The sequence below is a fragment of the Rousettus aegyptiacus genome, unplaced genomic scaffold (assembly GCF_014176215.1).
Source record: "Rousettus aegyptiacus isolate mRouAeg1 unplaced genomic scaffold, mRouAeg1.p scaffold_m13_p_4, whole genome shotgun sequence".
In the NCBI taxonomy this organism is placed as follows: Eukaryota; Metazoa; Chordata; class Mammalia; order Chiroptera; family Pteropodidae; genus Rousettus; species Rousettus aegyptiacus.
In genome coordinates, this window is record NW_023416307.1 from 2,711,671 (window position 1) to 2,855,849 (window position 144,179).

At 45.1% G+C, this 144,179-nt stretch overlaps 1 protein-coding gene and 2 long non-coding RNA genes across 12 annotated transcripts; 2 read left to right on the forward strand and 1 right to left on the reverse strand.

Moving 5' to 3' along the window:
• Positions 1-7,924: 7,924 nt before the first annotated feature.
• Positions 7,925-51,647, reverse strand: KCNJ15 (potassium inwardly rectifying channel subfamily J member 15). 8 transcript variants are annotated; one of them, XM_016127477.2, is made up of 4 exons: positions 51,544-51,647; positions 51,159-51,303; positions 15,698-15,785; positions 7,925-13,501 (listed from the first exon to the last, which is right to left on the reverse strand). In XM_016127477.2, exon 4 carries the CDS (start codon positions 13,479-13,481, stop codon positions 12,354-12,356), a length of 1,128 nt encoding a protein of 375 aa, XP_015982963.1. In that variant the 5' UTR covers positions 13,482-13,501; positions 15,698-15,785; positions 51,159-51,303; positions 51,544-51,647; the 3' UTR covers positions 7,925-12,353. The 8 variants fall into 8 exon arrangements, 7 of the variants coding, with proteins under 7 accessions (XP_015982963.1, XP_015982966.1, XP_015982965.1 ...); XM_016127480.2 differs by lacking the exon at positions 51,544-51,647 and adding an exon at positions 16,229-16,275 and having other exon boundaries at positions 51,159-51,298; XM_016127479.2 differs by lacking the exon at positions 51,544-51,647 and adding an exon at positions 16,229-16,275 and having other exon boundaries at positions 51,081-51,298.
• A 107-nt stretch (positions 51,648-51,754) lies between these two features.
• On the forward strand, positions 51,755-62,493 carry LOC118601639. 3 transcript variants are annotated; one of them, XR_004950422.1, is made up of 4 exons: positions 51,755-52,248; positions 53,401-53,456; positions 59,890-60,142; positions 60,489-62,493. It is a non-coding gene; the product is annotated as an uncharacterized LOC118601639 (long non-coding RNA). The 3 variants fall into 3 exon arrangements; XR_004950421.1 differs by having other exon boundaries at positions 59,890-60,138; XR_004950423.1 differs by lacking the exons at positions 51,755-52,248; positions 53,401-53,456 and adding an exon at positions 58,386-59,404 and having other exon boundaries at positions 59,890-60,138.
• Positions 62,494-64,336: 1,843 nt separating this feature from the next.
• LOC118601765 lies at positions 64,337-71,011 on the forward strand. The gene is made up of 2 exons (XR_004950585.1): positions 64,337-67,980; positions 68,411-71,011. It is a non-coding gene; the product is annotated as an uncharacterized LOC118601765 (long non-coding RNA).
• The last annotated feature ends 73,168 nt before the right edge of the window (positions 71,012-144,179 follow it).

Below are 144,179 nucleotides of genomic sequence, written 5' to 3' on the forward strand. Positions count from 1 at the left end.
TATGTGTGTGTGTCTGTGTGTATGTGTTTAGTTTATTGAGATGTATCTGACATACCAAAAAATTGCACACGTGTAATGTATACATCTTGATGAGTTTGGATAGATGCGTATGCCTGTGACACTATCGCCACAATCGAAACACTAAACTTTTTTATCATTTCCAAAAATTTCCTTGTGACCTGTTGTTATTTTTTTTCATAAGACCACTCAGCATGAGATCTACCATTTTAGCATTTTAAAGTGCACAACACTGTAATGTTAGCTATAAGTAATATGTCATGCAGCTGATCTCTAGAACTTGGTCTTGAGCTAATTATAGACCTACGACCCATCATCACAATAAAAATTCAGAACCGTTTCATCTCTCCCAAGTTTCCTCATGCCCTTTTGTAGTCACTTCTCCCTTCACCCCTGACCCCTGGCAATCACTGAGCAACTTACTGTTACTGCAGATTATTTGGAATATTTTAGAATTTTCCATTGATAGAAACTCAGTATTTTTTTTTTTTTAGTCCGGCTTCTTTTGCTCATTATAATGTCTTGCGATTCATCTGTATTGTTGTCTTCACCAGTAGATCATTAGCTTTTGCTACATTCCATCGTATGAGTAGATCACATTTTGTTTATCTTTTCAGCCCTAGTGATGAATGTTAAGCTGTTAGCAAATTTTCTGGCTATTAGATAGAAAGCTTCTGTGAACAATGACACACAAGTCTTTGAGTGGATAAATGTTTTCATTTCCCTTGGGGAATGCCCAAGAATGGAACGGCTGGGTCTCCACTTGCCTGAACATCAGACATTGACATTTGAAAATCTGATAAGCTCCTGGGAGTTGTTAACTTTTTAAAGCTCTCTCTCTCTCTCTCTCTCTCTCTCTCTCTCTCTCTCTCTCTCTCTCTCTCATTTATATTCAAGCTCACTTATTCTTTCCTCTTTCACTTCCATTCTGCTCTTCAACACACCTAGTAAATTTTTTATTCCAGATATTTTCTTTTCTTCAGTTCCACATTTTCAACTTGATTCTTATTTATGTAGTCTCTACCTCTGTTGAGGCTAAAACATTTTTTTTTCATTCATTGCCATTATATTCGTTCTACCTTATTGAGCATAGTTTTAACAGCTGTCATCTGAGGGTTCACCTCTGTTAATCATCCTTTCTCTTGAGAATATAGGTCACATATTCCTGGTTCTCATGTCTCTTAATTTTGAATCTTATCCTGAACATTGTCAAAGACATGTTGTAGGAACTCTGATTTCTGTTCTCATTAAGTGTGCTAATGTTTTCCTTTTGGCAGGCAATCAACTTGCTTGGCGTTAAACTCCTAACTGACTTCACCTGTGGTTATGCAGCAGCTTGTTCTCAGTTGGGACTTTGCAGTCTGCCCCATGCCTGTCTGGTTCAGTGGTCACTCCCGGACTTTGTGCACAGAAATAAGGATTCGCGTTCCATGCCCCCTTCTTTCTTAGATTTCCCTCGCCTTCCAGTAGCCCCGGTTGCCCTGGGCACCTTCTCTTTCTTTCTGAGCCAAAAACAATGGTGACTTTTTATTGGGATTTTCATTGACCTATGACATACCGCTACTGCAATTACTCTAAGGGCAAGGCTGAAAAGATGGGATCATCCTCCATGCTTGTGCCTGCCTAGGAATTTCAACTCATCTCAGAAGTTTCCTTGCTTTTATTCACTCTGTAGAGTCCTTGATTCTAAGTATTTTTCCGGGGAATATGCCTGTTCTCTGAGGTAGGGTAAGTTTGTTACCACAAACAGAACTATAGTTTGTGTGTTTTCTAGTTCATTAATTTCTGTTTTGTTTTAGTATTTTCTTCCTTCTATTTATTTTGGTTCCAATTTACTTTTATTTTCCTAACTTTTTGAGTCTGGAGCTCAAATTGTTCCTTTTAGATCCAGCTTCTTCTCTAAGATAAACACCTGAAACCATAAATTTTCCTTTGAGAACTCTTACTGATCCTATCTTTATTTAAAATTTTGATAGTTTGTCCATCATAAGGTTTCTGGGGGCATTAATTATGATTTTAAAAATGTTGCTTCAAAATATAGTCTTGATTACTGAGTTTTTGAGCACTGCTGACATTTCACACCTAGGGCAAATGTCTCATTATCTCACCGCACCCGACCTTAGTCTTATCAGAAAGACCAATGTTCAACCACTTACCTAAGTGAGCCAGGGCCTGGGAACAGCCCAGGTCTCAGGCCTGGCCCTAGAGATACGGCTGGGCAGTTGTGGAATATTATCTAGAGTCTTGGAAAGCTCAGTCATGATGTCAGGGAACTCTCCTGAGGTGTGTGCTATGGATCACGAGGAGTCAACAAAGTGCTCGAGATGCCTCATCAGGGGGATCATAGGCATTGTCAAAAAAAGCCGGTCATCCGAGGCCCTCAGCAGACCCAGCAGGAGTCAGCCAGGGACTTCTCAGAGACAGAATTGTTGAAGTATAACTAAGGGCCCCGAGGCTGCAAAGAAGAGGGGGCGCTTAGGGAATTGCTAATAATTCAGGATGTTTGAAGAGAGAATGCAAAGGAAAGGGGTGGCAGGAAGAAGAGGAGCCAGAGCACGAGCAGCCGTTAACCCCACGTCGGGACGTGCGGCCTCATTCTGAAGAATCAGGTTTTGAACGAAGGATTAATATGATCAGATTTTCATATGACCCATTATAGAAGGACCACTCTGTGTACACCGTGGCAGATGGATCAGAAGGGAGAAAGACGAGAGGCGAGATAGCCAGTGTATGACTTCTCAAAAAGACCAGAAAGATGACGGACGGTGTCTTGAGCTAAGGGAGCAACAGTTAGAAGAGAAGAGAAGAAACTGACCCGAGAACCATTTCGGGGGTGGTGTGGGCGGGAGTTGGTGATGGATTAGACACCGGTGGTGAGGGAGCAGGAATGACCAGGGCACGTCTTGGGCTTCCAGCATCCGAGGAAGAGATGGTTTGGGAAGGAAAACAATGTATCAGCCTTGTTCTTAGAACAATATGGTGCTACCTGGTTCAACAAAATGGTGTGCGTGAGAGGACCCACGAGGTGAGTGTCAGCTTGTGAACTGGCGATGGCGGCAGAGCTGCCCCAACAAAGCAGACCTAGTCAGAAGAAGAATTTCTTCTAACCTTTACAGTAGAAGACACAAATGCCCAAAGGCAAGAGACACAGAGCTATGAAATGCGTCTAAAAGTCAAGTACTTTCGAGTCTTGGGAAATCAGCAAGCATCTCGTGATAGCAGCTGAGAGAGGAAGCCCGGCGTAAGGTCAACTCGCAAAGGCTAAAACTAGCTTCTGACCATTTCGAAACCAGGGTTTAACAAGCCTTCCTGTGTACAAAACAGTGGAGATAACTTCCAAGGAAGAAAACTCTTTGTTCTCTAGGCTGAGAACCAGAAACGCTCTCTGGAGTGTCTGAGAGCGTCTACGCACAGCTTCCGCACAGCGGTGATCGGATCAGGATGGTGGCTCTGCCAGAGGCTGGCTCTGTCTGTTTCGCAGGACTGTGGAACCCAGAACCGCTTCTGGGAACAGAGGGGAGCCCCACCTCTTCCAAGGGGAAACATGGGGGAGGGCCGAGCGCAGACAAGCTGCGAGGATGTGGGCAGGAGAACGTAGTGTTATAAGTTGAACTGTGTCCCTAACTTCTGGTTTTCCAGAACATCACCTGAATGGGAAATAAGGTCTCTACAAAGGTGATCAAGTTACAGTGAGCTCTTAAATGGTCCCTAACTCAGTATGACTGGTGTTCTTACACAAAGGGGAAATTTGAACGCAGAGATGGACACACATGGACGGAAGGGGAGGAGGCAGAGAGAAGGCCATGCGAAGACGCGGCCACAAGCCCGAGGCGCATCTGAGGCCGCCGGGGAGGCTGGGAGCGGCGGGAAGGCTCCTCCCCTACAGGTCTCGGAGGGGCGTGGCCCTGTCTGCACCTGATGGCAGACCTCGCACCTCCAGGGCTGTGCGCTGAAAAGTTCCTGCTGCTCTGAACCGCCCAGCTGGTGGCAACTTGTTTCAGCTGCCGCAGGAAAAGGCTACGAATCACGTGGCTCCTTCAAGAACCTGCTTTGATCTCCTTCGGTGCAATGGCTGGTGCCAAACATCACTGTGGAGGCCACAACACTCTACGGGCCCGGCTTTGTAATCGGGCGACTGTTAAGCATCTAGTTTGGCTGAGTAAACATCGAGTGAAGCAAGGAGCCCCTTCGTCTGTCCCTTGCCTCGGGGAGCATGAGTTGTGGGTGCCCGCTCTGCTTCCTGCTCTGGAAAGATGAAGATGCTGTGGCCCCTCGCCGAGTCTCCCTTGACCTCAGTCCTGCTGTCCTCGAACCCTTCTTTCCTGTGGATAAACCCCAATGTTTTGCCTAGTTCCGTTCCTGTGCTGGCCAGCATCTTTGCGCTTGAGGTCCAACCTCAGTATTTTTGCCCCGGAAATAAGGTTGTGCCTAGCTTTGCTTCTTCACTGACCCCCTACTAGGAGCAGGCTCTGCCCGCAACTTGGGGCCCTGTGTCCGGGTCCCCTCTCCTCGAACTTCCCTCCCTCGATTGCATTCTTTGTTTCACACTCATATACTGCACTTTCTCCCATCTGCCCATGAAATGGAGAGATTTGCAGGCCGGTCTTCCCTGGTAATGGAACCCATCTGTTGGAAACCCCCTCTACGGTCAGCTTCCAAGGACTCCCCGTGCCCTTGCCCCGCGTGTCTGGCTCTTCTTGGTGTCTGGGTGCGGATCACTCCCGCTCTCGCCGCGGTCACGGTTACAGCAGTGACTGCGTGGGCCGGGGCCCACGTGCTCGTTATTAAATTCCAGGGAGCTGATCCTGTTGAATTTGCTTATCTCTGCAAAGCTCTCTTCGTCTCTGGGCTCAATCAACCAAGACTTTAAAATGATTACCTGCCTCAGAGTGTCACCGAGGAGCCCAGTATAAATCCTTCCAAATCAGGCTTCCGGAGCTCGGCCAATAATCAGCCGGGGGCTCCCCATTCCATCCGCTTCGGCAGAATCCTCACTATTCCCGTTGCTGTTCTTTAGCACCGGGGGTCAGAGCCGTGGCGATGTAGCAACTCACCCATGGCTTGGTTTTTCACTTGATAAAAACAGTTGAAGGCCGAACAATTTTTTTTCTTTGCTCTGAGAACCTCAACCACCAACCCCCAGAGGCTCCTTCGGGTGCCCTGTGTAGTGGCCCATCCACAGGGCAGGACAGAGCTCAGGAAAGAAGATAAACCTTCTCTTTGGTCAGTCCCAGGTTTTACTTCTGGCTCTGTCACTTTGGACAAAGTATTTAACATCTCTGAGTCTCAGTTTTATCATCTATAAAATGGGGATCCTCACAATGGCCCCCTGTTTTAAGGAGATACGCTGCAGGGTCTTCTCCTGTAACAAAGAGGTGACTAGACGTGTCCTACATCCTCTCGCGGGTGTATAATGGACTCTTAAATGTTTATAGTTGTTTGAAGCATTCAGTATCCTGTAAGTGTGAGTATTGTTTGCTCTCTGCAAATCCAAGCTGGGACCAGAAGCCATGAGATGTACGTGTGTGTATGTGCATGTGCGTGTGTGTGTGTGTGTGTGTACGTGTACATGCATGTGTGTGTGTGTGGCTTGCACGAGCAGAAGATGCATGCTGGAACACGTTTCACATACCACAGGTCAGCAGGTCCGTGCTGGAGCGGGGATGGGGCAAGCGTACATTGCTCTGTTCGAAACTCAATCTGTTTGGCCCAGAATTGTGGCAGGTCTTTAAATCACATGCAGACCTTCGCACCACATGCAAACAGAGTTTACAGCAGGGTATATTGTCTAGAGCGAGAGTGTCTGATGGACCCGACAGAGGCAAACCAAGAAAGACACAGAACGTGGTCCTCGAGGATTGGTGAAAGACCATTTGGGACACTCAGATATACTGCCTGCTGAGTATTAAAATGGAAGCATTAAATTCAAATAAAGAGGTGGAAAATTTGGTGGCGGGGGCAGGGGGACCTCAAACAATATAAAAGTTTCTGGGAAGAATATGGACTTTTGCCTGAAAAATTAAACCATTAAACTTGTTTGTTTGACATTATTGAAGGCAGGTGAACAGAACCAAAGATTTCTGAGAAGAGAATTATGTCTGCCAGGGTGCTGTGTTTCCAGCCCAGAACCAAGAGCTGCTGTGACCAATTCTCATCTTCACAGCCCCAAGGCCATGGTGTGGTGAAGGTAAAGCTGTCTTATGTCTTAGACATGGATAGCTCAGTTCTCGGCCAAGGTCACTCTACAAGGGCAAGCATATACTTGACATAATGGAGGAGAAAATAATATGTGTCTGAGAAATTTCGTGCAAATTAAAATTAATAAAACGTGTCCTGTCGATGAGCCTCATTACTCTGTTCCAGATTACTGTACACTTTCTGGAATTTTTTTTTTTTTTTTTTTTTTTTTTTGCCCAAACAGCATACTTAAATTTGACTTCCTACTATATAACCAGCCTTTTTTATTCCCAGTTGTCACTCAAAGAACAGAGTCTTGCCACCACTGAGAATGCTGAAATAAACGAGCCAAGATTTCAAAAGAAACCCTGGTGGAAAGTCTGGAGCTGTGGCAGCCACTTTGTGTGGACAGTGGTTCAAAGACAATGGGTGTCCCCAGGTGCGAATCTCTGCCACGTGGATTTTAAATAGTTATGTTGCTTTGCAGTCACACCCTTCCCGATGCCTTTTAAGTTTAGAGAATCTTGTGTTTTCTGTCTTTTCATCCATCAAAGTAAAAAAAGCAATGGAACGTAAGGGACTTCGGTAAGAAATGAGGGGCTGAAATGATGTTGTTAAAAAATGAATTGATCTTTAATCATGGACTAAAATGAGATGATCGATAGAGCATTAAGGCAAAAAAAAAAGAGAGAGAGATGAGGCGAAGATTTCATTTTTTTGATTAGAAAGGAAGCAAAATGCAGTCCGTTAGACACTGAGGGAAACTCACGGTCGGAAACAGCTATTCTGAGTACGCACCTGTGAGCGCTCGAGGGCACCACGATGATGCCAACACCACGCCAACGAAATAAAAAGGGACTCAAGACCACACGACTGGCTTTACTTGCGATCGCTGACATGGTGCGATTGCGCTCGGTGGTGACAGCAAACGCATATCGGTTAGTGTGAGATTTCCGTCACGCACCAAACGGTAGTTCGACCTTGAGAAACACGAGTTACTATACTGCTAAGGCAAACCCAAGGATAAGGCGAGTTTAAAACTCAGAGGAAAGCAAGGACACTTATCTCGCGGCACGGGACGGCGATCAGACGTAGAGCCGTCTATGGCGTCTATATGGCGAGAGGCTGAAGTGTGATGGAGACTTCTTTCCGTGTGCATTGCCAGGATTTACAAGTAGTGGGACCGTTTGCTGGTAAAATCTGCATGCGATTTGGGGTTTTGATCTTCACAAACATCCCGTGAATTTCATTAAGTGGTATTTTGGAGTGGGTCCTTCTGGAATCGGGATGTCTGTTTACCAACGCATTCTTTGCGTAATTTACAATTCCATGACACCTTACAGAAATAATTCTTCAAAAATAGATCCGAGTGAGCCGTTACCCTGCCTTCCTCCCCCAATTCTATGCTGTACTCTGTCAGCACACAAACACAGCTTCCTCTTGTGATCTGGAAGTTTGTTTTTGTAAAAAGTCCCTGATACAGTCATACTTCCTGCAGTGATTTGTTTTAATACAACATCCTTAATCTTAAGATTTGATTGAGGATGCAAACATACAGTTAAATTACAGTGAATGAAAAAAAAAACACATTTCTTTGAATTCCCCTCCAGTCGCCTTCTTGGAAGCTCTTTACTTTTTCCATAATATTAAGGACATTTGCACTAGTAACGCTAATAGTCATAATAAGATAAGAGGTCACATTTCTTAGCTCCGAGTCAACAACTTCTGATTTTTTTTTTTTAGGTAATAGGTACTCTGCAATCAATTGTGATTAGCTCCCTTGGAGTCCAATTTAGAGTAGGTTCTACCTTGAACTTGAATATTTTTGAGGGGTGAAACTGGATATCTGAAGAGGGTAAGAAGGCTTGGACACTAGATAAGATTTGACTTTGAATAAAGATAAGGTCATAGTTAAGCACTACATCATGAAGTGGGAGCCGTTGAAGAAAATGCTGGGTGATGGACTTTTAGGTTCACTCCTTCTGGAGTCGCTCTTTCATGGCTTTGTCCATCCAGCGCTGGTGAGAAATACAAAACTCTCGACCTGATTCTCCAACGGGATGGGAATGGGGGCTTCTGTCATCAGCTGGAGGGAGGCTTTGACCCCGTCATTCTAGGCTCCTCCATGACCGACAGGCTCAAGACCATGTTGCTCCACACAGCACAGAATGTATCAAAGGCCCCCTGTGGTGGGCTGAAATTTGCTTTTCCTAATTGACCAACCCAGGCAAATATCTTCACGGAGGACCCATCCCCTTTCTCTGCTACCGGTTATATGAAAACCAAAGCTTTCAAATGAAGGAACACCTGCTGGTTGCTCTTCTCCAGAGGGGCATGGTTTGAGATTATGCGAATGCCCTCTGTAAGGCTGGCAGAATTAGCAAATAAACACGCAGTTAAATTTGAAGTCTTTTTTTTTCTAATTGCCTATGCGATATTATAATTTATTGATAAGAGTGAATACAGAACATTTAGGGCATCTTAATAAAGTTCAGACAGAATGCAAGACAAAAATCACTAACTACAGGACATTTCCTGCATCCACAACATGCTGGCATCCCTACTCTGGGATTATATTCAGTTATATGGCCTTTACATACACATATGACATCTTCAGCCTTTATACTTTTGTATAAATGATTTATAAATGACGTATAATTTATTAGAAATTACCTATCAACTCCACTCAGCTTTTTCTCAGTCTTCTATTTTTCCATGCCAGCAACATACCAATCAAAAAATTAAAATTCTTTTCCCGAATTTTGGGGGCATTTAATGTCCACAAGTTACCGGTTTGGATTATTTTTAACCCACAGGACTATCCGAGTTGACAGGATAGAGCAAAGATGAAGAACAGCCCACCGAGCACATTAGAAGAAGACCGAATGCCGCAGGGAGCCGAGAGAGGAAGAGGGTGAAATGAGATGGCCAAAGTTTCATTTCCGCCTCATGTTTCCTTTTCATTAAGCATTTAGTAGAACTTTGGGGAAAAGTTGGACTGAATCCATCAGTGTTTCTCAAAGGTTAGGATGACTGGTTCTCTTGAGAAGAAGTCATTTTCCACTGGGAGAAGTCCCTGTATGGAAAAGTCTAGTCGATCAATTATTAACTTTTATTTTTCACACTTTCCTCACTGCCTTCCTTCCTCTGAAGACAAAGATTTTGTTTTAGATTCTTTTCAAAGAAAAAATCACAATAACATGACAACAATGAAAAAATGAAATTTACTAACAAATTCCAATGCCTCAAGAAGTTAAGTAACTGCTTTATTCTTTAAAATCCCAAGTCAGTTCTAATCAGACCATTTTACTGCAAATTCTAACTCTGGAGATTCTTAATTCTGCTCTGAGAGCAGAATCCACTCATTGCTGTCCAAAGACCCAAGGATTGGTTGGCAGCTTATTCTGATTAAAGATAAACTGAAATTCAAAAAGGGAAAATTTACATGATTAATCATTAGAAGTGAAATGTTAAGACTTCAAGTGTAAGCCTTCCCAGGGGAAGAAAATTAAGTGCATCTTGCACCAATTCAGAGTCTAATACTGGAATTCAAGTGCACCCTACAGAACATAGAAATCAAGATTTGAGATTTTAATATCTTTCATTAAAAAAAAAAAATCCCATCCCAGAGAGCTATGATAAAATTATCTGCATTCAAAACAAGTTAGGTGTCAAGAATGACTCTGTTTCCATCAGAAGGCTGTCCAGATAGAATCAGTTTGCCACCTGAATCCTTTGTGGCATGTCAACATGAGAGCATTTTGAATAATAAATAAGTGTGCCTGGAAAATGCTGTTTCAAACCAGCCACAACTTTAGAGCTATTTACTGAACATTATGTTATGATTTATTGACTTATACAAACATTGGCTTTTAAGACATTGCACATTTATTTTGTACGTGGTGCGAAAGATTAGATGATCGAATTTTCCAAATCTGGCTGAAATCGATGTGCTAAGTGAACATAAAAAACTTCTCGAGCTTATGCTACATCATTGTACCATTTACAACATAAGTATGCAAGATCCCTACTCTCGATCACATTCAGATTAAGACTGATGTAAATACTGTGTGAGAAGAATTTAATAGTGCAACAGAAAAACTGTAAACATGCCTGTGGCATTATTTTCCTGTCGGTTATATCACAATATACAATTAAAAAAACACATAAAACTAAAAGAGCTGATATCTAACTATACTGACGTCATTTTTAAGAGAATGAAAATCTAAAACAGCGTGCCATGTAATTATCAGGAAAAAAAAACTCTCTGAAAAATTAAAGACAAAATCTTGTGCATTGAGATTGCTCTTTAAATCTTTACAATTTTACCTTCATTATTCTTACCCCTGCATTAGATGTTTGATTTCAGATCAGAGGTTTTAGCCACATTTTCTCTTTAATGGAATGATATTCGAAAATGTACATCAGGAAATGACCAGATTTGCTGTAACCCACATCATTATTTCAATGATAACCCAGATTACTTTTACCATTTTCTCTGAGTCCCAATGTCTCCAATTATATAGAACAAAATAAAAGTAAGCATATTTGTGGAGGACTTGCTCTCTTAATTGCAAATGTCTTTCATTGATAATTTCCACCATCATGCTTAAATAGCCTGGCATGCATGCCTGTGTGTGTGCATGTGAAGCACATGTACCTATTCATACACGTATGTGGGCTCACGTGTATTTCCATGCAGCACCTACACAATTATACTCACATTCTTCTTGAGTGAATAAGTAAGTCCATGCTGGTTTGAATGGACTACGAATTCACCTTTTGCACATTTAGCCAGTCCTAGCCCATTTATTCTCTGCCCCAAAGAAATGCAGAGTATCCGGTGCCTAAATTCTGCCAAAGGCAAAATATTATCTCTGTAACACTGAGTTGCACAAGATTTATTTGAATACTGAGGGCGTTCTTTACATGTTATCAGATTATTAAATTTTGTCCATGCTTCAAGGCGTCATCTGTGTACGAGTTACTTATCCTCAGCAACTCTTGCCCCGCGTGTCCTGAACATCTAAGATTTCAACGTTTGAGCGTATTTCTGATTGTTAGGCCGCTTAATTTTTCTTCTCTGCTAACCATAATCAACAAGCAAGTACTTATCACGAGTGAGACAACCATTCCTCTCAAGAGTTTTATTTTGCCCTGGGATGTCGGAGGCAGTTTCATCGTGGATGAGTTATTTTAATAGATAAAGAATGAAATGGCTGAAAGGAATATTGGTCTAGAATAACAGTTTGAAGAAAGGGCAGGTCTGGAGGTCACGTGGATGTGGGACCCACAGACTTCCATGGCTACAGAAAATTACTTTGAAAACACTGCGCAGAGAGAAGGTTTTGAAACTCTCATTTGTACATGAACCTTTTGGGGGTCTTGTTAAGATGTAGATTCTGATCGTGCATTGCTAACAAGCTCCCAGACGGGGCTGAGGCTGCTGGTCTGTGAACCACATTTTCAATAAAAAGGGGTGGTACATTCCACCAAAAAAAAAATCAGTGCGAACAACGGCATCAGCCCCGTTTGTATGTGATTTCACAACTGTCGATTCCCGATTTGATGGATTTCATTCTACACAATTAAATACACCGAAAAAAGGTGAAAATGGAATTCTCGTGTTTTGTAAGTAAAGAGTCCACCTGCTCCTTTTCCTGTATTTCCAGATAGCCTCGTTACATATAACATTTTCTCTGCTTGGGAAGAAAAAAAGGTATTTCAAAGCACTAATATAAGTGAATATCGCATTTCAAGTCCCGGCATAACACCTTCAATGCTCGTATTGAATAAATACCTTAGGTAATAGCTGATACCCTTGTACAGAAATGCATTTCTTTCCAATATCAGCACTGCTAACAATTTGTCCATCCGGCAGGACGTTTTTTGCAATCGCCCTACGTCAAGTTCTCTGAAATGTAGCCCCCTTTTCGGAATGTCTGAGAGCCCACTTCGGAAGAAGCATGCAACACAGGAGCCCTCTCAAACGGGGAGGTTCTCAGTTAGCCATCGGATCAAAGGAGACGGTGGATTCGGCACGTCTGTGCGGTCTCTCGGGAGGTGCCGCGCGTTGCTGCGTTCCAGGCCCCCCTCACGCGCGCAGGGGGCGCCGCCGTGCAGACGCCCGTGGAGGGGAGCCGGGGCCGCCGCCCCCGTCACACGTTGCTCTGCTGCAGCAGGAGCGTCCTCAGCTCTCTTTCCCGCTGGTCCTCCTGCCTGTACTTCTCCTCCAGTTTCTGCTTCTCGGAGTCCGCGCAGTAGCACGCGCAGTCCGACGTCTTCCGGATCTGTTCGAACTGGCTGAAATCGGCCACGTACTTTCCGTTTTTGGAGAGAGAAACCACAGGCACAAACTCGAACCCCCAGTGGATCTCCTCTGGGGTGTAGGACGTGCGGCTCTGGCAGACGGCGCTGGTGGACTCCACCGTGGCGTTGAGAAGGACCACCAGCTCGAAGTCCTTCTCCTTCAGGTTCTGGGGTGTGAGATCTCTCAGGGGGCTCGTCTCGTCCAGCACGTGGTAGAAGGTCATGGGCAGGATGAGGAAAGGGCTGTCCGAGGAGGAGTCCACGTGGAACTTGACGGTGGCCTGGTTGAGGAGGATGCGCTCCCCCTCCCTGGTGACGTGGGTCTGGAGAAGCTTGCCAGACAGCTGGCACTGAATCAGGAGGCTCTTCCTCATGTTGGCCACCTGGATCACCAGGCACAGCTTCCCGTTCTGCTTGGTGATGACCGCGCAGTGGCTGAACTTGATGGTCTCGGCCCGCTTTTTGGGTCTGGCGATTTTGGCCAGGAAGGTGCCCGTGATGAAGATCTCAATCAAGGTCGTGATGACCAGCTGAGCAACCAGTAGGAAAATGGCATGAGGGCATTCCTCAGTGATGGAGCGGACGCCGTAGCCAATGGTCGTCTGAGACTCCAGGGAAAAGAGAAACGCCCCGGTGAGGGAGTCCACCTTCATGATGCAGGGGGTGTGATTTGACACAGGCTCGCTCAGGTCTAAGTCCCCGTGGATAAACGCGATGCCGTAGTAGATGACCCCGAAGAGGAACCAGGTCATCACGAAGGTGGCCGCGAACAGGGTGAGCTTGTATCGCCACTTCATGTCGATCACGGTGGTCCACAAGTCTTGAAGGTAGAGCAAGTATATGCCGTCTACTTTGTCGATCCTCACATTGCTGTGTCCGCTCTTGGACATGACGCGGGGCCTGCTGGCCCTGAGTCCGGTGCCGGCCGGGTGCTTCCCCAAGGGAGCGCCGGACATGCTAACGTGAATGGGGTCCATCGTCAGGCTCTCGGGGCCACCTAGGGGAACGACAGAGAGACGTCTTACTGCTGTCACACAAGGTAGAATCTCCACAAAACAGAAATGGGATGATCGTGCGAAATTAATATGAATGTGGGCCGACGTGTACAAGAAAGGAGACTTCTAGGGGCAAGACAGGCCGACTTGTGTTTGAGGGGGAAAGTGGGGCGAAGCGAGGAGCACAGAGCCTGGAGACCAGCCAACCGGGGCTAACGGCCGACTCTCCGACATACTTGCTGTGTGACTGGATCTTAGTTTCCTAATCTGCGAAATGGGCATAAAGCCTACTCACGGGGTTTTTGCGACGGCTAAGTAACGTGATGGCTACAAAGTGCCCAAACCGAGCCTCGCGGTCAAACACGATGCCCATCTTTATAATATCGCACTCAGGCACGTCAATCCCGCGGAATATAATGGATATTTGTGAGTATATCCAGCTACCATGGATTTATAATTATAGGAAACGTTAAAATAAGTTGACTGAGCACAGGGTCAGTACTGATGTAACTAAAATTTACCATCCATAAGATAATTCTTTATATAGTGATGGAGAACACTAATACGAATGGATAAAATTTGGGCAGCATGAAATTTTTTTAAAACTTACTTTTTTGCATGACGTCACCTATAATGGCAATTTATTCCCCTCCCCTCCAGTCTAATCGATAATTTAGAATCCATGACCTCTCCAAGACTAAGTTATCAAAAACTCCACCCAGAAAACACATAGTAAATAATTATGCTTGATCAATGGCTTAATCGATATGCCGGTTACTCTTAGAAGTGCTATCAACACACCATATTAGGTATGACAGTTAGGTATGGCACAAAAATCCTGCCTTATTTCTTGAGAACTAAGTAGAACCAGCCGAGGAACCTATTTTAAAGAGTGAAGGAACAAGTTACTCAGGGCAGGCGTCCCGTAGTGCGGCAGAGCTGACCTACCTAGAAGTTCAAGGCTCCCGCGCTGAGCCCTCCTGTTACAGGCGGGAACGAGCCGGGCGTGAGGCCACACAGCATCTTATCGTACCTGCCTGGTGACTGAGCTAAATCACCCTCCGTTCCTTGAAAAAGATGGTGCGAGTGATTAGGGGGAACTCAACCTGTTTGGCATGTTTTTTTCCAGCTCATTGGTTTTTTAAGAATAAAAAAAAAATTTCCCCCATATAAAAAGGAACTGGTATGCAGGGGTCTGTGATTCATGCGACGGTCTTTGCTGTTAGAGCAGTATTATTGCAGTAGAAGTTTTGAAAATAATCCTCTGGGCAAATCCCTTCAAGGAAGGGAAGTCCTATCCCTCCCAGGCTGACACTGGGCAAGGATGCAGCGTGTCTGCCGGGCTCTCTAATTTTCCTGTTACGTTATCAAGAGTGTGTGTCATTTACTGGATGTCATGTGAAACGACTTTTTCCCCCCCACCTTGGACAGGAAAATCGCTTTTCCATTTTCATGGCAGAGAAGGGCCATATGTTATTCAGAATTTGCTTTGCTCATTGAAGCCTAGGCCGCGTATTTGGGGATCAGTTTAAAAGCCAAGTACAAGGTAAGACTGCTGAGCATGAGTAAGACCTTCAGCAGGGCTTCTCAGGGACCGAGAGGAAAACGACCTTGATGAAAGTTTGGTAACAAGACGCCACGCTGGCATGGCCGAATGCACACCCAGGCTCAGAACACACACACTGCCGAAGACACATGCACTTAAGGGGGAAAAAAAAAAAAGAATTGCTTGAGGAAAGTGCATGCCATTCAATCCACTGAAATAAAAACAGAGGCTGAAGATTTTGGGTGTGATACACGGATGTCCCATGGGCACCAGCAAAGCTGTAAGCTCAGCCGTCCACCAGCCTCTGGCAGGCGTGGCCCTGTTTATGTGAAGACGATGCCATGAAGCTTCTGTTTCAACCTCCCAAGGGGCCACGGGCCAGGCTTGGGATGAGCTGGTTCGTTTTCCTTTTGTTGCTCAAAGTGCCTTTGCTGTATTTCTGCACATCCAGTGTTTGGGTTAATGACGCCCAGGCCCCCCTTTCCAGAGGCCGGTGGTCAGAAACGGGATAAAGACCTAGAGCCCAGGGTCTTAGGGTTAGCATCTCTCCGTGGAGAAGAGCAGCCAGTGGACAGCCCTCAAAGGGCGAACGCCTTCTCCCTCCCTCTCAATGCCCGACGCCCTCAGAACTGTTTACTACCTGGTCACTTACTCAGCAGGTCGGAAGCCGTCTTCTCCAAGGCAGGTGGGATGTCCTCGCTCCCCTTCACCCACCTGGCTACCTGGGATTCTGCTACAGCCTGAAAGAAAGGGGGACAGTGGAGTTTACAGGGATTTACCAAGAAACCGACCCAGCGAGACTGGCCCTTCACAATTCCCCAGAGGGCCGAGGCCCCAGCATCTACCTCGCCATCCCTGCTTGTCTGGCCTGGTGCCAGAATGGAATAAAGGCTCGAGGAGAGCTTTCAGAATTAAACTGAAACTGCCCTCACTAGGATTCCCACCCTCTGCAGGGAGCTCGGTAGTAAAACACCTTGGAACTGGAGCTCACTCACCCCCACTGAGGCCCACTATCAACTGATAGCACACGGAGGCAGGAAGGGGAGGTGCAGAGGAAGTAAACAGTGGGAATTGGAGGGGAAGAGTCTAGAATATTTTTACCGCCTGTGGAAATGCATTATTATTGTTGAGTCACAGAACATTAGAGTTGAAAAGATTGTCAAAACCCGGGCATTTGACGCACGTTTTTCAAACGAGGAGACGGAGGCCTGAGAGGATGGAGCCACTTGTCTTCATGATATAGATGGATCATGGCAGGAAAAACAAACAAACAAACAAAAAAAAAACAAAAAAACAGGTCCTGAGGCTTTAGAAGCTCAGGCAGAGTTGTCGAACCTTAAACCTCCGAAGTTTAATGTAATCTGTTCTAAATTCAAGAGGTTCTCTTACATCCTGCTTTTTTGAACTCTTTCTTCTTAAGCTACACACACACACACACACACACACACATTTTTATCTGTCTTGCACAAAGAAGCACACATACAATTCACACTTCTTTTCTAATCCGCCAGTTATTGAAAATAATTGCAATAATTACTCTTTTCTCATTTAAGTAGTCCCAATTGTCAAGCCGCATAGCTGCTTACGCCCTCGACCCTTGCACTGCGTTCGTGTGTTTGGCAGACGACCCCTTCCTCATCCCTCCGTTAGGATCCGGCGTCGATCTTACCTGTATGCTCGCTTTGTTATTTACCCTGCGTCACGTGCTCTTAATTTAGAGTGTTTTATTCCTCAACAGACTTCTCTGAGTGTTCTTACACACTCTTATTTCATATAATTATTTCGCATAATGTTATGTTACTGTCTTAGATTTTTTTCCCCCCTTAGCGATTCAGCAATCGACGTGGCTTCGCTTCCAAATTGTTAAGGAACAACAGTTTCTGAAAAGCTAAGGATGGAAGAATGATAACGGGTATTCTCTTTTATTTTCCCTTCTCCTGATCCCACAAATAAGCAATATTCCATAGAAACCATTAGTAGTTTTCTTTAGTCTCCGGAAATTGTATTTATTTTCCCAGTTTTCATTATATTGTTCCCGCATGTGGGTTGGGATTGTGATTCTTAGAACCGCGATGTCTTTGTGGAAGGGAAGTCCTTAAAATTACTAAATGGAGAGGTCGATATTACTCTCGCTCGCTTGAAGCCAACAAAATACACATGGCAAGAAGGTATCTCACGCTTATGCTGGGCAACATTTGTGGCCGGGAGATAAAGGAGAGAAAGACACATTTCCGAAACAGAACCACACAGTGGGCACATTGGAAAAGGTCCTCAGGGGTATGAAGAACCACATCTTCAGCGCTGAGGCCAAAACGACGAGAAAGGAAAAAGTGGAAAGCGAGTTCCCCTCACCATCCTCGGGATTCTGTCAGAGAAAGGGGCTCTTGTAAGAGCGGATGAGCAAAGAAATCAACCGCCGTGAGCGGGAACACACTGCCCTGTCGGGGAAAAATCACGCCGGAAATGGCCGTAATGGCTGAGCAATTAGAAGAAATAGCTATGCCAATAATAGGCACAAATACAGAGAGAGCAGAAGTGGCCCAAAGAGGGAGAGATGCTGATGAATGACAAAAAATGGCAATAGCAAAATAATAAAATAAACATTCAAATAAGCCATCATAATAGGGTTCCAGATCAATAGCAGCGACCTTTGTTGTAAATAGGCTACACCACAGTGTTGCGTGGTGCTGTCCCTGTGTGAACGTCACTGGCCCTCACACCAGTCGTGCGAGGCAGGTACCCGCGTCATCCCCATGAGGAGGGAACTGTGGCACAGGCAGGGGAAGCGACCCCCCGCCCTGAATTCCCGAGCGCTGGCCTGCGACAGCGAGGCCCCCGCGGAGCTCCTGTGCCCACATTCTCCACCACCCTGACGATCCAGCCCGAGCTGCAGCTCATCAGAGCCCCCTGGAAAGCCCGGGCGGTTTCCGATTCAGTCGGTTCGGGGTGGGGCCCAAGAAGTCGCATGTCTCACAGGTTCTCAGGTGACGCTGCTGCTCCAAATACACGCGCCGACTGAGAACCGGGGCGCGATGGCTTCCAGGCTGAATGACATCGGCATCTGTCCCCCCTTGAGCAAGACCCTGAGCCCCTCATTTTCTCTTAGCGTTCTAGAATAACACTACCGCGCACAGGCATCGAAAAGATCTGTTTATTACTTTTCAGAACGTCCCCTCTTCACCATCCTTGTGGATGAATGCCAAGTACCCAGCAGACCAAGGCTAAGTATTAATTCTTTTAAAGCACTACAAAAAAAATAGTTTCTTTTCCATTCTCTCTTAGTACAACATGGAGTCTTTCTAAAACCTTAGAGCTCTGTTGAGTCAAATTCTGGAAGTGTTCCATTTGCCTGTTCTGGGAAAAACTTCATTCCGTGTACTGTGGTGGGCTAATGAAGTATTTGTACCTACAGAAAAAAAAAATAACTAATAAAAAAAAAGTTGGGGAGGCAGCAGATTCCCAGATCTGGAGTTTCTCAATCAGGCTTCAAGTGAAGTCATTCTATGTACTTCAAAGGAGGTGATGAGGTATGAAGAAATGGAACCCACATCAAACCATAACTTCAGATTTCCAGACTAAAGTTAGAATTTGAAGAGATCTGACTTTACAGCTCTTACAAACAGCTTTCTGTGTGTGTGTGTGTGTGTGTGTGTGTGTGTGTGTGTGTGTAAAGTTGCTCAACGAGTTTTCTCGAATGTCAAGTGTTTCTGACAAAACAATTTTTTGATGATCTCTTTCTTTGCTATTGATCCAAAATACTTGGATTAAATTTCACTGGAAGGATACATAGGTTTAAATATTAAGTAGAAAAAAAAATGCTTGACAAGAGTGTACTTGGGGTTCACTGAACTTAAAAGGTTTAAAAATCATCAAAAATAAAATCAGTGAGGCTTAGCTGTCCTTTCTTTGGATCCTGTGACTGTGGCCACACATGTACCTGCTCCGGGACCTTTGATCTTGGCCTTGTATCACCTTCCTCCCTGCTCTTCAAAGCAGCCTAGGACCTGCTTCGATGGCTGGTCTTAACTGCTCTTAATCCCCGTCGACTGAGGACATGGACGGCCTTGCTCAGGTGGCCTCAGAGATGAACATATCCATTGAAAAAGAACAAGGTGGCTAATGTTGGTTCTCAGAAGATCCCAGAGGGCGGAACCTTTGGTTCTTACTTGCTGGGGCAATTACTCTCGCCTTCTGCAAACCTATTCTTCCCCTCGGGCCATCGAGGACCGAGGCTGGCTGGAAGGAATGGCAGTTTCTGGGAGGCTGTGGAATTGTCATTCTTCTCCAGGAGAAGCATCATGATCTGAGGGGGAACTCCAGTTGATTATTTGTGGCCTAGGTTTCTCCATCCTAACGGCCTATATTTTGAAGCTGTAAACTTGCAATTTAATTGGTAGAGCGGTGGCAACGTTTGTTGTGGTGGCTGATCGTTGCTTCCTGTTTCTGGACTGCCACTGGCTGTGGGGCCCATCCACAAAGTCCTCCCCTGGGCTTGTCCTGAGGGGAGTGTGTTTCCCCCCTTTCGCGTCAGGCACAGTCATGTGACTGTTCTGGCCAATGAGTGTGAACCACAGGGACTCACTACATACCTGAACAGAGGTGTAAGACTCACGGCTGGGTCTCGGGTAAGGCTCACATTGGGCTGTTCCTTCTTCTGGGGACTGGGAAGAGAGAGAGAGACCCTTGGAGCCAAGCTACGGCTTACCCGAAGCTGACTTGTAACGCGGGTGAGGGAAAAACCTCTTGTTGCCATAAGCCACTGAATTCTTGGACACGTTTGCCAGTGAGGTAACACCTAGCAAAAGCCTGACTACAGACACACCCTTTCTTCGTGCCTTTGTGCCTCGGGATGATATTTAAAGGAAGTGTGTAAAGTCTTCAAATAGCCCTAATGGGAACTCCGAATGTCCATCTATGACTAAATACGGGATAGGAAAAAAAAAAAAAACAAAATTCAAATGAACACGTTTCCAATAGGAAGACAGCGTTGCCTGACCTGTGGGGTCCATGGAGAAAAGAAATAAAAAAGCTGACTAATCCTTCTCATGAAATTACTTCTAAATCAATACGTGAAATTATCTCGATAAGACAAGTTTTCAGGACAAGATATAAGGCCTTGGGCACTATCACTAGAATATTTTGCGGAGCAAGAAGACCTTGGTGAAGAATGTGGTAGCCTCACGATCTGTGATGACAGACACACCGGGCAGTGCTGGGGGCCATTCCTATTACATCACTGGTAGTTTTTATTTCAAAAGGGGGTGTTTAAAAGGGGCTAGACACCTATTAAACCAGTTGTAGGTCGTATTCTAGTTAATCCTTCTTTTTATGTTGTGTAGAAAACATCCTCTCGATTTTCCAAATGAAGAAACTAAGCTTAGAGACTTAGATAATTCACACGTTGGTAAAGTTAATACACAGAGGGGCCGCACTGGCAAACCGCATCTTTCTGTTTGTGTCCAGGGGCCATGCTTCTCACCTCTAAACCACTAGGTCTGTAAGTTCAGGAAACATTCAGATTACCTGGAGGTCTTGAAAGGCACATGGCCGGGCCCCACCCCAGAGTTTCCGATTTCGTTGGTCTGCAGTGGAGCCTGAGAAGCTATGTTTCTGATAGGTTTCCAGGTAACGTTGACCTTGCTGCTCTTGAGAGCACACGTTGAGACTGTGAGCTATACTATCCGCCACCTAATGATATATAAAATATATAGGAAATCCACGAGCCCGTAAATCGGGTTGTCTAATGGTCCAGGCTCATCACCTCCAGAGGCTTGAGCCCTTTGGTGTGAGGGAAACAGAGAGTCAGTGGGGTTAAATAGCTATAGGATGCCTGCCAGGTGGCATTTTCAGTTAGCCAGGAGACGTACCCTAGGGGATAGAAATATAGGCATACCATCTTGGGGAAAAACAAGGATTTCTGGGAAAAAGGAAAGAAATGGTTTAAAAATTGTTCTGAGGTTTCTAGTAGGATGGTGGGTATCCCCCGAGAAGGTCGGAGGCCTGAGGGGAGAGCCCGGATGCCAGGGCGGAGAGAGCTGGGGCTGGGAACGCCTTAGCAGCCTTCACTCAGCCTTCCCCCAGGTGTGCGGCACAGGTGCTCCCCTAATAAGGTGATTCGTGGTCAGAGGAGTCGGGGAAGCTTTACCCACCAAACCTCTGAACACCCCACTGTCTGCGCCCACTGGAGAGTCAGTCATACCATGCGTTGGTATATCACAGGGAAGTCCTACAACGAAGATGTTGGCTTAACTCTACCTGGCATTTATCAGACAATTTGGAGATACTTAGAAGAGCACAAGTCTGGTCTAAGCTCTGCACTTTATGGCTGGGGAAAAGGGGATCAGAAAGAGAGCACTTTGTTCGAGGTCACCGAGCTAAGGGCAATGTTAGGGCTAAAAGCAAGGCTCTGTGCTTCTTAGTTCGTTTCGTGGGCGGCTATTACTTCTCTTCGTCATGCACTATCGTGCTATGAGCCGTCCATCTCACTGGGCACTGAATGGGGAGACCCCTCCCCCAACTGCAGCATCAGCATCCCTGGGCAGCTCATTAGAAATGCCAGTTCTTGAGTCCCGCCCTTGAGCCCCTGAATCAGAAACGCTGCAGTGTTGCCCAAGGACCTGTGCCTTAAAAAGAACCCGACTTTCCAAGAGATCACGCAGCTAGTTTGCTAGTGACGGTTCAGTGGATTGGCAAGGTCTTTCTTTTGCCCTGTTTACACACGGGAAGGCAGCAAGCACCCTTTGAAAACAAACCCTGCATTTTGCTTTGCATGGGAGACTCTAATGCTCCCATTCGCCTCCGTGGTCAAACATTTAGCCTTTTTTCCCTCTGTTTCCATTCCATTATTATTGTTTTGAATTCCGTAAGTACTAAAACGTCCTTTTCCATCTCTAACTGTGGTTTGCATAGTTTTCCCCTTTCCTCCTCACATGTTGGAGGATTCTTTTTTTAATTTTTTTTTTAATCTCATACAACATGGACCTTTCCCTAGTCATCAAGGACATGTTTAAACAGATACCAGGTTCAACAGGAGACTTATTTTCCATTTTCTATGGCAAAGAATCCAAGCACTGGAATAAGTCAGAGGTATCATTTGCTGAATATTTTTGTAAAGACAGTTTAATTTCAGGCCCTTTATTTGCAAGAGAGTTGGCTAACCCAAATAAAACATAATACATCTGTCTGTTGTTACGAGTGACCAACTTCAGCTGAACATTATTACTTAATAACAGCTAACTTTCCTATAGAGTAAGGAAGTGCCTCAGCTACAGAGCAAATGGAAATTCCCTTTGGTTTACCACCCCCGGGCTCTCCGTGCTCCAACATGTAAAGAACTTGGGTAATAAGCATAGTCTCGCCTCTAATGACAACATAGCTTGGACGTGCATTGTTGAAATGTGACTGACAAAACGAGAAAATTTATGTCCGAGGGGGGTAAAAAGCACACCGCGTCTTGTATCACATTACCCGATGCCACCAATTCTCTCTTCGGGGAAGAGATTTTTTTTTTTTTTTTAACTAGCTCATGGAATCTTGTCTGGCTTAGTTCAAATGCAGCACAGAGAAGATGGCTCAAAAGTCCCAGTTAGATAAAGAGAAGGAAACCAAGAGCGTTCGGGCTTGTCTGACCCTGAGCGGGACTGAGTCAGGAGGAAGGCATCTGCTTTTGCACATGGTGCTCGTAGAAAAGTATTTTATTGAGCATATTCTACGTGACGAAACTTCAAACTGGCCTTCGTTGGAGCATTAAAAGAGGAAGAGAGAAAAAAACAGGAAGCAAGCAAGCACGTTCGTTTTCTGTCCACCACGTCTCTGTACTTGAAAGTTGCTCAAGACTAGATCGCTCCTTTTTTTTTTTTTTTACAAGGCATCATTATATAATTTGCAACATCTCAAATGGAATTTTCCCCTGATCAATCTCCTGTTCACTAAGACATTGAATCGCCCACCCTTGACCATTCACATCTTTCTTCGTCTCACATTGGTAATATTTTCTACTGTGATGACAGCGTAAACATAGAGAAAGAGTATCACAGTGTAAACAGACATACCGACCTCAGGCTGGCTTGTTTTTCTGGCCTCATGCCGACTCTTTTTCCTTCTGTTCAAAATAAATTTGGAACTGTTGGTCTCTATCGATGGATGGTTAATAGACTTTGATGTGATTCACCTGGATACGAGGGTGGAATTCTTCTCCTTGGTGATTTCTATGCTCATTATTATCATGATTGGAATCTCATCCCAGACAAAGGAAATTATGATTTTTTCCTTGATTTAAAACCAAGTTATTTAACAATGGGAAGAGTGCCAAAAGGTTTTGAAATTCAGTTTCACCATCAGTCTAAACTTTGACCACATTTCTCTGATACAGAAACTAGATATCCCAGGATCTCAGGGGAATGCAGTTAATACCGAAATTCTTGGATTGCGGTCAATTTACTTTAAAGATTGGCAATATTTGAGTTATCTGCTTGTCCCAAAGCTGAAAACTAGATGCTTGTGATCGTTGAGTTGATAATAAGAACATTTCAAACTTCGAAATACCTTCACATTCATTTAATCAAAATCTGAGGCCTTCGGAAGAGCTAATATCCATCACTGAACAGTGCAAGAAAACACATGTAGTTAATTAGCTGGAGGACTCTTGGCCCAGTTTTGGTGTTTTTAGGATTGTCAGGTATACAAGATCCTAAAAACTCCAAAATACAAGATGCGCAGTTAAAACTAAACTTCAGATGGACAGAAATTAGTTGTTTAGTGTAAGTATGTTCCCTGTGGTGTTAGATATATACTTATACTAAAACTTATTCATCATTTGAATGAAACCTATATATATATACACACATATATATGTATATATATGTATATATATACATACACACTATATATATATATATATATATATATATATATATATATATATCTGTGTGTGTGTGTATACACTATATAAAGTACAAAGCAGTCTTATAGTTCTATTTGCTAAATCTGGCAGCCCTAGGGAAAAGTGAATTTATGCTCAGGAGTACAGACAACATTCTTAGGAGAGCGGCCACCCAGATGCCCAGATGTCCCAGGCTGAGGACACATGCAGCCTCTGCGGATGGCAGTGCGTCCTTTTCATGCTCGGCACACAGAGGTGTCAGGTAGCCTAGGAAGCTCGTCTCATTTTACTACTGTAGCTTGGGGGTTATTAATCATTTTAGTGTTACGGCCCTTTTTGGTGGACTGGTAGGGTGTTTGACTGCCTTCCCGGAATGTGTTTCAATAGATAAAAATAAAATAACGAGGATTACAAAAAAGACACCGATAACATTAAAATGCACGCAAACTGTGCTTCTTTTTCAAGCATTAATTAATAAGAGCCAACATTTTGAAGGTGTCATGAGCAGAAATGTTAAAGACCTCTCAAAAAGCTGCAGTGTAATGTTCAAATACTGTGATTTCTACTACGACAAAGTCACAGCGTGCTACGTTTTACTCACAGGTGATTGAAGAAAACTCTTTGACTTCCTTCCCCACCACGAATCCTCCTGAATTCTACCCCTCACCTCTCCAGCCTCCATGCACCTGGGTTTAGACCCTGCTGTGAAGGAGGCTTCTCCATGTGACTTCATCCCGATAATGTCACAGAAGTCGGGCCAACGTATTGAATCCTTCTTGATCGATTTCCCCATAAATGCTCCCTTGACATTTCCAACAATTTGCCTTCCTGACACTGTTTCTTCAGTAAGAATAATCAAGACACTTAGCAATTAGAATCACAACGAACCCCTTGTCCTATAAGACATTACCACATGCACGAGGGTTAGCAGTGACCATCACATTGGTACTGATATAATTGAAACAGTGACAATGGGGAGACCCTCCAACACCCCAACTCTGGAAATAATGGTAGTTTCTTCTTACATGAAAACAAAGGAAGAAATAACAACTCAGATATACCCGTAATTACCTGTCTTCACGGCTTTATATGCCGCGTTTCTCAGAACTGTGAAGCTAGATTTTTACTGTTAATACAATATTCGGTCACATGCAAGTTTATGTTACCATGGTTTTATTATAATCCTTACCAGGAAAAAGAGAAAGCTTACTCAGCTGCAGAGTAGGAATTCAAAAGATACTCCCCTTCATAAATCCTCCAACGGCCTCCGCTGCTGACAGGATAAATCCTGAACACCTTTGCAAGGCTAAAACCTCTCTTAAGCCCTGGCTCTCACTCCCTCTTCAACTTTGCTCCTTTCAGGGCATGGCCCGGATGCCTTTTCTGCAAATGCTCGACACCTGGGGAGCATGCCATTCTTTCCTGAAGGTTCTCCTCCTCTCCTCTGCTTGGTTAGCTCCCACCTGCCCTTCAAAATTCGGGTTGAATATTACCTCCTCTGCACTTAAAAAAGCAATCAAACACTTCTTCAGAGGTAGCATAGTGTACAGGTTAAGAGTACAGGGTCCTACTTCTGTGTGCAGGAGCTGTGTGACTGCAGGCCACTTACTTAAGCCCTCTGAGGCTCAGCTTTGCCATCCGCAGAGTAGCGACAATAATAATTCCTGTACGTGATAGGATTGTGTGAGGTTAAAATATATAAAGCAACATAAAAGTCTGCCCGCTCACACCCATTATGGTATCGGTTAACTACTAACATTATACATTTACAATGAACAAAACGCACCAAATGTACCTTACCAAAAAAATTACATTTACTACAGATGACAGCAGAGGGTTAATAATGAGATTATCCTAAGTCCTTGTGAATCGATAAGAACCTTCTTCCTCCGAACAACAAAGTTTATAAATATACAACAAAAAGATTTTAAAGGCAAAAAAAAAAAAAGTAAAGGTATTTCAACTGCCTCTATTCTTCCATTTGTAACCTGAGAGTTTATTGAGTGCCTGCTGTATGCCAAGCATTGTGCAGGGTGCTGGAGCTCCAGCAGTGAATGGGACTCGTGTGGTCCTTGCTTTCATGTGGTTTACAATAGAGCAGAGGAGGGAGGTATTCAATAAATCATTAGATGAGCTATTTAAAGACATTCGTGGAGGGAACTGGGGAGAAAGTCAAGGATAGACGAGAGAATAGGACTTACAGAGCAGAACGTGTCCTAGTCTGGGGTTCCACGACGGCTGCCCTGGGGAGGTGGCCTTAAGGAGGAGACACAAGGGATGCGAAGCATACGGCAGGTCAGAAGGCGGGCGAGGACAGCGGCGAGTGTGCTGGGTAGAGGGACACATGGTGTCGCGAAGGCCGGAGGTGGCACGCAGCTCGTACCTTCCCGCAAAAGGGGAAAGGCGCGAGGAGGGGACCGTGGAGCGAGATCGGGCAGGAGCGTAGGGCGGAGCCACGCCAGGCAGGGCTTGGCGGGCTCCTTGAGGACTGTCCTTCATCCTGGGAGAAGGAGAAGCATCTCGGGGCTTCGATCAACGCAGAGATGGGGTCAGACTGGCTTTTTAAAGTCATCGTCATTTTTGGCACAATTTGAAGAGAGAGTTGGAAGAGGCAAGCGCAGGTGCTAAAGGTCGGGGTAACTGCTGCTTTCTGTCGTCCGAGCCTAAGACACGGACGCACGGACAAAGATGGCGCCAGGAGGTCGAGAGCAGCGAGGGACTCAGTTACCCCTCCCAGAAAGTCACTCGGTGTCCCTAACAGGGGAGGGTGGAGAGGCAGAGGGGAGTCTCACAGATGATTCCCGCCTCCTGGCGTGGAAATAGGTGGCTGGATGGGCAGTATTTTAGTGATTCAGAGAATGCTGGATCTTTCTCTATATTTTAAAAACCATTCACCTGTTATCGGATAGCCAGGTCGTTCGAACGTTTTGATATTACACCAGGTCGGAGCTCACTGGGCGCTTAACGTCAATGTGGGAGGATCCAGCCTGGGGGCACGGGGTTGGGAGGGGGTGGGGTGCCTGGGACACCCAAGCAGAGATGAGACCTGGAGTCTGTGCTGCTGAGTCTGATGAAGGCTGGGCAGGAGGGACGCCTTTCATGTTTAAATCCACAGATAAATGACCGGGAACTGGAAGCATGTAAGTGGGTGAGATTCTCTTAGATGCAGAGTACGGGAAAGGCAGTCCCAGACTGAGTCTTGGGGAGCCCAAGGTCAGGCAGAGTGGGGAGCACTGTCAAAAGAAGCCAAGAAGGAGCCAGGGGTCCGAGAACCACAGCTTGTCACGGATCAAAGATTCGAAAAGCCAGATCAGCAATTTGCACAGATAAACACACAGAGGCGAATGGCTGCACACCTGGCTTCTGATACAGGGGTCTGGCATCGCTTTATCAGGCATCGATTTGCTGATGTATATCCAAAGTTTAGAACCATTTTATAATCTTTGACCCAGTAAAATTTATGTCTAAGAATTAATAAGAAATACGCATCAGGATTATGTGTAAGCATGTTCTCTACATTAGTGGTGATATTAAAACATTCAATCCAACCTGGATCAGCAATAATGTAGAGAGGATTTTAAATTTACAAACAACTTTTAAACCGAAATATTATGTAGTCTTTAAAAATCACGGCAAACCTAAACACGGTCGAAAAAGGCCTTCGATAAAGCTAAATGTACAGTTCTGGTTTTTCGCTCTGGGTAAATTGAAATAAAATGCCTCTAAAATGTTAACAGCAGTTATCTCTTCAAAGGAAAACAAAATTAGGAAGGTTTTTCATCAGATTTTCCATTTTTGTGCAGTTAATCTGAAAATTCAATTTCCCTAGCACAGACCATTCCCAAACATTCCAGGTTTTACTGTAAATAAGTACTTACTGTGTTTTTTACTAAGAAACTTTCCACATGCTCCCGTGGCCAAAGCGTATGAAACAAGTTACTCTCGGAGCCGTTTTGACTGTACGAATCCGAGAGCCGGTGTTCGGGATGAGGGTTCAGGGTTATCTGATGGCCGCTTAGCGCTTCACTTAACCGACTGAGTTAGAAGAGTTTGCACTTCACCCAAGAGAAACGCTGATAAAGCGGGTTTTCTGCCCGAAGCCTTTGCTCGGGCAGGTCCCTGCACCCCAGATCCCTTCTCTGTGCCCTGAGCCCGGCGAACCCCTATTCGTCCGTCAAGGCTCCGTTCAGATGTCCCCTCCTCCAGCTTCCGGGGAGCGAGTTCCTCTTGCCTTCTGCAAACTGTGCACACCTTATGGTGAAACTGGAGGTGTCGATGTAATGATCTGTTTAGAAACTTCTCTCTCTTTACACCAGGCTCCGTGGGGTGGGCGTTCAATCCGTCTTTTAACCCTAATGCCCACACAAGGCCGGCCACACGGCACGGGGCCTTCTTAGCGTGGGGTGGGGAGGAGCGGGGTGGGCAGGGAAGCTGTTCCAGTGAACTCTGAGCCTCCCCGGTTTGGTGACCGAAGCGGCTCATTCAAAGATACGGGATGTAATGTGCTGGGCCCGAGGGGAAGCCAGCCCCCAACGAGGCACGTCGGAGGGGAGAGGGGGCCACACGCGTCACTGGTGTGAATGACAGAACTAGAAATAAAGATTTAGACTTCCTGTTTGGATTCATAGCACAAATCCGAAAGGATACAGCAAAAAATGTAATAGTAACCGAATTGTTCAAATGGAGAGTTTACGTCATCCTTTTAAGTGTTTGTGTTTTGTGCATACTTAAAAATGTACATAACATGTTAGCACGGGGCAAAAATGTGTTTATTGTGCATGTATGTGTTCATGTTCCCGCGCGCACACGTGTGTGTGTGTGCGTGTGTGTGTGTGTGTGTGTGTGTGCAGGGGAATTATAAGTTCTCGAATCCACCGCTTTAGACCAGTGCTTATTAAACTTTACCCTGCAGATGCCCCAAGGATTGTGTTAAAATGCAGATTCCGATTCGGAAGGTCTGGGCTGAGGTCTCAGAATCCGCGTTTGTCACAGGCCCCAGGCGATGAGGCCGAGGCGGGAGAATGCTACACTGTGAGTGGCAATCAGCCTTTTACACGCAGGTGGCTTGTCTGAGCTACAGCACAGAGCACAGAAGACGGTTCCGGGGACTGTGTCCTCGCCTGTCCCCCGAGAGCCTGGGCGAGAAGATTTCCTCATTGCGAGGAAAGGAAGCTGCAAGGAAGGGGCCTCTGAGGGGTGCTGGGCACTACGGCTTTACCCCTGGTAGAAAGTTCAAGGTCGCTAGCCAACTTCATTAACAACAAAAAAGAATCACCGTTTATAAATGCCCGTACAGTAGCGCGAAACAGCCCTCTGGTCAGCAGCTCTCGTCCAGTGTTTGGCTTATGCCTGGAGCCTCCTTTCTGAGGAGCGGAGCTGGAAACCTCAGTCTTGCCAAAACCTCTGTGGTGCCTGCGTTCAGCGGGAGGGGGCAGGCCAGGAGCTCCTGACGAGCGAGAGCTACCACCACGCCCGCATGCCGAGGGCACACTGGCGTCGGGAGCCGATGGGATGCCAACACTCTGTCCCCAGAAAAGCACCACATGCACACACGGAGTTCTCAGGGAATGTCTGTGAGTGCGCACACTCGCCTCATTGACAGATAAAAGGGTTCTCTTAATCCACAAAGGCTACCTACCCAGCCATTCACGTCTGTGTGTCCTAGGACAACTTTCAAAAGACCGCTTTGGTCTGATTTGAGCCCTGCGCTTTAGCCTGATTTCTGAGCCAGTTTGTGCCAGGCGGTAGTGGCTGCAAATACATTTTCAAATATTTACATCCTCTATACTGTGTAACCGGTGTCGGCGGACGGTGATGTATGGTTGGATCGGACAGATGCTTCCTCTGTAGCGAGGTCTGAAGTCCACACAAACATCATGCAGCCCAACAGGAAGCAGCCTCTAACCGCCTCGACACCTAAGAAAGAGCGCAAGTTCATGTTCGGCGAAGACAATGGAGAGGGCGGAAGAGGAAATTCCAAGGGGTCATTAAACTGGCCACTTGAAATGCATTGCGCCCCGAATCGAGCCTAGTTGGCCAGTTCATACTGTTCTATCTTGCTTCTACCTTCATGCCTCTTTTTGGCCAAGAGATCCTTATTTTCAGGGGGCGAAAGTGGGAATGAGACCCTGGCGGAAAGACCCGGTCAGTGCTTTCTTGTTGTTCTGTGAGCCGGCTCCTGTTTCCTCTTGGCCACGGGTAATAAAACCCATGAAAGGGACAAAGGACGAAGTACCTGTCTCTGGTGGTGGGGAGAGACAAGGTGTTCGGTGAAGGAGAATGCCTTGCACCTTGAGGCCAAGCTTCGGGAGACAGAATCGATGGGTGTGGAAAAGAGCTTGGAGGAAGGAAAGTAATTACACTTTGTCCGTAGTTCCTCAATGGCTATGTGACGGCACTCGGCCCACAGGAAACAGCCCTCGGTCGAGCGCTCCGCTCCCTCAGGGCCAATAACAGCTCAGGCGGCAGGCCCATTTCATTCCTCATCTTACGCGACACTTTCCTGACATTTCAGACTGTTGCCGCGGTCTTCTACCAAGGCCTCCCAATTTTTCTGGCTCCTTCCCCGGTCCGTCTTAGGCTCCGGCTCTTCTTCCGGTCCTTTACATGGTTTTTTCCCCAAGGCCCCATACCCCATACTCTTTTCTCCCCATTAAACACGTGCTCCTGTATCTCCTCTCACGGCTCGAGATGCCATCTCTATGGTTAGATTCGTGTCTTCACCCCAGGCCTCTCTCATCACTGCCAGATTAACAGACGGGGAGCGGCTCCCTGCTTGCTGCGTCCCTGGCCTCCTCTTGACCCCTTTGCTTTCTTGCTCCCTTTTAGAGCCAATCTCTCTACACGCAAAGGGAACCTTTCAAAAATGAGAACTTGTCTGTGTCAGTTCCCTGTATCCTCCCTCAAATTCTTCTTCCGGTCTTACCTGATAAAGTCTACACTACTTATCCGATGTCCAAGGCTCCTGGGCTCGAGCCCCTGACTGCCACGTCGGTCGTATCTCTGGATGTCCTCTCCATCATCCATACTTCGATAACGATGAGTTGCTTTCACTCTTCACGCACTGCGTACAATCCCCCACACCTCTCTACCTGACTCTTCTTCCACTGTCTCCCCTGCCTACAAAGCCTAGTCTAGTACCAGACCCCCCAATGGTCCCCCTGGTTCTTCCCATGACTAACTTCCCATGGCAGGTTCATTTAAGAACTGGCCTCTCCTTTCCCACTATAAAGTGGAATATCACGACAGCACCATGATTTTCTCTTAATGTGTCTGTCTGCCCTCCCTCTAGATGATGAGGTTTTTTGAGGGCAGGGATCGGACCCTGTTCGTCTGTGAACCCACCGTCACACGGTCCCTGGCGCATGGTACATGCTCAAAAGGTGAAAGTTTTAATGACTCATACTCATTGCTCTATAAATGAGTTAACGAATGAAGCAAAAATGGATGAGTCATCAATTCATAAATTAAAGAATGAATGAATGTCAAAGACATGGCCCAAAACACGTGAACACTTTCAACACATTTATCATTACCTGCCAAGCTTTCTAAACTGCTCTTTTGAAGTGATTTATAGTTACACATTGTTCTATCTCTGTAGGAAATGAGTTTCTATAGTGTTGAAATCCTCTGGGCTAAGAAACACTTTCTTTTATCTTTCCTGATGCAGACACTCCCAGAAGCTGAACTAACCCTTTCAGCTCACTCGGTCAGTGACTCATAGTAATCCTACCTGAGGTTACTTGAAAGATTGGAGGTTTTCTCCTGGAGAAGCACAGTTACTCTCACAAGTACATCAGCTCATCCTTCCTTTAACCCTCCCTCCAAACACACACACACACATCTACAAAATTAGCACAAACATTATTTCAGGGATCTGTCTGTCTACATTCATGTGGTGGCCATCTTAGCAGCTTTCTCGATGACATCTTTAAGAGGCCCAAAGACTTGACTTGAAGATCATGACATGGAAAGAGGGAACTCATGCATCTGTTGGGTGGGCAGGTGCTTCTTTGAATCTTTCTCGGTTCTTCCCATCAGCCAACAAACCATCATCACTGATCATCTCTAGGATTTGTTTATTAAAATCAAAGAGGCTACGATTATTTTGGACAGATCTATTACCACTCGGTGATGAGAAATGGGACCTAATTTATAATCTGCTATTCTTATTACCATTTTATATAAATTGTGGAGTGGTGGTTGAGGAAAATTGTAGAACTCACACATAGCTTAGTACTGAAAATGGTGACATGGGTCTTTGAACCCCAGTGGGATACGTCCCGATTCCTGATTGCCAGCAAATACTCAGCAGATACTTAATACTGTTATAAGAAAGATGTTGTCTTTGAAATACATAAAGATGAATGATGCACGGTCCTGTACCCCTCAAATATACCGTTTAATAGAAGGGATGACATGTACACAAATTATGATTATGTCAAGAAGAATAGAACACTTCATGCCTAACCACTATCTTATGGACATGTCTACACTTTTATCATAAAACTTATGATATTCGATGGTTCATGCTTTTCTCTCATTCCACCAGGCTGTAAGTTGTGTAAAAGCTGAGACCTTGTCTTATCCTACTTTATATTGTCTATTTACACCAGTCTTCCCGGCACACAATGGATGAACGTGACGTATAGAAACATGCCATGGATTTCTAGGAGAAGAATCGATTCTTTCCAACTGGCAGGATCACAGAAATCTTTAAGCATTTTGTGCGGGGAGAAGAAATAGGGAAAGAGGATCACGTGCAAGGAGAATTGCCTCATAAGTATGTGGTGATGGTGAAGCATTTTCCCAAGAACTCTCATTCAATTGGTCCATAGGGCAGGCATTTCAAGATTCTCAGCCATGGCTCCATCACAGACACACCTGGGGAGATTTGTAATGCCTGAGTGCTCCGCTGCACTCTGGGCCAGTCGAATCAGAATCTCTCGTTGAGCTGGGAGGTTGAAAGGAATATATGAGTAGGAGTCTGAGTTCTTGTACTCTTTTAAAGTTCCCCATTTGCTTCTAATGTATATCTAGGGTCGAGAATTGCTGTGGCGCCCCCAAGAAAGTTTGTATGAGTCCAGACTGGAAGCTAAACTGGCAATAGGTTTTAAAAGGCCATGAAGAGCAAACTGAAAAGTGTGATCTTTCAAACAGGCAAGGAGAAGCCAGGCTCCTCCAGCAGGATAGATTGTAGCTGTAGAGAGATTATTTAGGAGGCTTCCGAATCCATCCAAGCAAATCATGAACTTGGGAGCACCATCACCTGGGTTTACCGCCAGGTGGAATTTACACCCCTGTGGGATGTGAGGCGGTGTTGGGGGACAGGGGCTGAAAGGACTGTGGGGTTTGGTGCCTGGATGAAGAGAAAGCCTCGCGTGAGAAGCAGGGAGCATCGAAGGCACTTGATGATGGTGGCTTTGAGCTTGCTCGCTTTGAAGGGTCCATCTCTAGGAAGTAAACTAGGGGCTGGCAATGGAGATTTGGGGGTCTCTGAACAAGAAGTAGAAGTTGACCACATACGAGTCAATGAGATCTGAAATACCAGGAGGAGAAGGCAGCCGAGGGCGGATTCTTGCTGCCTGTATTGAAGAGAAAGAGGGAGGCTTTTCAGCAGAGAAGCTGGAGAAAGAGCAGCGATGTAAATTCAACTGGGGATGCAAGATTTCAAGAAAGGGGATGTGATCTAAAGGTCACAGATTTGAGGGTGGACAAGGAAGCACTGAAGCTCTCGGGAGGTAAGTCTCAGAGAGGAAAGGACGCCCATTCCCTTAAAAGGGAAGAGAAAGAGAAGAGGTGCGTTCACTGCCCGTGTGTTTATTGAGCACCTACTATTTCCCTGACTGTTCTAGACACTGGGGATACAGGAGTACAGTCAAGGTGCTTGCTTTCATAAAACGTGTGCTACAGTATGGGGAAGGGGAAGAAAGATGAGGAAAGTTATGGAAACAGTTTGAGCAGTAGAGGATGCCAAGCGGAGAACACTGCTCTGAGCTCAGGGAACGATGGCATGGCCTTTCGGAGGAAGAGAAATAGGCCCGAAGGATGTGAAACAAACCTGGGTCAGCACCCGAGTGGCACGCTGAAGAGGCAATAAGAGATGAAGAAAAGAGGAAGGATCCTCAGGGCTCGCAAGCCTGAACTGCTGCCGTTGGCTCCACGATCGTGACTGTGCACTGCTGGGCAGGCCGGGAGCACCAGCTGAGTGGGAAAGGGTGGGCAGCCCAGAGCTGGGGGTTGGCAAGGCCTCCGTGCTAATAGGTTACCGAGACTTGGAATTACAAATACCACGTTAGAAACACAAACATTTGAAAACCACAAAATGTAAATGCTCAAGGTCATAGCACACTCATCAGCTCATGGAGCCTGTATAGTAACCGAGCGCGTTAAGAAGCCTACGAACTCTGCTCTCCAGCTTGGAGGAGCTATAATTTAGCGTTGCTAGGTAGCCATTAGTCCTGTTTTCCTCATCTGTAAAATGAGAGGGTTGGACGAAATGACCTCAAAGTTCTCCTGCAGCATGGTCAGCAGGGAACATCAGAGTGCACGTGAAATGCTGAAAGTTAATTTATTTCTTTAACATTTGCATCGAATGTTTAACTCTTGGTGTTCAAAAATGCAGCTGCAGAGCTCAAGTAACTCTGTTAGGTGAGCGAGCACAGAGCCCTCAGTTTCATGTACCATCCTGGTTTTAAAATGAATTGCCCTGTAAAAATGCACAACCTGCATTTTGGTGGGAGGAGTCTTAAGTGGCATGGGTAACTGACTAGGGTACTCGATAGGTCATTGACAAGACATCGAAACAGACCAAGTAGAAAATGATTAGAGATGAATAGGTTCTAATATTTGCAAGTCGAGGAAATTGCTTCTTGAATAGTGGGAGAAAAGGGAGAGATATTAGTTAAAGAATACCAGAAAAGAAAGAGAGAGATAGAGAGGGAGGAAGGGAGGGAGGGAGGGAGGGGAGAAAAGAAAGAGAGAGAGAGAGAGGGAGGAAGGGAGGGAGGAAGGAAGGAAGGAAGGAAGGAAGGAAGGAAGGAAGGAAGGAAGGAAGGAAAGAAAAAGAAAGTTAGTTTTTCAAATATTAGGACGACAGTAGTTAGAGATATAAAATAAAGATATGCAAATGGGACTCATCTCTTAGGGCTGAGATTATTTCAAGTAATATAAGTAGAATTTATCACTCTTAAAAATTATGAATAAGATTTAGGCAGGCCTTGGGCATATCCCAAAAACCTAAGGTCAAATGTGATTGACTAGACAATCAGTAAAAATAACTAGCTAGATACTATTGTTTAATATTTTAAGAAAATTATCACTTTTTATATGCAATGTGTATATAATACTATACATACTCTTGAAAGAAATAAACCTAACTACGTAAGCTCCTACAGACAGCTGTGTTTGTTATACATCTTTTGATTGAAATCACGGTCTTTAAGGCTCAAAATTCGGCGCTAATTCTGCAAGTTATTTATTTCTAAATTAAATCTGAATGAATAGCAAATTGCTATTTTTAGAAGCGTGTTTGATGCATTCCTATTAGTTTTATATACCCAAAGCCTTTTTAATGCAAATAAAATGAGATTTTAGTGTTTACAGCATATGGTACAAGTATTCATTGCATGTTCTCCTAACAAAGATCGTACTATTTTTTAGTTGCAATCTCATAGAATAGTGCTTAATCGTTTTTAAGCACTAGACATTTCAAAAGTAGGAGTTTTCTTCAGATCAGTAAAATATACAGTAGTTGAAGTTAAATGCGATACCTGAGGCCAAGATGAATTGCTTTGGTTGGACCTTCTAGAAGGTTCCCTGGGCTTTGAGTGTCTTGTTTTCCCCTTCCTTCTGTACCACTCTGCCCCAATCTGAGGGTCTTACCTTGAGCCCAGAAGTCGGGGCCCAGCTCAACTGAAGATCCCAGAGATCCGGGGAAATGATGAGGGGCCGGGCGCTGTGGCCTGGGCTGCTGGGAGGCGTGTGTGTGCAACCCAGCCCTGTAGGCTATGTGCTCACGTGATACTGCGAGAGTGGGCGGGAACATGCCCCCCACCCCAGGAGGCAGAGGCTGGGCGTTCCCGCAGCCCTCACCCATCTCCAAGGACAGAGCCCTTGGGCCATGAAGGCTTCCAGCATAAGACTTCGGTTTATACAGGTGGAAGACAGCTCCCTTGCGTCAAAAGGTATGTATATCTGATGTAACTCCAGATTTTTTAAAAAAGCTTTTTGACAACAAAAACTGCCAAGCACAACTACCACCGAGGCCTGGAAGGCATCACAGCCTCACAGGCCAGCCAGGAAGGCATCGTTTGGTCATTTTTCAGAGGTGCTGGGGGACTCTGGGAATTCTTTCTCTCTCTTGACTTCTCTCCAGAAAGCTCTGGAACCTTAGAAAATGACCGAATCGAGCCTCACGTTTTAGCAGTTCTCAGAGCAGTCACGGGCCTGGTTGTGATGCTAGGGTACAGGTTTTGTGGTTTGTTGTTAAGACCTGAGGCTACTCAGCAGCCCCTTGCAGTGGGGAATTATTATAAACGGTTGGTTATCATAGCTTTGTGGTATCCTCATGCCAGGCGAGATAAGTCAGACAGAAAAGGTGAAGAGCCATACGCCTTCGCTCACGTGCGGGACACAGAACAGAATGCGACAAAGAAAACAAACAAACAAACTCATAGACACAGACGACGGCATGGTGGTCAGCAGAGGGGAAGTGGGGTCGGGGGCGGGGATGAAGAGGGTCAAAGGGGTCAAATATCTGGTAACGGAAGATTCGACCGTGGGTGGTGATCACACAAATATGCATCTGTGTGCTATAAAATCGTACGCCTGACACTTATAGAATGTTTTGAACCAATATTACCCCTGATAAACTGGATTCAAAACACCCCTAAACCTCAAACCCTAATGCTAAAACCAAACCCTAATCTTAACCCTAAAACCTAAACCTATCCCTCACCCTAACCCTAACCCTGCCCAAACTACTAACCCCTAAGCCCTAACCTTAATGGTAACCATACCTTCTAAAATTAGCCCTAATCCTAAACCTCACCCTAATCTTAATTCTTACAAAAATCAAAACACCCCAAACTTAGCTCTAATTCTCATCCTAACCCTAACCCAATCCTGACCCTAAAACTAACACTAACCCTATTCCCAACCATAGTCCAAACCCTAAGCACTAATGCTAATCCTAACCATAACCATAACCATAGCATTAAACTAGACCCTGAAGTTGAACCCTTACTCTAACCTCTAACCCCAACCCTCTAACCCTAACCCTAACCCTAACCCTAACGCTAGCCACTAGAAAATAAAAACAGACAGTTGAGAACATGCCAGAAACTTGCCGCGACGTTGGATGGATCCCCTGTGCCTTCATTTTCGATGGTCTGCGTGTGCATTTCTAGAGATGTTTCTTCCCCAAGCAGCCTGTTGCCACATTGACCTCTGGGCAGGACGTGGACAGTCCACACAGCAGCCGGGGCCTGGCCAGGGACATGGCGGAGCCAGCAGAGCACCCGGGCTCACCTGTATCGCTCAGAAAAATGCTAAAACGCTGCTAAACTAAGTTCCCAGGGGTTTTCCTGGGGGGCCCCACCCTCGGGGATGAGAGTTCAGGAAAAGCACTATTTGCAAAGGTCAACGGCGAGAGAAAGCAGGAACCGCATACCTTTTCAAACTTGCAAATGTGTAACTGATCGTCCGTTCCCTTCCACTCCTTCCTCTGATCTCTGTTTCCAAACTGGAAGGCAGCTCAGTCATTTTGCTTCCCCGTGAGTTTGGGTTCCTCTCTCCCTCCGTGGGTTCCCCTGGGGATAGGAGGCCTGGCCAGGAGTCCCACGTGCTGTCAGAGGATCCAGCTCCTCTACACGCTGCAAAATCTTGGGCAAGTCTCGTGTCCCCTTGGGCCCCATCACGAATGCGAGGGGGTGCTTGCACTACCTTCTCCGAAAACTCTTTAAGCTTTAACTTCCTGTTAAGTGCAAAAAAAAGTCACAGCACAGAGACTAGACTCCAAATCTGAGCTTATTTCGGCAGGTAGCGCAGTTTTACAGAACACCTGTCTCTGGCAATGCTGGACCTCAATTTGCCACTAAGGGGACTTGGAAAGGTGAAAGCTCAGTTGGCGGAGACCCCTGCTGCTTTTGCTGCTTCTCGGAGCCCGGGACTCAGCTCCACGTGCGAGAGCAGTACTACCACTCGGAAACGTCGTCGGCTCTCGGGGAATTCGCGTCGTAAGCATATCTGCTACCTTAACAAAATGTCATGATGCATATGGCGTATATGGACTGATACACGGCCCAGGGGAAAACATAGTTATGCCCTTAAATCTTAACAAGTTCATCACCCTCGTTAGCCTGGCACTATGAAACAAAGAGCAGGGAGTCAAGTGTTGTCTTGGTCCTGTGATAAATACACGAGAACCGTGAGCTCTCGAGTCTTGAGAAGACATGGAGGAAACCAAGATGCATATTTCTAAGTGAAAGGAGTCCTTCTGACAAGGCCGCTTGCTGTCGAATTCCAGCTACATGATATCCTGGAAAAGGCCGCTCGGGAGGTAAGGAAAAGAACAGCGGTCGTAAGGGGTTGGGGACGAGGAGAGAGAGAGAGGACTAGGGAAGCACGAAGGACTTTTAGGGCAGCGTAACTACCCTGTGCGACAGTCTAATACTGGGTTCTCGTCATTACACAGCGGTCCAGACCCTAGGAGTACAACACCCAGAGTGAACCCCAAAGCAAGCCAGGGACTCCGGGTGACGTCCGTCCTTGGTGAAAAATGCACTATTCTGGTGAGTGACATTGGCAAAGGGGGAGGCGGTGCCTGTGTGGGGGTGTTTGGGGGCATGGGAATCCTCATATATGCCTATAAATTTTGTTGTAAAACTGCTCTAACAATCAAGTATTGAGAAATAACGTATGTGCATATGTATGATTTTGATGTATATTAAGACTTTATACGGTGGTGGCGGGGAGAATGCAGCTGCTCTGGTCAAATTTGCGGGTTATTGTCATATTTCCTTGCTTTTCACAAAGTGGGATGAATCGTCACATAATCGTTTCATATTGTGCCACCGGGCTCGACTTTGTCCTGAGCATTTTGCTGACAGGGGAGCAGCATGACGTGGTGGAAAGGTCTAGGAGCCAGACACACAGACTGGGGTTCAAATCTCAGGTCTCCTGGTTAGGGCCGCAGCGGCCCAGTGACTTAAAGCCTGGAAGCCGGTGTCAAGGCCGACCTCATTCGCCCCGATGATCGAGGCAGATGCCTTATGGGGGATAACAGGGCTGGCGAGTTTGGACATGTGATTTCGTCTCCCTGTTTTTCATTTTTCTCCTTTTGGAAAACAGATAATAAAGCGTGCCTTGCATTAGGCAGAGATGGCGAGCCAAATGCATCCGACTCAGGGTGCAAAGCAGGACTCGGCCAAGGGTGGCCGGCTGGTCCTTGCTCAGCCAACCCCGACGCCCTCAGCTGTCCAGCGGCTCGTGATCGGGTTGGGGAAAGAGGCGGCGGCAGCCGTGCCGCACGAACGCTCACGTCGGGACACCGTAAGCGGCAGGTTCTCAGCAACACAGACACATACGAGGCTCGGTTCAGCCCAGAGAAACGATACTCAGGGAGTGAGGAGGTGGTCGGGTCCGTGGGGAAGGGAGAGCCAGGCCAATGGGCCTCAAAGGGCCTCGAGAGTGGAAAGCGAGACTCTGAAAGGGAAGAAATGGTGGCTTTCAAGGAGGAGCCCCCACAGGCAAAAGCAGCAAGGTGGAGACGGATCCAAGATGGGACAGGGGCCTTGGTGGGAGAAGGGAAAGGATTCTGTGGGTAACCGAGGTCAAGCGATGGAGAACGTCGGCGACCAGCTGGTTCTGACGGGTAGCTCCAGGAGGCCCCGCAGATGTGACACTCTCGAGGTTCCTTCGATCCAGTTGAGGCCGCTGCTAATTGTAAACATCCCCACGTCTCGGGGACATCTGGCCTTCTCTTCATGCCAGACTTCCTCCCTGTCCTTCTCTGATTTCAGAGGCCGTTGCGGTTTCTTTCCATACCGGCCTGCGCAATATGCAGTCAATTTATAGTTTACGGGGATTTCTCACACACCCATATATGTTTCCACTGAAGTCTGTACTTTTTCCTAGACCCACCCAAATTCCAGGGCATGGTTCACTTGAATGCCAAGTTTGTAGTCTTTCTCTTTGTCACTCTCCTCTTCCTATAAAACCTAGGAGAAAGTCACCATGTTTACGCTTCTCTATATTTTTAACAGAAAAGAATGATCTGCAGAAACTAATTTTGTGGGTCATTTCTGATTCAATTCACTGTGAGAACAACAGTCATTTCTAGAAGCAAACCCAGTAAATCTAGTTTTGCCAAGTCTAAACTCTCATTCAACAAAGTTGGAGTAGCTATAGGGGAATAATCCCTTTTATAAGTTAAAAAAAAATTAAAAGATGCTTTAAGATTTTTGTAAGGGCGGTAACCTAGATTCTGGAATTCTGAGTTTCTTAATAAAGCAAGTTTTGTTTTTTGTTTTGTTTTGTTTTGTTTTGTTTGTTTATTTTTAAGTATACTGTATAAACAGGGATTTAGGTTCTTAGAAAAGTAGGATCGTTTGCAGTCATTTTAAAAATTCCTGTTCCCTATTCATTCATACAAGACAGAAGTGACTTCGCCAGCGACTTCACAAAAATCATCTCATGTAACCTTCCGGTAGTCCTCGTGGGCAGGAATTCCTCCACGTTTACAGGCGGGAACCCAGGAGGTAGATGCCTCGCAGAGTATCACACAGCCCGTGAGCGAGGCTCCGACCCGGGGCTTTCACGTCTAAGTCTAACTTTTCCCCCCCTCTTTTCACCAGCCGCCTTAAGGAGAAGCCTGCGTTCACCTTGGGGTGGGGCAGAGGGTGAAGATCCGGGAGGCTGGGGGCCCGGAATGGAGAGAGAAGAAACCAGTCTTCACTGGTTTTTAGCCCACACGCCTCACAATGTGCTAAGACTCGGAGGCTCAGGATGTCGGTATCCCTCGCCCAAGGGTGCCGTGGCTAGGAGTTTGCGCACCTGGAAATGTTAAATTTCAAAATTACCTACCAGGGGCTTTTTATCACTACCCTCTCCTCTCCTTCCCCCCACCCCACCCCCACCCCACCCCTACCCCATAAGGCTTCACGCTTTTATCAGCTATTTATATATTCTCTTATCCGGAAGTTTCCAAAATATTAATTATTTGACGTTGGGTAGGAAAATTAAGGCTGCGATTTTTTTCACTCCTCCTCCCTCTTTTTCAAAACTACTCAACGACCTCACTTTAGTTTCGCCAAAGTTTTACTTAATCACAGTACAGCGCTGGGAAACCTCCCTCTCCCCACCTCAGCCCCTCGAAAACCCAGAAGACAGTCTCAGCAAACACACTTTAAGCGGCAGGTTCAAAGCCAGCAGCAATTAATTGTTCCGAGGGAACTGGCATCACCGGCTCATCCTCTCTCCATCGTGTGACGAACTATCTCTGTCAGATCCTGTTTGTATTCAAAAGGTGGCCAACTTTTATGAAAGAGTAAACGTGAAAAGTCTTGCTTTAATCAGTGCAGTAATTAGCGCATTTGGACGCTGCGTAGTATCTTTCCCTTTTTGTTGGAAACACGTTCAAGAGTGAGCTCGTAGCTTATCCAAGAGCTACACAAACGGCCGAGCACGGAACTTGTAAAAATCCAGGTATGCACCCAGTTCCGAGGGGTCTGAGTTCTAGAATTTTCCTTCGGGAACACAGGTAAACACCCTCCATGCTGAGTGTGAGCTTGTACGATCACGACGGCTGCTCGTTTATGGGATGACTTGGCTGTCTGTCTTCAGGAGGGAAGGAACGGGTTAGCCACAGTTTGAAAAGGGGACGGAGCGAAAGGGACATTGGCCATGACAAGCTTAGACGCAGCCTCGCTCCACGTTTCGGGGGACGGATTTGCCGGCCACACGGTGTTCTCTCAATTCCTCCGCCTCTTCCTTGGGCGCGTGGGTTGGGAGGGGGCCGCCGAGCCCTCTTCGCCCTCTTTTTGTTGCTGGTGGTGGTGGTACCTCTGGGTCTTTCTGCTGCCTTTTTTCCCTTCAGCTCCCAAACGTGCTTCTCCCCTTCTCCCGTACCTGAGTCACGGGCGGTCCTTGTAACCGTGTTGTCTTCGGAAAGTTCCCACTGCCGGATGCTGCTGCATCAGAAGACGCTTTGGTCTGTGCCGCTCTCTGCTGATTCGCTTTCCTCCTGCGTGGCGGACATCTCTGCCCTGCAGCGTCCCCGACGCCAGCATCCCACAGGCCTCGCACGCCGCCGCTTCCGCTTCCCCTAGCTCTGTCTGTCTGTCTGTCTGTCTGTCTGTCTCTCTCTCTCGCCATCCTCCGCTTTACCCCCAAGGACCGCGCCTGGCCCCACTGGTCCGCCTGCGGCTCCTCGGAGGTCTCACTTCCGTTTCCAGCATCCCCTGGGACCTCTCTCCTGGATGACTGCTCAGAAGGGACTTTTCCCAAACTGAACTCACAGGATGCTCCCTGAACCCGGTCGCTTCTCTGAAACCCGGCCTCCCAACGGTGGCGCCCTCGCTCTCCCGCCCGTCCCCCCGCAGCTCCCGCAGCCCCGCCCCACCTGGCGCCGAGCGCGAAGACGGTCTTCACGCGTGGCGCTCAGGGCGGCCCCGGGCCTTCCTGCTGCCCCCGCTCTGCTTCCGGTCTCCCTTCCTTTCACCCAGCCTCTGAGAATACCCCACGCAGTCAGTCACTCGGCCATCACTGCCGACTGAGGTGCCTCATGACCCCAAACGCCCAAGCCTACGGGGATTCCTCACTGTCGATAAGCTGAACCCCGAACCGTCTCCCCAGCCAGCCTTCCCTTGAGTCTCATCTCCTACAGGGCAGCACTTAAGGGGGTGACGTCTGGAGGCCAGCTTCACCCCTTCTGAAGCCTGTGACTGGAAGTGAGTTACTGAGCCTCTGAGCCCTGCCTCCCTCGCCTCTGAAACAAGGCTGATAATAAAGCCTGCGAGACAGGCAGCTGCCGTGAGGGTTAAGATGCGCCTAGAATGGCACGTCAGGAGCCACCAGCGCCATGGTCGCCGTCATCACTCGCCCACTGCTCCCCCACAGCGAACTCAAGCCCTTCACACACCGCAGCCTCTGGCGGCTCCTCCCCGCCGAGCCGACTTTCCAAGTCCCGTTCACGCCTCCAGGCACTCTCAAATGCCCACCGCCTGTCCCACCTGTCCCGGATGGATCTGGTCTTGCCTTCTTCCACTGGCCCCAGCCCTTTGTTTAAGCCTCGTGTAACTGTCTTTGCGTTCTGCCTGACACCATAGCCATTCTTGTGCTAGAGGATTATTATTATTATTATTATTATTATTATTAACTATTTCTCCACTTCTATGCTCACCCATACCTGCCAATAGCACGCTAGAGTTTCCTTGAGATCAAGGAACGGTCTTCCCCATTTGTATACTCTCGAGATTATGGGAGATTAGAACCTAGTTACCCAAATCCTGATGGGAGTTGATTTAAAAATTCATTAAATGTACATTTCTACCAACTATCAGGCTAGTAAGTCACAGACCGTTTCTTCGAATATTGAAAATCGAACCAAGTGCAGTTCCAAAAGCAGAGTTTAAAGAACATCCCCAGGACATTGGACTAGACAAGTCACTCCTCATAATTATAACATTTGCGTTTCCGCGCGCATACCCTCGTGGGGCCTCGGACTCTGCAACACCATCCACCGGCATCGGCCGCTCCCGGTCGGAATGAACCGCACTGGATTGTGATTGCAGAAAAGGAGCTCTTACGAGCGCTCGTCCTGTGATATTTCATCTGTACAATGAGCAACTCTCAGAAAATTCTCAGACTTCAAATTTAAAGCGCATTGAGAGTCAAATACCCGGGCCGCCACAGGTATGCTAACCCAGACCGTGTCTAAACACAACGTTCGTGGGAGGCTGAACTCACACGAACCCCCTCGTCTCCTGGATCGGCCACGCCGCGGGTCAGATCACCCTCTTCGACTGCAGGACTGCAGCAAAGTCTTCGTCTTCTCTCTCTCTTGTTTTCTTCCCAAGATTAATCTTTCCGTCCATGCTCCACCCTGAACCCTGACAGCTCTGCATTTACTTTTCTGTTTTATTTTAATTTTCGTGTTTCCAAAATGCTCTGCGTGCTTCCTGTTTTCCCTCTGTGGGGTTTACACAGCCTCCATATTGCAGGTATGTGGTGTCCTGTTTCTTCTCACACATAAAAGCAATTTTAGCAGCCAATTCATCACTTCACAGTGTTCACCAAATGAGAAAATGCACCAGTTAGGGGTTTTCAGATCTACGTATTTTCAGAACACTTCGGATGAAAAGTTCTGTGTTGTATGTTTGCAGGACGGGATAGAGATAGGTCATGGTTTAACTGAAGATGTAGGTATAGCCAAAACTGATGCCTCTGTGTGAATACATGTTGATTCAATGGGCATTGCCTAGAGAATTATTTGGGCCGAGTTCTGGGAACACAGAGAGAGAATCAGGTAGAATCTTAATGGTCACTGAGCTCGCGCCCAATAGCAGACAAGTAGACGGGCCATCGCGAAGTAGGGCCAGGTGGGATGAACCGGCTACATCTGGGTTGGGGAAGGGTGTTTATAGAAAGTCCCCATCCCAGGCCTGGCGGGTCATGGACGGTTCCCTGGTGCCACCAGCAGATCTGAGGCTAAGTCGATGGAGAAAGTTTATATAACCTCATTTATGGACAATCAGATAACACACGTCGTCACGAAAAGAAAGAAAAAAAGAATGCCGAGAGGCAGAATGGACACCATCTTTCAAAAAAACTATAAAATACGGTGCGTGTAAAACTAGGTTCGATGAATGCCTCACTGGTTCGCAGGTTCAGGTACGAAGCGTGTGTAAACCCTACATCTATCTAATCCTGAAGTCACTAACGGGATTCTGCCGCTGCGGGCGTGTGTCTGTTTCATCAGCGGTTTTTAAAAATAGATAATAATCGTCGTACAAGCAAATGATTTTTATCAAACCACCTCTTCAGGCTTACCCTTATTTTTTCGTTTCCGTATACTTTTAACTCACATCTGTTTGTGTGAGGGTTCGGGTGTCTTTGTAAACTCACCTGAATCCTTTTCGCGATAGGATAGATATAAAGAAACGAAGAAACAAAAAGTGCATTAATTGGGGGAGCTAACTCTCTGTGGCCACTTTGCGATCTCAAAGCCTGGCCGGTCGCCCACAGGGGCAGCTCGGGCGTCGAAGGTACAACTCACAGCCAAGTGGAGCATGAACGTCGTGACGTGTTCTTTCTTGGAGCGCGTGACGCCTCGCCGCCCCCCGCCGACCTCTGTCTGCAGAAGTGTCCCCGGTGGAGTTGCATGGAACACCGGAGGAGTGAAGAGTAGTTGCAGGGAGATGGGAGGAGGCGGGAGACAGCTCCGTAGACCGGCACGTTGGACCACTCGGAAGTCAGAGGCAGAGGCACAGATTGTCCTGCTTCTCTCAGAGCAAGAATAGCCCAGGACCCTCTTGAGGACTCCTCGTTTCCCAGCAGAACCTTCCAGAATAATGAGGCCTTGCTGTCAATCTTGATTACGCTGATTCAGGACACTCCTCCTCCCTACTGGCTGGGGGAGTTGCTCTTGCCCCAGACCCCTGAAACAGGAAGTATCAAGCCAGCGTCCAAAGCGCACCCCCCCCCCCATTTCCCAGGAAATTGAGTCATGGAGGCACTGGAGTGGACCGCTCACTCCCCCTTACCTCCCCAAGGCGGCTCCGACCTGCCTGGGAGAAGCCGGCCCCTTTCCTGCCCGTGGGGGCGGGGTGGTGGGGTGGCGAGGCTAGAAGTCGGAACCCCGAGTGCCCCTTGATCAGGTCATCGCAGCGCTACCGCTGCCAACAGCACGCCATGTGACATGACGCCCAACTCCTTTGCTAAAGAGCGATAGCAACATCGATGTCACTATAACTGCATTTTTTGAAACGCCGTTTGGAAGGCAGTTTTGAGGGGCACCTGATCTTCAATTAGGTGGAAATTATAGATTTGAAATTAACGAAACAAGACGAGGTGTTGAACATAAAGCACCATCGCGACATCGTTGACATTGAAATATTCTCTCTATACCTACACGATCAGAGTTATTAATGTTTTTGGCTAAGTACAGCCCCATGCGGCCTTTGTCACTGGCATATACACGTGTCCGTACGTGATGCAGCTCACAATCTCTTTCTGTATAAATTCTTTCAATGGACTTTTGAAACTATAAAGGAGGCAGGGCGGGTTCTCATTCCTGAGTATTTAGAGAATTCTAGACAAAGGAGCCAGGTGCTCCAGGGCTCGTGTATTTTCTTTAACTCCTAGCAGGTATATGAGGATGCCGTTGTTAGGGGGAGTACAGGCGACGCCAAATTTCATGACGTTTCGGAGCAAAATTAACTTTAAACAAGTTCTTCAGGGGCAGGATTTGACACAAAGGCTAACTCAGGAAGTAAGGAAGCCAGACTCGGGGAGCCGGCCTTGTGTTCTTTGGCACACGGGACCAGGAGGGAGCAAGATATCGATCTGCAAATATTTGGAGATGCGAACGCCGTGTACGCAGAGTATTATTTGGCCTGGCAGACACGGGCGTAGCGAGCATTCCCGCTGAGGAGAGACGCTGTCGCCTGCCGTCGGAAACGGCGCGAACAGAAACCGACGAACGAAGGAGCTGTTTCCTGCTAGACACACAGATATTTCACTGGGGCGAACCCTTGAGTTAAAAGAAAAACATATTTTCGATGCATTTTGTATCATTCTAAGTGCTAGGCTCGCGATCAGCATGGCGTTCTTCAGGTTTTAACCTGGATTTTTTTTTTTTTTTCCAAGAAAACGTGACCACTTGTTTTGGTGGCCACAGACCCAGCCGTAGGGAAAAACAGAGACAGCGTCTACCCTTGGGCCTAGGGATGACCTAGAACTTCAGCCACGTACAGCAAGGATCTCACAGCAGCGTCCCAGTAAAATGAGGAATGTTCCAGATACTACCCGGATCAATTTTCCATATATCACTGGTCATTAGATATGCACAAGCCTGATTATTTGGTATTTTCACCCATCATTTCTCAGAGTTACTTAGAGGGCAGTGAGCAGCTAAAATTTATATAAATTAATTCAACTATTCCTTCAAGAAGTATTGGGCCTTTATGATATGTGACACAGAGTGGCCTTCCCATGAAGTTACCGAAACCCAAGTGCCAGGGCTCCCCACTCACACCAGCCTTCCCCAGAGCCTTACACCTAATTTTACAGCCATAATTTTCCACTTGTTTTTCTTGAAGAGGTTCCCCCAAATCGTGTGATCTTGAAGCTCCATATAATCTCAATCAGCCTCTGGTGCCGGCACTGGGGAAGACACAGAAGGATTTCAGCCAGGGAACCTTCGCCTGGAACGGGGCGTGGATCCAAACCCAAAGCCAGCCCCCCGGGGCCTCGAGACACCCTGAGAGTCGGATCCAGGCCTGCAGGGCCTTTCCTCTGAGCCGCCCCCGTGTGTTCTGACGGCCCCACTTGACTCTGCAAATAGGTGTGATCTGCAATCCTAGGGACACAGTCAGACCCAGGATGTCATTTTTGTGACCTGAGAACCCTGGCTGGGGCTTCGAGTGCAGCTCTGTGGCTGTCGCCCGGCCCCGTAGAGGGAGCCTCTGGCTTCGTTTCATGTGGTGACTACGGGGCTACGCTGCTCTGCATTTGACCTTCAGAGTCACGGGGAAGGACGAAACGAAACGGCACATATTCCGTTGCTAATTCTTTGCAGCGTTTCCTCTAGGCCCTCAGTCCTGAGGCAGCACACGCACGCTCTTCCGCGTAATTGCTTCCCGTGACGCCCGTTTTCGAGACACCAACGCTCAGGACCTTGTCTTTGTCCCTGTGAGTTTTCTGATGCCGGGCGCACAATCGGGCGACCCCCATTCACCTTCGTATCATGACGAAGAAACCTGGAATCCGCGCCTCAGAGTTCCAGGTCTCGAAGCGCAGACCGTGCTGTGGCATGAGGCCGCTCGCGAACTCCGGGTTGCGGTGACTGTGGGTCTCTCGGCCTCTCCGCCAGGGAAGGCAGGTGCTCGTTGCGCGCGACACGCAGACACCTCACCAGTGACGGCCGTTCTTTATGAAAGGAGCAGAAACGTTTGTTTTGCGCAAAGCCCCGGGAGTCTGTTAAGAGTTTGCGGGCGCAGGTGCGTCGCCCGGAGTGGAGGCGACCGTGCCGCTGTGTCTGCATTAACGGAGAGCATTTCACAGACGGGACAGGACGCCCTCTGCCAGAGTCCGCTTTCCTGCTCTGTCTCTTCCCCGGAAGGTCTCCTCGCTCATTTTTTTCCCCTTTCATCTCAGCCACAGAACTCCTAGTAAGTAAAGCTTCTTTCTCAGAACCTTGTTGTTCAGGTCACGTTGTTTTCTCTCCCTCTGTGCTCTCTGTTGCTCCTTTCAAGGTGAGAGGCAGGTGTCCCTTTGTCCCTGTCACTGGGGGAGGGTTTGGCCCTGCGAAGCTGCTCGCTTCTGGCCACACAGCTCCTTTACCTGTCTATAAACTGGCACCGGGAAGCTACCTGAGCGGCATCGACGAGCCAGGTGTATTGGGTCGCATCTGTCCCCTTCCATGGGACGGCATCCTTGGGGGCACAGCACAGGTGAACCATCCTTGGTTCAATTTGTTCCTCTGCTATCTCAGTACCCCATCCCGCCACACACGCGCTCCTCCAATGACACCAAAAGCCACACTCCCCAGGTGGGCCTCTGAGCTGAAGGTGAAGGGCAGGAGAGACGGAGGGTGGATCATAACCTCTGCCTCGTGTGGCTCTTGCATTTATCCACTAATAAGCGACCGACTGTTCTTTGCGAGCACGGACGCTAACGTTAACCCTTGCCGTAGCTTCCTGACTGCTTTTCGAGTAGAGTGTGTTTTACTTCAAAGAAGAATTAAAACAACACATTTGGAGATACCGATTTACTCCAGGGGGAAGAGTTTGAATTGTCACGAGGGAGGAAAGACGGCAGCTGAATTGCTTATAAATTAAAGACCGAAGGAAATGATCGGGGGTGTTCTATGCCCTAGAAGCCCTTCCCTGGGGCTAGTCGTCAGAAGCTCTTCGAGGCTTACGGCTCATTCTGTGGACTGTTATGTAGGCTTTGAGGTTCTAATGGGTCCGGAAGGCAAACAGAGTCTACAAACAACTCTGGACCCTGAAGCAATGTGTGAGAGGGAGCCGGGAGCTGCTCTGTCCCCAACACGTGAGACGGGGCACGCGGGAAGCGACATTTCAAGTACTTGACGCTTACTAAGCCCAGAAAAAAGTTCACCTCTGTTTGGTGCCTAAAACCACGCATCGGCAGTTTTTCTCACCGAGCATGGCGTTGCCAGCCAGGCACACAGTCACGCGCACCCCACGCGAGAGTGACAGCCTTTTCCACGTCGCCTCCGCGGGCCAGCCTGCCGCGCCCCGTGCGAGGAGCCGGCAGACCTGCTTCGGTCGGCTCTCCAGGAAGTGTGGGGTCTCGCTCGCTCTCTTCCCCCTGACACTGGGCTGTCTGCACTGGTCGTAAGTGTGAAGAGAGGAAATTGGGGAAATAACACTTTCTATAAAATGACCACAACTGTTGGTAGAAGGAAGGAGTAGGAAGAGGGAGGGAGGCATTTTTGAAAATATGTTTTCCTTAAGCAACCAGGATCACAAAATTCAGCTAAGCCTATTTCTAGTAAAACCCCAAACTACTTAGACGTTTATTTAACTCATGTCAGCTCTGTTATTGGATGAGCATTTCTGAGGTATGTAACTGGCGATTGGGTTAAACTCGTCTACTTTCCATCCTTTCATGAAGACTTGTCGTGTGACCTCTGGGTCGCTACTCCCTGTGTGGCCATTTATTATATTCATAGTTTGGGAAGGAGAAAAACAACGAAAAAACAAAATCCAGGGAAAAAACAGCATCGGGGGAGCTGTGTGTGAGGTAAGCGCTTTGTCGTTCGACTAGAAGTCTCTTGATATTTAGTTTTCATAAAATGAAGGCATTTAAACATGCAATATATTAAATTATATATTTCTCTTAATTCTTAGGACAATTTTAAGTAGAGAGAATTTATCACCTAAGGCTATTATTGATTGTTACATATTTGTTTAAACACTCACAAGAGGATACAAAATGTGGTTAACAGTGATTGTGTGTGTGTGTGTGAGAGAGAGAGAGAGAGAGAGCAATTTTCAGGTTTCAAAAAAAGAACTTTAAGAATCACTTGTGTCTTTTTTCCAAGGGGTAAAAGAATAAGATATTTTCCGATAAGAACTAAATCTAAGCGTTCAAATTGAGTGTGACAAACTTTGGTCTTTAATTTTCCCAAGTTAAATATTGCATTTGTTGTAACTTTCTGAAAACCTGTGACTGAAAGCAATTGGGAGGTCAAGAAATATCTACCGAACGACAAATTCTCATTTCCTTCAGACAACAAAATGCGGAAGTGCAGAGGAGAAATAAAAAAAAAAAAACCTAGCTTCGCAGGAGCTAGGTGAAATGTGGAAATTTCACCCAGTATAACATTTATTAGCTGAGAATAGTCTAAACGCACATGAAATTATACACGGATTATAAGACACATTATCCATGGGTCATGAACAAGGTTCATAATGTTTTCAAAGTCAAAACTGTTTACATTCCTTATACCTACCACGGAAAACTTGCATAACTTTTTTCTCAGAAGGATAGGTAACGTTTTAAAATATCCCAGTGAGGTTTCGCCTTACGGCAACCTCAACCGATGTTTCTCCCGACAAAGGAAAACAACTGCTGGGGAGAGACCCCGAGAACTACATAATCACTGCAAATCAATAACAAACTTGCCCCGACAGACAACTTGAGAGAAAACGCTCGCAAAGAGAAGTCGGAATAATTCTTCTTCCTCGATCTAGATCACTCACACCTTCAACAGACAGGACAACATCTGGATATTGTTTCACGGGCAAGAATAAAGCACTTTTTTTTTTTTTTTTTGCCCCATCATTAAGTAAAAACCCGTTCTCCACATGCAAACGGCACTTGTAAATTCCCCCAGATAAGCCTGGACGTCTGTCTTGAATGATTTAAGCAACGTTTAAAAGAATCACAACTTTTTCATTACCTTTAGAAGTAAGAGTGTTTCGGAAGTATCTCCAGCAGGCTGCCTGCTCCAGTGTTGACACAAGCTCGGACCTCTTACCTGCAAATACGGTGACCGTGACGGCAGACTCCTGGCTCGCTGTGGGGGTCTGACAAGGCACAGGAGGGATCAGTCCATGCGGAGAGCCTTGGGAGAGAGATGTGTTTAGGTTCCCTCGAAGTGAAGAAAACTCTCTCGCTGTTCACTGTCAGTCAAAAACAAGTTGGTACAAGTTTAAGTAGGATTTACCTGAAGGAACTGAAGACAGAAAGAAAGAGATTGGAAGAGACTGGGCAGAGGGAGGGAGGGCCAGGGAAAGAAGGGAGGGAGGGAGTGGGGGGGGGGAGAGAGAGAGAATCTGAGAGGAGTCCCTGAGGTCAGCCGTGCGAAATCTACAACCAGCAAAGAATTCTAATGGACACGCAGTTCTGAATGCTTCAAACACCTGTATAAAGGAAGGTTAATGCCCTTTCAAAGAACACCAGTTAATCTTTGAAGAAACCTCAGCCACTCTTATCAAAGCCTTTTTTAAGGTCCCTTTGCCTAAATAAACTCTAAGTAAATAACCAGATTATCTTCTCTAGCCAACTTTTTCTCCGTGTTCTCCCTTCCTCTCTCCTCTCCCCACTCCACGTGAATATTAATAAAAATCCCCGCCTCCAGGGAAAATCAGAACAAACCCATCCAGATAATACATATATCAAGTATGTATAAACAAAATGTCACAGACTTGGAAACTTGGTGTCTTTAGCTCAGTCCCCTTAAGCTCATGTTGATTTTTCCTATAGGCTTTATTTTTCTTGATCAAACAAATGTCGAGAAGTTGGATCGACATGGGAGAAGCTGCATTCTTCTGGATCATGGAAATTGGAATTGGGGATCCGCGTTTTGGAATCCGGGTGCCAGCATTTATTACGCGCGAGGTCTGGCACTTTTATGCAAAAGGGTCAGAATTCCACCCTAAAGCAGAGAGAAGGCTAAGGGGACGCCTCCTAGGCTCCGGCGACAGAGGCAGAGAGCTACTCTCCGGATTGCAGTCGTGTGTCTTTCCTTTGCCAAGCCGTTTCTTACCGTCATCGTGCCAAGGGAGGCCGGTCCAAGCCGGCATGGGTCACCAGCGTCCCCATGGCCAGAGTGAGTGGAGACCCTGGTAAGTTCTGAAAAAGAGAAGATGGCCTCCCCACGGGCACTGTCTGCACTGGCCCAAAGGCGATTCCAAGGGGAGCGACCGCTCAAGGTCACGAAGTATCCGAGGAGACACTCACATGTCCCCTGCACAGGGCCAGGGGGATGCAGCTGCTCTGAATAGGGGGGGACGGGGGGGGTGACTTGATTTGTTTCTCTCCCCTTCTTCCAAGTTCTGGGCAGCCCCTCTGCATCGCCTTGGGTGCCGCTGCTGTTGGTCTGGGCGCTGGACCCAAATGTGGGCAGGGGTTGGCGAGGTTTCATTCTGCTCTTGGGAGGAAGGTCTGAGACCTCCCCATTGCCCCTGCCCACTCTCTCGACTCAAAGCCCTGGCAGAAGTCCTTCCTTCTTCCTGTTTCTTAGCGGGCATGATACATCTGTGTCCTTCCATTTCATCCTTCTCTTTCCTCTTCGGCCTGGGATCCCGTACTGGCCCCTCTGGGACACTTGCCTCCAGAGGCTCAGGGTTTGAGAGGATGAAGAAGCCACGCAAGTTTCAGCCTTCTTAAAGCTGGTGGTCTCACTCTCAAACTGTAGAATCCGATAGACCTCACAGGAGGATATTATAAAAGTCCCATGCAAAACGGGTCACACAGAGGTGGTGAATAAAAGAGAAAACCCAGGATTCGAGACCTGACCACACCTTTCCTCGAATGATTTGCTGTCTCCTCTGCCTATAACACTCTCCCTCAGGACTTCATCCACCTGGTCCATCATCACTGTTCAGGTCTTAGCCTGGATGGCATATCTTGGGAACATCATTTTTAAGGCCCTTGCCTCGTATGGTCCCTATCCAAACTGTACCTCAATATCCTTTCTACTTTGAATGCCATTCAGCACCATCTAAATGGTCCCAACTCTTTATCAATCACACCTGTCTTGTTTACTATAGCCCCTTGAGGGACACCTGATATGTCATAGTCCCTCGAGAAAATACTTGTCAAGTAGACTGATAAAAGGTTATAAATGAAAGGTATGATTTGTTACGGTTGAACTTTAATTAATCTTCTTAGTTTTAATGAGCATTAAAGTCTCACCTTTAATTAGTAAACTAACACTTGAATACTCTTTCTTCATGTATAAAGCTCTTGTGGACATGTTATTATTTGACTTTCAGGCCAAGAAGCCATGATGAGTTGCATTTTAAGGGCGAGAAAGTGAAAACCAGAAAGGGTAAGCGATCTGCTCAAAGTCACAGAGCTAGAAAGAGGTGGGTTGAGGTTCAAAACATCTCTGCTCACTCTCAGACCATGCATTTTTCATTAGGCTATGTTTTTCTCAAATGAGTCTATTGTGGGCATACATATGCATGTATAGATTCCTTTGCGTATCAGGTAATCAGAGTCTAATGCTCTGGCAAGTTTTATTTCTTGCAGGACTCTGTTTAGTGGAGCTCATACTCATTCATAACAGACTTAAAAGTGATGAAAGACGTAAAGAAATCCACAGGAGGAGGAATCCATGAAATCATTTCAATGTTAAGCCAACACTTTCCATTTTGGTGATGTTTACCTATTTTTATCCTCCTTCATTTGGGGGATGTTCAACAATTAGATCTCGAGGCTGCCGCTCCCACAGAGTTCGCGAAAGGAAGCGAGGCGTTATTTGTAAACGATGATTACAGTGTGGAGGGGAGGTGGGAAAGTTCTAACATGAGCATCTATGGGACTTCTGACCCTGAGGACAGACTTTGTTTTGCATGTTCTGTATTTCTGGAAGTTTCCGAAGCTGATGAGGGAAATAGGACCAATGATTAAATCTTGACAGAAAACATTCCTTGTCGCTCAGCCCCCTCTCACCCAGTGAGTAAAATTTGCATCACAACCTGGTACTAAGGAGTGAGGTCTGAAATCTACTGTGTGAAATTACATCAAATAACAGTTAATCATTTCGTAACTGGAGATGGTCAATGTTATTGATCTTCTAACCTAAAATAAAAACCAAACATGAATGACTATTCAGTAAGTCACCTTCTTTCCTTCCTTCCTTCCTTTCTTCTTCCTTCCTTCCTTCCTTCCTTCCTTCCTTCCTTCCTTCCTTCCTTCCTTCCTTCCTCCCTTCCCAATTAATTGAAAGCAAAATTTTTCATGTGTCAAATTTCACTAGAATTCGCATCTGAAGTCTGGACTCTTATGCGAAGTTCTAAAAAGATGTCTGAAAACTGGGCAGAAAAGATGATAAGAACCAGCTTTTTCAAGAGAGCCATTTCCTAAAAATAATTTCCAAAAAAGAAAAATAAATGCTATAGTGCTTCCAATTCTCAACTTGGCTTGAATTGAGACCAAAAAAAAAAAAAACAAAAACCCTAAAAAAAACCCAACTTTGAAGTGTGATGGGAAAAAAATACATTTTTACCTTTGACTAGATCATTTAAATTTGGTTAGATATAAAACTATCAGGGGCGGGGGTTATGTCAGTTTTTAAAACGTCATCAAATCCTCCTGCGACCCCATCAGCTTAAAGAATCCTCCACAGGCCAGGAGGGATTTGGTCCTTTGCCTCCAGTTTCGCCCCACAGTCCCTGCCCCAGAGGCATGTAAAATGCCCCCCCTTGGCATATAGGTGAGCCTCAGAGAATGAAGGACATCCATGTCAACCCTTTCCAGACCCCACAGGCCGGAGGTGGGGATCTCCCTGACTTTGGCCTTCCCAGAGAGAAGCTTTTCTTAGGAGGCCACAAAGTTGAAATCTTGTCTTAAGAGTAAGTGTTCTAGAAACAGATGTTGAGACAAAAATTCACGGGCAATTTATTAAAGAAGTGCTCGTGGGAAGAATCCTAAGGAAAGTGAGGGAAGCCAGTCAGGGGAGGAGTAAGCCAAGTAAGGGTGTGATCTCAGGCCAAGGCCACGTCCCTGCCTGTTTCTGGAGAGAGTTCTGGAAGGAAAGTAGCGTCCTCGGTAAGGGAGCAGGGCTTTCTGCTCCTGCCCGAGTCAGCTGGGCTCAGGTTGCTGCAGGAACTGCTTCCTGTTCTCAGTTTGCCTCAACTCAGAACTCAGAAGCCACTTAACTTCTTTTTTTTTTTTTTTTCCCCTAACTGAAGATTCAGGCAGGTAGTGAAAGATGTGTGTGGCTCTGTTCAGTTGAAAACAGAATCATGACCACATGCCAAGTTTTAGGGCATTATCGAGGGGGAAGAACATGGCTGTGTTGTGTTCTGAGAAAGACCTTTGACATTTCAAAATTATCAACAACAAAAAAATTTTGACAGAGTTTAAGAAGTCAGCTTCTCAAGTCATAGAGTTTAGCATGGAACAAATAAGGCCAAGGAAAGATCTCCTCATGAAGCCAACAGAAACGCTGGCCTTGTGGGTGAGCTGGCTTTTAAAAGTCCCCTAGACCTGTGACAAGGCCAGTTTCTCCTGCTTGGCTGTAAGCAGATCTCTAGCAAAAAAAAAAAAAAAAAAAAAAAAAAAGGCAAATGGCCCTGTCTGAATTCCTTAAAAGTTTACATGTCCTGGAATTTTTTTTTTTTTCATCTACTGGTTTTGGAACCAGGTCCCATAGGACAACCCGTCCCCTAGTCCCCAGGCTGGTCGATCACCTGCCTGTGATCACTAGTTACCTGGGTCCCTCTGCCCCGCGGGCTCCTGGCAGAGAAGCACACAACCTCCAGTCTACTGCCGGGGTAGGGTGGGGGACGGGGGCGGGGGGGGTGGTCTCCATCTTCCCACAACCAACCTCAACAAAAACAATTCTTGCTCAGGAAAACAGTGAAGCTGTTTTGGGACTTCCTCACATTCTTTAAGGAGATGGCACAGAAATTATCCAAAAAGGCAAAATCAAGTCGATATAGCCTTCAAGCTATTCCTCTCAAGGGCGACCAGCCTACCTGGTGTACCACGACTGTCTCAGTTCTAGCACCGAAAATCCGAACTCTGACCCCCATCCAGGCTCAGACAAACCACGATGGCCGGTCATCCCAGGGCCCTGTGTGTCCTTAGCTCTCTTGTGGTCAGCTGCCGAGCTTCAACACTTAAAAAAAATTTTTTTTGAGTGTTAATACTGGCATGGTATCCGAATTTGTCAGCAGCAACTAGACACTTGCCAGGGCACATATAAAATCCAGTTTGGTCAAATGGGAACACGTAGACTTAAAAAGTTAGACGCAGGAAATGCCCGACACTTCGCGTGGAGGCCGGCCACCCTCCGTCCAACCTCCCCTGCAGTTAGTGGGGGCTGCTGGGTCCCCACCCACGGCGTGGCCTGGGAGCTGGAGAGTTGCAAAGTACCCCCCCAACATTAGCCGGATGGCGGTCCAGTTTCCACTTGCCTCATTCGAGTTGGACTTTATTGTGTGTGCAACCTTACATTGTATGTTAAACACACACTGAGTGAACTGCTCTGTGGCAATTGCCATCAGGGCTAGGTATAGAATAAAGACTATTTTGCACAGGTGACAGCGTGGGCTGGTAAATATGAAAGCAACATCTAAAGGGGACAGTTACCGTCCCCACGTCACTGCAACCAGAACGACCCTGCCTTCTTTTCCAAGCCCAGCTGATTCATTTACCTGGCAATGTGTTACCTGCTGGCCCACATTAACTCACCTCTTCTCATTCTGTCTTATTGTTGTTGTCAATTCCGAATCAACCAAACAGGGACCCTATGTCCATCAGACGGCGAAACACAATATTTTACACACGGTAGACTAAATTCGAGTCCAAGCTCCAAGAATTACATTTATGTTATGTTTTATTTTTAAGTGCCTCTGTAATTATTTTATTTATGTATTATTTTGTATTATTTATGCAACCCCTTTTATTTTTTCTGGCTTCATGGAGATATAATTGACATACATCACTGTGTAAGTTTAAGGCGTACAGCACGATGGTTTGAATTATATGTATTGTGAGACGATGACCCTGATAGGTTCAGCTAACATCCACCTTCTCATGTGGATACTAGAAAAGGGGGGATGGGGGGCAGGGGAGGAAGAAGAAAAGGAAAAAGGAAAAAAAAATCTTGCGATGAGAACTGTCGAGATTTACTTTCTAAGCGATGTTTCTGTATATCATACAAAGGCCACGTTTAGAATATTTAAAATAGAACAGTACACAAAATGCTATCATCTCTCTGAATAATTTTAATGACCAATTGGGTAAGACAAAAGTAGGGGTATTATTATGCTGTAACTCTCTCATTTGTTACTTTCTGAATCACTTCTCTGTGAATTCATTTCGTTTCTATCTCTGATAACCACAAAGAAAAATGTCACTAAAATGCTGATTCTGCATGAATACCCTTATTCTCCACATGACAGGAGAGTCTAGGAGAATTTTCAGGACTCCTCTTAGATATGTAGTCTTAGCAGAACTAGGGAAACAAGTGGGTTTTTTACTTTGGGATGTTTCCCTTTGCAAAATTGTAACTTTTTTGCCAGATATTCTAGTTAGTGTGGAAAAACTGAGCAATTCAAATTGGCCAAATTATGTAAAGGGAAAGATCTCAGCCAAGTTGTCACAAAGGGCTTCATGCTGAAGACGTATTGCCACTATAGAAAGAGGGTGTTGGGCACCCCGTCGATTTCTTCTTGCTTTAACCTGCCGGAGAAGCTGCAAGGGGACCCCGTGCTACACAAATTCATTAAACAAAAGAATGGCACCACAATTCACAATAGCCAGGAAATGGAAGCAACCGAAATGCCCATCAACAGAGCATTGGATAAAGAAATTATGGTTCATATATACAATGGAATATTACGCAGCCATTAAAAAAATGAAATCCTACCATTTACAACAACATGGATGAACCTAGAGGCCAGTATGCTGAGTGAAATAAGTCAGAGAAAGGTAAATATCATATGATTTCACTTATATACAGAATCTAAGGAACAAAAAGAACAAGCTAATCAAAAACAGACTCACAAATATAGTGGACAATTTGGTGATGGACAGAGGGGAGAGGGGTTGGGGGGCTGGGAGAATGGGGTGAAAGGTTAAAGAAGTACAGATTAGTAGTTGATAGATGGTCACAGGTATGGGGAGCATGGCATCGGGAATGTAGTCAGCATTAATATGATGGCTAAGTGGAGGGCCAGGGGAGGAAGCAAATGGGGGAATCGTTTTATGAACTATACAGATGTCTAACCAATGTACTGTATACTTGAAACTAATTTAAATAAACAATATTTTTTAAAAATTGGCTCAAAGGGAAAGCCGTCTGAGGACATTCTCACTTTATCACTGCTTCGCCTTGTCGGATACACTCGTAGAGACTGTCGAATCAGCAGCAGAACAAAGAGATGATAAAGAATGTCAATAAAAGGGCATTTCTCTTATTGTCCTCTTCAATGGCCCAACCTAAGAGCAGAAGCTGGAGAATCACGAGGCAGGTTCGGGCTCCTGAACCCAAAGTCACGCAGCCTGCGACTTCCTTGACATCTGACAACACCTCGCAGACTGGAGATGGGGTGACCGCGTGGATTTTCTTTACTCGCCCTTAAGAACCACCCCGGGGTTCTTGCGGCTTCGTGCAGCTGTTTCTGATCATGTCCTAGAAAGGATTTTCTGTGTCTGCCGTTTGCACTTTTCCACTAGTTTTGGTTTGCCGTCGTGGTCACCCTCAGCTGGAGCGAGTGTAGACTGACGACTCACTCTTCAAACCGCCGTCGTTGGAGAACTCCTGCTCATAGCCGAGAACTTGCCTGAGCTCACTTCCCTTCTGATATCTGTGTGCGAAACAGGCAACTGTGATTCCGAAGGAGCACATTCCGGTCTGCGAGTTAGTGATTAACAGTTGTCACAGTGGAGCATTGGCTTTATCAGCTTAGACTCATGCCAATCTCTTGGGCAAACATGGTTAGGTTTTATTTGTCAAATTGCTTAATGGTGAACCTTATCTCACTGTTTTACAGTGTAGAGACCCACAGAAAAATTGAGCCTAAAATGTAACCCTTGCCTCAAAACACTGAGTCATTTTATTATTTCTTTCTGGTAAGGAGGACAGTCTAATCGGGGGCGGGGTGGGGAGAGCATATGTTTAGTCCCGGATAAGTGTGGCTTTAATTCTAGAACAGCTGCATGCCACCAGCTGCATGACCTGGGAAAGACAGCTGTCTTCTCTGAGCTGGTTTTTGCACTAGTGAACTGAAATTTACCTGTCAGGGTCCTCATGTGGTTGAGGTGAGGAGAGGCATGGGACGTGTCTAGCCCTGCAGGGCTTAAGAGGGCAGTAGGGAGCGGATTCCACAGTGAAGGGGGCCCGTGTCAAGACACTCTTCCTGCCCATGGTACTTGGCCAACGTGACAGGAAACTTACTTGTTTTGCCTGAAATCACATCCAGAAATGGTCACGTGCAGATCTCTGTTCTAACACCTAGATTTTCCTTTCCTCCTCTGTGTTTGAATTGTGGGACAGGTAAGCTGGGTACTCCAGGTAAGCTGGGTACTCCAGATCCTTCAAATCTCCTGTGTTTTCATGGGTTTTTATACAGAGACCCCGAGCTGCCTTAAAAAGCTTTAAATGATTTGCATTCCTTCCAAGGACGGCGGCAGGGTAGAGACTAGAGTTCCGTGAGTCTTACTCTATTTGTTCTATCGCGAACCACTTGAGTAGTCAAATAGTTCAGATTACATGAATAAATAGAATTTAATTGGACTGCTCCTAGGAAACCGAGTTTAATGCGCCGATTTTCCCGAGGTGCCTCGCGTTGCCGTGGTCAGCGCAAGGTCAGTACCACTTGGGGGAGCATCGTTTCTAGCCCCTCCCAGGTTATCTGCAGTCCCAGCAACTGAGTCTGAAAACCCGTCTCCTATCTTCATTTTAGAGCCTGAAATGGTACTCGACGCATTGCTCAGATGCCCCTTCCGTTCCTCGTTTGCTCGCGAAGTGTTGACGGCAGCCCGCACCGAATCGGGTGGGTACGTGACGTATCTACTTCGCTGCCGTGCGTAAGTGTAGAGGTGCGCGGGTGAGGGGCGGGCCGTGACGGGGGGGCGTCTGCCATGCTGGTGGTACGACGTGCTCTTTCCTGGCCATCAGCGTACAGTGAAAACTTCCACCCGCATTGCAGAAACCACTGGGGCGGGGTCGACAGGGGCCGGTTTGGAAGTCACGGCATTTGTCGGTTCGCTGAGTCCTGGAGATGGAATTTCAGTTAAGAGGGACGCCTGCGTCATCGCGAGTCTTCCTGGCGTGTGTCAGTTAGGTATTGGGTTTCTTCATGAGGTCGAAACGAAGGGGGTAATGAGCGGCTTCTTCCCACAGCTCTGCGTGCTGGAGCACGTGCGTGTGTTCACGAGGGACGTTGGGGAAACACAGGACCTAGGCACGGACGAGCCCAAACGACAGCAGAAGCGCCCGCCTTGCGGCCGGAGGCCAGCTGTACCCGCGGCCGCGCAGAGCACACGATTACACGGCGTGGAAGAGATGCCTTTATTACCATCGTTTACGTTCGAGGTTTATTCCGGAACTGCCTGTTTTCTTAAAACTGAAGATAACTTCTCACTTTAAAAGTCTCCTGTCAGAAGGGCTAAGTTCAAGTCTGGTTCTCAAACACGCTGCTTGTGAACAGACGTTAGGTTTGCGGAGTAGATACACGTCCCTTTAACACGCACGTACACGCCATGCTGGCCAGGTAGCAAGTATTGTCACAACGCAGGGCAACGTAAAACACCATTTACCTCCTAAAGATTATACTGAAATTCTGCTTGCTTTGTGATCTGCTTTCTCTTTATGTTTTTTAATTGAAATAGAGCACTGAAGAGATTCATACTTTGCCTAAATGCTTGACCCCGATTGTCACCAAGATTTCAAAAGCACTCTCTCCAAGTCATAGCTCATTTCTTAACCCCTAGCGGATAATAAGGACCACGGGAATATCCTCACTCCACACATGAGCTGCTGTGAATCCAAAGGAAATCAAAGTCAGCCCGGGAATTTTTTATTTTTGGCCTGCGTTCTGCAGAAAGTTTCCTCCAAACGTTTGTCTTCGTTGTACGCCGACAGTAACCAACAGCCCTGGATCTGACTGAACTTGGCAATACAAGATAACTCTAGTGAGCTCACTGCTTCAAGAAAAATCAGGACTGTGTTAGTGGGCTTGATCTTATCCCATACAACAAGGAAGCGAGGCTCTGGCCCAGACACACAATTCATTTTAGTTCTAATAATAGCAACTGCCGTTTGCTGAAGCTTACCATGGGTCAGGGATTTGACCTATTTTATGTCCACTGCCTCATTTAATTATTATTCATTATGAAGCTTACTATCATATTAACAAATCGGCGTCTGTGAGATGGTGATGATTCTTCCCTCCCTCTAAGTGAGCACATTGAGTTTCAGATTAAGTCCAAGTTCAACTAGCGAGTGATCTGAGGCACAGAGTTGCAAATCTTAGTTTCACTTCAAAGGCTGCACACTGAACGGCTGTATCTACAGCCACCTCAGTGTTAATCGAGGTATGGACCGCACTGTGACGAAGGCTGGAATGGCCAAAAATGAATTCGTGCATCAGACCAGGTCCTGCTTGACTTTCAGCTATCGACGCGTTGCATCATTTAAAAAATATAGGAACGGAATTCTTTAGAAGGTGACCTCACGGTCTGCTTTTGGATGCAGCCTTATGAGAAGGATCCAGGAGATGGGATTGCGAGGCCGCTGGGGGCCTTCCATACTTCCGTTCAGTAGTATTGTTAGCCTAGTGACAATAATAAAGTAGAGCAGAGTCCCCCAACCCCGACTACGCATTAAAAAGGCACAGAGAGACTTTTTAAATGGCTGAGTGATTCTGACGTGTTTGGTCTGGGGAGGAGCTTGGACATCAACGTTGTGTTTAAGACCCTAAGATGACTCGAAGGAAGCCGGGGCAGAGGACCAGGGAGGTGGGCATGGTGAGAGGGCGTGAATCGGAACCGGGACGGACACCCAGATTTCAAGTTCGGGTCTCCGGCCCTCGCCTCCTCCCCCTGGGCCTCCCTCTCTGCCGTCCCCGTGACGATGGTGCCCATAGAAACCTTCTGTGGTCACAGAAGGGCCTTGCCTTTCTCTCCAAATCAGACGTGAACCACCAACCCCCAAAAGAGCATCTTAGACCCACAGCATCAAGGTGGTCTTCTAAATCTGGGGTTCTCTTAGCTGGCCCTTTGGTCTGCTCCCTTTCCACAACTCCGGTTACTTTGATGACCTCTCACTAAGGAGGAAAGAAGCTGTTCTAAGTTCCAGGTACCTACCTACTGGTTCCCGCTAGCTCTGTAGAATAAACACCTTAAAAGGTACAACGAGACACACCACCACGGTCACATCAGCTACAGGGCTGTTTCCCTTTAGGGCTGGGAACAAAAAGATTTTTAAAAATGTCCTCCATTCCCCCACTTCCCTAAGTCATTTTGAACTCAAGGCTGTGCAGGGACTTGGGTGCAATCAGAGATAAAGATCTTTCTGGTCGGGACTTACTTCTGCCCAGAGGAGGCAGCTGGGGACCAGAGGGTGCTGGGTGGCCCCTCCTGCCAGGGGCGTCAACAATTCTCTTGAGACACTCTCCCACCCACTCCATGTTGGACAGAGGCAGCAGCAGGTGAGGTGGAGGGAAGTCGGCTTGGCAACCTCCAAGCAAGAAAGACAGCAGCTCTCTATTGGGTCCGAAGGCCCCATGCAGGTCGGGTTTCTGTGCCATGCCTGAGATGTGGGCTCCTCTCTATTTCCCTGGTATTTTTAGAGTCTCAGCTAAGGGACCAAAGTCCGCCCCTTTGTCCTCACTTTTACAGAGTGTGTATACAAGGATTACTGGGTATTAGGCCTGGGGAGAGCGGAGGAGGAACCTGCTGGTCTACATTACTTGCCGACCCGCCTCCAAACACCTTTAATCCGGTGTAGTCCTTTCTTTCCCTCTGCCAGACTCTAGCGGGTGAGAAACTGGTTCGACCACAAAGCGCGCAGTGAGCGGGCACTGGAAGCTTTGTCTCAGGTTCGGTTTATGTAAACGAGAAGGTCACGGAGATGGGACGTTATTTAAGAATCAAAAAAGGAAGAAAAAAAGTAAAGGCAGTGTGTTGGTGCCTTGAACTTGGGGAATGTTGGGTAAATAAAATTATCAAGCCAAAGGGCGCGGGGTCCAGGAGGGAGCAAACGGTAGGGATTCAGCTCTCCGCCTCCCCACTGGGGGCAGCGACCAGCCCTGTCTGTCACTGAACTTTCTTGTCTGAGTAATTATTGAGATTTGGGCTAAATCTCAAGTGTGTCAAGCTTTATGTAATCTAAAGGTGCCATAAAGGAGGGCTCAAGCTTCGGAGTCGCTTAGCAAGTCTCTATTCAAATCCCAAACGGACAACAATAAAAACGCAAGTATAATTAGTTTAATGCCAAAACACGGCTTATGTCTAATGCAGAAACACAATAGGGCCAAACAGTTCGTTTTTAAGAACAGTTATTGTATGGCAATAAAATACACTCTAGCACAGGGGGCGGCAAACTACGGGCCCCTAGCCAAACATGGCCCACCCCCTGTTTTGGGAAATAGAATTTTATTGCAACACAGCCATAACCATTTGTTTACAAGTTGTTTACGGCTGATTTCATGCTAAAATGGTAGACGTGTACAGTCGTGGACAAGAAGCATGGCCCGCCACGCTGAAAATATTTACTCTCTAGACTTTGTCAGGGAGTTTGCCAACGCTTGACCCAGCAGATCAGACAGATAAAATGGATTATTTGAAAAAAGGGTTTCTAACCACAATAAGTAGAGAAGTCCCAGGAAAAAAAAAAAAAAGACTCTTTTCAATAAGTAATTATCGAGCACCAACTAAGGGCAAGGCTTGTCCTGTGAATATCAGAGAATACAATGATGCATATTTCATAATCCTGCCCTTAAGAAGATTACAGTCCAGTAGGAAAAGTCAGAAAGAAGATAAATAATTCTGAAAGGTTAGACCTTGAAAAACCATCCAAAATCTTAACTTTCTAAAAATTTAGCCCAAATCTCAATAATTACACAGACAAGAAAGTTCGGCGACAGGGCTGGTCGCTGACCCCAGTGGGGAGCCGGAGGGCCGAATCCCTACCGTTTGCTCCCTCCTGGACCCCGCGCCCTCTGGCTTGATAATTTTGGTTGCCCGACACGCACCAAGTTTAATCAAGCATCTACCCTGGCCCAGGAGCTCGTGGGCTATGGAGGCGCCAGTGAACACCCAGTCGGGCTTCTAAGTCAGCAGCACCTTGTTCACCTTGAGCTTCTGAGTCAGCAGATGTATGCGTCAGTCGTCAGGGGAGGAGGAGTGCCCGAGAAAAGAAGGCAGGTGGGGGTGAGGGGAGTCAGTGAGGCGGATGGGAGGCCGAGAAGGTGTCACGGATGAGGCTACTTTTGGATAGAGACCCGTAGGGACGGAGGAGCTGCCGGAGGAGACAGCAAGAGCTCAGGAGGGGAGGAGCTGGAGAGGAGAAGATGCCGAGCATGTGGTCAGGGCTCAGGGGAAGGAACCGGGTAGGGCTTCACGGACCATCATAAGAACTCGACGTGAGGCCACAAGGGGCATTTAAAATGGCCCGAATGTTAGAGAAAGCCTTCTGCCGTCAAACCCCTCGCCCTGGGGTTTTGTCAGGTTTGGCCTCAGAGGGTTTATCTGTGGATATGGGGGAGGGTGAGGAAGCCCCATAGGAAGTCCTGGCACTGAGGTCATTGTCACTGAGAAGCAGCGGTGGGGGCAACATGTTCTCGGGAGCGACTCTGAGCCCATCCGCGAGCACCGCGGCGCTGGGGCCCCGACTGCCTGTTCCGTTGGCGTAAACGACCGAGAGGGCGTGGAAAACGCACCGCTCGAGTCTCGCCTGCACGGAGCCAATGGCCATGCGGGAGAGGCGACAGAGCCCAGAAGGGCAGACGACACGGCTCCTGGCATTCACGCTCTTATTAAGGACAAGCCCCCTCCGTGGGCAGAAGAAACCGGTCTGTCACACATCAACCCCGAGTCTCTGGGGACAAAGGGACCTCAGAGAGTAAGTGACTCGTGAGAAGTGCAGGCTGAAAACACCACATAACCCAAGAAGGGTGGCAATCCCGCACTGTGTCAGTGGGATCCCTTACGGAAAAGCCCTTGGGGGCTGCCCAACCCCACGCAGTGTCGCGACCTTGCTGTTCGTCGTGAAGAACCCGCATCCGGGACAGCGAGCCCCTTTCTACAAGATAAGAACCCCACGGAGCTGCCCCGTCTCCATCCCGCACCGGCCCACGGGGAGGCGTCCTGCGGCCATCATCACAGGGGCCGCGGTTGAGCTCCGACGCCCCAACCTTCGGTGAGCCACCTGGAGCAAAATCAACACCCCATCCCACAGGAAGGTGACCAGGCGGCCTCGCAGCTGGGGAAATTGCAAGCCTGAAAATTCTCAGCAACGAGAACACGCCTCACCGAGCGCAAGCCAGACACTTGGCGCCCGCTGCCCGTGACGCAGAGCCCCCGACCAGCAGGAAAACCACAGCAAAGGGCCGTGATGCCGCCAGAACGCATTCCGCGGGCCGTCCAAGGCTATTTTTGTTTTACGATAAGGTACAACATGTTCCATGATGCTCTCTGCCCCGAACTTTTTCAAATTGTATTTGCATATTTATTAATCCCAGTAAATCGCAGAGCCTCTGCCGTTGATTAGAACAAATGAACTAAATGGGCTGGTGTCCATTAACGCTATTGTTCCACAGCAGTAATGACACACGGGTCATTTTATTATAACACTAAAAGCTGGTGCCACCTGTGGACTCTAGAAGGCTTTTCCGAGAGATGAGCATTTTGAGAAACTAAGCCCCAGGAAAACAGTTTTACAGACTAAACCCCTGCATTTTTTAACTCTCTCTCTCTCTCTCTCTCTCTCCTCTCTTTTAAGAGAAGTCAGTTGTGGAAGCAATGTTTGGTCAAGTGTTATTTGGTCAAGAAATGTACTAAATCTTTGCAATAGAGACTTCCAAGAACTTTACCCATAAGAAAATAAACGTTCCTGTTTTAACTTAGACTCCATAAAAATTAAAATTGTTTTGGAAGAAAGAATGGCTTCCCTGAAACCGAATGGGTATTCAACAACTCAGATGCATTTTGGGAACAACTTTCCATTCACCTCCAAAAGGAAAACAGACAACCCGAGTAAGATGACTCAAACGGCCCAGACAGCGCAGTAAGACTCACGCTCAAGAAAAACTTCCTCGCTAATGCTTAACTTGTTATCATAACCACTTTTGCTTTTTCAGAACTTCCTAGCTACATTTTAACCAGTTTCAGCCAGCAAAAATGGACAAAGTGCATTAAACCAGCCAATCGGGCTCCCTAAGGAAAGCTTAGACGTGATGAACTGTTTTTATCCTTTGCAGACTCTGGAAAACCCAGAGGTCAAGAGAGGGTTAGCCATCCGCAGGGCCGCGGTGGGAGGCAGCGCGTCTAGATGGCCGTTAAATAATAAAGGGTGGGGGGTAGTAATCGCTGTACTAAGCGGACTTTATCATGGTGGTCCTTAAAGAATGAAGGATGGCGGGAAGGAGAAATGATCAGTAAATCGAAGTAATAAATCTAACTATTCACAACAAAGAGAAGCAATAGGGAGGTCGCCCGAGAATCAGCGGCAGCGCAAACGCTCGCATGTGTACATTTACACCTCATAAGCAAACACAAATAAACCAGGATTCCCGTTCCGATTTTTTACCGCCAGTTTTGCTGACAAGGTCAGGAGACTTGAGCCAAACATCTGCATCAAATGATAAAGTCACGGCAAAAATGCCTTTTTTCCACTGCAGGGCGGTCACTCCGAAGCTGACACATGGAACTGCTTTCTGCTTCCACTTAGAGGGGAGACGAGAGGCCAAGCCGAGCTCCCCGAGCTAGGAGCGGTAGCCCCGTCCGCCCCTGGGAACCCTAACGGGTATGTGAAGATGAGGCGGGGGGTGCTGGCCTTTGCCATATCTTCGGTTTGCTCGTCTATGCTGTACCTCGTCAGTCGTCTAACTATTATTTTTATTTAGTTTTTATAGGGCACCAAAAATGTGCTTTGGCGTTCAGTACCTTTTCTGCCTTCCCAGCTACAATGGAAATTACTTTTTTAAGCCCTTCGAAAGAAAAAAAACTGGGGGAAAGGAAAAAAAAATAACAAAATAAATCAGGCCCTCAGAAGAGTTTTTCCCAAACTCATGTGTTCGGATTCTCTGCTGGGGGGTCCAGTGGGTCACCCATGCTTTTTCTAGGGAAGTAAGGTGCCTTTGCCAAGTGCCTTCGGTGGGCATTTGAGGTCTTTTCTGATGGTGGCGTTGTGACCGTGGGTGGGTCAGAGAGCAACTTTTTGAGAACCCAGCAACGGTTATAAAATTCGATGCTGTAACGTAAAAGTCAAATCGAAGAGACCTCTTTCTGGTCGAACCTTCGTATTAAGTATGAACGTGCCTCCAGGAACATCTGGCCCCCTGGAAAAAAAACTGAAACCCAAAACAGCGACAATGAAAAACTAGTTCCGAATTCTTCTCCATCAGCTCCACGTGGACGGGCCTTTTCTCCCTCCTGGAACAGGCAAGAACCACGGTTCCCGCGGGGCCGTGGACAACGGCTTGTTTCTACCGTTGACCTTCATCCGCGAACACCCGGATGCTTGCTGTTGTGGTTGCCAGCTGACCAGGGTGGTTGGAACGTACCCACCTCCCCGAGTGACTTGCCTCCCAGCCGCAGGGTCGTCCTGACCAGGGAGGGAGCAGCCTCTGAGCGCTTCGCGAGGAAAGCACAGGTCAAAGAAGTGGAGAGAGGTAAGAGGTGGACATGTCTTGCCCTATAGGCTTGTTTTTCCCCAGCAAGCCCTAGACGATGGAGTGCTGGAAAACACTTCTATCTAATCATTCGATTTCTCCCCTCCTTTCTTCCCGCTGGGAAAAAATTTCTTCCTCTTATCAATAATCTTTCAGAGAACTTCCCTCCTTGGGGTTAAAGCATTCCAGTCTCCAACTTGGAAGTTAGTATTAAGCTGTTTTGTTTGTTTGTTTGTTTTTAATGTGTGTGTTCATTTCATCTTTGCAATATAGCAGGAGGGTACATGTGTTATTGTGATCAAGCTTCAGGAGGCCTGAATTTATATGCTTGTATTTATACGTGAACATATACTCTGGGTCCCGCTGTGGCCTCCCAAAATAGCTATTAGCTCCCTTCTTCAAGTTTCCCTGCTGCTCTTCTGTCATTTAGAAAAGGCCACATCACTGTAGTTCGCTGGATGGACCTGGTCATCTGCCAACAATGAGCACAGTGTCTGCGCACCGTTGGAACTGATGGACAAGGCAAGGTCGGTTCCCGCATCCAAAGGAGGAGCAGCCGGAAGAAGAGCCTGCTCTAACCTGGCCTTGCTCACCGCCACCCGCACCTGCTCCTGCACTAAGTCAGTCCGCGTGACCGTAGCTAACACTCCGTTGTTCCCAGCCATCTGTGATGGAGAAAGAAGATGACCCAGCCGGTGTAGTGAAAAGTGTGACTCTATTTCCGATGCCTGGCCGCTGTCAATCCCCACCTTTCCCCTCCCCTTCCTGTTCCACCTCCAGGAAGCTGGAGACAGCCTGGGGACCGCCTCCTTTGGTGTGGGTGAGAAGTTCAAACGTCACAAGCCCCAGCCCTCACACGAGAACCCTCCTCCCAGCCTCATCTCCTCCCCGTAGTGAAGACCAAGGCAGGCTCCTTTCTCTGTTGTACTGAGCTATTTTGGGATCATCTTGGGAGTCTGCCCTGCTCACCCCATAAAGCCTCATTATGCGAGTAATAAACTCTTCTGTACTCTCTTGGTGAGTGCACGTGTAGCACCACCGTTCTCAACATCCGATCCGAATTTCATATGAGGGAGTTCATCTCACATCTGGAAGATCTTTTTACAAGAGTTTACTTAACAGGACGTGCCTTTTTTACCCGCCGCTGTACCCCGCCTGTCTTGTGGTGGTATACCAGCCAGCCCTCTTCTAACAGGAAGAAGCAAACCTGGGCTAGGAAAGGCTGAGTAGAAAAAAAAGAGGGAACTTGGGTGTTTGATGACATTGGGTATCTGCTCTGGACCTCTCGAGTCATGAAAGACAAGCTAAATTTGTTCGTCCACTTGAAGCTGAAGACAGTTCTAAATACAGAGTTGAGACTATTGGAAATCAATACTTTTGCTGAGGTTCAAATAGGTGAAGATCATAATACTTGTACCACACCTAGGACTAACCCATTCTCAGGAGAGGGCTTCTGTAACTAAGGGTGGTCCCTGAGTATTTTCTGGGCTGAACTGATTTGGGGGAGAAGCAAGGTTGTACAAACTCACAGAGAGAGCATTGTGGTTGGGAAGCTACCCACATGTCTGTCCCATACTGTCAACAGGTCCAAGAGAACCGAAGTTCAAGGAGAAAGGCCTATGTGTTGAGCCAAGAGAAAAGAATGCGAGCTTCCCCAACCCATAACTCTCAGTGGAGGATGCTCACACAGGAATGGAAAAAAGCCATAAAGAAAATGATGACAGGTTTCTTCTAATAAAATTAGAATTTGATTTGATTCACATTTAAACGGGGCAAAACTTTTGGTATGTCTACAGTTTTGTAAATGGACACAATGAGCCAGTGCACGTGATGATGAAGAAGAATCACGCAAGTTAGAGACAGGACATCTGACCAAATCCAGCTCCACCATCACTGCCCTCAACAGGCCACACAGTATGTCGCGTCCTCACCTGGTAGATAATGCAGGAGGAGGGGGAGGGAGCCAGGGGCAGGCCTCCTGGGGTCTTTCCCCGCGAGCACTGTGATGACACAGTACAGTGTTGCAGGAAGCAACACCCGACAGAGGAAATCAGATGCTCAGACACCTTTGTTGGAGGAAGGAGAATTTTTTAGCCATTGGAGCACGTGGGGCTTAACAGCACCAGAGCCCGAGCTCCCCTTGGTTAGATGTCTTACAGTTTATAGACCTCTGCAGTGCCCATGCAAGGGGCATGGGATTCCTTTGTCTGAGGTTCTACATGTACCTTGTGACTCAGGATGGGGAAGGGGGAGTTTTGGGTGGTGAGCTGCAAGGAGGAAGGAATTTTCAGACCACTGGTCTTATCTGTTTACAGGTCGTTTGTCTCGTAGGTGTGACAAGAGTTTCCAGAAGATCCATAGCATGTGGTTAATCTATACCCTGCTGAATCGGTCATTTCTGGAGGCCCCTCACTTTGCATTTTTCAGATGCCTCCTCTCTTCTCTTAACAGTATTTATTTTCTGGAGATATAAATGAATTAAAAGTTTATAGGCAAACGAAAGTAATAGTAAGATTACAGAATACAAATATTAACACAGTCCAAACCATCTATCTTTAGAAAAACGACAAACTGATTTTAAAAGAAATCTTCTACATCAAAGGTCCAAGTGTTTGATCGTCACATTTCTCTTTGTTGTCAGTAACTTCCGGAGTGTGTCACAGACCTAGAGACACTGATGTCTGTGGTCTAGTGCTTTAAAGTAGTTTTAAATACGCGATATCGAAGTATTTTCGACAGTCTATATTTCAAAGACAAAATGCTACACGTTCGTATTGCTGACAGAATGAACATATAATCAGCCGAAACAAAAAGACACATTCCCCTGACCACAGTGCTCCCCGAGATAGCAATGGAGGTGTCCACGCCTTTTCCGGGAGTAACAAGTAAGCTCAAATTCTAGCTCAACTTTTTGGGCAAAAGAAGAGAGAGTTTGATCAAAACGTGAAGCGGTTTGTTGAAAGATCTAACAAACAATGGCAAAAAGAAAAAGAAGGAACGCTTATAACTGCTTTAAGAAAGCTCCCTCCCCCCCCCCACACACACACAAAAGAGCTTCTGTGTTCAAAAAGCTATTAAATCTACTAAAACTGTTCATCGACCACGTTGATTTTTCTTGATCTCAGCTGAACCCCAGCACTTCTCGATTTTAGCAGGAAACCACCTCACGTGGGCGTCTAGACACCACACTCTGTTCGAGCACGGAGAAAGTGAACTAGCAGCGCACCGAACCTGCCGGACGGGATGGCTTACTCTGAGTCAGAAGACACCTCCGTTGCCAGCTTTGCATTTCATTTCATTCTTAGACTTGTCTGACTCAGAATAAATTTTAAAATTCAGGAACATAAATCATTGCAAAGAGCATTCGCTCGTTATTTAGCTTCCCAAAATAGCGGCTGCCTTTATGCATCAATTCATATTTTTCGAAATGTTTATCTAGGCACCGATGACAACACTCAAGCTGGGTCTCTATAACCACGGGCACCTCAGACACTGAGACGGTATGACAGTTTCGGTGTGTTGTCATGAGGGCTCCCAGCTGTCAATCTCTCTTTGATGACTAGGTTCGAATCTGTACACCAGCCTTGATCAGTCCTTTGAGCCGGTCACAAAGTTATGAAGTCCCTTAACGGCTGCTGTGAGATCTTCCTAGAAAGAAGTTGTTTCATTTGGGTATTTCTCTTTGGTCGAGAAGGATTCCCAGGGCCACCGTAACTACTCATGTTACTATACTATATACAGTTTTTATTCAAAATATGATTCAGAACTTATAACATATACGGATTAATCTATTTGACAATGACAGTGGAAAGGAGGTGGGCAGGAACACAGTTGTGTTGGAGCAGGAGATGGTACCAGATGGTAACTTGACTCTAGGGAACAAAGAGAACCCCAAAATGAAAAAGAACACTGATATAACAAAGTCTTCAGATACATACTGCATCTCCTTTCTTCTTTCAGCTTCCTTGTAAGATAAACAATTATATAAATTAATAATTATAGCAAGGTCTTGTTGGATTTGTCACGCATATAGAGGAATTTGTATAACAAGAACATCACAAAAAAAGAGGAAGAGGGTATAGTGCTATGTAAGAATAGTTTCCATATCTCGCTGGAATTAAAGTATCATAAACCTGGCGTTAATTCTGGTCCATTAAGGTTGACTATAAGCCCCAGAAAACAGTTTACTATGAGCCACTAAGAACATAACTCAAAAAGCTATAATCAAAAATCATTAGAGGAATTAAAATATTAAGTGATTATTAAAATATTCACTTAATGCAAAAGGAAGTAGTAAAAGATGGACAGAGAAACAAAATATGATATGAGACATAGAGAAAGCTAAAGTAAAATGGAAAACATATCCGACCATATCAATTACAATGTTAAGTACGAATGTATTAAATGGTCTAATCAAAAGACAGAAATTGTTAGATTGGAAAAGAGAACATTATTCAACTCAATGCTTCCCACAGGACACAGAACAAAATGCAAAGATACAAATAGATTGAAAATAGATTGATAAAAGATAAGTCAAGCAAACAGCAACCATAAGAGAACTACTAATATCAGGCAAAATAGACTTTAAGACCAAAAAAAAAAAAATGTTACTAAAGATAAACAGGACATTTTATGATAAAAAGATCAATCTATCAGAAAAATATGATAATTAAAAAACAGATACACTTAACAACAGTACCCTAAAATACACAAAGCAGAAACTGACAGAAACAGAAAAAGAAATTGACAGTTCAGCAACAGTAGTTGAAGACGTCTATATTCCACTTTCAATAATGTGTGGTACAACTAGGAAGAAGATCAAAAGGGCATAAGACTTGACCAACACTATAAGCAAACAAACACTGATAGACCATCCACGCAAGAAACAGTAGAATATATATTCTCCTCAAATGCACATGGAGCATTTTCCTGAATAGACAATATGCTAGGCCATAAAACAAGCCCCAATAAACTGAAAAGGTTTGAAATAATACAAAGTATGTTCTCTGAACCACAACGAAATACTAGAAACTTTTGGAAATTAACAGATATGTGGAAATAAAATTAGGCACTCCTAAATAACCAATGAGTCAAAGAAGAAATCACAAAGGAAATTAGAAAGTACTTTGAGATGAAAGAAAACAAAAGACAACATGTTAAAACTTACGAGTTCAAGTAAATCAGGGCTTCTAAGGAAATATATAGCTGTAAAAAAAAAAGCTATGTTATATATAGCTATGTTAAAAAAAAAGAAGAAAAATTTCAAGTCAACGACCCAAACTTCTACCTTAAGACAATGGAAAAATAGGAGAAAACTAAAGCCAAAATAAGCATAGGGAGCAAATATTACAAGCTGGGGCAAAAATTAATAAAATAGAGATTAGAAAAATCACGCAGAAAATTAATTAAGCCAAAAGTTGCTTCCTTGAGAAGATTAACAAAATTGACAAAATTTTGGCTAGACTAATAAAAAAAAGAGAGAAGACTCAAATGGTTAAAACCAAGAATGAGACAGTGATAATCATTATCAATCTTCTAGAAATAAAAAAGATTACAAGGGTATAAACATTTGTATGCCATAGGCATAGATGACATGGATGAGTTTTTAGAAAGATATAAACTACTATAACTAACTCAAGAAGAAACAAAATCTGAATAAACCTGAAAAAAAAAATTAAAAGATTGAGCTGCTAATTAAAAAACTTCCCACAAAGAAAAGCCCAGATGATTTCACTAGGGCATTTTACCAAACATTTAAACAGAAAATTAATAGCAACCATTCAAAAATTATTTGGAAAAAAAAAAAAAACAGAAGAGGAAGGAGCAATTTCCAACTTATTCTGTGAGGCCAGTATTACACAGACACAATGAACAAATAAATGCATCGTAAGAAAACTCTCAAGACCACTAACCAATGTATTTTATGAATACAGACACAAAAAAAATTCTCGGCAAAACAGTAGCAAACCAAATCTCTGCTATAATCGAGTGGGACATAACCCAAGAATGTAAGGCTGGTTTAACAGGTAATAATCAACCAGTAATGCATCACAGCAATAGAATAAAGAATGAAAATTACACGACCATCTCAGTAGAGCAGAAAAAAATATTTGACAAAATCCAACATCTATTCATGATAAAACACTCAACAAACTAAGAATAAAAGGAAATTTCAACTTGATAAAGGATATCAACAAAGAAACCAGATTGAATGCTTTTTCCTCAAAATCAGGAACAATACAAACATATCTGCTTTTACCACTTGTATTATACTAGAGGGTCTAACCTGGGAAATTAGGCAAACAAAAGAAATAAAAGCCATCCAGATTGTAAAGTAGAAAGGAAAAGTTACCTCTATTTACATATGGCATAATATTGTATATAGAAAATCCTAAGGCATCTATTAAAAGTATTAGAATAAATGAATTCGACAAGATTTCAGGATACAAGATTAATTAACAAAAAACCATCGTATTTGCTATATACTAGAAATGAACAATCTGAAAACGAAATTAGAAGACAATTTCATTCATAATAGCATCTAAGAAGAATAAAATATTTAAGAATAAATTTAACCAAATAGTTTAAGACTTGTACACTGAAAATGACAAAACATTGTTGAAAGGAATCGGAGAAGACCAAAATGAATGGGAGGATTTTTCATGTTCACAGATCTAAAGACTTGGTGTTGTTAAAATGTCAACACTCCTCAAATTGATCTACAGATTCAATGCAATACCTATCCAAATTCCAGCTGTTTTGCAGAAATTGACACGGTGATCCTAAACTTTTTATGGAAATTCTAAAGATACAGAATAGCCCAAACAGTCATTTAAAGGAGCAAAGTAGAACTCACACTTCTTGATTTCAAAATTTATTACAAAACTACAATCAACAAAACAGTGTGGTACCAGCATAGGAATAGACAGAGATCGACAGAACAGAACTGAAGAGTCCAGAAATAAACCCTCATATTTATGGTCAACTAATTTCAACCAGCATATCAAGACAATCCAGTGGGGGCAGAAAAGATTTTTTCAACAAATAGTTCTGGAACAACTGGAAACCCATGTGCAAAAGTTGAAATTGGATGCCTTCCTTACACTATACAAAAATAAATAAATTGACTCAAATTAGACTGTAGATCTAAAAGTAGAAGGTGAAACTATAAACCTCTTGAGAGGAAATATGAACGTAAATCTTTGTGACCTCGAGTTAGACAAAACCTTACATATGACATAAAAAACACAAGTGGCAAAAAAAAAAAAGGTAACTTGGAACTTATTAAAATTAAAAAACCATTAGGCTGCAAATGATACTATCAAGAAAGTGAAAAGATGACCCACAGAAGGAGAGAAAATATTTTATCGGATAAGAAACTTTTATCAGATAAGAAACTTAAGCCTATATAAAAAATATTTAACAAGTCAATAATAAAAATATAAATAACCAAATAAACAAAATTGGTCAATAAAAACATGAAAAGATGCTCAACATCATTTGTTATTAGGGAAATGCAAATCATAACCACAATGTGATACCATTTCACACCCACTATGTTAATTATAATGAAAAGACAGATAACAACAAATGATGAGGATGTGTAAAAATTGGAACCTTCATCCATTATTGGTGGCAATTTAAAGTGGTTAAGCTACTTTGGAAACCAGTTTGCCAATTCTTTAAAATGCGAAACATAAAGTTATACGACATGGTAAATTCTATTCCTGGTTAGATACCCAAGAGAAATGAAAATATGCATTCACACAAAAACTTGCACAGAAATGTTCGTAGTAGTACTATTCAAAATAGCCAAAAAGTGGAAACACCCCAAATGGCCGTTAGCAGATGAATGCATAAATAAACCAGTTTATTTTTATACCATATTATTCTCCAATAAAAGAAAATGAAGTACTAATGTAGGCCACACATGAGCGAACCCTGAAAACATTATGCTAAGTGAGAGAAGCCAGACAGAAAAGGTCACATATTGTATAATTCCATTTATAAGAAATAATCAGAATAGGCAAATCCATAGACAGGAACTAGATTAGTGGTTGCCTGGGGCTTGGGAGGGGGCGGGGAAGGGCAGAGAGATGGTGACTGAAGCATAGGGGGTTACTTTTGGGGGTGATAAAACCATAAAATTTATTGTGGTGGTGGTGCAAATCTGTAAACAAACTGAAAATCGTTGCCTTGTACACCTCAAATGTGTAAATTGTTTGGTATGTGAATTACATCTCAACGAAAGTGTTAAAATCAATGCGAATCAGTGATGTGGTCTCTTTAGAAAAATCATTGAATATGGCAGCCTTTATCAACATGATCACTATCGATATTTTGGGCTAAATCATTATTTGCCGTTGGCGGTATGAGGATTGGGTCCCTCTGTTCTGTGTGTTGTGGGGTGTTTAGCTGCGTCCTTGGCCTCTGCCCACCAGATGCTGGTAGCATCCTACTGCCCCGCCCCCCTCGTTATGACAACCCAAACTGTCTCTGGACACTGACAAACGACCCTTGCAGGCAAAATAGCTCCTGGTGGAGAATCAGTTTATGGAGTTTTAATTGCAGTTATTAGGCAAAATTTGAAGGCTCTGGCTTTTTATTAACACTTTCTATTCCTAGAAGCTTAAAACCTGACCCTTATTTCTCACAATGAAACTAAAGAATGGGTTGTTTTTGTTGCTTTCAGCTTATATTCTGGAGTCCGGGGAACTCAGTCAGGAAAGTGACCCAGATGCAATCATGACTTTCCAAGCATTAGTACAGGCCCCATGCCACATCTCTTTTTAAGTGTCATACTTGGGGTTATAACTTTAGCAAGTGTCCAATTAGATATTAAATTCACTTGCTATGCATTTAGTAAGAGTCTTCCTAAAAATGAAAATATTTAGAGAAGTAAAAATGCATTTTATCTTTTACCAATGTTGGATTGGTAATAAAATGAATATTATTATTATTATTACCTATGCAAAGTAAGAAAAAACCAAGCAGGATTCCATGGAGATGTCAATGAAAATCTTTCTCTTGGATTTAATTATTGTTGGTAACTCAGCCATTGAACTTCTCAATCTGTATTCAAGGATTTCAACAAAATCTCCCAGGATTAGAAAACACAGAAGCCGATTTCCAAGTAAAGCAAGAAGGCACGTAATTTATTATACCACTCCTTAACACAAAAGCTATCAAGGGGCGAATGAGAAAAATTAACCGTGTTGAATCCCCAGGAGAAATCAGGATCAAAACTATGAGTCCTGGGAAAAAATGAGAAGAATGTGGCAAGAGGGTGTGAATCAGTGACTGATCAAAGGAATGTATCATTTTCTTCCACAAAGAATTGCAGGAGCAGGGAAAATAAAACGGAACGCCATGACCCGAGGTTATGGGAAAACATCTTTATTTCACACACACGCTTACAAACACACTGCTCATCACTGAGTCGTGATGCTCAGTGTCATATTTCATGCGATGAAAATTGGATCTTTCACATTGACTAGTAACAAAACGATGTGGTCCTTCCGCGACTGAGTTTGCATGCCCTCCGGAACGTCTTTAAAGGACAATGGGAGGAGGGGGGTGGCTGGGCGGGAGGCGGCCTGGGGAGTTGCCTCCCGGCGCTTTCTCCTCCACCCAGTGCTACGTTTCTTTTCCGCTCTCTCCAATTCGGAGAGACAAGTGCCATCGAAGTCATCTTCCTGTTCTTCCCCTTACACTTACGCCCTGAGCTGAATATTTTGTCTCATCTTTTTTTTCATCTTCTTGTGACTAATTCCTACCCTGGAGTTTTTCCTCCTTTCAAGTCGAGCCTCCAGTTCCAAAACCCAGCTGACCATCGCCAGGTGTGAAAGAGAACAGGTCTCTATAGCCACTGGACTATCTGTCAGGAGAAACCAGTCTGGACCCTTCTTTGCTTCAGCACTGGCCACGTGGATCGGTCCGTGGCTGCTTCTCTGAGAAACCCCGAGCTCCAGCGCTGAGGGAAGGAAAGGACGAGGTAGCCCTCCCCTGGAGCGTGTGGACCCTGGTGTCACGCCCGCTCGCCGTGTGTGTCTCTGTTGCTGCACGTGGCGTGGGAGGCAGAATCAGAGCTCTGCCTCATGTAAACGGAGGCCCCAGTCTTCCTGGTGTCCCAAGGGATTCTTCCCATATCCTTGGAGTCGACAGGAATTAGGCCTGTGTCTTACCACAGCACAACCCTGCTCGCTGGGCAAGCTGGGGCGGGACCCTTGGGGTCGCCAGGGCAGAAGGGCCTGCGGCTCCCTTTCTAAAGAGAAACGTCCGCGCTGTAGCAAAACCGACCCTGGCTTAGTTTTTGGTTTGGTTTCTTTTTGGGGGGTGGTGGGGGCCTTTTTAATCAACCTGGGTAAGCAAAAGAAATTGCGTTTGACCATCAAAGAAAGAAACACCTCATGAAAATGTCTCATAAAATGTAGACTCACCGCGCCCCACCCCCACCCCCCAAAAAAAAGAAAAGAAAAAAAACCTTTGGATGTTTTTCCCATTTGTCTTCCTGTTCTGCTGTGGGGACGACTACTTTTTTTCTTTTCCATGTGGAGAAAGTTGAACAAAACTACATAGAGCCGAACTGACAGAGATGTTTGTATGTCATTTAGGACGGATTGAGGTGCATCAGTGTTCCTGGCTGTTTTCAGCTTCCCACAATTCCAGTCTTCCATCATCAAAAGTCTCTTTTAAATGATAAAGGATTCTTCTGGTCTTATTCTCACTGAGGGTTCTGGAGGGAGGCTCAAGCCCTTCCCTGGAGGCTAGTTATCCTAGCGCCATCTTCTGGGTGCCGGAGGAACTGCATTTGCTTCCGCAAACCACGTATCCCAGCTCTCTGTGGCCCAGGGCGGCTACGAAAATAGAGATCTCAGCATCGGCAAGTTTAAGAAACTCGAATATGTAGTTATCATTTAGAACATCAACCAGGCCACCGGAGATGTTCAATTTACTTTTAGAAATGTTTATTTTTTTTTAGAAAAAGTTACATCCCGTGTCTTAACTCTCTACTCCTTCTTTATGTTGAATCTAAGGAAACATCTTCTGAGATTAGCTTGAATGATAGCCTAGGTCAGGATGTAAACTCTGGTCTTAAAATGTCAGAGTATGTGCCCAGCATGTGGGTAGCTTGGATCACCTGGAAATCCTCACGCTACAAATATTTAGATACTGCAGAGCATTTTAAAACAAGGCATTGTCGAGCTTTCAATAGACGTGCCAGAAACATGTGGCTTGATGCCAAAGTGGCTGGGAGTGGAGTGGATTTTGGTTTTGAAAATGTAGAAACCTAAATTTCAGTGCTTATATAAGGCGAGAGTTGAGGTCTTGGAGCCAGACAAGGCAAGACTGGGATCTGTGGCTTTCTCATTAGGACAGGACTGAGAAAGCTGGGCCAGGAATTTAACATCCATTGGTGTAAGGTAACAACAAGGAAGCCTATCTCTTTCTGCCTGGAGTTAGGTGCAAAGGTAAGAATCTCCTTAAGAATTCATTAGCATAGCGCTTTCTTTGTCCAGGAATTCCCTCGCTAAGAATTTAGCATAAAGATAGTTCTAGACCCAAGTGCCTTTAAAATTTTAGCAGGAACAAAGGTAAAAACTTCTCTCGAGAAACACTCTGATAACACAGACCCCACTGGATAAAAGCAAACCCCAATGAAGATAACTCCCTATTTTTTAAAACTTAAAATATACGAGGACATGATATACTGCACGGAGAGTAAGAAGGCACACAATAAATAGCAGAATTAAAACTTCAATACTGTCTGCAGCCAGGCCACCCTGAACAAGCCCAGTCCTGTCTGACCTTGGAAGCTAAGCAGAGTTGGGCCTGGTTAGTGCTTGGATGGGAGACCACCTAGAAAGATCAAGTACTGTGGGCATAAGATATTAAAAAAAAAAAAAAAGAGATTATAAGCTGATAAATTCCTTGCAGTCTGTGAGGTCAACCAAGAGTTGCCTAAATAAATAAATAAATAAATAAATAAATAAATAAATAAATATCTGGGATGTAAGAAGACAATTGAAAGAGAATATAAAATAAGTGTGTTTAAAATAATTAAAGATATAGTTTTTTAAAAAGAGATTCCAGTAAAAAAGAATAAAGAAATTGAAAAAAATAAGTTATATCTTCAGAAATAAAATAGTCATTGTAAATAAAATTTCAATTGACAGGCTAAATAAAATAAGAGATATAGCTGAAGAGAAGATTAGTGAACTGGAAAATAGATGTGAAAAAATTATTAATAATGTAGCATAGAGAGATAGAGATGGACAATGTGAGAGGATAAATACTTTTAACGCATGTTTTAAGGGTGTTCCAGAAAGAAAATAGAAAAATTAGGAAAGAAGCAAAATCAAGGAGAAAATTACTAAGAATTTTCCAGAGCTGTTCAAAAACAGGATGCGGATTTGAGAAGTATACTCAGTTCTGAGCAGGATAATATAAGCTTAAATCCACAACTGGACACATTGCAACAAACTCACACAATATTAAAACAATGATAAAACATTAAAAACTATCAGAAGAAAAAGCAGATCAACTACAAAAGCTCTCAAAAGCAATAATAGAGATCAGAAGATAATGAAATAATATAGTTAAAGTGCTGAGGGAAAAATAGCGATATAGAATTTTATATGCAACTGAGCTGTTATTCAAGAGTAAGTATGAGATAACATTTTTATTTATACCAAACCTGAGTGAATTACAAACTTAATTGACTATACAAGTAACTACGAGTAATTTAGAGACCATTAAAAAAGTTGCACTTAAACATAAAATATAAAAGTAAGGTTCAACTACACTATTAAATAACCGTAGTATCAAAGGTACAAGATAAAGATTTGGACTTAAAGCAAACTCATATATTTGTATAGTCCATGACAATGGCTAAAATAATTATTAATATTGGAATCAAGCTACATTCGCATGCTAAATATTTAAATGCCACCGGTAAAAGAACAGAAGTAAAATACATAACTTATGAAAGTGTGGAAAAGAGAGAAAAAATTAAAACTTAAGTTTAAAAGAAAAGAACACAGGAAAAGAGAAGAAAAGAAGCAAAAATAAATAGCATATATAAAACTCAAATGACATGGTAGAAATTAATGTTTCAAATAACTAATTACAGTGGGTTGAGTTCACTAATTAAAAGATAGCAATTTTCAAATTGCATTTTTAAAAAAGCAGGCTATATTTTGATTAAACTAAGAATTAAAAATTGAAACTATAACAAAGACAAAAGAAAACTGATGTAGGTATTATTAATGTCAGACAAAGAAGTCTTGACGGTAAAACAAAACAAAACATATTATTAGAGATAAAGAGGGTTACCACACTATAGAGAGGAATAGTTTAAGAAAAACACAAAAATTTGAAATTAAGGGTATCTAATCATGTAGCCCAAATATAATTTCAATAAAGATGAAGAAATTATTAGGTGAAATTGAAAAATCTAAAAGAAGAATTAAAAATTTAAACACATTTATCTCAGAAAATCAGATCAGATAGAAAAATTATTAGGTGATAGGTTTTTAAGTGAGAAAATTACAACCTTAATCTAGTTAGCATTTATGGAGCTCCTGTCTCATAATAGGACCTATCTTGTTTTCATGCACCCATGGGACACATAGAAATTGACCTCCTAATAAGCTATAAAGCAAATCTTTAAAATGTCACAGAACTTATATCATGAGACCATGCCATTTGGTAAAGTATTTTTGAAAGTAGAAAAGAACAATTAATAGTTCATTTAAAAATGTTTTAAAACATTTGGAAGTTTCAAAACACACTTCTAAACAAACATGGGTTATAGAACAGGCCAAGGTGGAACACTGTTAGAAATGAATGAAAATAAAAATACTATACCCCAAAATGTAGCAGTATATATATATATAACAAATGTAAATATATATAACAAATGTAAATTTGTTATATATATATATATATATGTATAACATTTAGTAAGGAAAAATTAAAATTCTCAAAATTAATGAATTGAGTCAATGAGAAGGTACACAAAGAATAACCCTGATCATCAAGAGAGTAATAAAGGAAAATAAAAATAAAAGCCCAAAATTATGAAATGATAAATGAAGAAACAGCAGTATAAGAACTAAGTTAGAAGTATAGTTTAACACCAAAAAAAAAAAAGAGAGAGAGAGAGAGAGGACATTCTATCAGAATAAAAAGATAGTCATATAAATTCAATAAATATGTCTTTATGAAAAACTAACACATTTAAAATTTTTTTCACATTTTCTCTTGACCCTTGAAGATTTCTTTATGGACTGCCCTCAATTTTTGAGTTGTTTTTCAGAAATGATTTTATTGTGCCCTGAAGCCTCCTATTTTGATTGAATATGTTCAATATTTTTCTAAAAACAAGAGACTTTTATGTAAGATAACATTTTTATAACATGCACGTAAGCGAATTTATAATTGTATTATATTTTCTTTGAAATGCCCGTGAGATAAAAACTGAAGAGGAAAAACTGTTTCTCTCCACACCCCAAGAGTTTGGATATAACTTTGATGTGTTTAGTGATCCCTTACGTGGGGCACAGCTAGGATTTAGATCATTTCACACGTGCTCCAAGCTGCGTGCTAACAAAACTCTCTTATTCTGGTATTTTTCTTTCACTGTTGAAGCAACCACAATAGCTAAACGCCTTATTCTTATGGCATTTTCGGCATTTTTACAGTCAATCTTTTCTCTTGCTACTGTTCCATATTCCCTTTGAGATATTATCCACAGTCCATTCGAAAATAAACTCATAAAACCTAATATGGTAAAAACAAGTATTTGCAATGTCACACATTCTGAAGTAGCAAATGAAAGGCATGCACGAAATCCTCAATTTATGCTCATGTGGAAACTTCTGGACACATAGGTCGTCAGAAGAGGTGACAGGTGCAGACAGGGGTTCCACTTCACACTGGTTAACGAGTTGCTGCGTGAGTCAGTGTGCTCAACTGTGAAAGCAAAACAATAACGTTCCTTTTCTTAGACCGTCGCTCTGGATGGAATCACGGACATAACAGTCTTGGTTTGGCTTTGATGTTCAAAACGCATTAGTCACACTCCCTTACCTCCGCAGATGTAATAGCGGCAGCAGTGAAAATAATAGTAAAGACCATAACAGCATCAATAGTCACTATGATCTTTACGGAGCATGATATACCATATACTATGCTAAGCTGTTCCCACGTAGTAACTAATTTATTAACCCACACTTGTCTGTCAATAACCGATGTGACTTGACCCCACCCTTGTGGTTCTTATTATAATTCAAGACACCTGTCAGCTGTAGCCATTAGGAACTTCGAAAATATAAAGATTTATTACCTACAGGACTTGGAAACTGCACACCACACCTGGGGCCACACGGCAAGGTCATGGGGTTGGGGGAGAGGCCCGAGGTTCTGCTTTTATTGGGGTTGAGGGTGAGGGCCAATGACTAAGCAAGGTGAATCGCATCATAGCTTTTCAGACAGTAAACGATCAACATAGTCCTGCAGTAAATCCTATTTCACTGATATCTGTGCACGTGAGCTCTGTCTGGTTTACTCTTCAGGGTTCCACATCCGGGATTGTTTGTTTCTATTAGTGATATAGATCTTGTAACTTCCTTCCACATACTGTGCTTCTCCGGCTCTGTTACCAAGGTCGTTCTAGCCTCGAAGAGCGAGTTGCCAAGCTTTTTCTATCCATTAGTTTTCTGGGGAAGTAATAGAGAATAGGGGTGTTTACTTCCTGAAGAGCTGGTGAAATCTTCAGGTAGCGCTATCTGATAACGGTGCCTTTCGTAAAGAAACAATCTTGCTACTGATTGTATTTCTTTACTTGTTCTGCTTTCTTTAATTGTTCTGCGTCTCTTTACAGTTTCTATTTGATTCAGTTTTGGTCATTGATTTGCAAAACAAACACAGTGTGACTTGCAAGGACAAGTCCTAAAGGACATTGTGGGTTCCCTCTTACTTAGTCTTAAGTCACTCACTCTGGGTGAAACTACCTGCCAGATCCCGAGGACACTCACAAAATGCTACAGAGAGGCCTAGGCGGTGAAGCCCTCCTGCTGACACCTTGCAGGCGAGCCATCTCGGGTCACAGCTTCCAGCCCCAGTCAAGCCTTCGTGGGTGACCGCAGTGCCAGCCGACATCCGGATGGCAGCTTTGTGACAGCTCTGAGCTAGAATGACACAGAACTTGGAAAATAACAAAAGTTTGTTGTTTTAAGTCACTGTGTTTGGAGGTAATTTGTGATGAAGCAATAGATAACTAAAGTAATCACAGAGTGTTTAAAAGAAGCAAAGAAAACATTTATATTGCATAGACAAAGACAGTTGGTAATATCACCAAGAGCTTATACAAACACTAAGAAAAGCACTAAAATTTGAAGAGAGAAATAAGAAGAGTAGATGACTAATTCAGAAAAAGAAATGCCAATTACCAAAATACATGTGGATCAACTTTTCTAAAATGCTAAGAAATGTAAATAAGAACTATAATTTTAAAATATCAAATTAAGAAGGATTTAAATAACTTAATGTTAAGGAAAAGATAAAAATTGAACTCTTCCTTGGTGACAGTGAGGCTACAGATTGGCACAATATTTCTAAAGAGAGTGTGGAACTACAGCCCAAAGAGTTAAAGCATTCTTTTTTTTTTTCTTTTTCTCCTCTTTTTTTTTTTTTTAATTCAATTACAGTTGACATTCGCTATTATATTGTTTTATATTAGTTTCAGGTGAACAGCATACTTTAAAACCATCCTTGAATGTGATAACATCCTCGGGGAACTCCCATTAGGAATATAATTCAATATAAGTTGAAAGGAAATACATCTCAACATAAATGATGATTTTCACGAGGCAGATGATGTGGGTGATCTTTCTCTGGCAGGTTCTGCATTTGCCCAGTTTTTCTACAACATTATTTTCACAAACAGAAAAATAAGTATTCCTTTTCAGTGGAAAGAGAGAATTGTCCCCACACACTATGAAATGTAAGGTGATCACAGCATGCAAACAGTCAAGGAATGTTCAAACACCCAGGAAAGCATGATGCCCACACCCTTGGCTTTTTAAAGGGACGCCGTTCAAGGCCACCGCGAAGCTCAACGCATGAAAGCTAAACTCAGTGGAGGAAAAACGAATCACGGGCTTAATATGTGCAAGGCACTGTTCACATGTGTGTGAGCCAGCCCCCTCCTGTGGGGGAGACTCTATTACCCCCCAGATTTCAGATTAGCAAAAGGGAATTCAGCGAGATCGTGTAATTACGATAGGATGACACAGGCCAAGGGCGGCTGAGCCGAGACTGGCCTCAGAGCCTCTACGTGTCAGGGCGGAGCCCTTCCCAGGATCTGTAGACACAGCCCGAGCCCGTGATCCTGGGGATGGCTTCTGCTCTTAAGTGATGGGGGCCAAGGGCGGGACATGTCACTGCAGGACAAAGGCAAAGCTTGACCCAAGCAGGCATGAGGCTCGTTCGTGGTACCCGCAGGTCCCTCGCACTGCATTGTCACTCCAGCCTTGTGCCCCATGCCGCGGGCCTCTGACGCTGCTGGGCGCAGACTCCCGGCTCCCAGGCGCAGACTCCCCGCTCCCGCCTCCTGACTTGCTCCTCGGGTTTGTGGACGCATTCCACTGCCCAGCCTTGACTCTGAGCTTGTCGCGGGATGGCACCAGCACATGCCCTGGTTCCTTCGGGCCACCTGCCCAAGTCAGGTCCCCTTTCCCTCAGCCAGGACCCAAGGGGGCTCAGGCCGTGGCTCTTTTCTAATTATCGCCGAGGTTTGGATTGTTTCCAGCATGTGGGAGGTCTGGAGGGAGCACAGGTAAAGTTCATTTCCAGATTAATTCAGGCCATCCCCAGGGCTGCCTGCCCCCCATCGGCGTGGGTGCATGCACCACGCACGCATACACACGCACGCACACACGTACACACACGCCCTGAGGAAGGGGCCTCACGCTGCTCAGCAGGAAGGATAAACAGCGTGACGTCCTGGGAATGAGTCTTCCCCGTGTTTCCTCTAGAGAGAGCGTGAAAACCCACATTTTAAGTCGAGCCCATCAGCACACCAACCAGGGTCACGTTTCCTAATATTCAGACAACGGTCAGCGCAAAGTCACATCTTAGATTCCTGAGCCTCGTCTCTGCGGCTTAGCCTTGCCGCAGCTCTGTTCCAGCAGAGCCCAGCCTCGGGGGTGCTGAGCTGCGGCTCCACCGGTGCCGGGAGGTGCTCTGTGGCACCAGCGCACACGTGACCTGAACGGGGCGGTGGTCGATCCACTGGTCTCACGGGGAAAGACTGGGCATGAGGGGCGTCTGGTGTTTCTGGACGTGAAGAGCGATGATCGTGAGAAGTCACTCAGTTGCCTCATGGTAAGTGGGAAATTTCACCGGAATGAAAACTAATGATCGTATTCCTTTCCATTTCCTCTGAGGTGACAGGTAGATCATTAATTTTTTACATACAATTTTTAAAAATGTAAATCATGGCACGTAAGGGGGCTGGCTGTTGTCACTATCATCATCCTCTTAGGAGAATGTAGTTCTACAGGAAAAGCCGACTCTTTGATCATTCAGTATTTGAATTTTCACCCTTTATTGGACAAGACCCAGAGGCGCTCTCTAAATAGCCCTCCAGAGATATGGGAATAAATAATTTCTAAGCTCCGTTCTGACACAATTAGTAAATAAATAAAGCATTTAATAAAAGCCACGCCGAGGAGGAATCTGGTGAAATTTGATCCCGAGAAACCATCTTGGGCTCGGCTGTCAATTCCCTGGCTTGTTGCAGACATCCGGATTGAGCTTTAATTTCTGTGCCCGCCATGATCGGCTGCCTTTCCTGGGTCCCTGTAAGCTGATGAGCAGTGACCTGGACCCTTCCCAGGGCTGTGGGGAGGCTGATAAGAGGTGCGCACTCCGCTTCCCAGAGCAAAGGGCAGAACCAGGTGCAGAGGCAGGGATGTCGTCTTCGGCATGAGACACCTGGACACGTTCTCCGAAGGAACCAACCCTGCTGCCTTGTTCGTCTGGGACTTCCAACCTTCAGAGCTATGAAATGATACGTTTCTGTTGTTTAAATCACCCAGTTTGTAGCTGCCAAGGACACGAATCTCGGCGAGTGGCTTCTACCGCCCTAGGTCTCTGCCCCAGCAAGTGAGCTCAGCGGCCGGCCATACATTCAGGTCCTTCGTATAAACAGCCACTCTAGGGGGGCTCGCGCCTGAATAAAGGCCAGAACTTCGGGGTGGGTGGAAGGACTTAGTTTCCGCCATGTAAACCTTGTCCTAGGTGAACGGAAGGGGACACAAAGGGCCACATATTTATCTCTTTATTTACACAAAGTCCACAATTATCATACCCTCTTTGAGGAAGCACTTCATAGATGACGACCCCAGGAAAAACGGGGCTTTGTCAGTGCCCTGTCCAGACTCCCCTTTGCCTCCTTTATTGACGGTCGCTGAGTCAGACCCAGAGATCATTAAGTACACCCTCTGTGCTCCAGAAAGGATTCAGAAATGCACTCATTTGTGGGTGTAAATTATTGGTTCTCAGATTCTAATGTTCATAGGACTCTTCCGGAGGGTTTGCTAAAGTTCAGATCCCCAGAGCCCTCTACAGACCTGCAGAATCAGAATCTCCAGGGTTGGCACTTGGAAATCTCCATGTAACCGTCCTCCCTCCCTTCTCCGATCCTAACATATCGAATCAGGCAACCCGATCGCCCATCTTTAAGAAACCCTATTGCAAATGACTTATTCAAGTGTGTGGCTTTACCTCTGTGATAGCTGCACTTTTGGAACCTCTGCAGATTCAAGCCAAAGGAATGAAGCTCTAACTGCGGAACGTTGGGCTCTGGTGAGTTGGATGGTGGAGACACTTCCTCGAATGGTTTCTCAGCTGGAGTAGGCTCCTTCTACCAGGAAACGGCAAGTTACTGGGCAGAGGAGCCGTTTCTCCCTATCTCAGTGCCTGCGTCTTTCTGATGCCCCAGCGTTGAGGGTGACTGTCCATCCGGATCAGGCGGCATCAGGGAGCGAGAGGCTGTGAAGGGAGGCACGAAGCAGCGATATGCTTAATTCCATTGGAAAATGCCATGCCCGTGCCCAGATGAAATGCGACCTTATCGTACGTGATGTGAAGTAACAACCGGAGATGACGTGGGAGGCGCATTGCCCTGCCGAGCATGAGGGACTATTCCTGAACGGGTCCACGGCTCGCCGTTGGTGATCCACTTTCTCATAACCCAGCGAGTAGCAGCAGACGCCCAGCTGCGCATGAAATTCCGTGGAGAAAAATTTCAAGTGGAAAATTGTAACCCATTAATTGTTTTCCCTGTGAATTGACAAATTTATATATAGTTGAAGGAAGCACCTCAGTCCGATTCTAGAGTTGGATCGGAGATTCATTTTCCTTGAGGAAATCCACCTCCTCCTTAACATTACAGTCAAAGAGTCCCTCAATGGATATTGGTTCTTCTGTGTGTGTGTGGCGGGGGTGGAGGTCGATGGTGGGGGGTGCTGCATGTGAAAAATTACCACTGAATTTTTTCCAGTGACACAGAGTCGTTTAAAGATGCTGCCTAATAGGAAATACAGTTAGCATTAATATGTTGGCTAGGTGGAGGGCCGGGGGAGGGAGGGAGCAATTGGGGGATCGTTTTATGAACTACGTAGATGTCTAATCAATGACTGTATACCTGACACTAATTTAAATAAATAAATAAATTTATTTTTAAACAAGATGTTGTCTAAAATTGGGCAAATAACTTCTTAAGCATGCAGTCAGAGGAAGTGTTTAAATGGAGGAAAACTAAGATTTCAAAGAGTATAAAGAAATGGCAGCTCTCATTTATATAGAACGAGAATATCTTACGCATCTTAATTGTATATTCTTTATGTATTTTATAATTTTGTACTTTAGATTTGGCATGTATATTCTATTTCTTTGCCTTTAATAAAATTTACATTTTATAGTTCTACACTACATATTTCATATTAAAACAAATTTGGATATGTTTTAAAGTACAGTGCAAAATTCAAATAAAATGTCTTAGAAAAAAACTCTAGATTTCAAAGAAATATTATGTTTGCATTGGGTGTCCTAGGGAGTCAGCCACTCAGATTCTACAATATAGAAGTGTAATTAAGTGGAAAAGCACAGGACAAATATGAATGGAGTATAAACATAATTCGTAGGAAAAGAAAATTATATATGTTTTATATATTATATATAATATATATCATATACATTATATATTATATATTATATATCATATATATTATATCTATTATATACACACACACACATATACATATACACACAGATATCAGACAACAGTTATCTCTGGTGGTAGAATTTGGTGATTTTTATATATATATAATATATGATATATTATATATCATATATCATATATTATATAATTATTTATTATTTATTATTTATATATTATTTATATATTATACATTATTTATTATTTATATATTATATATTATATATTACATATTATATATTACATATTATATATTAATTATACATTATATATATACACACACACACATACACACACATATATATCAGACAACAGTTATCTTTGGTGGTAGAACTTGGTGATTTTTATATATATATAATATATGATATATTATATATCATATATTATATATTATATAATTATTTATTATTTATTATTTATATATTATTTATTATTTATATATTATATATTATATTATTATATATTACATATTATATATTAATTATACATTATATATATACACACACACACATACACACACATATATATCAGACAACAGTTATCTTTGGTGGTAGAACTCGGTGATTTTTATTTTTACTTTCTTATACATGTCATATTTTTATTTTTCACATTTTCCACAAAGAACATGTGTATTACTCATGTAATCAGAAAAAAAATATGTCTAAGATTTCCCGCCAAATTTCCCATGCGGTTTCCTATTTACTTTACTTTAATTGATTACATTTGTAAATCTACTTTCTGCATGGTGTTAGAAGCTCCTGGTAAAACCACAAACAACACCTTCGGGACTCACGGACGCCTGCTTGCCAAGGGAACACCGTCCCCCACCTTCGGCTCTGTGGCTACGTTCGTACTAATGGTCTGGCTCTCGGATTCCGTTTGCTTTACTCCCAGCAGACACTCCTCCAGCCGAAGGCATGGTCACATATATGTGGCTCTTTCAGCATACGGTGAGTAATCGAAGTTAGCTCCAAGGAGCTTTTTGAGACAGTCTCGGAAATATTTGCTCTAGTGTTTTGAAATCGCAAAGTGTTTGATCCCTTTTAAACTTCCTACGTTAAGGGACAGGACTGCAGAGTTTGAGTGGGTCTCTCTTGGCAAGGTGCAAAATGTGAGCTCCCTCAGAAAGTTAAGAGTAGTTAGTAAATTGGAACCCGACTCGCCCAACACATGGAGCCAGGCGCATCTTTGCTTTCTCAGGATCCTGGGTAGAATTCACACGTGGGACACGTAGTGTGTTCACTGGTCTGAGTCCTAGGAGCCAGGGTTGGGGAAGGGAGGGGCTTACCTATCTCTGAAAGCTATGGAATTTAAAAAAATAAATAAAGGAAATTGAAAGAGGGATGATGAGGGCTGGGGGCTGGTTCTGAGAGTTGGGCAGAGGGCAACAGCCCTACACAAAGGAAAATGTAGAATCAAGAGACGTGGTTGTGTGTACAGACATGGGTGAGTGCATGTCCTTCTACCTCTAGCGGTACCAGGAGACACTTGATTCCGTGATACCACCATTTGTAACACTTTAAAACATTTTTTACCTCTCATATATCCGAATGCATGACCAGTCTTTAAACTCTGCCTCTTAGAGGAAATAGCACACGTAGATAAAGCTAAAACATGTCAGCATGGTAGGAGCTATTAAGAAGAATAGGACTTGTAAAGGAATGGCGAGTTAGCAATAAAAGAATTTATTTACAAATACCTATCTCAATTCTTCATAAATCATAGCTCTTTTATATTACAGCTGAAACGTAGAGTACTGCAGGATCGCTTCCTTAACTATTTGTTTACCAAGAGGAAAATGTCTACATCATTAACAGGAGAAGGAGTTCACCTTCCTTTGAGAAAAACAAGGCAAAAGATCTTCAATAACCTCCCAAAGCTCAGGAAAGTACAGAAGGTTGGTCTTAAGGCACGAGGTATAAAATTAGGTGACCGAGAGCACTCCAGATGGCCATCCTAGGATACATTATCTCAACGGCATTGACAAACATATGAAGCATCCTTTATGTTCTTACATTTGTGGGTTTTTCCACTAGAGGATGTTGGCTGCCAGCAATAACCAGGCATTCTACACAGAATGTTGTCTATTGTTCTGTTTTGTCTGGAAGACTCTTTTTCATCCATTTCTCTTTCAGCTTATACTAAAACAATATGTAAGAAACGGGGAAAGCCAGGATGTGTTGCTTTTCCTTTGGGAAGAATTTTTTTTTCATGCTCGAAAAGATTTTCCAGAAAATGTCTGACGGAATTCAATCAGAGTCAAGGCTCATCACCTGCATTTAGCATTTATACTCTGAAGTTTGGGGTGGGTATCAGAGGAGTGCATATGTAGAAGGAAATATAGCCAATAACCCTCCCGGTTTATTTGGTGATGACAATGATGATGGTGATGATTATGGTGATGTCATGGTCATGGTCATGGTCATGGTGATAATGACATCAGTTTTATTTTTGGAGCAGTTTATGATTTATAACAAAATTGAGGGGAAAGTATAAAAGTTTCCCATGTATACCCTACTCCCCCACATGTCCCCCCCCCCATTATATTTGTTACACTTGACGAACGTTGACACATCATGATCACCCAAAGTCCGTCGTTCCATTGCTGTTTACGCTGACGGCTGTAATTCCGTGAATCTGGACAAATGTCTAATGCTGTGTATCCATCACTGCAGCGTCATACAGAACAGTCCCCTGCTCTACCATCCTCTCTGCTCCAACCATTCATCCTTCCTCCCTCGCTCCCCAACCCATGGTGACCGCTGATCTTTCTATTGTCTCCAGAGTTTTGCCTTTTCCCAGAATGTCATAGAGTTGGAATTATACGGTATGTATGCGGCCTTTCCAGGTCGGCTTCTTTCATTAGTAACAAGCTTTTAAGTCTCCTCTATGTCTTTTCATGGCTTGATAGCCCATGGGGAGGCTGAGTTTCCACAACATGGATGTTTCTGCCCCCCCTCAGGCTCTTTCCCCAGGGAGGTAGACGCGAAATAGCTTCACTCACAAACAACCCTGTTTTGCACATTTGTGGCAGGTAAGTTCCAGGCCAAAAAAAAAAAAAAAAAAAGGAAAATAAATAGAGAATATTTTGCTTTAGTGATTGTGGGTGGGGAGGTTGTGGATGGTAAAACTACAAATCCTGAGCGTTTCTGGGCACTCAAGTCTCCGGGGGAGGGCAATGGGCTGGAACTCCTTGCACCGTGACCTTGGCCATGGCGAGGTGGCTTTGGAGCCACCTGGGTGTGATCCCTCTTGGGCAGGGTTTTCCCGGGCACATTACTTAACCTCTCTGTGCCTCAGCTTCCTCACCCACCACCTGAGGCGATGACAGTGCCTATGCGCAGGGTTGCCGTGAGAAGGAAGAGAATAAATATTTATAGAGTATTTAGAGCAGTGCCTGGCCTTCAGTCAGTGTTGCCTAAATGTCTCTTGATGGATTCCAAGGACTTTTTTTTTTTTTTCAGCTGTGACACCCTGTGAGTCAATGACCTTTTCCTGTCACTATCTCCAATATTACATAATGTAACTTCTGGCCCCAAATGCTGGCCCTAGAGGCGGCGCCCCGTTCGGCACCAGCAGATATGGGCCCGTCGTACCCACGCCTGGGCCAAGCAGCCCACGCCTTCGAGGCACTTCCGGCAACAAGGGTGGAACACAGAAGCCTTTTGCTTCAGATGAGCTTTGCCGAGAGTGTGGTTCCCCAGCCTCTGATCCGGGCATCATTTTGGCAGAGATTTTCCTTTGAGGCTTTGCTGTCCCCAGTCGGTGGCATGTCATTTTCATCACCTGTGTTTCTGCGTCTTCCTGCTCCTCTTGGATATAAACCAATGCTTGTGTTTTGTTTTGGGGCAGGGAAGGCTACTGCCGGAGAAGCTTCTAGAAGGAGCATGGAGCCAGTGAAATCTGGCTTAGGAGAGAGAGGCCCGGGAGGGAGAGGGACTCATCCAAGGACTGGCCAGCCTGGAGCGGCACGAACAGTCCCCTTTACTCCTAGACCAGTTGAGGTCTGGACAGCACAGAGACGGGGCTGAGGGTGACCAGCCGTTGGTCGACTTCCTTCCCGGTGGGAAGGAAAGTGGCCCCGCGGTGACTCCTGGGGACACTACAGGCGGCGGGGAGGGAGCACGCCCTCCTGGCTTCCCCCGTCGCGCTCCTCCGGGCGGGCGCTGCCCGGGCCGCGGGCGGCCAGGCTCCACCTTCCCGCCCGCGCCGCGCCAGGCCCGACCCGGCTCCTTAGCAAACATTTGCTGCCTGCTCTTCCGTGTCCTCCGGTCTCACCGCCTCCTCTGCCGGTGGAAGGCGACAGAAGTTCGTCAGACAGAGAAGATGACGTATGTCTAGCTGTCACCTGTTGTCCCGGCATAGTTACCGAAAACGCCTCCTTTCCGCTCACGAGGGTTCCGGTCCGGAGGGTGAGCTGCAAGACTCATGCGACCCTCAGCACCTCCTGCAATCCTGCCTGTAGGGAGGTGCATTTGGGCGTCTTTGCGTGTGGATATCAGGGACATCTTTGCATGTGGCCGTGGGCCCCCCTATTTTTTCTGCACAAAGCGCTGGCCCCCTGGTGCAGCCAGAGGTGGGCATGCACGGCAGGTACAGCGGGTCACCCCAGGGCTGGCGTCGCAGCGAGGGAGGGATGGCAGGCAAGGCTGGGTGCTGGTGTTGGGGGAGAGTCCCGGTTGAGCTCCACGGGGGACAACGCCTCGCAGATGCGATTGCTCGTCACCGCAGCAGGTGTACTGAGTGGCAGCCTGTACGACTGTCACTGGGCCATTGACGCCCCCGACGAAACGCACGGCGTGTGCCGTGGCTGGACCTGGGCTCTGAACCTCCGAGACCCCGGCGGGACTTCCGGGGGTCCCTACGTGGGGAGCAGCATAAACAACTTGCTGTAGTAGTCACCCGTCCAGCAAGAGGGGCACCTAAATGGACGTGTGGGAGCTCTCTGTCCCGATGGGGCATCTCTAAGTGCGCGCACGAAGCAAGTGCCCACTCACATTGACGGCCGTCGCGGGACCGGTGGGGCTCTGTGGGATGAAAGCCTTAAGCACCATTGGCTTTACGGATTCTCCACGACCTGTCTGAGACTGAGCGATGTGCAGGGCGACACAGTACGGGAGGGACACACAGGACTAAAGAAAGGGTGCGAGACAGAACTCCTCGGGAAGGACCGAGGAGCCAGACAGTCTCCCCCAAACCCAGAGCACGGCCTAAGAATTGGAATCAAACGATTCCTTTTCCCAGCTAGATATAATGTAGCACTGCCCTTGGCTGGACGTAATTAATGGGTGTTTTTACTTCTACCCACCTGCCCTGCTCAACCCCAGTTCCCCCAGGGCCGGGACCCTGTGTTCTCTCCATCACGTGAGCTCACTCACCCAGCACAGTGCCTGGTGCCCTGTAGGTCGTGACAAACACCGTGGATGCCTGGACAGGCCCTGCGTGTGGGCGGGAACTGACACCCTTCTGCAGCCTCCCTGGCCGCGGTCCCACTGGGTGGGCACAGCACGGAGGGCGTGTCCGGGGGAAGGACAGCGTGCGGGGCGAGGAGAGTGGTGAGCCCCAGGCCGCTGACGGCCGAGGGCCCTGTGCGGGCCAGGGCGGGAGCTGCGCTCAGGGAGCCCTCAGCTCTCTGTGCAGCCACGTTTGTCTAGACCAGCTGCAGGTGACAACCAGGACTAGTGATGACCAGGAATACGAGAGTCACAGAGTCCGAAATGCATGTGGCTTCCTCTGGCCAGGTGTCGAGATGTCCATATCGAGGTAGCATGTAAAGGAGATTAATGCCGCACGTAATGTGTTAATCATGTGACATGTAATATGTGCTATGGTATAAACATGATGTGCAACGTGATAACATAGAACAGAAATGTGATGCGCTGTGTTAATCATGTAACACGGAGGGTGTTAACCGTGTAATATGCGGTGTGCATTGTTGAGACACATGATGTGTAGCAGCATAACAGGGAATGTGTAATTAATGTAACATAATATGTATCAATAACGTAAGACGTGTATCGATGTGATGCGCGATGCATGCTAACGTAATGTGCGATGTGCCAGTACTGAAATATGGAACACGTAGTAACACGCTACGTAAGGCGTGGTAACGTGATACGCCAGGTGTATTGCTGTACTAGGGAATGTGTTCTTAATGAGATGTGTCACGCGAGTCGGATGTGGTTAGAATGAGAATGACCATGAGGACGTGCCCAGGTGCACTGACCGGTCCCAGGTCTTTTCTCAAAGGCGGGGTGGGGACGGTCACCGGCACAAGGTCTCAGGGGAAAACCTGGACTCCCATGGCCAAAGGGAAAGTCCACGGGAACCGAACTGGGAGCCCACGCCCCCATGCACACGCACACACACGCACACACGCACGTACACGTATACACACATGTACACACATTCACACATGCACGCACATGTATACAGACATGCACACAATGAATGCATGAATGCGCATGTGCATGCATGTACACACACCTACACACATGCATGCATACACACATGCACACACATGAATGAACGTGTGCATATGCGCACGCACACATGCACATGCGCATGCACACACACATACATGCACTCACACATACACGTGCAGGCATGCACATGTGCACACACATGTACACATACACCTGTACACATGCACATGTACACATGCACACACGCCATTATATTTTCAAGGAACAATAACTCATAACTCACTCTGCTCTCTAACTCTTCAATAAAAATTATTTTTAAAGGCTTCCAAAACAATGAATATTTAAAGGATCTTTCGAAAGACTAGACCTTCCAGCTGTTCTTCTAAGGCCAGAGGGAGGACGGCCAGATGGTCGGATGCTGGGTGACAGATTCGCGACTCCATGTCTATTGCGGGCGTGTGGCCCGCACTCTCTCTGCATCAGGCTTCTCAACCGCAGCCCCGCGGGCGTCTGGGGAGGACGAGTCTATGGGGAGGGGCCGCCCTCTGCACTGCGGGGTGGTTCGCGGCATCTCTGGCCTTTCCCCACTCAGTGCCAGTAGTGACCCTCCAGCCGGGACACCCAGAAACAGCTCTGGACAGCGCCACGTGTCCCCTGTCAAATGTAAAGGCACCCGGGGCCAGCGGAGAAGCCCACTCGGAACCGGCAGGGAGAGCAGGGCTGGGTGTTCGGGAGCACAGACCCCAGAGCCAGATAGCCTGGGTTCGAATCCAGCTCATGCCCAGGGGCAAATTCACCTCTCTGTGCCTCGACGTCCTCATCTGTAAAATGGGGACGGCGCTATCGGCTCCAGCGCCTTGCCTTTGCTCGTAGGACGGCGTGAGCGGAGATGTGTGAGGTATTTGCTACAGACTCTGGCGGAAACGGAGAGCTTAGCCCTTCCTGTTCTAAATCCCCGAGGAAACAGCACAGAGGGGAAAGCGAAGCAAGTTCTGCATCCAGAAACAGCCAAGAACACGGAACGGGAGGAGGGCCAAAGCTGGACGTGGACCCTGAGTCTCGCCAGGGTCCCCTCGTGTCTGTAACCCAAAGGAGCTCACCCGAACTGACGCCCTCCTTGAGCTAGAATCGGATATGAAAACACAAAGTTTCTATGTCAGGAGGGAATCTGTCAGATGATGGAAGTGTGGCGCTCAGCAAACGGCCAGCTGGGTGTGTATTAACTCTCCTGGTCATCTTTGTAATTGCTGGCTTGAGGTTTATTCCAGGGTCCATCTGCATGCAGGCCCTGCCCTGGTCACTTCCTCTGGCTGAGGGTGGCCTTACCCTCCAGAAAGATAACTGTCAGGGAGTCCAAGGGTTGAAAAGAAACCATATTCAGCAGCAAGACAACCTCACCATGAAATTTTCTTTGAAAAATTGGAAAATTCTGATGATGTAAGAACATGGGTTCAGTTTGGGGATCACAGCTTTATTCGAATTGTCTCACTCTTGAGACTTGGCAGGGGACGAGCACCAGCCTTCCTTGGACTCCGAGTGACAAGGAAAGTATGAACAAGCCTGTGAGGGTGGCTGGAGAGTCTCAGAACTGGGGCCTTTGTGATGTGCCCAGGGTCCCCTGAATGCTGACCTGATTTAACCCGCTCCCCACCCCCCCTCCTTAAGAGCGCCACGAGGAGAAAACTGCACCCTGCTGCCCTCGGGGGGGTGAGGTGGCAGTGCAAAGGGCCGCTTGTCCTCCAGGGGGGCTTTTACTTTGCAGTGGTACAAAATTACAGCAGTCTAAAGACGAGAGGAAGCAGGATGTTGCCGGCTGTGTGTGTGAGAGATTAAAAAATAATAATAATAATAATAACAATAATAATAAACCAAGTTCCCCAATTAGCGGTAAGAGGTTTGACTTTTCCTCGAATATGCAGTTCCTGGGAAGAATGAGGAGCTCATTGAAGGTCAATGTCACCATCTGGACACCAACTGACTTGGCAAGTAAAATCTACAAAGAATGCTGGTCTTTAAGACCATCGATCGCTCTTGGCACGCAGATGAAAATGAATTAAAAGAAGCCAAACTTTATAATTGCTGGTAAATCTGCTGATGATCAACTTTGAAACCTTTGCGACTCCTTTCTTTCCATTTATCACCATTTGTCAGATTCTGCTCCCCACATTTTTGGCAAGACGGCCAGACGAAGAGCAGGCTTCAGCCGTCACGCAGGTGAGAAACAGATGGCCGGAGGGAGGGGAGCCAGAACCCGGGCGGGCAGGGAGCCTTCCGGTCCCGGCGCCAGAGCCAGAGCGCTCCAGAGGACTGTCCCAACGCCCCGGCCCTGCCACTGTTGTCAAGGACAAGGCACTTGTCACCATTAGCTAAGGAGAGTGATGGAGAGGTGAGAGAGGGAGCCCTGCCAGGTAGAGCAGGCCTCCTAGCTGCTCGCATGGCCTGCAGGTGAATCAAGGTGAAAACACCTGTGCTTCTAACAGCTGTGAACCTGTACGACAGTAAGTCTTTGGGATTTCTCGTCCATCTGTACTTACAGTCTGTCCATCGTCTTCTGTCCTTTCTATTTAGAGAAATGGGGTCCTCTGTATCCCCATCCCTTTCCCACTGGCAAATCCCTTGACGATAAATCTCCAAGTACAGTCAGAACAAGGCAAAATTCAAAGGTGCACCTCGCGCTGCCCAGTGCCCTAACCGACCCGGGGTCGCTCCTGGGAGGCGCCCACGGCCCCGGCTGCGTGCGTGTGGCAGGCGCGAAGTGCTTCGCTCTCAGTGGGTCACCAGCGGTGTCCTGGATTTGAGCTCATCACTCACCCATAGCCCATCAGGGAGAATTGGCGCCGAGGAAACGGAATCAGGGAACTGTCTCTCGGGGAAAATATTTCTGAAATGCAAACCTGAGCCTCGATGCCTCGCCTTCTGGCAGAGTCCCTCCCTCCTTTACCAAGGGGCCGGCGTCTCGGTGCTGCTACGGAGCAAAGCAGCTCAGAAATAGTCTCATCCCACCCAATCCATTACACGTTTTCCCCAGGCCACAGCAGACAGGTGAGCGTGGGGACGAATGTGCCCAATAACTGCTTGCCCAGCGCTGCCTGGTGACACATCGGCCCCTCAGAAAGTTCTCTGAGAAAAGATTCTGGACAAACGTGTTTGGGGAACGCCACCAACCACGTCCCTCCCTTACAGAGTTGGGGTGCTTATCAGCACCTACAGGCTCTGATACGCCCCAAGGTTTAATGAAGATGCTGACTCGTTGGCTGCGTCTGAGGAGTGGGATTCCCTGGTCGCATGTGGGGGTGCAGTGGACGGGCAACGGTGCAGAAGGCGTCACCTCATGTCTGCAGAGCCCTTCACGGTGCACAGGGAGTTTTCGCCTGTTACCAGTGATTTCCTCTTCCTCCCCATCCAAGCAAGGAGGTTTTGTGGCCCCCACAGATAAAAGGCCCGAAGTCGCGCTATGTCCGCACCACGTCCAGGTCACTGCTGAGTGGGGCAGCTGAAGCTAAGGCCCTGTCCCCTGACACGTTTTCCTGTGAGATACAGGACGTGCTGATCTGCCTCTGTCCCCAAGGGGCCCGTTCACTCTTCATTTACTCAAGACACATTCGTTCTTGGATCTTGGGAGACTGGGCCATGCTCGGAGCCTCCAGAAGTTACAGAAGGTGATGCCTCGTCCCTGTGAAGGATGCTTCATGGGCATTTGATAGCTAGTCTTGATTTCCCCCTCAAGGTCTTATCTCGTTTACTTGATTTCTATGGAATTATAATTTAGCAAAGAAAACGTTTCGTAAATATGGACTCTGGGGTAGTACCTGTCAGAGTCACTCAAGAAGTACGTATTTTATTTTGTTAAGTCACATATACCATGTATTAAAAGAATGAGCTGCAATTTACTTACATAAACTTTCGTATAAATTATTTACTTTGATTGAGTCAGTGCCAGCACCAGGCCTCGATGCATATACTAGACGAACTCCCTCAGTCTTCACGACAATCCTATGAAGAAGCCTTGGTAATTGCGATCCGTAGACCAGAGAATTGAGGCTGGGAAGATATTAACGCTTGCTCAAGATGACGGATCTGCCCGGTTTCAAACCCTGAGCTCTTTGCCCTCCGCCATGCAGCCGCTCTACTAAGACTGGCTACGTAAGTTTCAGGGCCCAATGCAAAATGAAAACACTGGGCCCCTTTACGAAAAATATTGAGAATTTAAAGACGGTGACTGCAGGTCATTCACCTGAGCACAGGGTCCTCTGAGTGGAGGATCTTTGTGTAACAGCTCAAGTTGCACACCAGGGAACCCTGTCCTGTGTCCTACCAAATCGTATACCTGCACAAGTTCCTTCCCTGTGTGCAGTGAATTGATTATCAGCGAGGAGCAGGCTCACCCAGGGTGCATTCCAGAAGGCGGGTTCTTTAGTGTTTGCTCACAATGTGATCAAGTCTGCGATTGATTTCTTCTCAGTAAGAACTAAATCGGAGCATTACGTAGCTGCAGTAAAAGAAATTGTCCAAAATACAGGTTTAGAGGCAGGCCTGCAGTGTGTGACTCACCCAAGCACTATTTCAGGAATGGTTTGTTTTTCCATTTTTGCTGACAGACAGGGGTCTGTCCACAGAAGAACTCCCCAGTTGCTTTACTGCTTGGAAATCAGAGAATGTGGCTGAAGGAAAGACAAGCTGACTCCAAGGTTCATCTAGAAGTGATTTCTAGAAGCAAAGACAGACACAAGATGTTTGAAAGCCGATTTCCAACGCGGGACTCCATTTCCATGCCCTCGTAATATCTTCGGAGTCATCTTGTTGGAATCTGTCGAAGCTCGCCTGCGTTGTTTGTGGGGTTGTCCTGGAGACGTCGTTCGACAAGGAAACCGTGTCAGAGGCACCGTGTCCTCTGTGCCCCGTGCCTTCGCTCACTGGACGCTGCAAAGGGTTCCACGGCATTCCCCCCGCTGCCGCCCTGCACCCCCCTGGCTACTTGGAATTGTCGCCTCCTGTAATCGAGGCACCATCTGTCACAGTCACAGCCCCGCAAAGCCAGTGCGCAGCTCTGAGCCCTCCAGCACACACACCGGAGGGTGACAAATCAAAAGAACGTGCTCGGACAGTGTGCCACACACCACGTGTGCTTTTGGGGGCAAAACACATCTCAGGGTGACCAATTCTGGTCATTTGGGGTCTTGCTGTTGAATTTCGTTTTTCATAGCAAAAAGACCTTTCAAAGATTCTTCCAGAGGGTGGCAACTTGCTAAGACAAAGGCCACAGGGAGACATCATTAAACATATTTCCAGCGTTGGCGGAGGGAGAATTATTATTATCTTCTAGAGCAGTGGTTTTTAAATTTAAAGAATGTGAGACCACCCATGAATTTGTTGTATGTTCGTGAACTGTAGGTCAAGAGAGTTTAATGCATTCGTCCTGAGCCACAGCCCAGAACCTGGACTCTCAACGAAAGCCTGGGAATTCTGAAGCTGGGGGTGCCCGGCCGTGTTAGAAGAGATTTGAGCGATGCCCGGCAAAGCGTCAGACTCCTGCACCCACCAGTGCTGAGAAGCGCCACCTGTTCCTCCCTGGGGAGAAGCTTTCGCACCTCGGCCGTATCCCGTGTCCTGGGCTAAGCGGGTAAATTGGCCACAGCTCTCCTTATCTTCTCGCTTGCTGTAGAATCCAAAAGCCCATTGCGTCTCATGGTTCCTGGGATTTAGTTCCTTCCAAACACAGCGAGGGGTTAATTCTTATAGGGAAAAAGCCCTATGGTTTCCTACATAGCTCAGGAAGATGACACTAACTGTGTCCATCTATGAGACAGATTTAAAGGGCTAAGTAAATGTGGTTTCAGATAGAAAGATGTGACGTGAACTGGGTTGGCTCAAAAAGTCTGAGACATTTTAAGGTAAAGCCCCTTCTTTCGTTCACATGTTAATAATATTATCTATTTTAATTGGACTATAAATGTAGGGGAAAAACAGACTGAAGGTAAAAGGGGTTGAATTTTTAAAAAGCAGGGGGTGGGGGGGACAGGGGTGCCTCCACAATAGCTGGTAAGTCGCACGGGAGGGTCTGAGCAAACGTTCTCCGAAAGGCGTGAAAGTCAAACCACCTTTTTCTGCATCAACCATTCCCAAACTTTGCTCCCAGAAAATCAATGAGTTCAATGATGTTCCCGGCAAAGCCAGGGACTGGTCCTTCTCAACGCAACCCTTTCTTTTCCATGTCATTGGCTCCCCCTAGTGGCGGAGAGGACCTTCCCTCATCCAGGAGGTGAAAAGTGTCCGAAGCAGATCAGTCGACTCTGTCCCTTGAATTTAGGTTTCCAAGTCGTACCCTCAGTTGTTTATGAGACCCTCGAGGACCGAAGACTGAGATGGGGAGTGGAAGAAACCTCACTGACTTGCGGACATGCTACTTGCTAAGCATTTCCCACGGATTGCCAATGAAACTTAATGGTCATTGGGTCCTTAATAATCAGCGGGAGAGGTACTGTGAGTCCCTCGTTCTGCTGATGGGCAGTTGACGTGCAGTGAGGTCACTTGTCTAAGGTCCTGCTGCTGGTAATTGGCGAGGCCAGGACTCGCAGCAAGGCCAGCCTGACTCTAAATGCCCCTGCCTTCCCAGTGTGTCGTAAGAGCCACCAGTGAGGGGGTGGGGGCTGCGGAGGGCCCGGGGAGGGAGGAGGAGGGCCCACTGCCATCAGCGCCTCACCAGGAAGGGAGAGAGAAGCCTCTGCCGGCGCCTCTCTTCCAAGTCGGCACAGGATACAGGGTGTCCCCCCACCTGCCGTTTCCCGAAGGCTCCTGATGCTTGAGTCACCCCCTTCCTGAAATGGGCTGCAGACAGCACCAGAGAACCCACGCAGAGAGAACCCCCTGGACTCAGTTTCCCTCCGGAAAAATACTCTGGCGGCATTTTGTTTTTCATATCTACCAACTTGACCATCAAGTTGATTTCCTCTACTTTCTAGAAAAAAAAAGAATCCACCCATAGGGATATTTTCCTTATGTTTTTTCTTCTCACGCTGCTGGTCGCCCAGAGTGAGTTACTCCTCAGAGCCTAGGCACCCCTCACGGTCTGTGTCTACAGGAAACCGACTCTCGCACTACAACGTGCACCCAGCCCACATGCGAGGGCCGAGGTCTCAGATAAACTGGAATGTTGCTGGACTTCTATCGTTGCTTTGCATTAGAGCATGCTGGGAATCTGGTCGGAGGTGCCATCAACCCATCCAGGACCAAGACGTTTCACTCCAGTGTGTCGAAACTGGAGAATAAGTAGCTGGAGAGGCTTCAATACCGAGAACCAAGTCCAAATGCCAAATAGGCCATGTGAACTCTGGAGTTGGTTCTAGAGTCATCACAAGTCTACCTTCATGAGTGAATTTAGTTTCAGAGGGAAAGCGAGCCGGTATCACTACATTTTGATGAGACGCCTGTCTGAGACTGAGGACATCTTATTGGCACTCGTGCTAAGTAAACTCTGCTTTGGAAGATGCCGAGGAAAATTGATCGAGTCTATCCACTCCAAGATGGCTAGAGGCCACATAGGCTGAGAGCAAGTAGGCACCACCTGTCTAAGAGTCCCAAGGAGTAACCACGGGACATGGGACCTGCCACATGGAGCTATGGAGAAATTACACACATCATGATTTCAGCAGCACCAGGCACAATTCTGCAGTCAGCACAGACTGACCCACTTGGAAAGCCATGCCTTGGCTCCAAGGGAGGCCAGAGGCAACCACGAGTCTCCTTGTAAGGAGGCAATGAAAGGTCTCTTCTGTTGTGTACTTCAGAGCAGGAAAACCTATGCACAGAGGGCTGGTCTTTTCTTCAGTCGTATTTGGAGAGAGCCCCAGGCCGGTCGAGTACTTAGAGGAGGCAAAGTTCATCCCACATGCAGAATGAGGCTGTGTGGGGCAAGCAGGCTACAAACTGCCACCTGGAGGAGGTCTCACCGACTGACCTGCTGCCAAACCAAATTCCAGACACACTCTTCAACCACAGAAGAACCAGTATGGAAAACAAAGCAAATTATCAACAACAATTAATCAACAAAACTCACCACAACCACTAGCAGATTTGTTAGATAGAATCAAAACTCAAAACTCTGTTTTGTTTTGTTTTTCTAAATCGCTGGCTATGGAATAAAATCGCAACATTAAAACATTAGAACCCAGTGGGCAGTGACGTGAGCTCATTTGGAATAAGTGTCTGGCATACAGAAAATCAGTATATTTTGCCCAGAAAATCCCATCCTCCAAGAAGCCTAGAAAATTATGATTGTTTTGCAGCACAAAACACCACTGGGCGGAGGAGTCATTCTCCACTTTTTTACAGAAAACAAGACTTGCACTGATCAACTTCTTGAGCTCTTCCGTGGGCTACGCGACCCTCCTTTCCCGAAAAGTCCCTGCTCGCTCACTAACACACGGAGTGACGCTTCCATACAAATGGGCTGATGAATCGGGGGCATCAGCCTCTTTGGGGATTCCCGGAATGATAGGAAACAGAATCAAAGAATTCTATACCATACCAGTGAAGATCTACCAGAGAATACAGTCACTGTAATGACAAGTGTCTATGAAGTCTCGACAGAAATGCGGAAGCCATCCTTTAAGCTTACCTCAAGGCTCTACTCCTTGGGCGAGCCCTTCCAGACCGCGCCATCTAAAATAGCTCCTCTCACACTCCTGTCCTGCAATTTCACCCTGTTCCTTCTTCTCCCTAATATACATCGTTACCTGAAACGTTACTGTCCATTTATCTAATTTCTTTGGGATTATCTGTGTCCTCCACCAGAATGTCCACTCCAAGAGGGCCTGGTCAGCGAGTTCCCTACCCACCACATCGCTTAGAGTTGCACCCGTACATAGTATAGGCACTTTATAAGAAGTGATTAGATGCATAATTGGATTTCTTCACGTCTTTTTTTTAGAGACATTGAGCTTGAGAAACAAAGTCAGCTGATTTCTTCAGGATATTCTTTGCCGTACCGGTCACACTGATAAGACTGGGAAAGTCAAAAAGAAAATCCCCCAATTGCCAGTTTATTGAGGACACAGGCCACTTACCTAAATATACGTAAACTCAATGGGGATTCAACTGAAAATAAATAAAATCCATTTTAAATGTTTCTGAGAAGCATTTTCTCTGTGAATAAGTTTTTGAAAGTAATTTGTGATGCTCAAAGTACGTTCATATATCACATTCTTAAAATGGTAGGCACAGGCCATGCTTCTCTGGGAGAAGCCCACCTGATGGATCAGCCTTGACGAGGAACGTCCATCATGCATCAAGATCAATGCTTGCACTGCACACGTCGTATAATGGGGAATGGAAAGTCAAAGGAGAACAGAGAGCAACGGAAAATTACAAGTTAAGAAATAAAATGATCTAAAGGCCAACGAAACTTATTTGACTGCCAGTGTTCTGCCTTGGTGGAATTATTTCTTAGGAGCCAAAATTACCAAGGGAGTTTGGAAAGGCATGGAGCAAATTCAGAATGAACTGTATAAGAGCCATGACCTCCAAGAGCTCGTAAATAATGGCACATTTGCATTTTAACGATTCCCCACCACCACCAAGGGTATAATTGCTTCCATATGAAAGTTTCTTGATATCAGCCCAAGATGCTAAGCTGTTTCTAGCTGCCTGGATACTGATGATCTCACAGCTCAGGACTGTACTATTGGAGGACAGTACCAGGCTGTCTCTGCTAAGCCACATGAAGAACTGCTCCCTGCAGAAAGCATCGACTCCGTGTCGAAAGAAGTCTTTTGCCCCGAGCAAAGAAGCAAAGTGAAATATACCATATCGTACACAATATTAATTAAACATGTACATACATGAACACATATAAATACATAATACCAATAATAACTGTGGAAGGTATTCATTTGGTTCTCTGAGTATTCTATTCTGCACCCCCCCCCCCCACACACACACCCACATCCAGGCACATAGTCGATTTTTTTCCTGCTTCCTCTAAGGCCTCACTCAATTATTTATCTCCAGCCAATAAGGGCAAAAGCAACGTGTTCATCACGGCAGTACAGACAGGCGTGGCCTAACTGAGACGCCCACTTGCTGAGTGCCAGAAACTTCGATAAACGCTGTACTTGTATTAACTCATCAATCCTCACAATAATCTATAAGATAGGTATCTTTATTACCTCCACTTTTATTCTCTCCATCAGACGAGAAAACCAAAGCCTAGAGTAGTTACATCATTTGCCCATGATCACAAAACCACCAGTGGCCGAGCTAGGATTCGAACCCGGGGAGTCTGGCTCTAGCGGCTGTGCCCTCAGATATTTGCTTGTGCAAGGGAACCAGATGGAAACGAGATGAAGTCGTCAATTTGGGACAAAGTGTTTACACTCACGTAGTCAATGACTCAAACTGAAAGTCCATAGTAGACTTTTATTTTACAGTTAACAGGGACTTTATTAAAGTCTTATCTTGGGGGGGGGGGGAGAGAGAGAGAGAGAGAGAGAGAGAAATTAATTTATTATAAGGAATTGCCTCATGCAGTTATGGAGGCCGGTGACAATCCGTCGTAATGCTAAGTCTGAAGGCCATCTACTAGAGAAGTCCCTCTTGCTTACGTAAACCAGTCTTTTTGTTCTATTCGGCTCTTCAACTGACCAGATGAGGCCCGCCCACATTATGGAGTACAATCTGCTTTGCCCAAAATTCACCGATTTAATTGTTAATCTTATAAAAAAAAAAATGCCTTCCAAGTGGACACAGGAACCATCACAGGATTATAGGTCTTAAAGAGGTCGATTCAATAGCTCAGGGAATGTGGCGAAGCCAACACCAGAGCTCAGATCCTCTGGCCCCTCAGTGAGCATGACCACAGCCCCGTACCACCTCCCTGCGAAGCCATGAGAAGCCTCTGTCGCCCCCAGAGTGAGCGCTTAGACACCCCGTTCCTCTAGCACTGCTGTCGTCTGGCAAGAGCATAAAGAACCTTCCATGTCTTTTTGTCAATTCTTTTGCAGGTCGATGCTTCGAATAAAAGATTTTACAAATGGCAATGTTGTTTTTTTTGCCATGGACAAGGAAGCGCTCAACGGGGCTTACAATGAGGCAAGGCGTGCGATTACCCTCAGCTACAGCACTTCGGTTTACGAGGACTATCATTCTACTCCCTTGGTTAAGAAAACTGGATCTAGCCCTCGGCGAGGAGGACGCAGACTGCACTGAGCTCACCTGAAGGCCGCGTGTTAGCTGCTGCTTGTAACTTAGCTCCTGACTGCTTCCTGAGTGCTTCTTCTTGCCCCCTGCCTCGGGCCACCCTTCCTGACATTACCAAAGCAGGTGTCAAGCATCGCACTTGGGACATTATGCACGATCAACTCAGATGCTCAGAAATACATCGTTTCGCATCGTTTCATCATCGATACATGCAAGATACACGTATAGACATGAGCTGGACAGAGTAAACCTCAGCGCACAGATTCTTTCAGGGCAGAGGTGATGTGACCAGGCACCTGTGAGAACTGAGACGGTCACGAAGTTTATCCAAAGTCATCTTTTTCCCCCTGAGATCATCCTCGACACGTCACTCATATACCAATGGCTACAAAATGTGAGACTTTCCGGGCACAAGATACTGTGGGGCACTCTGCACGCATTGATTATTCTTTTTCACACATCCCTGAGGTCGGTATGACTCTGCCCAGTCTACAGATGTGGCAACTGAGGTGCAAAGAAGTCAAGTAACTAGCTCATGATGCCCCACAGGTAGGCCCTGGAGCCAGAAGCTGAACCTCACATCATTAGACTAGGGGTTAGCAGGTGTTTTTTGCAAAGGGTCAGAGAGTGAACATTTTAAGCTTGGTGGGTAATTTATTCTCTGTTTCAAAGACTCGGCTCCGCTGTTGTAGCATGAATACAGCCAGAAAAATTACCTCAATGATTGAGCACGGTAAGGTGTCAATAAAACTTTAATGGGCGCTCGTGGATCATACAAAACATGCGGCTGGCCAGAATTGACCCATGGACCGTAGACAGCCAACCTCTGATCAAGATCATCACAGTTGCCGGCTGAGAGAGAACTGCAAAATAAATCTAAGAATTAGGAGTGAAACGTGTTCCTTCTGTTATCTGCCATAAAGCTGCAATCATAAAGTAAGGACCGGAGAAAAAAAAAAGACCCTATCTTCACGTACACATGGATTTAAGCATCAGCGAGCAGACAATCGAGATGTCAGGTGTGTCCGTGAAATGACATGACTTTGACCTTGGCCCTAAAGTTCTTTTTAAGGATATTCGTGCTGGGATTAGAAGGTAGAGAGGTGAGAAAAAGGACAGCACCACTCAGAATGGAGGTCATGGAGCAGAACGACCTCTTGGGGGAAGGGTAAATGTTCTTTTTGTTTTTTTCTTTCCTTCTCTGTCCTAGCAAGACTGATACTGGATTGTCTCCTTGCCTTCTCTAAGAGAGTAGAGCAGATCCGAGATGCTGAAGGAGATTAAGGAAGGGGTGGAGCTGCCTGGAGCTGAGCAGGCGGCTGCTCCTCGTTCTGGGGAAAAGGGTCTAATCGGACTGTTGAGATGTGACCACCTGAGCTCAGGGGGTACACTTTAGGAAGAGGGGTGAGGGGGAGACTTATTACCCCAACGAGCTGAGCACTGAAAGCTGAGACTCTCAGAGTCGGATCATGGTGTCCTTTATGCTGAACTGAGCTCCAAATGGCATTGTTCACCCTTGAAGGAGTCGACCTTGGTCACTGACCAGCACTCCTTCAGGTGGATGGGTCTAAAGCTCTGCCTGGGCCCTGTGGCCACGAGCACTACCCCAAGCCCAACTCTGTGTGTGGTGTGATTGAACCCAGCCCACTTGGATCCCACCAACCCTCCAGGTTCCTAGACATTGGGGAAGGAGAGACTCTCAAGGGGTTGGGGGGATATTGGACTTTCAGACAGGATGACCCTTGAAGGCTGAATCCATTCTCATTTGGAAAAGAAAACGAAGGAGATGTGATGTGTTTGCACCTGAGCTTTTGGAAGCCTTCGCTGGGCTATATGAAGACTAAGCGAGATCCTGATGTGGAACCTCACACGGCCTGCGATGCCCTGGGGAGATAATCTGTTCATCTGAATGACCCCGCCTGACATTCTCCTGCCAATAAGAAAGACAGGGCCCCAAAGAGGCTGATGCAGACTCACTGGAGACTCTCTGGGTTTACAAGGGCTGGTCCTCAGCTGTGGACCTGAGCTGGCTGGTTGGTGAGTCTGTCCACCGCACCTGCCTCTCCCTGCTCCACTTCTCAATGCCAGCCCTCAGCACCCCTTGTTAGAACACCGGACTCCTTCTCATTGAGCCTGGACACGCTTTAAGTCCTCCGTCCTCTGGACGCTCGGATTCCCAGAGGGCATAAGAGGGCAGCGGAAGTACAGACCAAGGACTAGTTACCCAAGGGCCAGTGGCCTGGGATGGGGCTCCAGCAGAATGAGACTCCTGACGTGGACCCGAGGGGCCCAAGCCTGTGACATGTCATCAATGCTAATTCTGCTTATTGACATTAGGAAACTAATAAAGGAGAGAAAATCAAAAGTAATAGGCATGTGAAACTTTTTTTAATTGCTTATCATCTCTGCCTAATTACCAAGAAGCATCATCATGATTACTTGCAATCACTAAAGTGTCACATTTGCTTTCTGTTGCCAGTGTTATTTATTCACGAGTCTACATCTTTGAGACGTGAAGTTTGCGGCTCTGATGAGTGGGTTGTTGCCCACGCGGCCCTCCCCCCTCTCTAGCTGCCTCCCGACCCCGGCGCTTCCCCACGCGGGCCATGCGAAGTGCCCCCAGCTCTCGCTAACTGCAACGAGCTATCTTTCCAATGGCAGTCGTCTCTGGCTCCGTTGCATTCGCCATACCTGAATAAAAATAAAGCCTACATCTTAACATGGTCACGTGCCCCAAAATTGTGTGGATCCTCATATTTCCTATACACGCTTAAAAGGACACACACCTTCATGTGTTAAAGACTTTCTAGCAATGGCACGGAGAGGGGAGGCGCTTTAGAATCAGATTCTAGGGCGTTGAATTTGGCTTCTGCGCCTTCCGCAGGAGACCCGCTGGTGAACGAACCTCTCTGTGCTCCTCGTCCGTGAAATGGAGCCTCAACAAGGGCCCTCAAATTATGAAGCCAGTCCCACTGATGGCTCCTCCGGACAAAGAGTATAACCCAGGGCGACAGCGGCCCCGGGAGACCACCTCAGGAGCCGGGCAACACCATCGTGTCATATCGAGAGGGGCTGGCTGTGCAGACAACCGCCCTCTGGCAGAAAGAGAATGAGCACGTTGGAGTCATTAAAAATTTAGCACATATCGGCTTAGAAAAAAAAAAAAGAACCCTCTTAATTCAATTGAAAATACCAGAACAAAAGAAAAATGAGAGGCTTGCTTTTTTTTTTTTTTTTTTGGTCAAATTGTACCAGCTGGCTCTTCTCTCTTGTTTATCTTGGCATCTGACTCTTTCTTTGGTAGCAAATTAATCTGGGTAGTGATCCCCACCGTTGGTCTTCTGAGTGGTTTAAAGGGCTGATTTTGTTACAAGAGGCTAATTCTCTGATGCCCACAGCCTATTGGAAAGATCCAGAGCTGGCAGGCAGCAAATGCTGCCTGCTCTATAGAAGGTCAATGGTCCAGAAAGCTAATAATGCCTTGGATCTAAACAAACAGGCTAGGTGAGTCCAACCCCAAACCTTTCTTCCTAGATTTTGGCATTGGAAATAGCAAACTGGATCACTCTGTCCATCATGAACCAGGCTGGGAACAGACCCAGAGAGGAAGTTTGTCCCTGGCACCTTCCCAGCTCTTCTTAGGGTTCCCGTTTTCTCGCGAGCTGTCTCTAACGCCCAAGTCCCCATGTCCTCAGATAATGCTGTTGGCTCTCTGAAGTTCCCTTCTTCGATGGCGGACCTGACCGCCCTTCTTGTCTCCTGATGGTCAAGTGCTAAATCCTGCAGCCTCAGAGCTCTGATCTCGGCCACTTGTCCTTGGGAAACATTTGTCACATAGCACACCTGATGACATTGCAGTGGCGATCAAGCAATGTTTGCACTTCGTAAAAAGGAGACTCTTGCGTATGTGACTGGAGCCCACAGGGCATGTTCCCACACGTGGACATTTGAGGTAGGCTTCAGCGGTGACAAGGACACAATTCGGGAGTGAGATAGGCTGGGAGAAAGGCCATAAAGATTTACTTGAAAACAAATGTTATCTTTTGATTAAATGTTCCTTTGAAAGCATACATCTTTGAAAAAAAACAAGGTTTATTTAGCAGAGGCCATCTCTAGATAGCTCGTCGTGAGCATCGTGCGAGGAGTGGACGTCAACGGGTGGCGAGTCGCCAGGGTGTGGTCTGGCATCTCACACACTGACCTGAAATCATCATACTTGCCCCACTGATTTCTTATGGGAAAAAAAAAAAGAAAAAGAAGAAAATTAAAATTCTTTATTCAGATAAGCAATCCGAGACATCAAAGAATAAAAAAGGCCACTATTAAAGGGAGTCAACATCAAAATATAGCTTAGACGGTCAAGAAAGGTCGTGAAAGACATTGAAATGGACAATGAGTGAGTGTCCTGTCCGGTAGACTGTCTGGGCTCTCTTGGCCTTTCACTGTCTTTGAGCTGTTTTATAACTCTATAAATTAGAAAAATTTGACTGCAATGCAATCGATTCTTGTCATTTGAAACTCAAATGAATTGTGTCCAGGGGTGACACGGTTCATCATTACTCTGGGAATGCTAACCAATTTTGCCTTTATTTGGTTTATTCAGAGTTGCTATTTCTTCTTGAGTCAACTTTGTTAAACTATAATTGCTAGAAAATTGTCTAATATAAGTTTAAAATTTACTGGTAGTGTGTCCCCTTATGATGTTAAAAGTATTTATTATATCCTGTAGTTATATATCCTCTGTTACTCTTAAAGTTTCTTTATGTCATCTCTATTTTTTGTCTGGGATAGTCTCACTCGGGATTTGTCCAATATATTCATCTTTTTAAAAATCTAACTTTCAGTTTTCTTGATCCTCTGTCTTATTTTTATTTTTCTTCTTGAATTAATCTTAGGTTGTCTTTTGTATTTTGTCCATGACATAAGAGAATAGCTCTTTGTTCCTTAAGCTATTTTCTACTCGAAAAACTTTATTGTACCAATAGGATACAAGCTTAGGGTCAATATACATTTACAAAATGATTTTTCCATTTTGAATAATATTGGAGTACAATTCGATGAAAATTACACATCCGGCAAGTGGTTTCAATAAGGCACAGATTACATCAGAAACGCCACATGAGACAAGATAAATAGTAAAAAAGCAGGTGGGTATTGCATGAAACCATGAACACAAACATTCTGACAATGTAAATACTCATTTTCTAAATTCCTTTATTCAATATTCATACCACAAGGATGAAAGAGTAGTGGGGTAAGTTGTTTTACATCAGGATGAAAGGATACGGAGTAAGTGGTTTTAAATTCTCTCCTGATCTTGATAGATAGATATCTAGTAATAAATATACTTTTATATATTTTATGAACCTTTGAAGCAGGCCTAGGCAGAGTCAATGAATAGAGTAGTGGCAGAGAAGACAGCTGAAATAACAATAAAAGTATGTAAGTGTTTTATAGAGCAACTTAACTATATAAGACCAATAGAATTCTCTACTGGATTTTAAGACAAGAAAACAAAATAGACATCTTTATTGAAGAGTGGTTCAGTTAATCTACTTTGTAAAATCTATTGAGAGTTTGAGCTAAATATCTGAAGTCATTTTAAGTTAAAAAGAAAGGCCATAAAAATATAATTGTCACTGATGTGATGGCAACTTCAGTGTGATATTCCCATCCATCGATACCACGTGAATATCATGTGACATCGTGTGCAATTTCCATCCATTGCACATCTCTATCCCTCCCATGAGGACAATGGCTTATGTTTCTTCTGTTTACTCTGCACTGAACACTTCAGCAGAGGCTCTTTGAGTCTCCCTAACCACCCCGCCAAGTAAGGACTGTTATCACCCCAATTCGCAGGTGGGGACGAGGAGCCTTAGGCAGGCTCCGCAGCTGGCAGGTAGGGAGCGGGGACTCTCTCTGTGCAAGACAGATCTAAACTCCCACCCCCCATCCAATCGGTTTCAAGAAATAAATGGTTTTCTTTGTGGAATTTCTTCTTGGCAAGTTGCCACAAGTATGAAGAGCAGGAGGTTCTCTGAAGGTTTGCCACGGGCAGGTGAAGGATTCTGAGAGATCACGTTTGCCAAAAGCACTATTAGTTGCTCTGTTTATATCTTTGTTCAGAGGTCCCAGCAGAAGGGCATCAGCTTTAGGCAGCAGTGGCTTCTACTAAAATTAGCCCTGGGGGCTCCAGTCCACTTTTCCTAAGCACAGCCCAGATGTACCCGTCGAAATTCTCCCCTCTTTACCCGCTTTTCTTCTTTACCATCTTCTGATTTTGTCAGAAAGATATTTTCTGAAGACAGTGGCAGGGTTGGTGCATGAGTTAATTAAGTAGATAACATATAAAATACACCCTTCTGCTTAAACGGTGTCCTTTTGAATATAAACAAATAAATATGTGTTCATGGTTTCAAAGTACATTTTGCTTATGTTTTCTAGGTTTTCTTGAGAGCTATTAAGCCTGATCTCAACTGATAAAACAATGTTGGAAGTAAAAGGTATTGCTGGTTAGTTTAGTTAAGTAACTAAAACCAGTCTTTCTAAAATTATGTAATTTAAGAAAAGTCTCCTATTGTAACCAAATTATTCGATTAGTTCCAATTATTTCACAAACTTTGATTGTAAATGTTCAGTCTCTGAGCTATTATCATTTGTTTGTGATCTCATCTCACATTTAGTTGCAGGAAATTCAAGCTGATATCCATACTGGAAGTAAAGAAAGTGAGACATGTTTTCAGGAATCATGGATTTTTATTTGACCAATCTTAGCAACTACGTTGAGCTTAAAGCATAATAAGAGTTCCTCCTCTGAAGCACCCAAGCAGATGTAAAGAAGAATAGGGCTAAAAATTAAGAGGCAGGTATAGACTTGCCAGTAAAACATCATCTCGTCTTCCACAAGTCATTTAACTTCCACATCTCTTAACTTAGGTCACATGTCTCACAAAAGAATAAGTGAATGGTTGGATGGAATGATGGATGGATGGATGAATGTGTGGATGATAGATGATGGATGGATGGATGAATAGATGGACATGGATGGATGGATGTGTGGATGATGGTTGATGAATGATGGATGGATGGCTGTAGAGACAGACTAAAAATAGACGAACGAATAAGTTAATCATGTAGAATGAATGATTGATTTTGAATCGTTGAAAAATGAATGAATATTTTTGCCAGCTTACTCATCCCATGCTCCTCTAAAGTTTTGAACATATCTTCTGAGTTTCTACCTTCATGAATCCTGATTGTGAATTATACATACCAAAAAAAAAGAGAAATATTCTTTACTTACAGGAATCTATAGTCCAAATGGAGAGGCAAGTTATACCATATAAACCACATCATAAAAATGAGAATCAAATGCAAAGTTACGGGGCATATGCGTTGAGCGCTGTAGGCACTCAAGTGATGGTGAAGTCTGTCCCCAAAGTCAACATACTTGCCACCTTACTTCTGACCCAAAAGGATAAGGACAAGGTAGAGCAGAACAAGAGCAGAGCGAGTGGGCCAGACCCTTAAAACAGAAGGAGAGTCGAGATGAGAATGGGGTTGGCAGGGACGCTCAGGACCTCGAACCCTCCTGGGTGTCGCTCAAGTAAGTAGGCGTTACCCACTGCCTGCAGTCCTAACAAACACCTGAGCCCAACACCTGGGATGGTTCGTTTAATGTGCCGACTTGGCAAAACTAGATTTACAGTTATGTCATCAAATACTAACCTAAGTGTGACTGTGAAGGTACTTTTCAGAGGTAGCTTACATCCACGATCACTTGACTTTAAGAAGATTACTCTAGATAATATGGATGGGCTTTCTCCATTCAATTGAAGGACTTAAGAGCAAAAGCTGAGCTTCCCTGAAGAAGAAAACACTCTGCCTCAAGACTGCAGCATTAACTCCTGCCCGAGTCTCCAGCCCACCAACCTGGCCTACAGACTTTGGACATGCTGGCCCCCACATTGCATGAACCAATTCCTTAACAGAACCTCTTTAAAATAAAAATGTTAAAATATCTATGTATGTATGTATGTATGTATGTATGTATGTATGTATGTATGTATGTATCTATCTATCTATCTATCTATCTATCTATCTATCTATCTATCATCTGCCTATCTATCTATTATCTCCTAGTGGTTCTGTTTCTCTGGAGATCCCCAACTGATCCAGTGCCTTATGTTAATATAAGTGAAATTCCCGTTGGTGCAGGATACAGACGCAGACCTGGATGTCAAGTGTGGCTTGATTTTCATGACGATTTCTATGCATGTTTTTTAGGACAACACGGGAAGTTTGGGGATGGTCTGACTGGGTTCTGAAATCAGGCGGCTCAGGTAAAACGATTGGACACAAGCCCACACACGTGGTCCCCCAGGCGTGCTTCCCGGCCCCTCATGGATATAATGTTTGGCAGGTTGACAAATTCACCCACCTGCCTGAGCTCTCAGTGCGGTTTTGTTGATGGGGAATGAAGAGGCAAGTTCCCCTTCGGCTCTTGCCGCTCTGCTACTCCACTAGGTAATTAAAGCTTTCCAATAGCAGGAACTTAAACACCTGAAAGATTTTCTTAAGGGAAGACAAGAAATGTAAAGCATCTCAATTTTAATTAAAAAGAAGGACCTCATTACAAAAGTGAATAAACTATGGTGCTGACAATGATCAATTCAAAAGAGCAAAACATGGTAATTTCTAGTTAGGAAATAAGTGCCAATTCACCCCCTTATTTAATCCATCAAATTTTAATTTCCTTCTTATTTATATAATTGAGGAAGAGCTGCCAAATTCAGGGATGGAGCACTGCATCCTTCTGCTTTGCAAGGAGGGGGCTTTTTTCTTCGCTGTCACATAAGCAATTAAAGCCTCTGAACTGGGCTCGCTCAGATAGATTTTTCTACTTTCAACTTACTCTTCCTGCCAAAACTAAGGAGGTTCATTAACCTCATACTGTTAGGAAACGGAGCTTATCACTAAGCCTGGAACGTGTCCCGCGGATGAAGGATTGTTTTTCTTAAGGTGAGCATCACTCCAGGAGACCATGGACTCAATCATCCCCTGATTTTTTCTGTTAATCACCCTTCATAGCCCAGTTTCCCCACCCGGTATGAGGGAGGCTTAGAGAAACAACAGAGAGAGTCTCAAAATATCATTTCCAATGGCATCGCAATCAAATGCTGCCAACTATGGGCATGACATTGGATTTATTTTACTATTCTGTAAAATCTCTATTAGAGACTTTAGGGCTTCATCCTAGAGGAAGGCGGGGCCAGAGAGGAAGCAGGCGTGAAATTCACGAAGGTCCATCTAGCTTATCATGCTAAAGTACAACAGAATTATCCTGGAAAATCATATTAAGTAGCCAGCTACGGTCCCCAGATGCTGTAACATTTGATAGCTGTGTTTTCAACATTTGCATTATCTTTTCAGCTATTGAGATAATTAATGATATCCTATTTGAACCCCATCGAGCTTTGGAAATGTTTAAAATGAAAACATAACTTCTTTTCTTTCTCTTTTTTTCCTTGCTTCCAGGTGATGGTATCTTTCAGAGTAAAAGCTGGCCACCATTTAATCATCCTCAAAGAATAATCCTAGTCCTTACAAAATATTTGAAAGGCAGATGGAGAAGAGAGTGTTTCAGACAATGGAACAGGAAATGTGAATTAAGCTACCTGGAAATGCTACAGTAACGATGCCCAACTATCCTGGACACAATCATTCTCTTCTGCACTAACAAGCATGTGAAATTCTTCTGAAACTAACTTTCAGGTTATGATGTTCTGAACAAATGGGGCTCAAAGGCTAACTGTGGGTTATCGCCAAGGAAAAAAATATCATTTCTTTGTCCTTAGGGCAGGACTTCTTAATTTCAGCGTGTCTGACATTTGGGGCCGGACTATTTTTTTGGTGTGGGGAACTGTCCTATGTGAAATAGGGTGTTTAGCAGAACTCCTGGCCTTTAGCCCCAATATATCAGTAGGACCTCCCCCTGTTGTGACGTTCAAAAATGTCCCCAGACACTGCCTAATGTCTCCCGTAAGCGGGGTTGGTTAATATCAGCCCCAGGTTAGAACTGCCCTAGAATAATGTGGCCTCAAGTTGCATATCTGCCAAAGACATAGATCAGACATTACCTTTGGATTCTGAACATAACCTGTAATTAAAGTTAAAAATATACGCGTCAAGTCTCCAAATATCCCTTTGCCGTCCCCTTTTAAGATATTTGCAAAGAAGCGATCACATCTATAGCTGTTACAAAAGTCATTCTGAAATAGTCACGTTGACAGCGCTCGCCTCCGAGACGAAGACATGCCGTTCGGATCCTGCTGCGAGGTGAACACGTGACGAGCGTGTCTGCGTTCACGTCGTAGGAGAAGAAGCAGGGGCGGCTTTCGGCGAAGCGAGCGTGACATAAAATCGGCGCCCCGTAGAAAGAAACGAACTCTCTCGCGTTGCCTGCTTTCCATCGCATTACACACAGAGTTACGCATGATTGCCAATTAATCGATCCTTCTTTCAAGATAAACCCTCTCCCTTCTCCTCCCTGCAACTTTCTCCGGCTGGAATATTATGCAAATACTGCCAGATAATGCTAAACTACAGCCCAGACTGAGAATCCTTTCCTTCCCGTGGCTAGATGGTTCTCTCTGGAGAGTATGATCCATTGTGGGGGTTTAATGCAGTTCGTAAAGAGAATGGTCTCACTTCCTAAACCATCCCAAGGCATCGGCACCCAGACATATGTAAATTTCCTATAACCCTTTAACAATCTCCCTGCTAATTCATAAAAATTCGGTTGCCCCCACCTCTCCCCTGCAGAGCTTGGGCTTTTATGAACCTGCTCTGGGAAAGGCATTTACAAGGTTACTCATGGGAGGGTGGAGTCGCTTCAACAAGACCAAGTAAAACAGAGCTTCAAATCCCCCTTCGAAGTTTCCATTCCAGCACCCCTAACACACACACACACACGCACACGCACAAGTGCGCACACACACTAACATGCCCATCACAACCTATGTCACCTGTCTTCTGAGAAGGCGCTGCGAACAAGGACAGGTTACCTTTATTGCTGTTATTATTCAGAATAACATTTCCAGAACCCAAGGACGACAGCTCCTGTGTGAACACGTCGCCAGAGCCTTTCTGGGCACACGTGGGGAGACAGCTCCGTCCTACCGGGTGCTGGCATCTCCCAACACGCATCCCAGACAGAAAGTCAGGCAGACACCTGAGCCGCACAGATGCTGCTGGCATCACACCTGGCCTTCGCTTCCTCCCGACACCAAGGTCATGACTGCGGCCCAACGCTTGGTGAGTCAGGTGCAGGGGAAGCGTGCCAAGGCCCCACGTGCCCACAGGCTGGGCCAGTGGAGTCTGCATTTCATCCTCCTGGCCTGGTTCTTAGCCGGGGGCATAGCATTAGAGACTAAGGGGACTGGAGGATCCTGAAGCTTCAAGTCAAACTCCTCACGTCAAAAGGAACTGAGACCGGGCACATTTAAGAACTCATTTAATGTCCCAGAATTAACAAATCCAGAGCAGGTCGTTGTACTGCGAACCATGACATCTAAGTTTATTGAGCATCTCCTTTGCGCGAAGCACTGTTTGGAGACCTGCTAGACGTACAAGGAAGTATAAATTATAGGCCCTGCCCAAGTTGCTTATGACAATCCTGAAAAAAATGACAAAGAAGAAAAAATGCAAAGAGACCAAGACAATAATTGAAGAGATAACTCGGGAAGTTGCTCAATTGTGCCAAATAGAATTACATGCATGTCACTAAGTTTTATTCAGTGCAACCAGTTCAGATCTATTTTGACTGAGATACTTGAGAAAAATAACGACAGAGAAAATCAGATTTAAACTGGACTTTAAAGTATGAGAAGGTGTTGCCAGGTGCAGAGGGAAAGAGAGAGAAATCCGGACAAGGAAACGGCAAAGCAGAGCTGGGAAAAACAAACAGACCCGTGCCCCGATGGACACGGGAAGGGAGAGCACGTGCCATAAAGCGGCGTCTCAGGTTCAAGTTCTGTGGCTGGACTTGACCGGTTCCGAGCCTCGGCTTCCTGCCTTTACGTTCAGGTAGCAGCAACCAGCACAGAGGACTTCATGTCACCCAGACGGCAGCAGTCACCTCTCTGTGCTGCTACCTGAACGTACAGGCAGGTAGAAACAGAGCGGGAAGTTCTGTGACCGCCCCAAGATTTCCGTAAGTATCAGTGGTTTAAACGATCCTCATTGCTTTCCAATCTCAGCACCCCACTCTTCACAGTCCCATGACCGAGTTCTCTCTGCTCGTCTTTGACCCACCCCTGAAGCGATGTGCAGAATGCCACGGTGATGGGCAACGGGAGAGGACAGATGGGGTGTCTGGAGAACTATTAACGAGTTATTGCACTGACTGGATTTATTAGTTTCCCAGGGTCGCCGTAACAAATTGCCACAAAGCAGGTGGCTGAAAGCAACGGAAATGTATGCTCTCATAGTTCCTGAGTCTAAAAGTCCTAAACGAAGGTGTGTGCAGTGTTGATTCCTTCTAGAAGCTCTGAGGGACAATGTGTTGCATGTCTCGCTCCTAGCTTACGGTGGGTGTCAGCCATCCCTGGTCTTTCTTGGCTTGTGGACACGGCATTCCGAGTCCGCCTCCATCCTCACACAGCCTTCTCCCTATGTGTCTCTGGGTCCAAGCTTCCCTGTTCTGGTGAAGACACGGGTCCCTGAGTTAGGGCCCACCCTAATCCACCATGAGCTCACGTTAACTTCATTACAAAGACTCTATTCCCAAATAAAGTCCCAACCGCAAGCAGCGAGGGTCAGAATTTGAACACATCTTTCTGGTGGACGCAATGCAACCCACAACTGAGCGTGGCCTGATGAAAGGAAAGATGGAAGGTGACAAAAAGGTGTTCCAAGGACAGAATCGATTGGTCCTCTTGACGTGGCTTTGAGGGATGGAAAGGAGAGAATGATGCAGATAGTAAGCGCTGTGTTTATAAGCGAGAAAAACACCCGCATATCACTCGGCAAGGGCTAATCGTTTTTCCAGCAGCCGGTGCAGTAGTACGTGAGATCCGTGAGTGGAAGTATTGGATCATTTGGCGTCCATCCTCAGGATGACGTTTTCAATAAAATGCGAGCAGAAGAGAGTGGGAGGGAGCGAGGAAAGGGGGGACTGAGTGAGGTTACAGAAGGACAAAGGGAGGAAGGGTGGGAACTGAGAAGGGGAAACCATTGGTGGAAAATGTGGTCTTCGGTATCGATAATGCTTGCCGTAGGTTCTTGATTCCCAAGGACCAACTGGAAACACGGTGCTAGGTCTCGGGCAGATGTCCCGTGTGCATCTGGCATTTGGCGCACAAGTAAATAAAATGAACAACAGCAGAGCTCAGAGGTGGAGGTAGAAATGCAGCGATGGGTTAGGGAGCCAATTGCTCGCACACCAGCCCACTCCTCCCCAGAGAAGGACGCAGCGAGGACCCCTGGGAGACCTCTTCCTCGGACACTTGCCCTGACTCACGTCGATAGAGTGTGACAGGTCACACTCAGATCAAATGAACTTGAGCTCTGGGGACTTGGAGCTCCACGCAGATCCTACGTGTCATGTGGATTCTCTGAAGAGACCCACTTCATTACTCTGCCTCCCCGATCTGAGGAACACAAGTAATAAAGTCGCTGTGTGTTATTTATTTTTATTGCCTCCGATGAAATTGGACTGTAAATATGCTTAGAGATTTCAAATTTTAATTGTGACTCATTACATTCAGACTCATAAAAGAGCAAAACAATGCCCAAGGCCAGATGAGAGGAACGTGGAGCTGTGTTTCGCGAAAGTTCATTTACTCACCGCCTTCACACACGGCGTCCACGAACCATGTCTTATTATCTGGCAAAGACGAGTGTCGAGGTTTGTTTTTTTTTTGGGGGGGGGGGGCGCTTAACCAAGCCTGCCGTGGGAGAGTGAGCGGGCCTCCCATCCACTTCCTGTAGCATTCCAAGATGGAGTTTAGCTTGTTCATTTTTTTCCCCAGCAAAAATACAAAGAGCGATGAGGCCAGAAGGTTTACGAGGCACTCTCGTCTAGAGGGCACCAGAGTGCACGCCAACAAGCCCGCTGTCACCAGGAGCCACCCAAACCCAGAGCAGGCAGAGAGGTGACAGGGGCTACCTACTGCACCCTCCTCCTGGAGGTCTGGAGTCATCACTCTCCCCGGCTTGGAAGCTGCAGGTTTTCAGAAACGACCTGGAAATCGCGCAAGGCCAAGCCATTTGCTTACTGTTCAGCAGAAGAAAAATCAGCACCTTCTGCAATCCTTTTTGTCACAATGCTATGGATAATCATGAGGAATCAAATACAGATAGTTGTTCCTCCCAAGAAACTCAAAGTCCGGTGAGAAGGTTCCATGAACACGCAGAACAGACGGTTAGAGCCGTCGCGAGCGCAGAGTAAGGGCTGCAGAAGGCCGTTCGCTCCCTCCCGGCTCGCTCCCATCTTTCCTGGGCCACAGGCTCGTTGGCTGAGACAAACGGTGAGGCCGGGAGGGACGAGCGGTGAGCGCCAGCCCGCCGGCCTCCTCTCAGCGCGTGCCCGCCGGCCCACGATCAAGCCGCGATTCCTGAAAACGGGCTTTAAATGGGTAAATACAACCTTCCTGTGCTGTTTCTCTGGAGAACCCCGACTTAATCGGTCTCCCACGGTGACTGTGGATGTGTTTATTTCTCTTTGCAGATATGTCCACTTTTATTTCACATATTGTGAGTCTGTGTTAATAGTTGCAAACAAATTTAAGACGGTTTCCTCTTAAATTGGAAATGGACAAGTTTTAGGTCTTATTTGTAACTTTTGGTTTGTGTAGTACTTTTTCTATCCTTTACTTTCAACCTGTTTTTGTCCTCATGTATAAGGTGTATCTGAGAAGCAGCGTGTTCAACTCTGTTTTATTTTATTATCTAGTTTGACAATCTTTATGCGTCAATTGGAATATTCAGTCCGATACTTAAGTTTACTGTAATTTAAGCTTAAGTCCTACCCTCTCATGATTTGTTTTTTATTTGCCCTGCCCTACGATTTCTTTTGTCTTTTTCCTAAGATTTTGTGGATTTATTTAATATTTTATAATTACATTTCTCCTCCTATTCACTCATTAATTATACTTTAAAAACTTGGTTTTGGTATTGGCCCTAGAGAGTACAACGTGCGTTGGGGACTTATTAAAGAGCTGTTGTTGTTTATATTTATATGTGTTTATGTTTTAATTTTCTGTCTCACATCTCATGGCATGGATGGGATTGACACAATTAACGTTCATCTGTATGCATTCGTGTGTATATTTGTATGATCGCTCTTCATTAGTTCCTTAATTGGCACGTTTTGTCTTACTCTAGGTCATTTACTGTGATAAACGCATTGCAAATGTTGCCTGTAAATCTAAAGACAGCCTTACAGCGTTGTTACAGAGTGGGTACCATCTCATACACGAAGAAGCCAAGGCTCAGAGAGACGGAGTCGGGTGTAGCACAGCGTAGGAACTAAGAGCCCGAGCTTTGGGAGCCAAGAGGCTGCACCCCTTTTCCATTCTGAGATACACAAATATTCTGCTACGTATTCTTCCAGGGTGTTTATGACGGCTAATTTTTAACATTTAAGTCTTTAATCCGCCTGGTATTTATTTGGGGGTAACATGTCAGAATACAGATCTAAGTTTATTTCACGCCCTTCACGTATGTGTTCTGTTTCTGGAGTTTCCATTTCATTCCATTGTTTTAATCATCAATTCTGCGCCGCCACCACCTGCTTTGATTATGCTGATATTAAATTATGTTTCTATATCGAGTAAGACAAATATCACAAGTTAATCTTTTTTTAATTTTGTTTCTGTTTTGAATTTATTAATTTTGATTCTGTTCTGAATTTATCCTTCTAGTTCAATCTTACTTGAATATGTTTTAGAATAAATCTCACTGGGGATTTAAATGCGATCTTGTTAACTCTATAAATGAATTTGGGGAGAACTGATATCTTTTTAATATTCAAAAATTGGGCAGTTTTTATTTAATACATTTTTATTATGTAGCCATCGGATTGTGTGTGTGTGTGTTTTTGTGGGTTTTTTTGTTTGTTTTTTTGTTTATGTTTTTTTTTAGCTGCCTTCACATTGTTTGCGAAATTCTTTGTAAGCCTACTTAGGCACTTAATATTTTGAGATAATGTTATGAATGGAAAATTATTTCAATTAAATATTGTGCTTAGACATTAGAAAAGCCACTTAGCTTTATAAACTTATTATGCGTTTGCCACTTAACCTTTAAATTTGAGGGCTAGGAGTTTTCTAGACAGAGAACTGTCATCCAAAAGTAAAAGATAATTTTTTTCTTTCCAAATGTTACATATCTTACTGTGTTGGCTAAAATTTCTAGAAAATCAAATGATAATGGTAGTAGAAATCATCCTTCTCTGATTCTCAGTTTTAGTGGGGACATGTAAATATTTCATTGCCAGGTATGACTTTAGCTATTAATTTCACATAGAGATTCTATCTTATGTTGTGAATAAATGCTTACATTTCTGGTTTGCTGCCTGCATAATAATAATGACTAAAATAATAGTAGTGGTAGTAGTAGTAGCTAGCGTGTATTAAGTAGTCATCAATCATTTACAGACATTTAATATACTCATCTCAGTATTTATAATGTAGGGTTGTTTTTATTCCCAGTTAAACGTAAAGAAACGGAGGTGTTAGCTAACCAGTCCTCGGTCACAGGGCTGCTGAGAGCTAGAGCTCGGCTTGGCCTCGGACCCTGGTCCGTAGCAGGCTAGAGTCCGCTTAAGAGTTTTCGTTACACAGAGAGCGCGTGGTCACCATCCTTCGTGTGCGTCTTCCACGTGGATTTCCCACCCGTCCCTGCTCTGCCCTCTGCCCTCTGCCCCTGGGAGGGTAATGTCTGCAGACTGCAGCCTCCCTTGCCGCCTGCCTTCCGCTGGGTTCGATCGACCAGAGTCACTGACGCGACGCTGGAAGGTAAGAAGAACAGAATGGATATTGGTCCCGTTGCCCTCTCCGGGCTTAGGCAAGAAATCTTTAGTAGTAGTTGAGTTCACAGAAATAGCTCCTGGACCGAAGTTTCTGCGTCAGGTCCCAGCACGATCTCTTCCCTCTTTTCCTTCTGCCCTGGGGCGGTGCTGGCTCACCACCACGGCGACGGGTCTCCAGCGGCCTCGCCACGGCGACGGGTCTCCAGCGGCCTCGCCACCCCCTGTAAGTTTCCCTAGCCTTGCCACGCCTATTTATGGTTGTCCCTTCATTAAACTCCGTTTGAAAAATCTGGTGGGGATGCTGACTAAGTCAGAGCTTCTATTTTTTTTTTTTAATTAAAAAAATGATGACACTGAAAAGATATGTAGGAGAAAATCTATTGCCTTTGGGTTTAGCAATGACTTCTTGGGTCTGAAGCATGATCGGTAAGAGGAAAAATTGATATTTTGCACTTCGTTAAAATTAAACACTTCTGTTCTGCAAATAATACTATTGAGTGAATGAAAAAACAAGTCACAGACCAGGCCGAAGTTTTTTCAAAACACCTATTGAATAAAGGACTTGCATCCAAAATATGTCAAGAATTCTTAAAACTCAACAATAGGAGAAGAAAAAAAATCAATTAAAAAGTTGACAAAAGATATGAATTGATACCTTAACAAACAGGATACATAGGTGGCAAATGAGCGTATGAAAAGATGCTCGAGATCACTCGTGAACTGCAAATTAAAACGAGGCGTAACACTACACACCCCTTAGAACGTCAACATCCAGAGCACTGGTAACCCCAACACTGGTGGGTTTCCAGTCTTCGTGTCGGGAGCAGGGGGCTCTTGCAAATTCTGCGTTCTCACTTAGAAGCTGGAGCGCTTCGTTTTGTAGCTACTTATTTAGATGTAAGTCACGGGTCGTGTTAATTCATCTACTTAACGTGTAGGGCTCAACCCACGGCGTTTAGTGCACTCACAGAGTTGTACGACCTTCGCTGCAATCAGGTTTGGAGCATTTCGTCACACCGCCATGAAACCTTGAACCCTTTCGCCCTCGTCCGAGCTCTCCATCCCCTCTAATCCTAAGCAACCACTAATCTACCCTGTCTTACAGTAAATTTCCCTATTTGGGACATTTGGTATAAATGAAATCATACAATATTGGATTCTTTGTGACTGGCTTCTTTCACTTAACATAATTTTTTCAAGGCTTATCCATGTTGTAGCATTGATTAGTATTTTATTCCTTTTTCCATCTGAATAATACTGAATTATACGGACAAAGCCTGTTTTATTTATCGATTCATTAATCAGTAGATATTTAGATTGTTTCCACATTTTGGCCATTATGAAAAATTCTGCTATGAATTTTGCATACTAGTTTTTGTGTGTTTTCATTGCTTTGGGGTATATACCTCAGAGTAGAATTGCTACGTCATATGATAACTCTGTGTTTAATCATTTGAAGAGCTGCCAGGCTGTTTGCCAAGGTGGATGTATCATTTTACATTCCTACCAGCAGTACATAAGAATTCCAATTTCTCCACATCCCCACCAACACTTGCTTTTATCTGTTTTTTTTGTTTGTTTTTGTTTTTGTTTTGTTTTGTTTTTTGATTGTAGACATTACAGTGAGTGTAAAGTACTATCTCATGGTGAATTTGATTTGCATTTTGCTGATAACTAATAATGTCAAGAATAGTCTGATGTACCTGTTGGTCATTTGTGTATCTTCTTTAGAGAATTGTCTTTTCAGATCCTTTGCCAATTTTTTAAATCGGGTTATCTTTTTATAATACAGCTATAACAATTCTTTATATATTCTAGATATGTCTTTTCCAAGATACATGGTTTGCAAAACTTTTGTCTCATTTTGTGATTCTTTTTTTTACTTTCTTATTGACACACTTTGAGATACCAAAGCTTTTAAATTTGATGATGTCCAGTTCACCTACTTTTCCTTTTGTTGCTTGTGCTTTTGGTGTCATGTCTAAGAAACCATGGCCTAATTCAAAGCCATGAAGAGTCATACTTTTCTTCTAAGTGTTTTATAGTTTTAGCTCCTCCATTTGGGTCTTGCTCTATTTTGCCTGAATTTTGCAGGTAGTATGAGATAGGGCTCCAACTTCATTCTCCCATATGTGGGGATCAAGTGGTCTTGGCACCTGTTAAGAAGATTCTTCTTTCCCCTTTGAATTGTCTTGACACATACATTTTTCAGGGTCATTACTTTATAAATAACTTACGGTTAGTAACTTTCATTTCCTGTTGAGTTAATATTTGAAAGGTTTGCCTTGTGTTCTCAAGTGGTTGGATTTTGTTGAATCTTTTACCTGCATTCATTTTTATTTTTATCATATTGTGGTAATAGACGGTCTCATGAACAGAAAACAAATTTTAAATCTTATAAACTGCATGAGATATACGTTTTGGTTAATGTATTTTGGAAACTTGGAAAGGCCTATTGATTTTTTCTAAGTAAAATATTTAATGTATATTAATTAAATCTCATTAATTACATTACTAAAATCTACAGACTTTGTTTCAGGCCTCTTCTTTCTTAAGTCTAGTGTTAGCAAAAATACACACAATTCTAGCGGTAGTAATAGTGTCCCTGTCCCCAGAGAAGAGAATGTAGACTGGACAAACTTCAGCCTCTTAATTTTAAAGATAGTCACCATTTATTTTTCAGTTCGGAGTCTATATTAGAACCTCAGTTACCTATGAGTGTGAGTAGAAAATGCAATATGGTTTCCTGTACAGAACTATTTTTTTCAGGTTTTAAAACTTTATTTGCATATTTAAAAAATGTGCATTCCAGTAATTAAAATCATTTGAACAACAACAAAAAAACTGGCGTTCTGATTAAACTGCATTTTACAGCCTGCAGGACACCTCGGACCGGCTTGGTTTTCGCTCCAAATTGGACTGTTGTCCCTCCCCGCTCTGCCTTCGCCAACACGCAAGTTCTTTTCCTCCCCTGCCAGCCGAACGGGCAGGTGGGAGAGGCAGGTGCGGCCTTCATTGCCAGCAGTCCTTGGATGTGAAAAGGGGGGCAGCACAGTCACTTAGACGTGACCCAATCTCCTTGCATCTTACAAAGTTAAACAGCTAAGAGAAGCAGGACGAGAAGGCAATGCTCGTGGCATGGGCAGTGCACGTTGGCGGTGCGCGCCTCTCTGCGATTCGCCCGCTTGCGTCTCCTGTTCACTTTGTTGTTGTTTTGCTGTTTGTCTTTTTGTTTTTTGTTTTTGTTGGTTTTTGATGGTAGTAGGTTTTTCTCTTGCGTTTCTGTCTTTTTTTATTTCAACTTATCGAATTTCTCAATCTCGGCCACGTTGGGTTTGTCAGACAGGGTCTCAGAGGAAGTACAGCGAGGCAGCGAGGAGCGAATCTGATCTGCTCAGCGGCTGCTGTATCAAATATGAGCTAATCTGTCATCTTAGTAAAATCCTAAGTGAAATAACCCGTTTCGGATGTTGTTTTATATAAATACTCGGACTACCATTAAAATCCTCTACAGGCTTTTTTTTTGCTCTTGATTTATGAATCTCGAGAACAATGTGTTAGAAACACTCATTTCTTATATTTCCAAATGCTTTTATTTTATTTACTTTAAAGATGCTTTTATCATGCATTGCATTTCATGACGGTTTTATTTCCACTGTGATATTATTCTTTTGTTGTTATCAAGTGACCATCCTTGCATAGTCCTGTGTTTTCTTTATTTTGGATTCTCCATTGTTATGCTTTCTTTAGGTTTGCATTTATTTGATACATCTTTCCATATGTTTTAATTCTCTTACTAATTTTTTTTCTTTTAACAAGAAAGGTTAAAATATTTTATCAAGCTTTATGTATTTAAATTTATATTTATAGCTGATACATACTATCATACTTTACTATAAACAGTAATAACAACAATAATAATAAACATTCTTTGAGCTTTGTGAGCCAGGAACTGTAAGTACTTTTTAAGCATTATCCTATTAATCCTCAAAATTGGCCTATGAGTTAGGTTTAAAATAACCCACGTTATAGACAAGGAAATTAAAGAGTTATATATTTGCTTTCCTGTTTGCCTGATTTTTTTCCTCTTGTTTTCTCTGCTTGTTTAAATTATTTTTAATTTTTTTCACTTCCAATAACACGAAAGATATATATGTTAAGTTATCTCATAAGTTTCTTTATATCTTATAACATGCACTTGAACCAATATTTATCTAAGTATCATCACCACGATAAGACAGTTTCTATTGATGCTTTTTCAGATAAAATTAACTATTTAGTAACTTTTTATTTTCTTGCTCTTCTTTTAATTTATAACTTTGGTTGAAATAATCTAGAATTTTACAGGGGTGTGCATCTGTATGTGAGAGAGAGGCTGCTTTCACTTTTAGGAACATTTAAAAATATATATGCACTATATTGTCAACAATGTTTTCAGTAATTCTCATAAGCTTTAAAAATATATTTGTGTTCTCTAATTTACCTGCCATAGTTTCCACATTCTCAAGTTTTTTACTTTGCTTTGATGCTATATATATTCAGGCTTTTTTTTTTTTTTCCTTTAAGGGACACCACAGAAACTAATTACTTTCCATAACCTTGACTATTTACTTTTCCTTTCACAGATGAAAGGAGCCGTGTTTAGCTTAGATTTCTGGATTCCCAACTTTCCCCTTTAAATCTCTGTAAATGTTACTCTTGTTTGCATCTGATGCTCACTACCACGGAAAAGTCTGAGACTGTTTTTCTTAATTTGTAGTAAATTTACTCTTCTGCCTAAATTCTTGGAGAGTGGGCTTATGCCTTGAGATTTATAAATTTCACAAAGTTGCATCTAGATATTGATCTCTGTTTTTATTCATCTGAAAATAGGTAAAGTGTTTTGATTTTCAGATTTAAATTCTTCAGGTGAGAAGGATGTTCTTTTTTTATCTTTAATAAATATTCCTGTTCTATTTGCCCCAATAAAACAAACACGCACATATGGTCAGAGTTGAATTTATTAATCTTTTCTTAGATCCAAATTTGAGGGTTTTTTTTTTCCTCCAAGATTATGGTTTGTTTAAGTATTTACATGTTACATTTCGATCACTGATAATTTGGGCTTTCTTTTTACGTGAAGTATAGATCCATTTTTATCCTCCTAAAATGACTCTAGCTGTTTCAACACAATTTCAAGAAAGTTCATAATTTCTCTTATGATTTGAGGTCCATCCTTTATCATGTACAAACTTTCCGTATAGTTGGACCTGTTTCTGGGCTTTTATTTTCTTCCATTAACCGGTCTATTTATGGAACATTTCCACATGGCTTTCCTTACAGAAACTTGTTGGTATACTATAATACCTCATCGAGTTAAGACTTCTTCCACTTCTTTTCAGTTTCCCTATTTTTTAGGGTCCATACGAACTAAAAACCAAATATCTAGCCAAGGGGGAAAAAACAAACATGTTAGTTTGTTTTGTTATTACGACTGTGTCTTTATTATGACTGTATTCGGTGTGTTCATTGACTTAGGAAGAATGAACAGGTTTATAAAGCCGAGTTGTCGTACCCTTAAAGGGCACCTTCGTAGATGTAAAATTAGATATTGTTTTTGGCTTAGATGGGAATGGAACTCATGTTTCAAAGCAAAGTAAATGCAAAAGGTGAGAGGAAAGTGAGATCCAAACTCATAAGACAGATGGTCACGGTAGGTGTAAGCCAATGGACATGCTTTGGATTCAGGCAGGAAATGTATGTATGTATGCGTGTGTATGTATGTATATATGTATGTGAATATGTATGTGTGTGTGTATGTATATTCATTCATTCCCAGGGAGATATCTGAATCCAAAAATAATTAAGTTTTTCGAATTTACTAGAGCAGAAATATACCAGCATTTCTGATGAGAAAAATAGGCCCTAATTTAAAAAAAAAAAAAAAAAGAATTAAAATAAAAACATTTGCATTGAGCATTAAAGTTTACAAAACACTTTCACGTGCATTGTACCATTTGGGTTTCATAACCAAGGGCATTTAGACACTAATAATTAAGAGACCTTACTAATGTTGCTTGACATCGGTTAATAGTTAAGTAATTATTCTCCTTGCTCTGTCTTTCAAACTCTGAACCAAACAGCTCATGAAAATATTTTTTACATAAGGGTAGGAGATAGTGGTGCTAAGAAGAGAAAAATTTTGTGGAGACATTTTTGAAATCTCAAGAGAATTCCCAAACAAATCACTTACGTAACATTTAGTTTACAAACTGCTTTCGTGCCAGGATCTTAATTTACCTATGTTCTCCAGCCTTGTAAGGTGGGCAGTGGAGATCATACTCATTCTCTTCCAGATGCGGGGTCTAGGAGCAGCCCCGCAAGCACCGTGGCCGCCATCCCACAGCGACTGAACGCCAGGGCTGGGATTCAGAGGATCAGAGGCGTCTCTCCTGTCCTGTCGTAGTTCGAGCCGCTCTGATAAAGGACCCTACGCTGGGCGTCTAATCAGCAGCAGGCATTCGTTTCTCACAGCTCTGGAGGCTGGAAGTGCAGGGTCGAGGGGCCAGTGTGGCTGGGCTCCAGCGAGCGCCCCCTTCCCAGTTGCAGATTGCTCTCCGATTGTTGTACCCTCGCTTTACGGGAAGAAAGTGAGGGCGCTCTGTGGGATCCCTTCCCTGAGGGCACCAATCCCACTCACGAGGGCTCCGCCCTCATGATCTCATCACCTCCCAAAGGCGTCACCTCCTAACACCATCACATATCACAAGGGGGTTTGGATTCCAACACGTGAATTCTGGAGGGACACACAAGCATCCAGTCCTTTGCACAACTCCACGTTGGTATTTTGCTTTACTTCTTGTCGTCTTTTTCCTTTGTCATTGGGACATTCCTCATCTGACATTCACGATAGAAATGGGGTAGTTTTACCTTTAATCGAGTCTAACATTTTAATTTTACCGGCCCATTTGACATCACTACGTGAATCTATTCAATAATTTATTTAGGAAAGGAATCTGTTTAATTTTCCTTTCCAGCATGTTTCTGAAAGCCACCTTTTAAAAATGTATTCAGGCATCTTGACGAATCGCTTGCTTAAAATCACCAGCTCACATCATCCGGGGCAATTTTAAGCATCTTTTGCGGAGGGTTCTTTCTCGTTTCTCATCCTGGAGACCTAAATGCAGGGAACCGGATTCCATCATCTCTTCTTTGTGACCCCATCAGTTTCGTCACCCATTCCGTGGCCCAAAACCCAGTCCTTGCAGTTTGACCGCACCTGACATCAAACGGGAGTCTGGGCTGTAAGTTACGTGCCCGAATTTCTCAAATCACCTACAAAGGCGACGATGGCACATTTTTTTTTTTCAAATTTATAAAATACGTTGACTTTTTCCAGTTCTAAAACAAATGCGACAGATCCTACTAGATCTTTGTGTTCCTGGTGCTCTCTGCACACAGGACTTCCATGCCTAGTTAGATTTCTCACAGTGATACTGAGACACGATCGTACCGCCCGCTGCGGCTAGTCCATCGCCATTTAAGCTGCACCGAAACGCTGGATGTTATTTCTAATTGGCGGTATCACTCCGTAGTGCTGCCGGGTTACATTCCATATTTCGCCTCTGAGTCATCCATCCATCCATCCATCCATCCATCCATCCATCCATCCACCAGTGTCACCGCAGGGGGTATCTACCCAGCCTCGAATTAGGAAGAACGTGCCGTCATGTACAACCCTGAGCAGATCGTGGTGTCTGAGGCACGTTGACTTTATAAGCTAACTTGCTAGCGAAAGGATTAGCGAGCTGTAGGATCGACAGGCATTTCGGACACCACGAACATTTCCAACGGTGAAGGCAGAACTGATAGACATTCATGTGGCATTAAGCTGTTGCCAAATCTCATCTTCAAATGATAACACAACATTCGCAGAGTGCTTTGGAGTTTACAAACTCTCTCTTCGTGTCATTTCTTTTGATTCTCACAATAATATACTGAAGCAGATATGGGGGAGATATGACGGAGAGAGCACTCAGATGTAGCTAGGAAATGCTGTTTTGGACACCCAGCTTAAGGGGCAAGGGCCTCAAGTCTCCTGGAACTTCTTCTCCTCCTTTACTCAGTAGGTTACGCCTACTTCTCCCTGCAGACGGACCCTCCTTTAAAGCACTGCTTTTTGGTGGCATTCTATAGTCCATTTGCATATTTTGCAAACTCTTGAGTTGTGATTATCTTTAGTGGGTCAAGGACCCATTTGAGAAACTGATGAAAGCTGGCGATCCCCAGCAAGTTACACACACATCCTCCGTCTTACACACAATCTCAGAAAGCAGGTTAGTGGGAAATTGTCAGCAGCGAAATTTTCATTTCATTTCAGTTTTTTATTCTGGGCCATCCCTCCCCTTTCACAGCTTCCCACTCCCTTCATACCAGAGACAGAAATAAAACAGAAACAGAACTTAAGTCGAGAGTTAATTATACTCAGTCCTTTTACGAAACTCTAGCTGTAAAACCCTGAACACCTACATTCAGGACCTATTTAAACACACATGGAAATGCTATAAAGAGAAATAATATCCTAAAAAGCTATAGAGGAAACGAGAGACCTGGTTTATCACTGCAGGTCGGCCAAACGAACCTGGCTGATATGTCTATTTACCAGATAATTATCTCTCCCATCCCTCTGCCTGTATGGATACATTCGGTGTAGAAAATGCAGTCCTAGGAGCTTTTCGGGCTGAAAGGAGACACATCACTTTAATGTGTGTGAGTAAATAGGATAGATATTCAAGGCTAAAGCATCTTTCGTGTCCATGACATTGTCTAGAAGATCAGCCTCAGTCACCTCCGTGTCTGAGTGAGGACTACAAATACTACTTTATTCTGTGGTCTATCAGTTGAGTCTACGGGAGTCAAAGAGCTTACCTGTCTCTCAGGTAAGTCTAGTTTCCCCTACTAAAGTCTGGAAGTTCAGTTTTCTTTCCCCAGGTGAGAGCCTGAGGGAAGGTGCCTCATTTTTTCACCCTTCTTGCAAGTTTACCTGTTGGCAAAGGTCCAGCCAAGAAAGAAAAAAATGAATGCTTAACCAGGTGTTCAACAGCGATATTCATTAAATTCTCACCCAAGGACAGACTGGTTGGTCACCAGCCTGGATCAGCTGTTCATATAAAGTCAGATTTAAAGATATTAAGTTTTCAAAGGAGCACATTATTAAGACAGTGGATTATTAGATCAATGTTTTCATGCCAACCCCTTCGATCTCAAATCACCAAGTCTTTTTATGAAATTAACATAGTCACATTTATTTGGAGTTTGTTGGCAATCAAATACGTAGGAAGAGAATAATAGCAAGTAGAAAAAATAAATATAAAAGGACATAATGCCAGGTAACCATCTGAAATTAGCATGTAAATTCTGATTTGATAATCCCACCTGCTGGGAGTAATTTAAAACCCTTAATGCTTATTGACAAGGATTTAATTTAAAGTCTCCCTGTCCCCCAACATCTAAATATGGGTAGGCACCTCCTGCCTTCTTTTGAATACATTTGGAAGCAAAAAAAAAAAAAAAAAAAAAAAAAAACATAGTGACTCAAATGTAAGTTTGGAAGTCCTGCATGTGCACGCACACACACGCACTCATGCTCAGCTGTTTGGTGCAGGTTGTAAAGAATGACAAAAATAAGCGATCGATCTTTTAGGCACACTGAATGTAGGTCCCTCCACTTTGAAAACTGCCTTAATTTTTCATGTCGCATTTAGCAGGCAATCATCTACCACCCAGTCTAATAACACGGGGTACATTTTATAATTAGCCATGAAAGAGATCTTTTCGCCAAGCCCGAAAATTAAGTTTGTGCTTCAACATTGCACAGACTGTAAGCAGCCAGAAATGGCCTTTTCTTGGTAGTTCATAGTGTGCATTTTCTGTTGCCTTGACAACCATCTGGCTGGGGCTTCCTCCCTCCCTTGGGGAATGAGGACGCCTTGGCCTGATGCAACCCTTTAGGAACAAAAATAAATGCTCAGCAAAATGATGCCGACAATGGCAAGTATGGATACATAAATATCGGAGTTTTGACTAAATTGCATATGTAAGGAGGATGAAAGGAAGGGAGAAAGAAACAGGGATGGGGAAAAGTTTGCATTTTGACCAACTCTAATTTAAAAAAAAAAATACGGGATAAGGTCAGCACTTAGCCCTGCTAGGAAGCAAGGGTGCGGAGTGAGAGGTATAACGCTTGTGAGATGCCCTGTGATCTCCAACGGCTTTGTCAAAATATAATCGGTACATATAACCCTGCCGTTTCACGGCGTAGAGGCCGGAAGGGCAAACGAGAAAACGAACGTCTCTGGTTCTGATTGGTCAAAAGCCTCAGCCTGTCACTTCTGCGTAGGCTTCTTCCCACGTTCGTCTTTCAGGACAGTGAGTCTCCGTCACTTGGGGCTGGGACGCCCTGACGCTGCATGCAAGTCAGCAGTGCGTGCCCGCTCCTAACACGGAGGCATCGCCGTGATCCGCTCCTCAATTGGAAGAGCATGAGCACGTGATTTTGCTCTGGGGATTCCCGACGGCGTTGAAATCATCATCGAGGCTTCCTGACGTCTCCCTTAGAAATTACTCGTTTTTAAGTAGCAGCCGGAAAATCTAGATTTCAAAGTTGGCCAACTTTCCTCGAATTTTAATTCAAAAGGCATGATGCCACCTCACAGAGGTATATCATGCAACAGCTCACACAGTCGTCTTACCGTCATATCCTTCACTGATCCAACAGAGCCCTGTGGGTTTGGTCAGCTCATCTTAGGGGTAAGGAATGAGACTGAGTCTTGCGTGAATCTGTTGGACTAGCTTTCAGGCTGATCAAGAGGCTCCTCTCTGGGGACAAGACTCAGACCCCCAGTGCTAGTCCCCCAGGGACTATGTGCACCACAAGGTGCGATGGTTAATTTTCTGCGTCATCTTGGCTAGACCACAGTACCCAGATATTTGGTCAAACACCAATCTAAATGTTACTGTGACAGTAGTGTCTTTTAGATGAGGTTAACATTTCACTCAGTGGACACTGATAAAGCAGCTTGTCCTGCATGATGTGGGTGGGCCTCATGTAATCAGTTGAAGTGTTTAAAAAGAAAAATGACAGTGGGTCACCAAGGAAGAGGAAATTCTGCCTTCAGACTGCCTTTGGACTCAGGCCGCAACATCACCTCTTCCCTGGGTCTCCAGCCTGCCGCCTGCCCTGAGAATTTTGGATTTTCCAACCTCCACTGTCATGTAAACCAATTCCTTAAAATCTCTCTATCTATCTCTACACACACACACACACACACACACACACACACACACACACACACGACCTGTCCCCTAGCCACAGCGGTTTGATCCAGCGATGACAGTTACTTGACTGAAGCTAGGCCATGTTTTTCTCTTCCTTATAATTTAAAACTTAAGAGAGATAAACTCCAAGAATTGTGAGGGCGGAGTCATGGTAACAGCAGAACTTCTACGAATTTCTATTACTGATAGTTCTAGGACTGTTCTGGTCCTTCTTTCCCTAAATCTGATATCTTTGTAGTTTTCTTAATTTACTAGACTTCTCCAGCATCTTCCTTCTCAAAATTAAGACTATATATTCTCTCTCTATTTTTTTTTTGTTTTTATTATTGTTGCTTTAAGTTATTCTCTCTCTTCTTCTTTTTTGTTGTTGTTGCCTTAAGTTAGCCAGAATTGCTTTCTGTTCTTTGCAACCAAGAGAAACTTTCCTTTACAGCATAGATTCAAGATACGCCAACACTGTACTCAGAGTCATATTCTTCCCCTAGTGTGTGAGCTTCCTGGAGAAAGACATTGCCTTCCTCATCCTTCTGCCTTTGGCACCAGCAGCCTCTGGAACGGAGAAGGTTCTCAGCATTCGTTTGGTAAGTGAAAGCCTGGCTTTTCTATTGCTGCAGGAGTAACGTGCCACAAATACAGCAGCTGAAGACAGAAGGTTCCAGAAGAGAAGGCTATATCCCATTCCCTTTTATTCTCTCACAGATCTGTGGGTCAGTAATCCAGGCCCAGCATAGTTTAGCTACCCCTCAACCTTGCATCTCCTAGTTATCAGCAGGGCTGTGTTCTTTTCTGGAGGTTTGGAGGATGAGTTTGCTTCCAGGCTCCTTCAGGTCGTTGACGGACTTAAGTTCCATGAGTTGCAGGACTGAGGTCCCTGTTTTCTGCTGGTTGTTCTCTAGGCACCATTGCCAGCTCCAGGGGCCACTGTGTTCCTTGGCTTCCTTTCTCCATCTTCAAAACCAGCAATGACAGATCAAGTCCTTCTCATGCTATAAATCTCTCCAACCTCCCTTTTGGCTGCACTTCCCTGACTTCCCTTTGCATTTAAGGGCTCACATGATTACACTGGGCCCTTGTGTAGTCCACAACGTAATCGTCATATTTGAAATTCAGCTGATTAGTCTCTTTAATTCCACCTGCAAAGTCCCTTCTCAACATCACCCGGAAAAGCATTTGACTAACTAGGGGATGGCATCATGGGGACACAGCTTAGATACTTGATCTACCTACCAAAGTGAATGAATGAGGTCAGGTGAGACTGTCGTTAGTTCACATGTGGCCAGGCCAGGCAGGAACAGGGTTCAGCCTTCCCCTCCTCTGAAACCCTCTGCTCCCAGTTACCCTGCTCTGTGTGATTCTCGGGGAAGAGAAGTTTGATTCCCAACAGTATTGGGGGTCTTCATCTTTGGATTGTACCAAAACACAAAAAGACCTTTACTGCCAACAGCAAATCTATTTTACCAATATTTTTTCCACTAAAAATACACAAAAACAATTATGACCAAGTGGGGTGTATTCCAAAGACTACAAGCCTGGTTTAATAATCAAAAAACCAATCAATGTGATTCACACATTAACAGACGGAAAGAGGAAAAAAATGATCCTCTCAATATATGCTGAAAAAAAAGCATTTTACACAAGTCAAGATCAATCACGATGAAAAACTTTTAGCAACCTAGGAACCTGTTCTTGACCAGGAAAGGAAATCTAAAGAATTAAGGTCATCACACTTAGTAGTGAAGACTGAAGCCTTCCCCCTGCCATCGTCAACACAACGAGGACACCCTCTGTCACCACGCTCCTCAACATTGTGCTGGATTATTAGGTCATCGGTGAAAAGCGCCCAGATTGCAAAGGAAGAAACAAAACTGTCTGTACTCATTGACATTGTTGTCTACATAGAAAATTTCAAGGAATCCACACACACAAAAAGCTTCTAGATTTAGCGAGTTCATCTAGACCACAGGAAACAATATCGACATATGAATGTCAATTTATAGATACTAAAAATATACCACTGGAATTCAAAATCATTTTTAAAAATTTAGAAATCTAAAAAAGAAAAATGTAATAGGATCTGTATATGGAAAACTATGAAACTCTTGATGAAAAAAATCGAAGATCTAAATCAAAAGATCGAAATAAATATACTGCATTCAAGAATCGGAAGACTTAATTTTGTTAAGACGTCAATTCTCCTTAATTTGATCTATGTAAATTCAGTACAATGCCAATCAAAATCCAGGAAGGCTTTTTTTTTTTTCAGTAGCTTTGAAAGGCTGATAATATAATACATGTGGAAAAGCAAAGGAACTAGAGTAGTCAAAACAGGTTTGGAAAAGAACAAAGTTGGAACACTCGTACCACCAACGAGAAGGCTTGCTCTAATCTAGGACAACTGAGACAACGTAATGTTAACAAAAGAGCAGACACATAAATCAATGGGATAGCACGGGGAGGCCAAAAATAGTCCAGAAAATCGAACAGCCAACTGATCGCAAACAAAGATGTCAAAGCATTCCATGCAGGAAGGACAGTTTTTTCAATAAATGATGCTCGGATTATGTGAGACAGCCATGTGCAAAAAAAAAAAAAAAGTGTTGAACTATGTTTTATACTTTATACAAAAAAAAATCTCTGAGTCGATAATACACTTATTTAAATTATAAAACTATAAAACTTCTAAATGAAAACATAGGAGCAAATCTTCATGGCTTTTGGTTAGGCAGATTTTTAATGATAACACCAAACCACAACACAAATAGGGGAAAAGTGATAAATTGAATTGTACCAAAATTAAAAACTTCTGCTCTGAAAAGACACACTTAAGTAATTGAAAATACCAGCCACGAACTGAGCGAAAATATTTGAAAGTCACATTATGACAAATGGCTTGTATCTAGAATATATAAGGAAGTCTCAAAAATCAAAAATAACAAAATGAGCACTAAATTTTCTTTTAACAGGAAAAGGATCTAAACAGGCATGTCTCCAATGATGACATATAAGCATATCAAAAATGATTAACATCATGAGTCATTGGCTAAATGTAAGTAACATCACAATCTAATACCACTACCCACCTATTAGAATGGCTAAAACCAAAAAAATTTGACAGTACCTTCTACCAGCAAGAAGTAGAGCATGTGAAAATCATACATTGCTAGTTTGCTGGTGAGAATGCAAAATGGTAAACTATTCTGAACAGTTGAGCGTTTTCTTATAGTATTAAATATATACCTGCTATGTGACTTAGCAACCCCATGCCCAGTTAGTTATTCACCTGAAAAAAATACAAACTTATGTTCACATAAAGACCTGACTGTGAATTTTCGTAGAAACCTTATTTATCATTTCCGAAAGCTGGAAATAACTCACATGACCTCTAAACAAGAATAGACAGACTATGGCACACTCACACAATGGGATGTTAATCGGGAATAAGTAGGAACAAACTAGTGATTTATAGAACAACATGGATAAATATTAAGTGTATTTTGCTGTATGAAAGAAGTCTAGCTCCAGAGGCTATATTTGCATGATTCTGTTAATACAACAATCTGGAAAAGGCCAAGCTACGAGGGTGGAAAGCAGATCAGCGGTCGCTAGGGGCTGGGTGTTGGTAGAAAGATCGACTGTAAACAGGAATCCTGGCAGTATTTGGGAGGAGGAGACTGGAACCGTTCTCGTCGGAACTGTGGCAGTCAATCACAGGCTATCATTCATTTGTCAAAAATCCATACAACTGTACATTTCGAAGAGTGGATGTACTGGCTGTAAACTACATTTTGAAAATCAACCAACATGCGGGTGAGGGAGACTCGAGGAGGAACGCAGGCTGAGGGAAAGGACGAGCGGATCGCGTGAGCTCCTTGGCCACAGTGGGAAACACCTCCAGGGAACCTGTTTCAGTCGGGTACCGAAAGGCTAAAGAACTGCACATGCCACTGCACTTTACTTGGCCGATTAGCTTTTCTCTGGGAGTGGATGAGCAATTTTAAACCACTCCGTGCGTGTATTGAGACTGAACAAATAAGGAACACACTGCAGATCATGACAGCAAGGTTTCCCGCAGTGGGAGAAAGAAGTTAGAAATAAGGAGAGCACCTGGCCTGAACCGTGTGGTGTTCGACTGAAGCATCAACATGGGCTCGTGTTTTTATAAAACACATACAGATGAATACGTGCAGAAGCAGAGACACACGTGCGTGTGCGTGCAGGCCAGCACGACACGCGTGTTTCCTGGTTCCGTCTGCGGAGAGGACCTGGAAGCAATGACGTCCGCGTAGCGGTGAGTAAGTGTACCCAGTGCCCGGACCTCGGTCCTTGACTTTCACTTGGCAGTAAAAGGAACCAGAGCTCACGGGGAAGTGGCTATCACCATGGCCGCAGCAAAGGACATGTGAGCTGAACGTGGAGGCTTCGCGGTGCCAGAAAGTAAGGGCGAGCTCACACACAGAGAACGCGGACACACGTCAGGCAGAAGCCTGTGCCTTTGGAGTGGCTCTGACAGCAAAGAAAGAGTCCACGTGTGTCTCACCAGATTCCACTCCACACGAAGTGAACTCATAAAGCTATGCGAAGGCTGTTCTGGTTCCCAGCAAAGCAGAGACCTCGTCCCTCGAGCGGGTGACAATCCAGCACGGGCAGAGAGGACGGAAGTGAGGACCTGCGTGTGATCTAAGTGGAAATGCTTCGTTACAAAAAGCCATCAGAGCCTCCAGGAGAGAGGGACTCATCCCAACCAGAGAGAGGGAGGCTGGTGGAGGACGTAGCGCTTGAGCTTGGTTGTGACAAATAAATAAAACTTCCACAGCCAAGAAGGAGAGGAAGAGCATCCCAGGAAAAGCGAACACTGAGATGTCAGATGACGCTGATAGGTCTGAGGTGACTGGTGCAGGGGCCAAGGGCGTGGTGAGGAAGGCCGCTCGGAGGATGCTTGGGGTTGTCATGGAAATGGTTACTTCACCTCTCCAAAGGCACAGCCCTGATTGCCTCATATTTAATATGCTGCTAAGGTTCTCAGGAGACTTTTTTTTTAATTTCCTGTTGTTCTGTTAATAACGATGGGCGGCTCAGCAAGCGCGTGCTCGTTGCAGAAGGTGGAGGCTGTGCAGCAGGTCGCACCCCCTCCCACAGCGACTGCGGCTCTGTCCCGTGGAGCCAGGATGCTGAGGGGAGGAATACGAAGGTCAGCCATCGTCACTCATCACGGTCACGGAACTATGAGAAGCCGTCCCGGTCACAGGCGCACGTTCCTCACACTGTTGGAACAAAAGGTTCCCAGGGCGATTCCACGTAAGTCCGGATGCAAATCTCTTCGCGCCTCAAGCTGTTAAACAAGGAACAGTGATCCCTGACTTCAGTGCCCCTCTGTTATCAGCCTCGTAGTCCCTTCAGATAAGAGTCCAAGCCACCAGGTTCCGAATAAATGCGGAGAAGCTCTGCTGTGTCCCCGTATCGGCACATCGCTGGCTTACTCAGTTCAAAGGCTGACGACGATGGCACATTCAGACGATGCGATCGTCCTTGAAGTGACATTGTACTGAAGAAGGGAACCAGGCCGCGCTCCTCCCGCGGGGGACGAGAGGAAGAGTGGAAAAACACTCGAGTCGCCAACGGCCCAGCGTCCCTTAGGAACAGAACGAGAAAGTCCAGCAGCATTATTGAATTATTACCATTTTTTTGAGATAAGAAAAGCCAATAGACTCAAGCAGAATATATTTACTTTTATCTGTTTTTTCCATTAAAGTTAGAGGTCTCTCGAAAGCATAAGTGAATCATAGATACCCGAGACTTGTCAACTTCGGGCTCCTTGGAATATCTCCATGAAAACAGAGGTGTTATGAATCCTCGATATTGAATTCTTAAGGACTTCTGACTTGCCATCTCTCTCCCCGGCTCTGCGCCAAGGGCCCCGAACTTTCCTTTTCCTTTCAGTTTTATTTTCCGCGATCGGGTCTCAAGAATCATTTTGGGTTCTTGTTTTCAACTTGTTCTTCATCCTCACGGCCCTGAGATAAACACGTGCCATCGAAATTAACTGACACACGTGAGTTTGGGTTACAATGAACATGCGGCATCGAGATGATCACGTTTGACATCTTAAATAAACCGAGCCATGCGAGAAACGGTCATCTGAAAACGTGGTAGAGTTTGGTTATTTGGCCTGAGACACAGAAAATTTGGAAATAGTGAAGACGCATACGATGGTACCGTGGCTAATGGCGAAGGGTCAGGGGAAGGCGGACCCTCCGGCTGTCCAGGGCTGCCTGCCTGCTCTTCTAGGCCCTCTGACCACGACAGCCCCCTGCGGCTCCCTAATCGGGGACCGACCACACTGCTTCCGACACAGGTGACCGCTGAAGTCCCCACATCAGCCTCCCTGCGTCCCTTCGTCATTCCAAGCAGTCCTGCAAATGACTGAGTGCCAGGAAAACCCGGTGAGAACACACCTCCAACCAGCTCAGTCATAAAACCACCAGTGTTTCTCCGTTACCTGCCGAGACAGGTGCAGACGGCTCAATGGGACACGATCTCGAGAAGCCCCGAGCCGCCTTCGCGGCTCTGCCGTCCATTTTCTCCACGTACACCTTCCCTCGGCGAAACGTATGCGGCTCCCCAAATGCAGCGCACGGCACCTTCTACCTGTCGGGACTTTGTTTCGTTAAGTATCATTTTCAAAAAGGCAGAATTAGACTCGAGCAAATATAAAATCGACCGGTGTTAAGGACTTTATTTAACTCATTGATGAATGAGGAAACCAGTCAGGTGTTATGACCAGTTCAAAACACATCTGAGAAGCTAAGAAATGTATAAGCAACTGAATGAAATAATGTCAAAATAAGATTGTTGAGTTGGGTAGAAAACTGGTAAAAGTTCATAAAACTTTAGAGTCATCTGTTCTACCAGTCAGAAGTTATTCATGGCAGCTGAGTGATGGCTGTCGCCAATTTCAGGGTCATCTGGGAAGACAAGTGATGCGACTCAAAAAGATCTCTCCTGGTATAACGCCTCGAAGAGCCCAGCCCTTGCTGGTCAGCCTCTCGGGTGCCTGATCATCAGGGGACAGAAGAACAGGGTCCAGGGGAGGGAGGGAGGCAAGCGTGGTCCTACTGTGGGCAGTAAAAGGGTTCACATTCTTCCCCCAAAGCGCCGCCTACTCAGAGCATTCTAGACTTCCTCCTTACAGATGCCGCAGACTTTAAAATGCCATTTGGATCAAAATGACGCAGGGTCATCTCTCGCGCGGCGTCTGGTTTTTCCGATCTTTAGTCCCAGGTTGTCAGTAAGGCGATGCTAACGGAGGAAGATCGGGCTGGCGTGCCGCCAGAGTTTGCCCTCCCTCATCCCAGAGTCCCCATCCGTCTCCCCCCTGCTTCTCCTCCCAGCGCATCTCTCTGAAGTAGCTGAGAAAGGTCTCATATACTTTTAAGGATGCATGAGATTGGACCCATTTGGGTCATCCGGGATAATCTTCCCATCTCTTTGGCCACATCAAGTAACATAGCCACAGGGTCTGGGAATCAGGCATAGACATCTTCCAGGGGTCATCATTCTGCTCACCACATCTGTGTATTCTGTGCCCAACACTCGTCTCAACTCGGTTTGCATTTCCCTGTCCACTCTCGCCACCCTCAGCCAGGCCACCAACCCTGATCACTGGGCTAGTCCAGGGGTCCCCCATCCCTGGGCCACGGACCAAGACTGGTCCGTGGCTTATTAGGAACCAGATCACACAGCGAGAGGTGAGCAGCAGGCGAGTGAAGTTTCATCTGTATCTTCAGCCGCTCCCCAGCGCCAGCATCCCTGCCTCAGCAACACCTCAAGCATTAGATTCTCATACGAGCACCTGTCCCTGGTGCCAAAAAGGTTGGCTGGACGCTGATCTATAGTGTCCAGAGTCCCCAGTGAGTAACGCAGTGCCTCACATCCGGCAGACCATTATTTGTTTGTTGAGTGACTAAATGAACCAATGAATTATGACAACTCATCGAGACCTGAGTATGAGTCACAGCTGCATAATCGGTAGGAGAGGAAAATCTTCACTAGGGGGTCTATGCGTGCCATTGTTTTACTAGTGTCAGCTAAAGAAAATAAATCTGCCAATAACCATAAATATCCCCCAGAGAAGGCAGAAAATCAGACCGAATGGACAGGGGAAATATATCGCTTCTGCCTTAAGAACTAAAAGCACCTGAACTTTACGCATCGAGGAAAGCAGAGGGGAGGTAAAGAATCAATTCTGTGACTCTGGGCTGGTGTTATAATCAACTAGGGAAGATCTACGAGGACCCTTATCAAAGAGACAGATGGGTCTTGCTCACTACAGGCCCTAAATAAATGGCAATTGTCGTGAGCTCCTGCTTCTCCATGTACATAAGAGCATGTGCTGAGACTACGTGCAATCTTTTTATTATTATTGACTTTTACCGTTTCATACTGTCCTAGAGACAATTTGTTCACTGCTTCAGAAAAGAAGTCTGTTTTACTCAAACAGTTAAGGTCCATATTACTTCGTTATCTGGCTTCCATCAACACACACGTTTTCTGAGACAGCGTCGAGGCTGTCTGTTTTATCTAAAGTCTGTTTCTGTGTCCCTTGCTCCCACCCTGATGAACATTTCAAAAGGGGCAGCTTGGTCTCCTGGCTACAGATCTAGACTGATGGCTCTCATCACAGAAAATGTTACCTCCAGGGGGAAGTTTGGCATTGCCTGAAGAATCCGTTGGTTGTCACAGCTTGGGGGTCTGGAGGGTGGCGCTGGCATCTGGTAGGAAAAGGCCGGTTGTTCTATTAAACCACCTACACAGCACTGGACACCCCTCCACAGCAAAGGAGGACCCAGCCTAAAACGCCAGCGGTGCTGAGGCTGCAAAATCCTGTGCTAGCGGGGAAGGGTACATCGCGGCCGGGCGCTCGAGTGCATCCCGGCAGCCT

What these genes read in the sequence shown, in the direction of transcription:
- KCNJ15 (XM_016127475.2), bottom strand. Translation starts at nt 16,297, where the DNA reads ATGATCCATCTATATCATGAAGACAAGTGGCTCCATCCTCTCAGGCCT. An exon ending in CGTCTCCTCGTTTGAAAAAC is followed by an intron (nt 15,786 to 16,228) that starts GTGCGTCAAATG and finishes CCTTTCTTTCAG; the next exon opens with GCTGTAGCAGAATCCCAGGT. An exon ending in GACGGCTTCCGACCTGCTGA is followed by an intron (nt 13,502 to 15,697) that starts GTAAGTGACCAG and finishes TCGTTCCCCTAG; the next exon opens with GTGGCCCCGAGAGCCTGACG.